The sequence below is a fragment of the Antennarius striatus genome, chromosome 19 (genome assembly GCF_040054535.1).
Source record: "Antennarius striatus isolate MH-2024 chromosome 19, ASM4005453v1, whole genome shotgun sequence".
Lineage (NCBI taxonomy): Eukaryota > Metazoa > Chordata > Actinopteri > Lophiiformes > Antennariidae > Antennarius > Antennarius striatus.
In genome coordinates, this window is record NC_090794.1 from 10,401,245 (window position 1) to 10,532,550 (window position 131,306).

Sequence of the window (131,306 nt, forward strand, 5' to 3'; positions counted from 1 at the left end):
TTGTCTTTGTACCGTCTCTTTTTCCTGTCATTGTGTAACTATTACGCATATTTGTGTGATTATTGTGAGCCGATGATATACAGAATTTATACAGGATTAATAAAGTATCTATCTGTCTGTCTGTCTATCTCTCTATCATTGAGTTATGACATTAAAGAAATGAGCAGCAATCCTTTTTAGTATGATCATGTAATACCATTGTGTGACTGTATATACATGACTTTTGATTGAGGTCTAATTTTGACTGAGGTCATCACTATTTATTATCATCATTATTTTGTTTTAGACACTCATCTACTGGTCGCGCTTGTCTGTAACCAATGTGATCTCATCTCAACTGATCTATTGTATTGAATTATTGTCAAGCTTACAGACTGAAGACTGTCTCAATTACCCCACACATATATTACCATATATTAATTGCATTAATGCACTGACTCTTTAATTATGTTAGAGTCAGTTCCAAAAGTTTCTTGCCATTGAAAAGGAAAGCACCTCACAGTGCGATGCTAAGCTGTTCCAACCTTATCCTCATTCATGATTATTGAGGCAATCACAGCATCACCTTTCTAACATTAAAAATAGCTCACACCAAGTGTAAGATCTGAAGTGAACCAAACTTTCTTTAATGTAGTCTCTTTAACTTACCTACATTACATTGGCCTGTTTTTTTTACCATTCAAACCTTGTCTACAGTGCCATGTTCTACAGAGGCTGGATGTTTTTAGCTTGCTGAAAGATAAAAAAACAAACAAACTAGCAACCAGAATAATGTTTTATTCCCCAGTTGATCATCTATGGCACCAAATCCGGTTGCAATTAAAATCTAGTGGAAATCAAACACATCCATTGTCATTGTACTACCTGGAAGACTGACTGGATGTGACAAATAGGCAATCTTATTGAAGAGAAAAATGTTGATTCTAAGGCAAAACAAGTTTAAAAAAAAAGGGGGGGGGGGTTTACTAATCTGTGTTCAAATTAACAGGCTTATTGTCAGGCATAAGAAAACAGTCCAAACAAGCAAACAAACCCACAGGAGCAATCAAGTCGGGTAGCTCAAAAATGGCAGCAGTCAAAATGTGTAGAAAAGCAGGAAGAGGCTGGAGCAAAAGTAAAAAGAATTAAAAATAGTGACAATAGTGAAGAGTTTCTTGTCTTTGCTGGTGTTAAACAATGCAAAACAGTAGTTTGAACACATTACCTCTTTATTTGGCATAGATCAGAGCACTACTGCTGGTCACGAGAAAGAAAAGAGAGAAGCAGAATCAATACCACTGGCGTGTTAGCCATTTGGCTTAGTCCTCAGAACTGGCAACTGAACTAATAAGCACACTTAGTGGTTTGTGGCTACCTTCACTATTTGGTGGTTGATTAGTGCTTGTTTTATCTGAAACATGCACTAATCTGAAAAGACTGAGGAAGAGAGTATAGATTTGTATGTAAAATGGAAAATTTTAATTTAAACAGCAAGTCATCCATTAACATTTCTGAATGTTGCTAAGATTTTCATCAAGTAAAAGCTGTCTAACAATTAAGTCACTGACTTCTAGCCAACATTATTTATACCCTAGTAATACAGTCTTGGTTGTTATTTGATCAGCATCTCCTAATATTACAGATTCATCATTTTTGTTCAACTCTGTGTTACCAATTTGTTCCTTTACAAGAACACATCACATTAGACAGTGCCACTCTGTAATAAATCATCTCTGCTGCTGTTTAAATGGACATCTGAATGATGATGCCAATATAAACACTCCTTGGAAATGAAGATCTCCTAATATTAAAGTGTTTTAAAGGTCCTATAATTTTTGCCCATATTGTTGAAGTCATAAATGTCTATGAGATAAATAACAACATAGTGTTCTGCTTCAATGAACTAATTTTAGGAGCTATTTAGTAGCTCAGTGGCATTTGTTTTTGAGTATATAGACTTGACATGGACTGACGCACATTCTGCAGTGTGTTGGATATGTAATTTTTTGACCCAGATTTCACCTTCTCAATGAAAGCACAACAAATAGGACACAACATTATTAAGGTGTGCAGTGGCTGAAGTCTTTTTTGAGGCAGACAGTGGCAGTGTATTTAAGTTAATGCTGTTGAAATAATTACTACCCTGGTGAACAGGCTCAATAGGGACTGCCTGTGTTTGCATTCAGATCATTTTCCAACCAATTACTCATTGTGCAAGGAGTTTAGGCAGAGGAGCCTCCGGATGAAATAATCAATCATTTCTTGTTCCTGCCTGGCACTGAGCTTGCCTACTAAATTACGAGAACATTGGATACTTTAACAACTGTGTGGTAAAGCCATTTTGTTCACATCAAGCCATCTTGGGTCAGTCAGGATAGTAGTAAATGTTCCTCTGTTGGCTGCAGAAACAGCAACTGCTGCCATTCGGTGATTTCTATATCTATAATATATCATATGAATCTGGGCAGTACAAGTACACGTAGATATGAATATACAGAAATGCACACATAAAAATTGACACTTAAGAATGGTGCAGCTCCTCGGTATTATAGGTCACTGTCGGAGACCTGACTGAAGCACCTTTGCTCAAAATTACAGCATAGAAAAGAGAGTTTGAGAGTATAGCTATCCCGCTCTCTGTTGTAATGAGTTCTGATGCCAGGTGGTAAAACTATTTAAAGATACTCAGGGAATAAAACCCACTGTAATTAATATATTCTCAGTTGTAGTAGTCCTGCTGTAAGAATTAGCTTTGGACAGCAGGGAGCAGAGTGACGGTCTATGGGAGACGCGTGCTTTCTGGGAAAATACCGGAAGAATACCGGAAGTAAACGTCATTTCTGGACATCAACAGGTTGATTAACGATAAGATTGCACAATATACACATCTGTTTTTGTAAGGTTGTACAAGGTTCTCATGGAACCACGTTTTGTGTGTAGATGCCAAGCTTAGGATTGCTGATGCTGGTGAATCACATTAGCTCAGTGTGTTTAAGCTAGGTAAGAGACTGATGACAAGTTCGGGATTCATGCTCTGTATTTCTATTGTTGACTATAATCAGTAATATGGAAATGATTTGTTTTGTTTAAAAACTAAAATATTGTGTTGTAATTGTACAGGGCGATAATATGAATGTAGTTTATTTTCTCAGTAGCCAGAGGTGCCACTGTCGTATTTTTGTTACGTATTTTTTTCTATGTACTGTATTTTGTTTTGGTGAGGGCGGCACGGTGGCGCAGTGGTTAGCGCTGTCGCCTCACAACACGGCGGGTGCGGGTTCGAGTCCTCCTCTGTGCGGAGTTCGCATGCTCTCCCCGTGTCTACGTGGGTTCTATCCGGGTTCACCGGCTTCCGCCCACCTCCAAAAAGCATGCGCTTCAGGTTGATTGGCCGGTCCCAAATTGCCCTTAGGAGTGAGTGTGTGCGTGTTTGTATGTCTTTGTATGGCTCCGAGGTGCACTGGCGTCGTGCCCGGAGTGTCCCCCGCCTCACTCCCAATGCCAGCAGGGATAGGCTCCAGCTCCCCGTGACCCGCTACGGTGGATACAGCGGCGATACATGAAAATGAATGAATGAACTTGACAAATGTATTCAACAACAACCTTCAATTGTCATCCATTATTATTTCCAATATTAAATATCTTGATTTGGGGAACACAATAAAGACCCACAAAAAATTGCATCTGAAGTCTGTGTGTTACTTATCCCGGCTTCACATAGGCGCTCAGTAATGACATGCAAAATGCACACTGCAGAGGCGAGATAATGGACAAAATCTATTTTCTTCTTTCATACATGCCAATTTGGAGTTGCTAGAGTGTGGTTGTTCGCCTGGAACCATCTATGGTTGGTAGAACTGACAGTAATGAGCACATCAATAAAGAAACCCAAGATCTGCCCCCTCAGCCCTCCTGTCCTACCCTCCTGATGAATCGAAGGCTCCATAGTTGCATGTGGGCCAATTTATGGTTACAACGTGGCTTTCACTGGTTCCAACCAATACTGCTGAGTGAGTATTTTGACAGCCTGTGTAAGAATAAAAAATAAAAATATATGTGCGGTTTCAAATATAAGGGCACTGATTCCATTGCATTTATTTCAGTTATTTTCAAGAGATTTCTTGGTTTCAAAAAAGAAGCAATGAGTTCTGAGACCTAAAAAAAATAAATAATTTGACATTTTTGGAAAATGTGTTTACTCACTTGCTTTTCAAAAGTTAAACGAGCAGATCAACACCACTCATATGTTTGTGAGGTAAATATTAAGGTGCAGCCAGGAGACTTAGCTTGGAGGCTTAGCTCAGAATTAAAACTGGAGACAGGTGTAAACAGCAACTCTAAAGCTAAGGAATTATCACCCTGTATCTCTTTAATTGGAAAACCTTAGAGATGGTCATTAGAGGTTTTTATTACATTAATCTTTATACTAAGCTACGCTGCTGTTGGATATACAGCTCAGAATATTTGTTTGATGGTGGTATCAGTATTCCCACCTCTTATTTTCTCAGGAGAGAAAATAAGAGGTTTTTTTCCACAAATGTTGTCGGCAATCGAGAAGAGTGTGCAGTCTGGTCTCCATTAGAGATGACTTGTTTGTGAATTCTGAGGGAACTTATGCAATGTTGATGACAGATTGGCTCATGAATCACATTTACAGTTATGGCCAACTGTCGGCTCTACAAAGACACATACTGGTCATAAAATGGATATGTTTGATCACAGAGTAGGGTGTAAAATTGGCTGTCTGTCACATTTCACACATTTATAACTGCCTCCTGACTTTATCCATCAAGTCCTCCGTAAAAAGGGTAGTCATGTCTGGGTGTGTGTGTGTGTGTGTGTGTGTGTGTGTGTGTGTGTGTGTGTGTGTGTGTGTGTGTGTGTGTGTGTGTGTGTGTGTGTGTGTGTGTGTGTGTGTGTGTGTGTGAAGATACTAACACAATGTGGTGACACAAACCTTCGACATGCTGGAATCATCAGCATGCAAATAACAGGGTTAGTGACATTTCATTCCTGAATCAGCCGCCAGCAGAGCAGTAATTGCAATAAAGTCATAGCAATAATGAAATCTCCAGCAAGAGCTGAAACTGTGGTTTGGTGGCTGTATCTGTGCAACTGTATGCATCCATCCACTCATGTACTCAGCCCCACTATGGGTAAACCTGAGTGAAATTAATATCTAGCAAAAAGACTCTAGTGAATTCTGGTTTGGTCGGTGTCATTCAGATAGGCATATGCAATCAGGCACACTGTAAAAAGTGACATTTCACTTAAGCTCTCTGCTGTGGAGCCAGCTAATGCATGCACACATGTCATACATCACCTGTCACAGCACTCAGCCGAAAGCAATATCACAGATTCAACTCTGTTAGGATAAATGGATTAGAACAGATTAGTTACTATCCACAACAGCAGATTCACAGAGGATCACTGGCTTTATAGATACACAGGAAATTGTTACCAGCATTTAGAGTATATAGCTTAATTATCACATAGTGAAAAGACCATTGGCATATTAAATAGGAAATTTGCATTCATGTATATGTCTCGTGGATACCGAAGATGACTTTGATTAATCTTTCTGCAAGCTGTCACAAAGTTAGGAAAGGAAGCAAAGTAGTTTATACAGTGGTTCTGCTCTAATAGCCTTTAAGATTCAGGAATGAATTAAGTGTAGTGCAAGTACTTGAGTGAGAACCAACACTGATAAGTTAGGAAGAAAAAGGCTGCAATGCCAGAAGTCTCTCCTAGCAGCAATATTCTATTTGCACCAAGGTTGTTTCATCACAAGTCCTTATAAATTCTCCTCACCTCATGATGTTTTCTTTTTGTGTTCATGAAAAGACACAGCATACAATATTTCTGCCTATTCAATCGCAGCCCACGAGTGACGTTCATCGTTTGCGGGTGACATCTAACATTAGTTATCATCTTGCTTGGCACGCAAATGGGAAATGTATCTTCTTTTAGTTTAATAATGATCCCAATTAGTGATTCAGATCAGGCAGGTGATGAGCTGTTGTTATCTCGACTGAATAAACAAGGTTTCCTTCTTCTCGTCCCTCAGCTTCATTAGCAAGCATGAGACAGAGCTGCATCCTGGCACCCACATAAATGCGAATCTATAAGTTGGAGTGGACTCACATAGTAATACACCTATGCAGAAACAAAGAGGCTTTTATTTGAATTTAGGCTCAAAAAGTATTAGTAGTGCGTAAAACAGTATGTCAGCTGCCACACCGACAGGAGTGTATTTACTTGATCCTCTATGTTTGTATCCCACTGGATTTTATCAAGTCTTTGTGTAATTTTATATGACCCTGTGCAACTCTTTGTGAGTAGGAAACGACAGGTTACTGCTACAAAGGGAGAAAGATAAATCATTCTTGTGCTAAACAAGGTTGCACGCCTTTGGCTCGCTCTCTGATGCTCCCCTCATCGCTCTGCTCCAGACAAATCCTTAGATGGATACTGACAAAATAGCCATGAGTGTATTCAACAAAGCCCTACTTATGCAAAGAAACAATGATGTAGAGATGGTGCAGTGCCTGAATGTCCAGAGTAACAGCTACTGTATGTCAGTGATGACAGAGAAATTATGGTATGAAATGAATTATCTTCCTCTTGTTTAGGATTGTAGGATAGGAGATCTCATGGAAAAGTACATGTAACTAAATAGCGTGTGGGATTCCTCCACCCATCCAGCCTAAAGCCGACCCCGTCCTTGATGACATTCATTCAAATAAATTTGGAAAGAAATGGCATTTTCGCACAATAACCACCCTTTTTACAAAAATGTGATGATAGACGACCCATTTCTTGTTTATCATTTCACCGCTTCCTCCTGCTGTCTGTCTGTCTGTCTGTCTGTCTGTGTCAGCTGGGAATGCTTTTCATGCTTCATTAAGGTTAGCAGAAAGTTTCCACTCAGATATATTACTTTATGAGGCTCGGTGATACGTGGTAGCAATGATGTTCTCATGACCCTATTTAAGATTTCATTGCGGATAAAATGAGCTCTGTTGTAATTCATGAGTAATAATGACATTTGGGCCGCTGTTGTTACAGTTTCGTGCCTCTTTTCAATTTCTTACTGCGTTTCGCTGGGCAGGCTCTACGGGGATTCTCCATTCCAAGCCTATTCGGAAGCATCGATGGTAATTTTGCTTAACACCAGCACCATACAACATGTTCCTCATCAACTGCTGTGAGACATGCTCATAAAGGCAGCACTAACTCCCAGAAATGAGCAGAGGTAATATCTTCAGTCATTCGCAGGCACGGATGAGGTGAAGACTATTTGGCCGAATGAAGCCCTCCCTCCTGCTAAAGCTTGCATCCTTGCATCCCCATCCCCTTTACCCCTTAATAAACTCAGTTCATCTAAATTTCATTTGGCCACAATCAGCCACAGTCATTTCTCTCTTTCTCAAGGCAAAATGAAGGCCTGTACATCATCATTTCCCTGAGCCAAGGCAGATGCTCTGAGCAGAATGAGGTTGGGAAGAAGTGCATCAAATTAATTTAAATAATTAGTCCTAGCTTGTTTGAGCAGGGTATTGTGCTGATCTTAGACATCGTAATGAAGATGCAACCTCCCTAAAGATGCGGCCGGATGGTAAGTCTGCCCTGGTTCATGTGTCACATGTGAGTCATCAACATAATTAAGCGGTAACAACTGAGGAGAAGAGATGTGCAATGACAGCGTACCCCCGACCCCAGCTTGCATAAATCATAAACTCTGTTGTCACTCTAATCTCTCTTATAAAAAACAACCTTGTGTCCAGAGCTACTGAATAATTTATGTTTCTAATATAGGTCTTTAAAGAAACCCTGTGTGGTCTTACATATGTAATATGCACACTTACCTGAATGCCTCCTGGGAAGCATTCAGACAGGTATTAGCAGAAGCTAACAGATGTTTCTCTGTTCTGTAATAACCGCATAGAACAGCCAAGGCTGCTGTCATGGGAAAACAAGTGGCGTTAAGCACAGAGTTGTGATTTAATTAAATTTGTGGTATTATATTGTATTGACACTTTGCCACTTACCCATTTTCCATTAGGTGGCTTATGGTGTTGGTTTATTCCTCTGGACAGCTGGGTAGATATCTGTTGTGGATATGTTATTTTGAAAATGCTATTTAGTAAAGTCATGTTTTTATGTGTGAGAGAAAAGCTTCCTTTATGGCTTCTTTGATTTAATGACTTATCTCAACCTCAGCTGAAGCAAACACACAGAATTTATGTTTCAACAAGTGGAACTTATCTTAGTTGATGCCATAACACTGTTAATTTATTTCAGGTTCTGGAAACCACTACCATATTTAAGAATCGTGTATAGGATAACAAAAAGCGGAGAATCAAACTCATACATCTCATAGAAAGTCTGCTGAAAGAATGACAATTTATATGTAGCTAATAACCTACAATAAGATGATCTTATGTTGTGATCAGCAGCCTGCAGCACAGACTAAAAAAAGAAAAAGAAATAAGTAGAAGGGGCACTCAGGAGAGTGGATACCCGAGGCCAACAGTTCCTTTAAATTACATTAAACCCTAATACAAATGCCAACAAGACATATGCCCTCAGGATTGTGTTAAAGTCATTTTAAAAAGCACAGATCCACCTCTTTATCCAGGTCTACTCCAATTCAATAATATACGCTTTGGGTACATGCCCCGCTCTTGCTCCAGTTTTCATCAAACTCCATCAAGTACTTTACATGAACTAGAAAGAAATTGAAAAAATGAATCCAGTAAAATATTGTGGCTGTTTTTCTCAGAAAGTTTCAGAAAAATCTTCAGATCGTTTTTCTGTAACCCTGCTAACAGGCAGGTGAATGAACAACCGAGGTTGGCCAAAATATACCCAGATTGGGTGACAAACTTTTTCATTACATTCTGTTCTTTTTGACTGAAGTCACAAAACATACATTTACACAGTTCTCTAACTAATGATGCTGTGGTACAGACAAAGGTCCAGGTGTTACACTTTTGGTTTCACATTGCAATTTTTCTGGTACACTGAAGAGATTTTCATGACGTATCTCTGTCCTGTCATCATCATTTCATGGGCTGTGTCTCCTAATGCTATCTCTTCCTTTACAGCTATTTTTTTTTAAATTTCTTCCTATTCTTCTGCTGCTTGTGGTAATGTCAGTCTGCTTTCACACTATGAACGAATGTATTATTCAAACCAAGGCCACCTCTCTTTGTCAGATTTAAAAAAAACAAGCCTTTCTGCATCTTAATCTTGGTGCAGGAGACGTTTCACACCTGCATCTTTGATCCGGATCAAACTGAATAATCAGGAAGTCCATACCAACCCAGGAAGGTGTGGAAATAGCCTCAGGTGTAGCTTATCTGTATCAAAGTCAGTCCCAGATTCCATTTTGCACAATAGTCAGAAGACAGGGGAAGAACTCTTCATCTCAGATAAATGTCTCCGTGAGAGTAGGATTTAATACAGATTGTTTCAAGCAGGAAAACAGAACTGTCCTATTTGGTTCAGGTCTATGTCACAAATCTAACCATGTCCTCTATGGAGGTTACTATTTTACCCTGAAGCAACTTTGATGAAGTGCATATAAAGCAGTGATTGATATGGAGAGGCTGAAGGGAGTGGTGGAGACAAACTCGGATGATCAAAGAGACGTGGAGTGGAGAGAGGGAATGGACCCAACATGGGATACTTCCATTTAAATTGTCTTTATAAATATGACTTTGAAATTCCCTGAACCTTTTGTCATTGCCCCACAGTGATCCTCTTTGACACTTATGAATTAATAAAAAGACAGGCTGAAATCTATTTGTGGCTTTTTGCCCAGTTTCCACTTGTGGCCAACATAATCGGCCATTACAGCTTCCTCCAGCTGCATACATTATAAATGCAAACATGTGAGCACTGCTAGGAAGTAATTCTCCCTGGTTTGCTCCAGTTTTTAGTGCCGACTCATATTCCCATGTGTGCAGTAATGAAACACTGGTTCCTAAATGAGGTCAATACATACACCAGATACATAATGGTGTATCCTGTGCTGCTGTGTTCTGTAAAAATGCCTTGTTGTCTGTGGAAGAGAGAGGATGGCTGACTAAAGGAGCTGCTGTTGTTCTTTGGGCAGGGGGGGATAGAGGCATGCTGGGTGTTACTGTGATTTGCTTTGACAGTCATGCCCTGGTGCAACATTCATTTAAAGCACAAAGTAAGCTTTGTCCCTTTGTGTCTATTAATATGTGAGGGGTTTGGTGTACACAAGGCAGGCGGAGGAAGAACGGATACAAAAAGGTGTCCATTTCACAGGGAGGTAGAATCAGACAGCATCTTCTTTAAATGACAAATGAGCTTTGAAACCATCTATGTGCATTATGCCATGCCAGACTGAACAGGAGAATGAGTGGAAGCAAGGCAGAGAACTCCCTGGAGCACAGTATTTTAGACTTAATAATTTCATGAGAGGCTGAACACTATGAGAACTGCACCAGACAGACAGGAGCGTGCTTATTTTCAGCACCAGTGTTCTCGCCCAAGCTCCCTGACTGTACATCATTAGGTCAGACACGCAAGCAGTGTGTCTCTCCCTCCATTTTGTCCCATCTGTTTAACATGGTGCATCGCTAACACAATCAGCAGATCTTGGCACAGTGTGTGCCAGACGCTGACGGAACAACTGCCTCGGAAGCCTGTGTCTTTACACCACATTTTATTTCCTCATCTAATGATTCATTTAGAGACATTATTAGTCCTCCAGGGTCAGAATTAATCTCTAATCTGCTTCTGCGATGCACACTCACCAGATGCCTCAGGTCAGAGACTGGTTTGTTTGCCGTTTTTGAGTTTCACCGTCTATCTATAAATCTGATATAAGCTCATGTGTAAGTTTTTTTTTCCACAAATACTTTTAAATTTGTGATCTGTGAATTCTAATCCATCCATCATGTCTTAGAAAAAATATCTGCAGCACTGAGTGAAATAATACATGTCAACAGAAGGTCACTTGCAACCTCCAAAAATAACAGTTTCAATGTACTACAGACCAAATTAAACCCGACAGTCCTTTGTGTGATTATGTTTTATTCATGGTTGTATGCATACAAGGAGTGTGACTCTTTTTATGCTTTTGCTAGTAGTTTCATGCAGTTTCAAATTAAGTGGAAAATATCCAGTCATGCTGAATGAACTGAAGTTTTTTGGGTCATTTCATTTATACATTTTTATTGTTATGGTTTACATTTAATATGTTTGGTGACTTAAAATATAATTTAAAAGTTTACATTGTGAGCAGTTTGTAATGTCAAGTCTGACATACATCTCTCTACTTCAAATTACATGTTTTGTTTCATTTACCTCAGTGGTCAGTAGATGTAACTGGGAATGGCGCCACACCGGAATAGACCACGTTCAGTAAACGCCTCCAAGAAAACTTTTGCTGTCAATTACATGACAGTTTGGTCATACAGCAATAAGTGAAGGTAAATAACTGATTTAATGAGACACAAACAAACCAGAAATGCTAATTAAAAGTATATTGCTTGAGCTTGCAGCCATCATCCAGCCGTTTTGAATCAGAGGTTGGGATGTTCTTCCAAACTTCCAAGTTGGAAGAACATCCTTGGGAGGCATTCTGTTTGAAACTCTGACAGGGAACTTGGACAATTCGATGTCCCAGTACGCATGAAAAGCACCATTTGTCCCAGAAGCTCATGCGTTTTTTGGGCTAATATTATTATAATGTTGTGGTACAGTTAGCAATGTAGCATGGAAGCTAACATGAGCTGCAACCCCATGTAATTTCTCTAGGATTGAAGAACATATTTCCGACTGTTAAGTGCACTGAAAATGCATTTAATTAATTTTTATTTTGAATTTAACTATTTTAGTGCATTTCAATTCTATATGCATTTTTACTGCTGTACTAGGCTGTAAAAAATAAGAGTGACACAGTGAATTTTTTTTTTTACAATCTTCAAACCTTCATCCTGTTTTGTTTCTATGTGCTGCCTGATTTCCTCAACCTTGCTATCTCTCATGGTGCTGGTCATGTCTATGCCTCTGAGGACCATTTTTCATGCAGGTTCATGAGATCAAGTGGGTGCTTGTCATTCCTGAGCTCAATTCTTCACAGCGCTTGGCTGCTTGGCTGCCTGTCTTCCTGCGATACCACAGTGAGGAGACAACGGAATGACACGGACCGCGGCCGTCTGCCTTGGGGAAAAGGAATGCACAGAAGCCACGTACAGGCCGGTCAGCGCAGCGCTCTTATTTGGTGCACGTTACATCGATTACCCAGATGTGGTCAGACACACTTTATTTGCTACAGCAGCATGATTCTATTACGAGTCATGTATCAGTTGCTCCTTTTGTGCTACAGAAAAGAAATAACTGATACACACAAGAAAAGAAGGTGCATGCAAATACACACACTCATCTGTAGTCACAGTCAGCCTGAGCTTGACCCCGCAAATAGTTATGAGGTCAACACAGGCAGAGCCGGAGCCCGGAGGCTGTTCAGCAATAAAACAGGATGTACAGGATGTTCTTCCAAGAGGCCAGAGGTCAGGATGTGCTCGTCCCTGTGCTTGTCTTCAGTTGTGGATACAGAGGATGGGGAGCAGGTGACATCACACAGGGCCAGTCGCAGTGATTCACAGACACTAATTATGGTTTCAACCTCCTGCTCTTGCTCAGTTTGACTCCCCTCCACCTCACTGCTGACATTTCCACCCGCGACATTTTGACAATCTCTCTCAAATCTCTCGTTCTCTCTCGCTTGAACTTTTTCCCTCACCTTTCTGCATGTGTTTCTCCCTGTTGCACTCACCCACCTTGTATCTAATAATTAAATGTTCCAGTTACATTAGTATTCTGCTTTAGATCGTTTCTATGCCCCGTCTTGCTGTGTCACTTTCAACCCTGTGGACCTTGCCCTCTTTGGAAAACATATTTTTAGCTCCTGTAAGAAAATGTGAACTCTGTCCATGAATAGAATGAACATAACTCTCTGAAACTTATAAACGGAAAGAAAATAAAGGTTGAGTCTGTTGGTATCCTGTGACAGGAGGATTCACCTCAAGCCCCTTCTAAGCAGGTTATTAGAGAATGGGAGAACATTATATAAGTTAGGCAAGATGTGGAAGGATGAGGTAGTAAAAAGTGGAGAATACAAGTCAACTAAAAAAGACGGCTATACAAAGAGAGAGAGAATTACAAGTGCATGGGGAGGGGGTGGGGGCGGTTGGGGATACAGTGGTGGCGGGTGGGTTTCTGTTTGTGTTCCCAGGTAACTCTCAGTTGGCTGATATGAAGGAGCCTTGGCAGAGCAGTCAGCCAGCAGCCACCACACCTGAGGAGTAAACACACTGATAGGCCCTGACATAAACTGATAAGCGCTTTCCCACAATCCCTCAGTGCTGTCCAAAGCGGTGCGGAAACCTTATCGTGCAGTCCACCATGCCAAGCCTGTCTCTCCTTACATCACCACCATCACAGCTGGCATGTGAACACCACCATGATAGGATAGGTGGGTGCCATGGGGGTGCGATGCAGGCGTGGATGCTCAGCTCGGTGGGGCCAAGAATTAGACTCGACTCCGGCGATTATTCATCTCGTCTCCTGTTTTATTAACACCCAGAGGTTTGATTGAGCATCACCCCAAATCCAGATTTAATGATATAAACCAAGCTGTTAGAGACAATGAGGGATGAGATGTCAGCACCACAGCAGCTATATGCAAATAGGTTGGTGAAGTTATCTCTCTGTAAAGTTGTGTATGCTGTGAAATAATCGGATTAGTCACTTTGACTGGTTAATATAAAATATTTCTTTGCATGGAAAGTAGTGCGCACAGTTTTAAAATGTAAGTGATCGAGACAATAGAGCGGCATGAAGAATGTCTTATTTCTACACTGGAAATTCATAAATACAATATAAGTTAATAGATTTAAGAAATAAAATCAAGAAGTTAAGAACAGGTTGAAAAATTATTTCACACATTGAAAGTACATATTGAAAGTAGACAACTAGGATAATAGGTATTGACAGGTTAGGGTCTTTGACTCCTGGATAAAGGGGTTATAAATGCTTCCATTTCCCAACTCTATTCTGACTTTGGGAAAAAATACTGTAAAAAACAAAAATTAAATAAAAAGAAAATAGAGATAAATAGATACACCTATTTATGTGACAAAATAAAGAATCAGCTCAAGAAGTGATTTGTGAAGATATACCAATCAAACTCTGCGGATGTTCAGTATATAACGATGCAGAGCATGGTTGTGACAGTGATTTCCAAAGTCAGGAATAAAATGAAAGCACAATGGTTTACAGTGGCCAGAAACTGTACATAAAGTTAGAGTAGAAATAGTAAAAGCTGTTAAAATATAGGAGGTGTAGTTGAAACAATGTTTTTCAATGTATATGCGTGCTGGACACTTTCCAACTGTCCTCGATGCCGGGATTTTCAACAATCCTGGACCATAAAGGTTTTATTGTTCACATCTGCACCGCTGCTATTCTCAATAAACCATTTTTTACATCTTAACAAGTATACTTCCTCTGTGTTACACTGAAGAAAGCAAAAGTAAGAACAACCATGTGTTCACAAAGGCTAAGAGCCTGGCATTGATCTATAGCATCTCTTAAGTCTTGGTGTCACTCACTGGTGCTTGTTAAAATGCTTATAATTTCTATTGACCTGCTGCTATTGATCTCACTATCTGTTTATAAACACACCTGATCAATTGCTACCTGGCTTTAATTGATCCCCATCACTCTCAATTATGCCAATCAGAGTTTGGCCTGTTAATACCCTCAAAATCTAAATATGTGGACTCTGCATCATGTTAACTGGTATTGGATTCTCCAGTGGGCGGACAGGCAGAAATCAATAAAAGCAGAGAGGATCCCAGTGCAGCAGCGTGCATCCGAGAGTGTGCAGGTCATGTTGCCTCAGGCAAACAGACAGCGGATCTGGGAAAGACATATCTCAGCACCAAACAACAACGTATTATAGTTTCTTTTTCTGTGTGACGTCTAAATCCCGTACTTGTCTCTGCTGTAGGCAATAAACCATTTTCCTGTAACCAACTGATTTAACCGTATGCGATCTGCAAACTCATAGGAAATATCTTAAGTCACAGTCAAAGGAGCACGAGGCGAATTGGAATGGTCAGAATCAGGTAGCATTTAGCATTGTGTCCATCTTGTTTTAACTAACCACTCTTCCATGATTATCTTCATGATAATCCATCAATCAATTTTATCCCCTCAGAAGAAGTCATATTGTTTAAATACCACACACTGTTCACATGATTTGTGGTCTATATTAAATAATTTACAAAATGTCGAAACATTTATCAGTGGCAATATCAGCAAATAATTACGATAGACAAAATCCTGGGTGCATTTTAGAAAGTTTACATAACCTTTCAACTAGATGATACTTCCTTGTGAGAACATCTCATTACAGCAGCTTTACAAAGCTTAAGAATCCTCTCCGTTCAGCTGTTGGGAGGATGTCCACTCAGCACAGGGAGGCTTTCACTTAAAACAACAGCAAGCGCTGAAATGTCAGAATAGCAGACGGTACATGATGATGGTGCATGCTTGTTGCTCCTGCATTTTAAAAGCTGCTCTGAGTCGGCATCGTGACGGAGGGGGCAGTCTGTTATGGTTTTCCACTAGCAATGCAGTCAGTAAACTGCAAATATGGATGTCTTTTATGCTGCATTAGTCAGGTTTGTCCTAAAAATCGTCCGCTCTGCACCATCCTCCATTTCACTGAAGAGAAAAATGTCTCTCTCTGCAATGATGGCAGGAGGACCGTGTGTCATATTTTATGTCAGTCATTTTCTGACATGCTGGGCGGTCTGCAGAGATGTTGTGCCTAATAGCCAGAGGCATAATGGTTGTGGCAGGAGTGGGGTCAATAAAAAAATAAGAAGAGTTGGAGCTGAAGTGAGCAGGGGAGACTGCTCTCTGAGCTTCTGTTCTCCGAAACGGTGAGTTTTTAGACTCTCATCTCTAATCCTCTCTGGCTGCATCATTCACACATCCATCCTTGAACATAGAGCAGCATCTGCCACATTGTCACTGTCTGAATTATCTCCTTTAAATATTTACAGCAGGCAGAGAGAAAGAGAAGGTTAGGATGGAAAAATCTCACCTGCCCATTATTCCAAACCCAATCTTTCATTGTGTTGTCAGGGAAATCAGCACTTTTAACATTCAAAAGTGTGTTACAGCTCATTTTCTGTCCTGGATTAGAGGTGATAGCACAGCTCAGCCTAGTGGCAGTGAGAGTGTGACAATCGGATTGCAGAAACACAGACTCACAACTGGAGGCGCAGAGGAAAGAATTAGCAACAACTAATAAGATCAGTGGGTGGCGGCTGCTCACTCACCATCCAGAACATCTGTTCATAAAACAATTCAGACATTTACAGTTCATTGCAGTGAATGGAAAATACCTAGATGTTGCCGTAAAAATGCGAAGAGGCTAGCTCCTCTTTGTAATTTCTCTGGGACACTGAGAGAAATACAGCTTCCTAAACGTGCACTGTAATATAGAGACATTCCCACAAACCATGCAGGCTATTGACATCAAGTCATCAATGACAAATATTATCAAGGGTCATATTCTGGACAGGCGCCAGAATCCAAAGGCATACAAAAGAGTTTAACAAGCGAGGTTAAGGGTGGATATTTCCATCCTCTATATAGGGTTATGGCTCTGTCGGGTCTCTTGGAGGCTCAAAGTCTGAATGTATCAATATTCACACCTTCAGATTGGTGAATGTACAGATTATGTGTGCATGACCATGATGAGGATTGCAGCAAGAGAAAGTAAAGTATATGGTGTGATTGACCAGCTGTGACCTGTGCAAGAAATAAATTACAATAAATTACAATGCTAAAGGAACATCACATCCTCTTAGCCTGGGGAGAGCTGAGAGACGACAGTCCTCCGTGACACCGGTTCTCCGTGGATGTTAAATGCCACTATTTGATCTTTTCCATTTATGAGTAATATTTTTCCTGCTGCCCTAAAGCAGTAGGATGTGCTAAGCTACATATGGCAAGCCAGTTAAATAGTAAAACGTCCACTGACCTCCAGCCATGGTATTATGCTTCCTGTGAATGTGCAAAGCAATAGTCTGAGGTTGTTTACCCTGTATCAACTGAAATCTGTGACCAGTGGTGGACAAAACACAAAACTGTATCAAAGGATTCTCACGGGACCCATTCCCACATCCTTAAAAATAATTTTAATAAAAAAGCCACAACTGCTACAATCGGAGACAACAAATGTCTCTCTGGCATCAGTTACGTGTTTGAATCCACATATTTACTTTCAAGTTTATACGTTGTATTTAAACAAATGTTTAAAATGATGTATATTTATATTAGTTTCAAAAGTGTGAGTCATGAAATCCAGATATGACCGTTGATGCTCCAGTGATGAGTCAACCTTATCTGCTGCAGCCATCACTATCATCAAATTGAAGGTTTCAAAAAAGGCAGCCTTTTGAACTTGAGTGACATGAAAAAGAGGAACAGTCCATTTTTAATTTAGAAAATATAATCTGTTGGCTTCAAAGCATTGCTTCAAAATAACCAGTATATCAATCTTAATTAATAAAAAATATAGAGGGGTTAAAAGTACTTTATTTTTCTTTCACATGAAGCGGATGTTCCCTGAGAAATGAATGTACTGATAAAGAGCAAATGCTCAAAGACTGTACTTTGTTCTTTGTATTTTTGACTTGAAAATAATCACACCAGCAATTATCCTTGAAAGCAGCCTTTCCCTGTCTTCCTCCTCTCACGGATCCCATCAGCATCACATCACCACCAGCAACCACATAAAGATCAACCGGAGACGTCAAACGCACAGTCAAGATCAGGGCTATCTGTTCAAGCTTCTTCTCCATTCACTCTTTGTCTTTTTGTTGGTCGAGGCTGCTCTCCTGCTGCGTCTGTCCCACACTTACTTCTATTTTCTGCTCCAGCTACACTCAAACACTTCAAATAGCATGGCATATTCAATTAGATTTGCCTCAAGCTGACAGCCCGATCGAGGCTGAATGTCGCTCCCTCTCTCTTTTTTTTTTTTCCACGGTGACTGAAGCGTTCTTCCCCGGAGAGCAGCATAGCACCTTCTGTCACCTCACCTTTCCATTCCTTTACATCCTTGACACTTTCACTTCCTGTCGTGGTGCAACACTGCCCCAACAGGCGTGTCTGAATGAGCAACCTCCTTTTCAGTGGATCGTGCAGAGAAGGGATTTACTGACTGACTGAATCGGTAGGTTGATATTGTTTACAGGTGAGTGATTTGCTTTCTTCCTGACAAACTCTAGGGAGCATGAAATGTGACATTTTGATGCCAGTGCATACATAACACGTCAGTACTTGAGATGCATTTAATTACCCCTGGAGAAAATGACGCATGGGATGCATTTGTTAGATCTGCAAATCAAGAACAACAAAAGAGCAAAAATGTCTAATTATTTTACAACATCATAACAACAAATTATATTATTTTGTTTTATCAGAGCTTCCTAAATTATTATATCTGTTATTTTACAGACATGTACAATTCTTTGCCCACTGTTGCGTTACAGCTCTTAGTGATGCATTCTATAACGTGCTGTCATTGTGGCTTTTACTGTGCTGTCGGCCACCGTTCAGATCAGAGCCAGTGGACTAAGACTTGCATGTCTGAAGAACATGAAAACTGACAGTCTGGGGGAGGTTTGGCCCCAAGATAGCAGAGACCCTGATAAAGACTCTACTTCTACCATATTGCCTTGAAATGTACTGTGAATACTTATGTTTCATGCTTTGAGTGACTGTAATGCATTTTTCTAGTCAGGTCAAAATGTCCACTGTTTAAAGATAGCAAAGTTAAGAGAGTCATGATTAATGCACTTGATAAATATTACATTCATTTTTTTCAAATAAATAAAGGAAATCATGGGTGTAATGGGGAGCACATGGAACAGTCACTAACTTCTAATCTAGACATTTCATTTAAATTTCAATTAAATTTGGAAATACAACATTTCATTCAGACTTTGTAATGTGGTTTCCCCATTGAATCCCAGTGAGCACATCAAAATCCTCTGTGCTACAAAATGTGATTTTTCATGACAGCCATTTCCAGTTGTCAAAACAGAGAAATCAAAACTAATAACACTCACAGTGCCTCTGTTTCTCTAGATTGCCACCACTGAAATGCCAGTGGGACAAAATGCAGCAGGATTCCGAACTAGCTCACCCAAATTGAAAGCAGTCACCTTGTTATTAATTATACCTGTGTGATGAATGCTGTGGAATGTAAGGCACAAATGAGTCGAACAATTTACTTTGGATTTGTGTCTTTCATGAACGTGTGATAACACTGAGTTTTCATTATTTCCTGTAACACTAGTTTGAAGATTGTAGACACATTTCCCTGTGCTGTGATATGAATAAAGCCTGAGTCGTGGGCATTGCAGGAGCAATTTCTCAGTTTCCATAATCCCCCGAGAAATCTGTGAAGAAATTAATGTTTGCAGAAGTCATCTAAGCCTAATTTGAGGGAAATGCTTATTCCATAGCATTTGAGAATTAGGACCTGTTTGACTGGAACAATTGAGTCAACCAGGTGTTCCATACTAGATTGTAATAAAGCTAAGCATAGTGCACAGCTCACTTCCCAAGGGAATACATTGGAAAAGTAAAAAAAAAAATATGCTGGAAAACACTGAAGATGTTTATGGCTACAGAGCATGACTGTTTAATGGCAAAAATGAATTTATGGATTAATTTATGGAAGGCTTTTCATATAGACTTAGTTTCTATTGTAGGAAGGGAATTAGGACATCATGAACAAAGCATCAACTAGAAAAAATGGAGAACATTGTCAGGTGTGTGATAGAAGAGTTTCAGCTAAAATGAAAGGAAAGGTGTACAAAACTGGTGAGACCAGCGATGTTGTTTGGTCTAGAGACAGTGTCACTGAGGAAAAGACAGGAGACAGAGCTAGAGGTAGCAGAGATGAAGATGCTGAGGTTCTCTCTGGGAGTGACCAGGAAGGATAGGATCAGGAATGAGTACATCAGAGGGACAGCACATGTTAGAGGTTTTGGAGATAAAGTCAGAGAGGCCAGACTGAGATGGTTTGGACATGTCCAGAGGAGAGATAGTGAATATATTGGTAGAAGGATGCTGAGTTTTGAACTGCCAGGCAGGAGGCCTCGAGGAAGACCAAAGAGGAGGTTTATGGATGTAGAGAAAGAGGACATGAAGGTAGTTGGTGTGAGAGACGAGGATGCAGAAGACAGAGTTAGATGGAGGCAACTGATTTGCTGTGGCGATCCCTGAAGGGAAAAGCCGAAACGAGAAGAAGAAGAAGAAGAACAAAGAATCCACAAATTATTAATTCTCTAATTCATAGAACTGCTTACACCATAGTCTCTGAATCACTGCATCATTTCACAGTGAGAATAAAGCGCTCCTGCCTTTCCTGTTGCTCTCTTTTTTCAATTAAACTTTCTGTTTGTTCTTTCTGTCTCTAGATGCTACACTTTGTTATTCCCTTTTTTTACCAACGCTCAGCCAATACCATCCCTCTCGGATGAAATTGAGTGATCATGTGTGTTTGCTCACGAGCCTTTTGAAGAAAAGAGTAAAGAAGAGAAGAACAAGAAGAACAAGAATATGTGTAAAAAAGATGTAATCTGGGAGGGTGCATTACCACATTTCCATTCTATCGAGACGCTGTACCACCTGGGACTCGAGCAGGCATTCTGAGTAACAGGTCTGTAAAATTGCACATGCAGTGCTTCCATTTTTTCACACTTTTTCCAATATGGTATCAAAATTTGCAAAATGAAGTGCATCGATTCCAATGTCAAGCTATGTGTAAACTGGAATGAGAGAAGATTTGGGAAGGTATCAACAAAACATAGTTCACACTAAACAATAATGTACATACTGTTTAGTGTAAATTCCTATTTATTTATGACTACTACAGACTTTTTAATCATTACAAGCTAGGATATTTTCTTAGTGACACGCTGCCATCAAAATAGCCAAATATATTTACAGATGCAATGTACAGATGACTGGGAACAGACTCGACGAGCATTCATTATTTTCTGATCCCTTTTATCCTATCCCTTTAAAAATATATATTATTTTCATGTGTTATGTAAATATTTTCACTCCAAAGGGGAAAAAATTTAAATTGAAACTGGAAAAAAAAGGAAGAAGAAGAGAGAAAAAGGAGGAGGAACCTTTTGAGGAACCTCAGCGAAAAGTACCTCCTCATCTATGAACTGAAAGCAGGTAAACCCAGTGAAATATTTTTAAGCCAACTCAGTGCTTTAACATCTTGAAATAATTTAGTTTGCTTTCATCTTGAAATGGATGGAAGACCTTCGTAGTGTGTCTGATGGTGAGTAGCAGCAGCACTAAGAATTTAGGTCTAAGGTATCGCAAATGCTTTCCAATCTCGGACTCTGTAAGAATTGCTTGACCCTAATGTAAACTGTACTCTGTACAAAACATAACTCTTCAAACAGAAGATAAATAAAGTAAAAACATGTTTTATACACAAACAACAAGTGATTAGTATTTGTCATAGTTCACACAGTGGTTGGTTATGTGGTGGTGGCTGATGACTCCAATGAGACTGAGGCTGAGAAAAATGATGTAGCTGGTGAATCTGTATCATCTGGTGATGATGATATGCAGGAGATCCAATAGCATTGAATAAACTAGCATCAAGGTGATATGCTAATAGTGTAGGTGTGTTGCTGTTACAGAGATATGACCAGACAGCAGAGCAGTTCATACCTCAGTTAATAACCTCACACAAGGAATGTGTGGGAGGACGCGATAACAAATATAAACCCCTGGCTTGAATGTGCGATGAAATAGTCACTGAAATGTTTGAACTTAATAACCATAATCTGACATCTTTCAAAATAGAGTATTAATCTTAAAGTTGGGTCCAACACAAACAACAACTATTAATCTGGAATATTTCCACTTCTTTGGCTTGATTGTGCCAAAAAAAAGAAGTAAAAACCATCACATTTTAGGAGACATCTTGCTTGGTACTTGCATGATTAGATGAACATCCAACTTCTTCAGTAAATTCAATCATTTGTATACAGTTTGATTAGTTATGTTTAGAAGATTAACATCGGAGGTGTGGCATCCTGATCAGATACAGTATTCCTCAGTTCAAGTTCTGACAAGGATGATACGCAATTCACACACTCAGCTACATCCCTTTTTTTTTTTCTTTCCTCATTTTTGTCCGATGGCACTGTGGCACAGTGGGTAGCACTATTGCCGCACAGAAATGCAGTTCCGGGTTCATGTGAATGTTCTCTCTGTGTTTGCGTGGGTTCTCTCCGGGTTCTCCGGCTTCCTCTCACCTCAAGTTTGCTCGGTTTCGCAGGTACAAACTTTAGATTTCAGTTATAACGGTATTATAATAAATTGCCAGATGTAAGCTGGCAACACTGACTGCACACGTTCCTTATGTCTCGTGCTACTCCTGATTTTTGCTGTTGCTCTTTACACCATTTCTTCCTCCTCTCTGCTGAGTGTGGACACCTGCGCTCAGGTCCTTGTCTCTACAGACTCTTCTTTGTCTGTGGTGGTAAACACAGTGTTCCTGTATTTTTATTGTAATTTTCTTTCTTTAAACAGAGACATTTTAATGGGAAGGATCATAATAACGGTCCAATATTATAATGTGTACAATTGTATGCTACATACCACTCTCTTCTTCCATTTCTTGTCTTTCTTTTTTTTTGTGCAGACAGCTTGCTTGAGACAAGGCCACCAGAGCTTCTCAGCAGAGTTGCCCTTCAATTCAAGTTAATACAATTCAGACTGATTACAGCACACTCAATTCAAATCCATGAGTCAGTTCAGGTAAAGCTGAATTAATAAGTAAGTCAAATAAAGTAAAAAACAAGTCAAATAGATGAATTCAAAAGAATCTAAACTGAGTTTAATTAAATTCAGTGTGAGAAATATGAATCATATTCAAGTCAAAGTGTTTACAAGTTATTTACAAGGGCTGAGCTTGTATCTGTATGTGTATCTGTTCAACCGTCTAAATTATCTTCATCCGTATCTGTACTCGGAGTGGGCGGGGCTTAAACCGAACGTGGGTGTGGTTTGAACGGAAATGGGTGGGGCTTAAATCGGTACATTATTTTAAGTCTGAAATTGATATGGATTGATCAGAAGTTCCTCTATGTACAGTATTTTTTATTTTAAAACTATTTACAGAACAGCCTCAAAATTGAGATTGCAATCAATGTTTTTTATCACAAAAGTAAGAGAACAACTTACAGAACAAGTTTTTTTATGAACTCAGAACACGAATATTCTTAAGTGTATGAATGAATATTGATGGTACTGCCTAAGAATTGAGATTCAATGCTTTTGCTGCAGTCTCTGTAGGGAAGGGCGGGTGCTGTGTGTGAGTGGCCAATCACAGAGCGTGAAGACAGTCAGTTCTAAGGTCAGTTCCTACAGCTATGCCAGCTGGGATAGGCTCCAGTTCCCTGTGACCTGGGCAAGCGGATGAAGCGGTCAGGAAAATGAATGAATGAACGAGCACGAACATTGACAAGTTTTACTCGTAGCATGCTACATCAAAAATGCGTTAGCTGTACCGGATACTCGTCTTTTGAAACGAGTACCAGGCTAAACCGTATAATTTACCCCATTCAACTCAGACCTGCCTCATAACAGCAGAGAATTACTGCATGTATTTGTTTTTTTGATGGACTGCCCTCCCTGCAAGTATTAATGGAGAAATAGGTTGGACTTACAATCAAGGTCCGGTCCTCTTCCTCTGTCTGTGGGGTGAGGGAGCTTGAGAGGATCACTTCAGGGAAAGAAATAGGGGAAACAGTATGGGAAAAATGAAGGAGAGAGAGAAACAGTATGGGAAAAATGAAGAGGGAGATACTCAGGACCAACATCATATAGTGGCACTGCTGTGAGGGCCTGGTGCAGGGTTCTTATTTAGAATGAGTTGTGGACTGCTGGACTACAAAATCCATCTGTGCAAATATGTAAACAAATGCAACCTTCAAGTCACTGCTCCACATCGTATTAACATACCATGTGTTTCCAAAACCAGAAAGACTGTCAGAAAGCTGTCATGTGTCACGTATTGAATTTTGACAGCATTCAGTAGAGGACACCTCTGCCAAAGCCCAAAAGTACCTTTTGATTCAGTTAAACCCTCATCCACATTCCGGTTAGAAATCTGACTTTAGCTTTATGAAGATCCATCAAATGGTTTCTGTGTGGCAGATAAAAAGTGGGGAAGTTCCTGTTCAGAAAGTGGGGGGTTTTTTTGTTTTGTTTTTTGGGGGGGAGTTATAAATAATAAACTCTGTCATCATGATTACACAAAATAGCACGATGGATTTTTATGACACTTAGGAGGACTGGACTTGTAGCAGGGATGAAACCATTACATTTTGGAATGGATCTGAATAAAGGACAGTTTAGGGAATATTTTTCACTTCCTTTAAGCATTCAGCATTTTATTTCACATGTTAACTACCCACTACTCCAACCCATTTCATGGTAATCTTCAATCTTAACTACCTCCTCTGAGGATGTAATGACAATTCAATACCACACTGCTGTCATCATTTGTTGCAAAAAATTGAAACATTTATTTGAAATATGTAAAATAGAACATGAGATAACAAACCAAAGCAGAGTATTTTCCCCAAGTTCCCTTCATGTTAGATTCCTTTTTTATACACAACTTGTCTATTTAGATTATTTACCTTGGAAACATAAGCCTAAGAAATACATTAATGCCTTCCATTGGAAAAAAAAATTCTTGCAAATATGTCAATGAGATTTATGTTAAGTGACTAATTTAAATGTGGCTCCTCTTTTTCCCTTCCATTCAACTTAGTGCTAATTTTTTAAAGTGTGTAAATCATCTTGCTCATAATAAGCAACAATAGAATAGTAGTAAAATGATGAACAAAAAGCAATCTGTGATGTCAAAAAAGTGAGAGAAATATTCCTGTAGCCTTCTCTTTGTCCCAAAAATTATGGGTTGTTTCACACATGCACAACCATCTCGACAAGTTTCATGGAAATCAGTTGAGTAATTTTTGTGGAATCCTGCTAACAGCGGAACAAACACCTCACCTCCTTGACAGAGGTAAAAATTAAAAATGTTAATACAGTTAATACATCAGCAACTTCTAATTTTTTAAGTCTCATTGAATAAGATGAAGAAAACATGTGTTCCCGAGCACCGCCACTGCTCACCTCTGTGATAAGGAATTATAATACATGAGGGGCAAACTGGAACTGGCAAGATATGTTGACCATAGAGACGTGCCGAAAAAAAAAGGTCTACTTGAGAAGGCTCAAGTTGGATCAAACAGATTGCTCAACATGTCCTATTAGCCTCTTATCTTGGCAGGAGTGTACTGAAGAGAAAGGCAGCATAGGCCGAAGATGAATAAAATGGTGGAAAAATGGAACTGGACATCAAAGGCAGCACCCTCCTGCTGACATGTCTACATAGAGCAAAGTGATGCAATACGGACCACTTAAGTCCCTCGGCCTTATAGGCCTCTGCCTTGTTCTGTGATAAAGCACAAAACATTGTATAATTTATGTAATGCACGCATAAACATTTTATGTATTCAGACATTTTCCGTGCACATAATTTGCCTCCCCTCAAAGATTTCAATGGGATAATGATGCTCATTTTGAATTCCATCTATTTATTCATGTAATAGGTTTAAAGATTACATCCTGTAGTTACATATTGCATGCCCTATTTTCATTATAGTGAAAGTGTGCCGTATTTTTCACTGGCATGTTTTTTTATTACATGCACTGGATTTCAGTGCCTCATTATGAATAGCAGAACTACTCATATTTCGAACAATTGTCCTTTTTTATTCAACTTATATCTTTTATACAGTGCGTCTTCCTGTAGACCATGTAGTCTTATGACCTTCATTTTTCTGGGATGCCATTTATCTTTGCCACTTTGCAATTTCCTCCACTGAAATCACTGAAGTTCCATCGTAATCCTGCTGCGTATAAAAAGATCTGATATTTATGATAAACATGACTCTGAGGCACTTTGGTGTCTCAGAATAAACAGGACCAGAACAGACCCAAACCTCTGGCTGATAAATCATCAAAGAGTAAAGTGTGGTCTAAATAAACTCCATGTCTCAAAGTTTGTAGGAGCTACAGTAAATGTGCTCCTCCAGTATGTCTGGAAGGGTCATTTTAATCAGTCTGCAATCTCAGTGACTGAAGTAGCTAAACTAACTCAGCTTTGCTGAAAAGGGGTCAAAATGACAGCATTTGATAAATGCTAAATATTTGATTGCATGAATTGTAATTTCTTTATTCTTTACAAGTTATTTTGACTGGCATAGTCTTAAATCATGAATGTGAAGTGTTGCTGCCATCTAGTGAATTGTGCCTAACTTTATTTTTAAGACAAAACAGTAATGAAATGAGCAGGCCTCAAAATTACCAAGAATTTATGGTTCTTCTTAGGATCACAGATAGTATTGACAACACATCAAAAAGATCATAGAAACAAACCTCAGGCATTGCTCAATCTGCAGAACAGCAGCAAATTATCCAGTGTGTTATTGATTATTTCATATTTAATAGATAGATAGATACTTTATTAATCCCGGAGGAAATTGCATAGCCTTGGTGTCATAGCACTGTGCAATTTACAACACTACAGGGAACCATTCATTCATTCATTCATCTTCTAACCAGCTTAATCCGCAAACGCAGGTCGCGGGGGAACCGGCGCCTATCCCGGCATTCTCAGGGCGTGAGGCAGGGGACACTCCGGGCACTCCAGTGCACCGCGGAGCCACATAGAAACAAACAATCAGTCACACACACTCACTCAATTTGGGACCGGCCAATCAACCTGAAGCGCATGCTTTTGGAGGTGGGAGGAAGCCGGAGAACCCGGAGGAAACCCCGCAGACACGGGGAGAGCGTGCGAAGTCTGCACAGAGCGGGACTCGAACCCGGGTCCGCCGTGTTGTGAGGCGGCAGCGCTAACCACTGCGCCACCGGCGCAATTCGTTTTTCAACAAGCTCCTCAGTCTAACACCGGTCCTTAGATATAAGGTAAGTCATTTCTTGTGAATCTATGGTGACTCCAAAGTTTCTGGTAATTAGTGACTTTTATTACTGTGTGTAGGTTGCAGCTGCAAAGGGTGATTCTCATCTTAAATATGGCACCTAGGTAATCTGGTTTATCTGACATCTTATGTGAAATATAATTATTTTTCTTACTTTCATTTCCTATACTACCTTTCTAAAACGAGATTCCATACCCTGGTTTTATTCAACAATGCAAATGCCTGGCTATGTTACTCAGTGGACAGAGTATCTTAAGATAGTTTTTCCCACTAGGATTCTATAATGCAAGGGTGTTCAGATGGCACAATGTATGAATAGACAGGAACATAGCGTACGGTATTCTATAATTAGCATCAACACTGACCATCAACTAATGGATGATAGTTAATTTCACGAATTAAGAGCATGGTGCTGCATAATTTACACATCTTCAACCTCCATGAGGTATCCAAGGAGAACTTTGAACTGAAGTGATCTGCTAAAGGATGAATAAAGCATGCAATAATACTCTGTAATAGACACTCACCGGCCACTTTATTAGGTACACCATGCTAGTAACGGGTTGGACCCCCTTTTGCCTTCAACTGCCTCAATTCTTCGTGGCATAGATTCAACAAGGTGCTGGAAGCATTCCTCACAGAGTTTGGTCCATATTGACATGATGGCATCACACAGTTGGCGCAGATTTGTCAGCTGCACATCCATGATGCGAATCTCCCGTTCCACCACATCCCAAAGATGCTCTATTGGATTGAGATCTGGTGACTGTGGAGGCCATTTGAGTACAGTGGACTCATTGTCATGTTCAAGAAACCAGTCTGAGATGATTCCAGCTTTATGACATGGCGCATTATCCTGCTGAAAGTAGCCATTAGGAGTTGGGTACATTGTGGTCATAAAGGGATGGACATGGTCAGCAACAATACTCAGGTAGGCTGTGGCGTTGCAACGATGCTCAATTGGTACCAAGGGGCTCAAAGAGTGCCAAGAAAATATTCCCCACACCATTACACCACCAGCCTTAACCGTTGATACAAGGCAGGATGGATCCATGCTTTCATGTTGTTGACGCCAAATTCTGACCCTACCATCCGAATGTCGGAGTAGAAATCGAGACTCATCAGACCAGGCAACGTTTTTCCAATCTTCTATTGTCCAATTTCGATGAGCTTGTGCAGATTGTAGCCTCAGTTTCCTGTTCTTAGCTGAAAGGAGTGGCACCCGGCGTGGTCTTCTGCTGCTGTAGCCCATCTGCCTCAAAGTTCGACATACTGTGCGTTCAGAGATGCTCTTCTGCCTACCTTGGTTGTAACGGGTGGTTATTTGAGTCACTGTTGCCTTTCTATCAGCTGGAACCAGTCTGGCCATTCTCCTCTGACCTCAACAAGGCATTTCCACCCATAGAACTGCCGCTCACTGGATATTTTTTCTTTTCCGGACCATTCTCTGTAAACCCTAGAGATGGTTGTGCGTGAAAATCCCAGTAGATCAGCAGTTTCTGAAATACTCAGCCCAGCCCTTCTGGCACCAACAACCATGCCACGTTCAAAGTCACTCAAATCACCTTTCTTCCCCATACTGATGCTCGGTTTGAACTGCAGGAGATTGTCTTGACCATGTCTACATGCCTAAATGCACTGACTTGCCGTCATGTGATTGGCTGATTAGAAATTAAGTGTTAACGAGCAGTTGGACAGGTGTACCTAATAGTGGCCGGTGTGTGTGTATCTTATACTTTAAAATGTGACCAGTAGACATTGCAGCATCTTTGCTCTGTAGTAAAAAACTACTCTATTAAACTATAGTATATTCTTACATCAGATTATATTTACTTTGAGATTATTTTATCTTAATCCAGACTTCTTCAGATATTATGGAAAAATAATGAAGCATACGATTGTGAGACATCACAGTGGCTGACAAGCCTGTGTTTCTTTGTTTAGATACTCGATGTACACAACCCTATCTCCTACTCTGAATATCATCCAAAATTGATCATTGTTGGGAGAGCATGGTTGGAAAAACTACATGAATGACAAGAGGACCTTCTGTGTGAACAAAAAAAAAACATTTATTCTCAATGCTGAATTAAGTCATCTTTGCCAGCCTTCTTGAGATCACTTGGCTCAGCCGAGGATGTATCAGCACACGTTTAATCCAGCTGTGAGAAAAATCAAAATTAGATCAAGTTATGGATATGCTCTGCAATATTGATCTAAATTACAGTCATCCAAGCACTACGCATAACCATGCAGTGGTTAAAAGATGCCCACATCCCACCAAAATTTGCACAGGCAGTTCACAACAGCTGATCAATTAACATGCAGTTTCAAAAACTCTTCTACACGAGTAATGAAAATGAACAAAAAAATGGTAAGAACATCACGGGTTCAACGCTAAGATAACGCCATGCTGTAAAATATAGCACTGACACCAAATGAACAATACTTGCCTTGACGAAGCCGATGTCTTTAGCGTATTGCCTGAAGCACTGACGGCACATGTTGAGCCCGTATTTACGAATCAGACCGTGTCTGTTCGAGCATACCCGGCTAGAAAAAAATTGTAAACATAGGTTACTCATGAGCGTAAATGAAAATGTAGAAAAGTACTGTCAGCAATCCTTTAAATATGAAGTGCTGAAACGACTGTTAAAACCGGTTGCTAGGTGTTGCCTTAATTTACGCATCTTTGATATATGTAATGCATTTATTCAAACAGTGTAAAACTTTCATCAATAGAATAAATGATCGTTTAATCAAAACCATTTCCGAATTATTTTACATATTAGCAGTTTTCACTGAGTTTCTAACTAAACAATGCTAAAGCTAATAAACGGGCTATGGTCATCCGCGTCCGCCATATTGGCTAAGGAGCCGCTTCCATGAGGCGCTTATTTGGAAATGAATTCTGATGTCTTTTAAGCCACAAACTCGTTTAAATTTGCTCAGTTGCGCACACATATCGATAAACAACATGTTAAGTTTAAAACTGACCAGGATCTGGATCCCTGTCCGAATTTTCTGGGGTGACTCCAATACAGCTGCTGATGGCCCATCTTTACTCTTTCGCTCGAGCGTAGGAAAGGAAGAAGATATGGTGCGCATGCGCTAAAAAGATTTCAGCTCTGCTTCCGGTTATGGGTTAGTTGAGTAACGCCCCCTAGAGGTGGAATACACTACTGTCGGTTACAAAACAGCCTGTTGTGGTGTTCATTTGCGAATAAGGAAGACTAAGAACTTTGGGCTTAAATTGAAATTGGACCGTACTTTCTTTGAAATATGTTTAAAATCCGACTTTCAAAAAAGTCAAGACAATTATCGTAATTTGTTGTCAGCTATGCAACTTGGCGGCTAAGCTTAAAAATTCTTTTAAATGATCTTAACCACCTATATGACATTATGGAATACGTTCATAGAAACAAAATTCATGTGTTCACATTTCTTTGTGACACTTTTAAAACAAGCTCAGAGTCATTGAGTGTATCTAAACATCAATGACTCTGAGTAAACATCATTTTGTATTAGATTATAAATAAAATCGTTGCTTTTCAGAAGAATAAATATATTATGAAATGTTTAATTAAGATAAACCTACAACTGAAAATCGGAGGGCTTCCCGAACTGTAAGACATAGAACAACAACTGTTGATTTTGTTAAATATAATGTATTTCATTATGCACAGTTGTAATAATATACAACATAATCATAAGTACAGCACTGTATACAGTATATCTGATGAGGTAAAGAAATATTAGCAGCGTTGGGATACGGGATATACCAGTGTCTTGGGTGCCCCCCGCTGGACCGATGCATTGTGGGACAGGGGAAGGCAGCGGTTCACTATTTGGGTTTTCACTGCTAGCTCGTCGCAGCTGCGTATTAATGCAGCCCGTCAGAATGTATGGAGGAGAATGGGACGCCACCACAGGCCTACTGATGTCTCCCACTGAAAGGACCGCACGACTACTCCAGTTTTAGGTAAGCGTTTAAATAAATGTTCTTGTTTTATAGGCGTGAGGACGATGTTGTTGACAAGATGTGGTCTGAACGCACTGCTCGTAAGTTGCTAGCTGAAGCCGCTGCTAACTTACCACTAGCATTTTTTTTTTTCAGGATGCTTGTCATAAAATTCCGGAGCTGCGATACCAGTTCTAGTATTTGTTTTTTACTAAGACAGTTTCCTAGCAGTAGGTGGAATAACGGGAAAGGTATGTCAGCTAAATTTGACTGCTCACGGCTGCTCACGGCTAAACTAACAACAGCTCGCCCTAACATGTAGCATGTTTAATTTCAGACGATTACGGTGCATAGACATTGTTAATATTAAAACTATTCGTGAAAATTCGGTGGATATAAATTGTACCAACATCAGCTGCCGAGCTGTTTTTCAACAATATTTTTGGTGCTGTTTTGCTTTTCTTCTGCCATGAAGTTGTTGGCACAATATAGTTAGTATTGTGCCAAACTGTATATTGACAGTGTTTGTTTTACTTGCTGACTTTCTTGTTACTATAGAGGTCATAGTTTTGGTTACTATGAATATATTAAAAATGTCATTTGCATTCGATTCTGATCAGTAATTTGTTTTGCTGGCTTTAGTCAATGGTTTCACCTGAGCAGACTTCAGGCTGGGAGAAAACAGTTCAAATGCTTGGTTTCCAATGATACCATCATTTTATTAACAAATATACAGTAGAGTTCTGCTCCATGTTTATTGAGAAGAATACAGCATGCACACTGAAAAGTTGTCCTTTTAGATATTTGTAGTTCTCACGTAAAAAAAAACCCTCAGGTCTGTAGATTTATTGACTTTCTCCTTAAGTTTCCATGTTAATTGATGAGCAGAAACAAGTAATCAGTTGTTCATAAAATCATACACAGAAATGCACTTTTTAGAATCAGTAAATTTTAGTTGCAATTTTGTTGGTACTACCTTTTGAAAAATTAGGATTTGCTTATTCTGTGTGGTTTGTTGACTAAACAAATCCTTTAAGGACATAAGAATAGTAATTTATAATTTTTTGATACTGCAAATATCATTGATCAGCATCATTATTAATGGTTTTGACACCAAATATTGCTCAGCTATCTTGATTTATTGACTTATTTCTGTGTGTGTATTTATTTTATCTAGGTGGCTCACTATCACCTCTACTCTGCTGCCTCCAGCAACCATCATGCCTTATGGAACATCCATCTCCCATCATTGACATTCCAGCTGGATCCATGTTTACAACAAGTTGTTTTTCTAACAAATAGCCACACAACATCTTTTTTTTAATCAAGATTGCCGTTTACACAAACACACACCATCACAACTGCACACCTGTGCTGTTTGTTTCCCAACAATCAACTTCTTCTTTCGGAAGAAGCTGACCTCCTATCATGAGATTCAGAATCTACAAGAGGAAAGTGGTGATACTGACCCTGGTGGTTCTTATATGTGGCCTTGCTTTTTGGACCAGCGGAAGGCAGAAGAAGAACGACAGTGGGTCGTTCTCCAAGGTAGTGGAGGCAGTGAGGAGAAGCAGCAGCATTAGCAGCAGCAGTAGTATCAACAACAATCATATCCCAGTCCAAGTAACACCTGTAGTTAGCCGGGTGCCTGTTCCACCACCTGCTATACAGGCAAATGACACACACCAAGAAAAGGCAAGAGAGAAAATACCTAAGCCAGAGGTAGATAACACAACCTTAGTTTACCGTGGCATTGTCTTCCAGCTCAACTTTGACCAGACAATAAGAAATGAGGAGAAGTTTAAGGCAGTGCGACAGAAGGATGATCTTGTTGTGGTGGTTCAGGTCCATAACCGACCAGACTACCTTAAGCTACTAGTGGATAGTTTGAAGAAGGCTAGAGGTGTTGAGAGTATCCTGCTGATATTCAGCCATGACTTCTGGTCTCCTGAGATAAATAAAGTGGTGGCCTCTGTTGACTTTTGTCAGGTGCTTCAGATTTTCTTCCCTTTCAGCATCCAGCTGTACCCCCAGGAGTTCCCCGGGAATGACCCCAGGGACTGTCCGAGAGACATTCCCAAAAAAGATGCCTTAAAGCTAGGTTGCATCAATGCAGAGTACCCTGACTCATTTGGCCACTACCGAGAGGCAAAGTTCTCCCAGACCAAGCACCATTGGTGGTGGAAGCTGCACTTTGTGTGGGAAAGAGTTCGGATTCTTAAGGACCATGCGGGTTTGGTCCTGCTGATCGAGGAGGACCACTTCATGTCCCCAGACTTTATTCATCTTTTGAAGCTCATGTCAGCTCTCAAAAGGGAGCACTGTGCTGATTGTGACATCCTTTCGTTGGGGAGCTACAGCCACATCGGCTACTCAAGCAAAGCAAATAAAGTGGAGGTAAAGGCTTGGAAGTCCACAGAGCACAATATGGGGATGGCTCTGAGCAGGGAGACATACCACAAGCTCATCCAATGCACTGACACGTTCTGCACGTATGATGACTACAACTGGGACTGGTCCTTACAACACCTGACAGTGTCCTGCCTGCCCTCCTATTGGAAGGTGATGGTGAGTGAGGCACCACGGATTTTCCATGCCGGAGACTGCGGTATGCACCACAAGAAGGCTTCTTGCATGCCGATGAGCCAGAAAACCAAGATAGAAAACATATTACAGAGCAGTGGGAACCAGCTGTTCCCGAAGAACCTCCTAATAATGAAGAGACTGCCCGCCAATGGAGCCGGAGGGGTGGCTCCACATGTGAAAAATGGGGGATGGGGAGACATTAGGGACCATGAACTCTGCAAGAGTTATGTTCGATTACAGTGACCTTAATTGTTAAAATTATATATTATTGTCTCTTTTGCATCCTCTGTAAAGAAAGACGCTTTTTAAAAGTAAATCTTTATCTTCCTATTGCCCGTTTTATTGGACTGTTCCAAATAAAGATGAAAGTTGGATATTTGGCTTCTTTTACATAAGTGTGTCTTTAACTCAAATTAAGTAACTCATATCAAGTGTGTTTTATTCTTTAGAAGCTCAATAATATAGTGTTGTCTATAGCAAAGCTTTTACATTGATTACTTGCCATAATCATAGAACATCTCTAAATAGTTGAAACATGGGAAGAGCAGGCTCATCAGAGCTGTTATATATGCGGTGAATCTGGATTTAGCCGTCCAGCTGTACATGCATAATTGATTTGAAGATATTTATATCATAAATTTGCAGAGATCAAAGGAGATCCACTGAGACACCTTGTTCCATATGAATAATGTTCCACTTGGCTTCAATTGTTTTTCCAGAGTACACATAGGAGTAATTCTCATTACTCCTATGAGTCATGAATGGATGTCACCTCTTAGGTCCACAGCATCACTAAATATGCCAGTGATCCATACTAGTAATTATACTGGGGGGGTTGGCAGTCTTGGACATTGAGATTGTATGACCAGTACAGAGCAGCTTTATTTACTGTCTGTTTGCTGCTGTCCAGCCAAATACTAAAGCATAGAATTTGCAAAGTCAGGCCCTTTTATCTGTTTTCTGCATTTTTATTTAATATTGATGTACACAATGCACCTGGAGAGATCCCAAGACACCAATACAACTTCTTTGCTTCTGCTGTTGAAGATCCATTTACATTTTAAGTGCTTAGCCAACAGCATTGTATTGATGGTTTCTGCTGAGGCTTGGGCACAGTGGCTTCTATGAAGGTGCATTGATTTTCCCCTTGTCCTCACAGCAATGTGTAAGAATCATTTCTACACACTGTTCAAAATCTGGAATAATTAAGTGGATTTCGTTAATTGCTTTCTCCATTTAGTTCATAGAAGCAGATGAATTGAGATGCTGAGTAAAACCTTAAAGCAGTGCACTCATTTGTAAAGCAGAGTGTTCTAAGGACCTTAAAGTGCATCCTTTATGCAATCATGTCAATGAGGTGAAACTCAGCCCATGTTTTCTTGTGAACAGCAGAGTTTTCCTAGTCATGACACTGCTGTATATACAGCATTCCAGGTTTTTGGAATTGAGGAAGGACACTGATGCTGCCTAACAAAGCAAATAAATCTGTGTCTGGAGGTAAGTCATCTCATTTTAATCCCTGTGTGAACTTTTAATTGCAAATGAAGTGTGGCGATGAGGCTAGAAATGATGCACTGGGTTTATGTGTTTGGCAAATTGTGCAGCTGTTCCCATGGTGGTGGCCCAATTATTAGGCCCACCTCTCAAGGGACATGATGCTAAAAATAGAAGTTGGCACATAGAAGAGAAATGGCACTGTTCTTTTTGTGAGTCTTGGTGAGTAATGGTGAACTGGTGCAGGAGCATTGAAACTAATGCCCTGCTGCTTTTGACATCAATATTTTTATCATTAATGAAAAAACGCTGATAATTTAATTGTTACTGCTGATTGTTTTTGTAATTTGATGACATAGCCACACAGATCACTTTTCTGAATATTATTTTTTGAAAGTGCATTTTACTCCCCCTTCACTATTACCACCATGGTGTAGTGACAGGCTGCAGTGAAACGTAGTCAAAACACCAACCTCACAGAGTATTAATCAGTAACCATGACTTTTTAAAAATGTTTTTAAAGAAAGTTTGATCATGCAATTAAAAAGAATAACTTAGCCAACTATTTTTAATCACATTTATCATAGCAGTAGACTTTGGTTATGTAGCAAAACAAACCCTTTTTTTGTTCCATCCCTGATTCCCAGAAACAGGTACACTCTATTGCCAAAGGTATTCACTCAATCATCCAAATAATCAGAATCAGGAGCTCCAGTCATTTCCATAGCCACAAGTGGATCAAGTCAAGCACCTAGGTATGGAGACTGCTTTTACAATCTATTTGTGAAAGAATGGGTTGCTCTCAGGAGCTCAGTGAACTGTGATAAGAGGCCACCTGTGCAACAAATCTAGTCATGACATATCCTTGCTCCTAAATATTCCACAGTCAACTGTATTTTAAGAAAGTAGAAGTGTGTGGGAGCAATAGGAACTCAGCCACGAAGTGGTAGGCCATGTAAACTAACAGCAGGGTCAGCGGATGCATATTGTACGAACAGATCAAAAACTTTCTGCAGAGTCAGTCGCTACAGACCTCCAGACTTCATGTGGCCTTCAGATTAGCTCAAAAACAGTGTTCAGAGAGCGTCATGGAATGGTTTCCGTGGCCGAGCAGCTATATCCAAACCTAAATCAACAAGTGCAATACAAAGCATCTGTTGCAGTGGTGTAAAACACGGCGCCACTGGACTCGAGAGCAGTCGAGACACATTCTCTGGAGTGATGAATCACACTTCTCCAGCTGGCTTTCTAATAGATGAGTCTGTGTTTGATGGGTGCCAGGAGAACAATACTTGTCGGACTGCATTGTGCCAAGTGTAGTCTGGTGGTGGGGGGGATTGAGATGCTGGGCTTGGCCCCTTAGTTCTAGTGAAAGGAATTCTGAATGCTTCAGCATACCGACACATTTTGGATTATTCCATGCTCCCAAATTTGGGGGAACATTTTGGATTTGGCCCGGTCCTCTTCTAACATGACTGCACCAGCACACAGAGCAAGGTGCATAAAGACATGGATGACAGTGGTGTGGATGAACTTGACTGGCCTGGTGAGTCCTGATCTAAACCCGATAGAACACCTTTGGGATGAATTAGAGCTTCTCGTCCAACACAAATGTGTGATTTCACAAATGTGCTTCTGGAAGAATGGTCAAAAAACACACTCCTAACCCTTCACAGAAAAACTGAAGCTGTTGTAGCAGCAAAAGGTGGACCAACGGCCTATTGAGCCCTCTGGATTAGGAATGGGATGTCACTTGCGTGCATATGCAAGTCAGGTGAGCAAATATTTGTGGCAATAGAGTGTATTTAAGTTTATGAACCAGTATAGGGAATATGAATTTGGCTGATAACACAAGTCTATAGTCATATTTTTTCAAATGCCATGATAACCATTTTAAAAGAAAATACTGTAATCCCAGTGTTCCATTTCATTTTATTTAAATATCCAAAATTCTTGTTTTAGCTCACAATTCATTCCTAAGGTCACTACAGGTGTCAATAATGGGAAAAATGTCCTTGGGGATTTATTTTTTTCATTTACCCATCCTGAGTGAGCCTATTTAGTCAAAACAAACCCTTCACTGACATTCACATGAAGCCATTTTTTACCATTATCTTAAAGTGACATGTCTGCACAACACAATAAATGCTGTTCATTCTTTAGGCCTGTATCTCTGAGAGACTACATTAATCATTCACAGCTACTGCTCACTTTCTTAGATAAAAATAAACAAAAAAATACTGGGGTCAATATACAGAGGCATGCAGAGAACTGCATCACCCAGGAGATGATTAAAGCAAGACCATATGAAATGGGATTCTCTCAATCAATTGAAGACCTGTCACATGGAGCCATTTCCCACAGGTTCCAAGATAAATGCAGCTGTTTTGCAAGTCCATTGCTTCGGTGTTTTGACTTCCATTTAAACAGCCAGTTAGTTTAAAGGGTGGTTAGGTTCATGTATAATGAATGGATGTGACTGACAGAATATTTAGTTCTGTATAGAACAAAGAAATAAGGGCATGCATGTTACGGTTGGTGTGATGTTTTATATAACAGCTCTAACTTCAGACCAATCCTGATTAACACTTGTTCAGCAGTAATGTGTGCGGCTCAAGAGGGAACAGACATTCAACCAGAACCTCTCTGTTTTGAATGACATCTTGACAGAATGATCCGGCCTCTGTGGCCCCCCTCCTCCATGTCATAGGTTACATCTTTAATAACAGAATCATTCTATTTCTCCCAAGTGATTTGTAAATTATAGACCAGTCTTATTCCCAATTTGAGAAATAAAATATATATGGAATAGCTCATTCACGTGGTGGTGGTGCATTTGTAAAGAGATAAGAGGATCTGTATCTACAGGCAGTGTTTTACTCCGATTATCTGTCTTCAAAGGCAGGTTTTCAGAACGGTTTTCAGCCCACAGATCCTCAAAGTTTGAGCAACACTGCCCCCTAATGGCGACTGTAATACAAACATACAATATTTGTTAGATTAAGATGGAGACTATTAAAGTTCCAATATCGCACTGTGAGATACTCCACCACCACTCAGAGTCCAACAGGCAAAAATAAATATTATTAGCAGCATCTCAAGTATAAAAAGTAGCCATGAGTTCATGCTGTTTTGTGGTTATATTGTTTCATATTGTAAATTATCTTACATTCTTAAAATATTTTTAGATATTTTATTTAGCTTACAGATAGTATAATTTCCTCAAACTATTCAAAAAAATGCAAGCAATTTTTCAATAAACAGAAGTCAAACTAAAAGTAATTGATGATAAATGGAGCACAGGGGGATTTTTAAGTCATCTAAAAACTGAATATGTCAGGAATGTGCAGTGAAATAAAATAAAAATAATATATTTTCTTTCATTTGAATTAAAACCAGCATCCTGCAAAGATTCCCCTGTGATTTGAAGTAGCAGCCCATACTATCAGATGGAAATAGATTTAGTTTAATCCTGAGCTCATTTGTGTTGCGTTTGTTGTTCTGAATATACTGTATGTTGGTGGGACAAGTTGGAAATAAAAATTGAGTCAATCATAAAAATCAATTTTAAAAAGTTTAATTTCAGTGAAATGCACATAACTAACACATTCCCTGCATCCACAGGACATGAAAAATCTTTGCTTTCAACGCACATTACAGGTCAATCTCCTTTTACACAGAGATTGTATTATAAAGATCCTTTTATGCTGCCATTGTTTATATGCATATAAGCTATATAAAATGAAGCTCTATCAGTCTTTCCTTGAAATTGCTTGATTAGAAAATCCACAAGAGACGGGGTTTTTTTTTTTTTTCATTTTTACATCAGCACTACAGTATTGAAAGTACTTTATCATGAAGTGTGGTGTGTTTTACTACTGAAAAAATCTTGCAGATGACCACTGACCTAAAATCTAAAAATTTCAGTATCAACATTTATAGCAGCACCTCTAGGGAGTGAAATTTGATAAATGTGACAACCAATCCTTTCATCTTCCACTTCCAACTTTTAACACTAAGAATAGATGACCTACTGTATATTCTACTGATTTGACACATTAAGTCAGGTAGAAGAGTATCATGAAATAATCAAATCCTGCTAGATGTCAGTGAATTCATCCCCTTCAATTTCAATAGACCTTCAGAATAAAGCTTCAAAATAAAACCCCCATGTAATTTGTCATGCTTAACTTCATTAGTTACGTGTCTGGCCTATGTGCTTTATTCTCCTGATGGTTCTATTTCGCGCTCAATTGACACCTTGAACAGTTTAAAGGCCCCTCAACACTGCGACCCACCTACAGTTGTTTTTAATCAGATCTGATGAGTTTGAACCAAGTTATAAATTAAAACCTTCACTCTTGTTGTCAGACACAGCAACACAAGCGTTTCTACTTTAAGTCTTCAGCAAATTTATTCATTCATTATACTAAAATGGTGAAGAGCTGTAGTTCTAGCACTGGCTGGCCTACATCCCACTAATAGAACTATTTCCCATGTGTGGATTGACCTCTAGTCTTATGAGGGAAGAACGATGTTTCTAGTGATGTGTCATACTTACAATAGGCTGCATGAATGGATTGATTCATATGGAGCACAATGCACTCTAAATAAAGTAACACAAATGGAACATGTAATCTGTCAAAGCTGTTTTAATTAGGTGTCACATGGAGAAAAAAGCTCCAACTGTTAAAATCCTATCTTCCTGTGTGGGTTCCTGAAAAACACACGCCTCGAGCACTTATTCCAATACTTAGTGCTGACATTAGTCAGTTTGAATTCAACACAGTGTCAATTGTTTGTTCACAAGTTCAGCATCAGTTCAGTAATTATTACTCACAATGACAGGGTTCACAGATTCAGCCCTGTTGGCAGAACATTGTCAGTCTTCAGTTAGTTATGGTGAATACGCACACACTGATGGATGAGGCTAGTCGGGGGAACTATGCCGGCGTTAGTCTTCCTGTTTACCTGAGCTTGGATGATGGCTGAATTAGACAAGCGCATCTGCGCCTATCTGCCTGTGTTGTAAAAGGAATCTGCAGCGACAGGCTAGCTAGCATTCAGCACTACCTGTTAGATAAGAGGATTTCATAGACATCTCCTATACCAAACGTTTCATTAATAATAAAAATACACCTGATTTCTCTTTATGTACAACAAAAAACATTTTCACCTGCATATTTAAGATTTATTTTAATATTACCTAGATTTTTTTTGTATTAAGAAATATCACTATTTTTTCAAAGAAGGATCTTTAAACTTACATGATCATGTCACCAATAAATCATTGAGGTACAATATTTACATATAATACAGAGGAAATTTAATCTGAAAGAATATTAAAATAAATGTTCAATAGATACAAAGGTATTTTTTTAAATTCTATATTTCAACCTTGTCAACACTCCAAAAATGTAAAGCCATTCTAATCTAACAAACTATTAAGTGCAAACAATTTTTTCCATATAAAAAACTATGATTGCAGCATCCAGCGTTGAGACAGAGGGCAATAACAGGAAGTTGCCCACCCTCCGGCCCCCAAGTGCTTCCAAAGGAGTCTTCAAAAAGTTCTGCTTGTTTTCCATTGTCATGAATTTTTTTTTTTTTTTAAGGAATATCTGTGCAAATTCAGACACATTTGATTAAGATATTAGTAAAGGAAATTAACTGCAGTCACTCTTGAACAGGACTGGGGCTGCAGAAAGGATTGCCCGGGAAGTCGCAAATTCATGAGGCATGGTATCACTACTATGCAACAACCCCTCCCCTTATTCCTTTTATCTGTAAATGCATTTGGAGAAGCAAAACATCAGGGAAGAATGCCTTCATTAATCTCATGCGACGAGTAAGCACATTGTGTCTGGTCTTTGAAAATGTACAGGCACAAAAAAATTAGGGTACTACAATTTGTACTAGATGTGACTTGATATGACCACAGATGAAACAATGAGCCAGTCGACACATCCAATAACGTTCCTGTATGATTTAAAGCTTGCACGCTTACTTCCATTTGAACCCAATTTTAACCACCTTACAAAAAGCGGCAGGGTCATGTTTCTAACCCTGGCTCTATTGTCAAACAATGAGCAGTGACACAAAGAGAGCTGGGTGGTTGTAGCCATGACAATGAAGGTGACACTGGAGGTCATGTGGTGAGTGACAATGGGTGGAGAAGTGCTGCAGGGCCTTGGCCTTGGTCATCCCCGTCTCTGTTGCATGGAGCTGTCATTAGCAGCACCAGCACTGGGGCTATACTACTGTTCCACTTGGGGAGTTGGCTGGGTTGTTTTGAGATGATAGCAACCCCTGTGGAGAGACAGATAACACACATTGATAACAAACAACAGTGGTACTTCAGTGCATAATAGGAGGCAGAATAGTGAGGACAGGAGGTTTGCAGTCAGAATGTGCTATTAACCATCAAAATGCTGAGGGGTTAGAGGAAGTTTTGGGTGAAATAGCTAGCTTTAACTGCACAGAACAGTGCCGACAGCTTCTGAATACAGATTGAGAAATGCCTGTATTAAAGGCAATCCAATTTAACAAGTGTCACATGACAGCATCCTCGAGAGGCCTGTCACTCACCACTTTCCCAGGCCTAGCCCATGTGCAAACGAAACCCTCCTGACAGGCTGTTACCAGACAGTCCTCAAGGAAGATTAACACAGTGAGTCTCTCGTGAGCAATCTTCTTGCACACCAGCGGTTCGAGCATTGGCACTTCCTCCATGCGGGGGCACAGTATGGTGCCAAGAGTCTTAGCAACCTCTGCTTTAGCCGTCCGTGATGAGCTAAGCTGGTTGAGCTTGTCACTGCTCTTGCTGCTGATGTGACCCATGCTGTGGTTGCGCTTGTGGTCCTTCTCGTGGCGCTCCTTACGTGAGTCATGTAGTGACAGGGTTGCAAACTTGCTGACGCCGGTTGCGATGAAAGCGCTGTCAATGATGCTGTTGCCCTTAGTGCTGCTGCTGCTGCTGTCTGTGTTACTGTTAGGAGTACTGCCCCCTGTTGGGGCAGAGGAGTGTGGCAAGCTGTTGGACCGAGGCAGAGTGCTGGGGATGGAGTTGGCTGGGTTGCCAGTGGTGCTACTATTGCTCACATTGTCTTTACCATTGGTACCACTTGGATTTGTGGTGGATACAGTAGAAGTAGCAGTAGTAGTAGCAGTAGTAGTAGAAGTTTGTCCAGTGGCTGGTGGGCTTGTAGCACTCATAACATTAGTGTGAGTCCTAGTGCGAGACAAAGGAAGGTGAGGGAAAAGAATGTCCTCTGTGAGGTCCCACAGGCACAGTTGGGTATCCTGGCCCACTGAGCCAAACCTATAGGTCACACTAACAGGTCTACTGTCTGTGGAGTTTCTCTTAGAAAGACGAGAATGAGCACTGTTGGCTCGTTCTCTGCCCACACCAAAGTGAATGTGCTCATGGAAGTCCTCATCGCTACCACTGAACTCAGCAGGGGGGTCGCCGTCTTCTACGCTGGTAGTGCAGTGGTCGAATGCCACCACACTCACCCACGACTTATGACCATGCCCCCGTGCAATCACTCTACAGTCTGAAAATGACCACACCGTCACCAGGTCGTCCTCCCCACCTGCCACAATATATCGTCCATCCGGGCTCCAGCACACACACAGTAAGCCACCGAAGTAGCTCTTCATTGTTCCATGGAGCTCTGCGGCATCGAAACCAAAAACTCTCAGGAAGCCATCCTGGCTTGCACAAGCCAGATACTTCCCATCTGGAGAGAAGGCAAACTCATTGAGAGCCCCTTCACCCACTGTCCATCGCAGTAACGGGTTACGGGCCGACTTGCTCTTGCAGGTATGCACAGCGTAGTTTTCACCCTGCTTCAGAAGCTGGTAGTGGGGTGCCGTAGAGCCACAGGTGTTTTCCACGTTGTACAAATACATGTTGCCGCTGGAGTGAGCCACCAAAAATAGGCTCTCCGAACCAGGAACCCATCTCACACAGGTTACTCGTGACTTGTCTATAAGTCTCTGGGAGGAAAAAGGAAACAAAGTTTAGATCATTAATATTTTACTGAAGTTCATTTCACACATTCTCTCCTACGCTGAACCTACCCAGACATTACCCAGATATTGTGCGTGTGAAAGCAAACGTCCAAATAAGATAGGGTAATGTCCGATTGAGTCCATATGCAGATACAGTGGGTCATCATTCAGAGAATTTACAGTGAGCAAGAAGGCAAGTTGACAACGCTGCATAAAGTGTAACTGCTTTGGACATTTACCTGCTGGCACACTTACTGCTTAAGAATCTCTCAATGATATCACAGACATCCATATTCATGTATAAAAAGTAAAAATTCACAACCTGGTGTAAAGGCGCAGGAGAAAGATAAAGTATTCAAACATTTGCTGAACAAATTTCCTACACAAGCAATGATGACAGTGTATTTCGGTTTGTTTAAACCACGGAGCATCAGATGCTGGCTAGGACCCACCTCTTCATTGAAGAGTTTACTGGTCTCCTTCTTTATAGGGTCTATGAGCTGCACCTGGCCCGCTGAGAAGCCCACCAGCAGGGACACACTCTCTGCCGTAGCTGTGAGTGGGTTGAAGTCATGACAAGTGGGTTGCGTTCCTTTGTATATCCTCTTGTCTATGGGCTTACTAAGATCAGCAGCCTAAAACAATGACAAACACACAAAACATTATAAAAGTCACTTAAAAAAACCTTTTTATGTCAACAATATCTACATCAATATGAAAGAAAAACTATGATTGGAAAAGAACTTGTATTTTTACTGAGCTGAAAAATAAATTTTAACTTTATATCCACTATGTTTCTGATGTTTACTCTTTTAAGCCAAATATTAAGGCACAACTCTCTAAACACTCAAATGCAAATACCTTAAGAATATTCTAATTTGTCATCTTTTCTGGTTTAAAAAAGTGCCAACCTTAAGTTCCTTGATCCTGGCAACAATTCACTCAGACATGTAATCAAAGTCTCTCTCAAAGAGGACAAGCCAAGCTTGATCATATACAGGTGAACTGTAGAGTTTGTGTTCCAACAGCTGTTTGGCAGCACAATTCATTTCAAAACAAACTTGTGATGAAACAAAATGTGATGTTTGGCCTTTTATTTTATGTCCCCATACCATGTGACTCTGTATCCTGTCAGCTTAAACAGAACGGCCATTCTCATCACCAGTTATAACTTGGGTCAAAAAACACAAGACAAAAAAGACAAAACAATTCTCTAGATATTAAGTTGGTCTGTGAGGAAAACGACATCAGACTTCTAATAGAAATAGATGCTGTGCTAACAGAGATGTGGTTCTGATCAAACACAAGATGGGTCTATTAGGTCATGAGGTGGCTATAGATCCAGGTGAAGAACCAGGTAGATTTCTGCTGCTCTGACGGAAATATGCTCTCTTTAAGCACCAACTGCCATTTGACCATGCTACTATCAATCCATCAATCTTCTTTACTGCTTTTATCCACTCAACCTTCAGTCGACTCATTACTGTCAGGAAAGTGAGTTGGCATTAGCAAGTAGTGTAGGCTCATTTTAATAAACCTGAAAACTTTATATGAGAAGCTGTGCAAATCCATAAACATCGTACTCAGGTCACTATCTGAATTCAGAACACTGACTGATGTTGTAATACACAGTGACAAAGTTATGGTAGATTCCAAACACTCTGTTTAACCCATCTTAGAATCTACAGAAAACAACAACAGTAGGACTCCCTCTCACTGGTTCACAATCTCATTGTGAGAATGAGATCACCTAGAGAACCTGATTGGGTCACCTAGATCTCTACTAATTTTCATTGGAAAACTAGTGTGCTAAGATTGGAATTCACTATCTGCTGCTGATAACAATCCAACAAGACCAGCATGATCACTCATGTCACTTACATACATCCCTGCTAAACAAGACTAACTCTGGCCTGATGTAATGACATCACTGTGAGCAATCAAGATATAGGTCACATTGCATCACATCCAAACGATGACAGTGGAATGAACGCATTACATCATACACAACAAACTGTCCTCGCTATGTTTGATAATTTGCCACCCAGAAGTTGCTAAGCCATGTAAATAACGACGATAAACAAACACAACATACGCTGTGCATTTGACGAGAAAACGGCATGCCACTTTGAATCAATGGATAAAATCTTGTATTAGTTGACGTGCTCCGAAGAGCACTGCTAACGCATCGAAGCAAAAGATATGCTGTGGTGATGTTAGCTAAACATGCTAATTAGCTTCGAACTTCGCTAGGTCTGTTATATGGCCTTGTCATGGCAATCTGCGCACTTAAATGGCAGAAGCTAAGAAATTTGACAAGCAATACCCCACGCATATGCAGATGACATATCAACGGACTACTCCGGGGCACCGCGAGGTTCGTCAGTGCAGTCAAGACTGTTTACCTTTCTAACGCCTTTGTAGATATAAAAGTACAGTTCCCGGCCCACATTGAAACAGATCCTGTCGCCGTTGCCGGACTGGTCGTTTACATTGACGAAGGAGACCTTGACGGGATTGGAGCCCTGCGAGTTGAAAGGCACCCTGTTCGGTCGGCTGTATTCGGAGTGAGTGAGGAGTTTATAGACACCTTCTCGCGTGGTGAATTGAGTTTTAATTTCGTTCATCTCCTTCCCTCCTCCCTCCGCCGCCATCTTGGAAATTGGCGTTCATCCTTGTCTGAGCCCCGTATGTTACCAACTGCGCATGCGTAGAGCCGTTCAAGTCTTGCAGCCATGCGTACCGAGTCATGTGAGACGAAGTGAAAAAAAATAAATGGTGTAAACATTGAAACTGGTTTCAAAGATAAAACTCCCATTAAACAGGCGCCCAATGATATCACAGGTACTATTTGTAGACATATCTACCTGACTTACAGGCACTTACTGAAACATTCTGTAATGCGTTGTGAAATTAAAGTACTACTTGATATTATACACTTCGACATAGCTAATATAGAATAGATCTATTTGTAAGGTTCATTGGGTATTGGGTGTTGGGTATGATTAATTTGAAAAATTAAAAACAAAAATTGTTCCGATTAATTTTTTTCTTTCCTTTGAGAAAATTAATGATAAATGCAAGAGGATTACTTGTCCAATGTTCTGTAGTTAAAAGAAAATAAATCCATATTGACACGGGAGATGCAGGATCCTAAGTAATAGGACCCAGAGTGTTTGAAACTCTCATGACCTTAGCTTTTACCAAATTTTAATAATATCGATATCTGCCAATCGGAATATAAACCCCAAGTTTTAAAATCATTGATTTAATATATGTAAGAGTCTGAGCAACAATATCTGCACGGGGATGTAGCTCAGTGGTAGAGCGCATGCTTTGCATGTATGAGGCCCCGGGTTCAATCCCCGGCATCTCCATTTATGCTTCGTAAATTTCTCCGGGAATAAATAAAGTATTCATCTGTTAATCACCATATTCCTAAAAAAGGAACAAAGACTTAAGCTATGAGGCTCACGACTCCCTCCTTCAGAAGATATCATCTGACAGCGTTTGGGACGGCTGTTTCTGAGTAACATGTGAAGTCACTTTTAACTAGCATCTAGGAACATTTTGATTACGTAACTGCTCTATAATGAGTGTAATATACTGCCATCCTCTGGCCAGTTGAGGTCACGCACATCAAACCATAAAGTACTGTACTAGATTTTACTCAAGGTTGCTTATACATTTCAAAAAAATCTGAATGGTACTTGTCCTACTGACAAATAACAATAAATAAATCTGCCTTACAATTAAGATGATGAAAGTCAGTATTTTGTGATTTAATATCATTAGCCACAAACCAGATGGATAGATAGATATACTGTATACTCATTAATCCCGGAAGATTAATAAAGTAGTAAATTGTTCATATCCACTGCTCAAGACATACATAATAAATAAATAGTGGCTAAACACCAAGAGAAACAAGGCAGTTGGAGATTGCAACATCCTGAGACACCCCTGAATTCAAAATTTTATCCTGACCTATTCTCATAGGTCAAGATCATTTAATAAAAGACCCATGATCCAACATGTAACTGGTGCTTTCTATTTGTTATGAGGTTCAGAGATGTGCAACTAAAAAGGTATAAAAGGGAAAATGTGACCTTGACCTAGTTTTTCAAGGTCAAGGTTGTGATCTAATTTTCATCCACTTGCCTCCCTGAATATAACGCCTTTTGTTTCGTCTTTGTATCTTATCCGGTTCCTGAGATATGTGCAAACATATCTCACATAGGTCAAAGCTAATGCTTTGATCTATGGTCTTACTCACACTGGCTTTCTCCCTCGTCTTTCTGTCTTACCCGGTTCCTGAGTGTACAAAAGATGAAATTTGACCTTGACCTAGTTTTCTCAAGGTCATCATCTCATTTTCATCCCTCTTGCCGCCAGAGTTATGTGCTTTTTGTTTCATCTTTCTATCTGCAACGGTTGAGAAGATATTTGGTGGACGGACGGACAGATGGATGGACAGACCGACGGACGAACACACAAACACTGATAACTACAATAACGTATTAGCCCGAATATAACACGACCCTGATTATAAGACGACCCCCTCTTTTTCAAGACTCAAGTTTGAAAAAAGACAATTATCGTACATCTGAAACAAATTATTATAACAATATATTCGAGAGAAAAAGCATGTTATTTTGCCTCATTCAAATCATGCAAAAATTGTCTATCACATCCGAACATTTAAATATGTAAACTAAACTGCCATCACTTTTCGACCCACTTTTCTCCAGATTGTCGCTACGTTTCTCCTTTTTTTGTTATCTCTTCTCTTATTTTCTTCTCTTTTCTTTCTCACCACTTTTTTTTATTTTTCTTCTTCGTGCTTCCGCTATTTTTATTTTTCTTCTTCGTGACATGGGTTTGCTTTGGCCTGGGGAATTAAGTTCAGCATTCGCTTTAAAGATATCTGGCGCCATCTAGCGTTAGGAATGGGTATAATGTCTAGACCCCGAATGTAAGACGACCCCCACTTATATTCGGGCCAATACGGTACATCACCGCTTTGCGGGATGTAACAAGAAACACAAACAACACAGGACAGGATATACCAGAAGACATACACCACACTAACAGACATATGCAACAATAACAGGACACATACTAACCTAAAGTACAAGGAGTACAAAATAGAATAAAAGTGAAAGATAGCAGGAGACGCACACATATCAAAGTCCGAGGACAGGACCTACACCCTTTGAAACAGAAAAATACATCTTTAATTTTTTTTTTTGTTCATCAGACTAGAGCCTAAGAATTATCCATAAAAATAATTTTTTTGCAGCTTTGGCTTGTGATATATTCAGGTTAGGACAGCAGTTTCTGTTTCCCACGTTCTTCCTGTCACAAAAGTCAAAAGTAACTGAAAACTACGGAAAAGATCTGGATGAGGATTTTGAAAACCCACAATAATAAAGTCTATTAATAATTTATAAGAGTGTTCAAACTCATGATATGAAACAATTCATACACTCATAAATGGTCTGTGAAGAAAATTTGTGTCATTTGTTTCATTCCCTGAAATTTACTTCACATAATTTGCAGCGGTCTGTGAAACTGCTCTAGATATGTGGAACCTTCGAGATTCAGCCAGACCTTGCATAGCAAGAAAATAAATGGGTCCTTAGTTCCAAGAGGTCTGGTGGTATGTGTGTGTGTGTGTGTGTGTGTGTGTGTGTGTGTGTGTGTGTGTGTGTGTGTGTGTGTGTGTGTGTGTGTGTGTGTGTGTGTGTGTGTGTGTGTGTGTGTTCCACAACCCAGCACAGCAGGTGATAGCAAAGGCACTCCACAGCTGTGGTGCTTACAGGCAGCCCGACAGCTAGACAATCAGGAAAGCTCTCAGTGTGAGTGACAGGCACTCCTTGTGACTCTGCTGCCCTATAAGGGCACATAAACTTTAGGACCCTGCTATCTCATGCCAACCCCCTTTAACAGCCCCCATCACTAGTGAACGTACCTTCTGGAAGCTTCTGAATGGGAACTTTGAGAAACCACCCCTGAAGTATAAAAAGACACTAGGGGGGTAGTGTGGAGTCTGAACAGGAAAAGTCACTCGCTTGACTTCACCAAGAGAGAGACACTGCCCACAGGAGCAGCAGCTGAACACAGATTTGGAGTTGTTTGAGAAGAGAAGAGGAGCTCAGTGATTTGACAGTTATCTTGAAGACGAGCAGAAACAGAGTATAGTCAAGGTAAGATAGGAATAACTATGCAGCTATGAAGTTCCTACATATTAAAATACTTAAAAATGAAAGTAAAGGACTTACACAGACAAATCAAACTATATTTTGATGTTTACTATCATTTATTTGTTTGGTAGCAGAACCTCCTCTGTACCTCGTACTGTATATTCATCAGGTGTAGCATGCAAGGAGCACATGGCAAGCAGGGTGACCCACACTGCCATGGCTGTTTACCAAGAAAACTGGTTGACCAGTAGCTGTTTCATTTCTTTGTGGACTAATATCAAAAGTATTACTAATGTAGTTGAAAGTAGTGGAATTAAATAAATACCAACTTCTGTCTCTAGAATTTAAAGAAATCCTCACTGTGTTTTTAATGTAAGATTATGTAATTTAAAATGACGACTGATAGACTATCCATTTTGCAAGGTTGTATGTCTTTTTAATCCAATATATAATTCTTAGCTTCTATATTCTAAATGTGTAGAATGACGCATGCTGACGCTAGGGGGATGGGTAAAGCATCAGGACTCCACCCATTCTCAAATGACAAGTCTTTGATTGACAGAGGGAGCATGTGTTCAACGGCCTCCTTCTCAACTCACATGGCTGAAGTAGCTGTAACAGCAGAAAATTATTTCTAAGATATCTTACAGGTTAAGTAAAATAAAAAACTTCTTTCTTTTCTATAGACAATCAATTTTGAAAAAATGTTGCTGTGATATGAGTTTTTATTTCAGAAAAAGAAAAGGGCGTTACTCTCTCCTTATTTCATAAAAAATAACCAGAATTTAATTTTTTGTCATGAAATTTTTTTAAATCTGAATTAACAAATTATTTTTTGTATGGCTTATTGGTAATTAAGAAAAACATGCCAATTTAATTAGCTCAGTGTCAAGCTCTGGAAAAAAATTCATGAACAAAATTTGAATTCTGGCCCAGATTTCTCAGTTGGGACAATAATCTTTGCTTATTCAGAAAAATTGGGGACTGTTTGTCTCAACATATGCATCACACTTCTATCTGTTTTCACTCCTGTGAATGTGTTTCAATATAAATTTAAGAACTATATATATATATGCTTGTCTTCAGATGCCTGAGAAAGCTGGAAATGTTGTGGAGGAAGAGGCTGAGACCTTTGCCTTCCAGGCTGAGATAGCTCAGCTGATGTCCCTTATTATCAACACCTTCTACTCAAACAAAGAGATCTTCCTGAGAGAGCTCATCTCCAATTCCTCAGATGTAAGTAAAACAGAAGTCTTACCCTGTATCTTTCTTTTGTTTGTCACAGCACTCCTTATTTGTAAGAGAACATTGCTGTTTTAACAAGCATATCCCTTGTGGACAGGCCTTGGACAAAATCAGATATGAAAGCTTGACAGACCCAAGTAGACTTGAGTCTTCCAAGGAACTGAAGATTGAGGTCAGGCCTGACCTACATGCACGCACCCTGACCCTGTTTGACACAGGTATCGGAATGACCAAAGCTGACCTGATCAACAACCTGGGCACAATAGCAAAGTCTGGCACCAAGGCTTTCATGGAAGCCCTGCAGGCTGGAGCTGACATCTCTATGATTGGTCAATTTGGTGTGGGTTTTTACTCTGCCTACCTTGTGGCTGACAAGGTCACAGTCATAACCAAGCACAATGATGATGAGCAGTACATGTGGGAGTCTGCAGCTGGCGGATCATTCACAGTGAAACCTGACACAGGTGCGTCTGACTTACCTTATTGTCATGACCCTCATTATGAAGTAACTAGCACGATGACTAATTTAACCAATTAATCCCACCATCTTTTAGGAGAGCCCATTGGCAGAGGAACAAAAGTGATCCTACACCTCAAAGAGGATCAAACAGAATACTGTGAGGAGAAGCGCATCAAGGAAGTTGTGAAGAAGCACTCACAGTTCATTGGCTATCCTATTACACTATATGTAAGTTCCAACTTTCACCAAGAAAATTAATTTTGAAACAGTCAAAACCTGAGATATTGACATACATTTTATATATTCAAGGTTGAGAAGACAAGGGAGAAGGAAGTGGATATGGAAGAGGGAGAGAAGGAAGAAGAAGCTGTGAAAGAAGAAGCTGCAGAGAGCACAGAAAAACCTAAGATAGAGGATGTGGGCTCTGATGAAGATGAGGACTCAAAGGATGGCAAGAACAAGAGGAAAAAGAAGGTCAAGGAGAAGTACATTGATGCTCAGGAGCTGAATAAGACCAAACCAATCTGGACCCGGAACCCTGATGACATCACTAATGAAGAGTATGGAGAGTTCTACAAGAGCCTTACAAATGACTGGGAGGACCACCTAGCTGTAAAGGTAAGATGAGTCTGTTGCTGAAAAATCCAAAACCTATTACTTATTTGTGCTTTTTATCATTATTTAATGAACAGTGCTTGAGCTATATGTTTTCATAATTCATTCTTGTCTTTGCAGCATTTCTCAGTGGAAGGTCAGCTGGAGTTCCGTGCCTTACTTTTTGTTCCCAGAAGGGCTGCATTTGACCTCTTTGAAAATAAAAAGAAGAAGAACAACATCAAGCTGTATGTTCGCAGAGTCTTCATCATGGACAACTGTGAGGAGCTAATTCCAGAATATCTAAGTAAGTCATTAAATTACTAATCACATTGCACACATACGTATATTATTTGCCTGAATGAACACATTTATGACTTTAAGACCCATTATAAATCTCTCGGGTCATAATTTTGATTAAATTACTGTGTACTGCACATATAACATTTCTTGATTTATAAGGTTGTTTGGTTTTTATCTCCTCTTTTAAGATTTCATCAAGGGTGTGGTGGACTCAGAGGATCTACCCCTGAACATCTCCAGAGAGATGCTGCAGCAGAGCAAAATCCTGAAAGTTATCCGCAAGAATCTGGTAAAGAAGTGTCTGGAACTTTTCACTGAACTGTCTGAGGACAAGGACAACTACAAAAAATACTATGAACAGTTTTCCAAAAACATCAAGGTTGGTTGACATAATCTATTTTGTGTAGAAATTTCAATGTATCATATCTTTAGAACTCAGAATCAGTAACACATTATTTCCCGCATTAGCTTGGGATCCATGAAGACTCTCAGAACAGGAAGAAACTGTCTGAGCTGCTACGCTACTACACCTCAGCCTCCGGAGATGAGATGGTTTCTTTGAAGGACTATGTTTCACGCATGAAGGACAACCAGAAACATATTTATTACATCACAGGTCAGTTATTTAAATACATTTCAGTCAAGGATTTTGCTTCATGTTTTTTCCAAATAGACTTTGTACTTGAAATTGTGATTCATTAAATCTGCATGTTCCCCCATAGGTGAGACCAAAGACCAGGTGGCTAACTCTGCCTTTGTGGAGCGCCTTCGTAAAGCTGGCCTGGAGGTCATTTACATGATCGAGCCCATCGATGAGTACTGTGTCCAGCAGCTGAAGGAATATGATGGCAAGAACCTGGTTTCAGTGACTAAGGAAGGCCTGGAGCTGCCTGAGGATGATGAAGAGAAGAAGAAGCTGGAGGAACTAAAAAATAAATTTGAAAATCTTTGCAAGATCATGAAGGACATTCTAGACAAGAAGATTGAGAAGGTAATGGCAGTACTATTGTCTTAATATGGTATGCTGAATTTTATACAATTCTAACAATGATATAATATCCTATAATTGACAGGTCACCGTCTCCAACCGTTTGGTGGCATCCCCCTGCTGCATCGTGACTAGCACCTATGGCTGGACCGCTAACATGGAGAGGATCATGAAGTCTCAGGCCCTAAGAGATAACTCCACCATGGGCTACATGACAGCTAAGAAACACCTTGAAATCAACCCTCTGCATCCAATCATTGAGACCTTGAGGGAGAAGGCCGAGGCTGACAAGAACGATAAGGCTGTGAAGGACCTTGTCATTCTCCTGTTCGAAACTGCTCTGCTGTCTTCAGGATTTACACTGGAAGACCCACAGACACATGCCAACCGCATTTACAGAATGATCAAGCTGGGTCTTGGTGGGTTTTTTTCTCCCTCCTCATGTCTACTGACATTACATGCATTCACAGAAACTAGTCTGTTTATTATACCTTAATACATATTCTTGTTTGTTATTTTCTTTTACAGGCATTGATGATGATGATTCCACAGTTGAAGACATCATCCAGCCAGCTGACGAAGACATGCCAGTCTTGGAAGGAGATGATGATACATCTAGGATGGAAGAAGTTGACTAATAACACTTTGTGTTTTGCTTATTCTTTCTTTACTGCTATTTTTGTAAGTTATAATTCCTCTTCAAAGAGACATCTCCTCATAACACATCACCCCTCTCTCGAACAACATTAACTATTCAAGTTAGAAGATATTACCTGTAATGGAATTGATGGAGGCCGTAGTGTGGTCAGTATGGATCATACCAAATGCTTATACAAAACTATTTACAATCATTAAGAGTGATATAAAGCCGCTGGAAATTTGGCTTATGTCTCTTTTTGTAACTGTTTCATTTTTTAAGAAATGTTTTCAAATTTGTAATAAAAATTTATTTAGAAATAAGATGTAATTTTCCTCACTGTCTGTTGCATGCTAAATGACGTCTATTGGGTACTGGGGAAAAAATAAGAAATCACAAACTAATTGCAATTAACTTTTTCCAACTTCATTTATTGTTCATTCGATGTTCTGGAAATTTCACTGGGTACAGTATTTCATGATTCACTCTCGTCATAGTCACCATGCGTTCCTTGCCCCGATCCGCGGCTCCTCCCCTTGGTGCCGTCCCCTCCAGTTGAAAATGGGGAGGCGTGGCCCTACACAGTGATTGACAGTCCGCTGGGCCTATCGGCGCCCACGAACGAGCAGCATCGGGAAGATTCCAGACGGTTCTAAAGGCTTCAGAGGTTTTAAAGCTTTTAAAGGCTTCTCGAACGCTCTGAACCAGTATTAAATGCCCAACCTCATGTGACAGCTCACACATCCTATTAGCCGAGCTACCTGCGAATTCAGAAGCGACGCTCACACCTCTGCACCGGAGTGTTTCATTTATTGAAGACCAAGGTAAAACAATTGAATACTGCTTACTTAATAAAACCTACTACTAAGACGACAACAGATTGAATATTACAATGCAATTACGCCAGCTGTCATGTTTAGTTAATGTTAGCTAACATACTTGCTTGTTACACTGCTATTACTTTAGGCGGTTTCTACTGACGCTGTGTAACTTAACAATGTTTTGACATTTTGTTCTAATTCAAATAATGACTTAATATAGGATAAAAAGGGCCATAAAATTTAGCTGAGCAATGATATACTTTGAGCTGTGATCCTAGAACAACCATATTCTCGTTACGCTTTGACAGTCGTACATCAAGACGTGTGAAGGTGATCTTAATAATACGGTTTATGTAAACCTGCTGGTCGGGCCGCACTTGTCAAGCGGGAATTATATCAAGCAGGAGTACAACAACAATTTGCCTAAATCAGGTTTCCCGAGCAGACTCATTTCAATGGTGCATTCATAGTCGCCGTCATGTCGCAGTCATAGTTCATTGTTAAGTCCAGATATTTCTGAAGGAGTTAAGGAGGAATTTCTTCTCGCAAGTAAACGACTGGAGTTCTTGTGGGCTCCTGGTACAGTATTTTCTAGAAACTGCATTTCGTCTTGAAGCCGACAGGGGGAGTCATCTGAGGAAATTGGCGATCAGCAATTCCAACCACGTGCTTTTCTGATCAGCGATGAACTCAAGATAATAATTAAGGAGAACATATCAAAGAATTTATTTATACTATTATGTGTCATATACATTTATGGGCTTCCATACAATACAATACAATCAGTGGTTTGTTGATCGTGAAACAATATTTTTTATTTGCTTCATGCAATTAATTTTGTATATCCTCCACCTTTATACAGTATATTCAACTGTGAACTCATTGTTTCAGCAACATTTTCACAATGAAAGTTCAGTGTAATAAATAAGATTTGGTGAGACTTGTGGTTCTGTCTGAGGTACTTTGACAGTTGCTCGTAATTCTTTATGTCTTTTCATTTATTGCAAATTACCCGAGTGTTAATTGCATAGGTCTTTTTTCAGTGCTTTAGGGAGATATATTCATAGTTTCATGGAATACAGGAAATATCCATTTTAAGACTATTTTATTGTGCCTCCCCTGCTCAGATGGTTGACCCTAATGACCAACAAATGGAGGAGGCGTCTGAGACCTTTGCATTCCAAGCTGAGATTGCTCAGCTAATGTCTCTGATCATCAACACATTCTACTCCAACAAAGAGATCTTCCTTAGGGAGCTTATCTCTAACTCTTCAGATGTAAGTTGTTTTTTTTACTATGTGAACTACTGTATGTACGTAATTGTATATTTTCAGAAAAAAATTAAAATATGTGCTGCAGCTAAAAGAAATAGTATTACTCGGTTTAAAGATAGCAAAGGCTGAATTATTTAAAATTGTCATTTCTTTTAAAAATTTTTGGATCTGTGTTCATTCCAGGCACTTGACAAAATTCGTTATGAGAGTCTAACTGACCCATCCAAACTGGACACTGGCAAGGACCTCAAAATTGAGCTCATTCCCAACAAAGATGAGAAAACCCTGACCCTGATTGACACAGGTATTGGAATGACTAAGGCTGACCTGGTCAACAACCTGGGCACAATAGCAAAGTCTGGCACCAAGGCATTCATGGAGGCCCTGCAGGCTGGAGCTGACATCTCTATGATTGGTCAGTTTGGTGTGGGTTTTTACTCTGCCTTCCTCGTGGCTGACAAGGTCACAGTCATAAGCAAGCACAATGATGATGAGCAGTATGCATGGGAATCCTCAGCTGGAGGCTCATTCACAGTTAAACAGTTGGACAGTAAGTAATGAAATGGTTATGCATTTTTGACATGAAATATTGTTTTACTGGAGTATGGACATCTGAAGGAGGTTGTTTACAGTGATCTGTCTTTTCTCTATGTAGTGGAACCTATTGGCCGAGGCACCAGGGTAATCCTACACTTAAAAGATGACCAGACAGAGTACCTTGAGGAGCGAAGAATCAAAGAGATTGTGAAGAAGCACTCACAGTTCATTGGCTATCCCATCACCCTGTTTGTAAGTTAATAGTCTGAACTCCAGATATGCTCCATGTAAGAGTTAACACAGGAATGCAGTGACTAAGTTATGTTCTTATTTAGGTGGAGAAAGAGCGTGACAAAGAGGTGAGCGACGATGAGGCAGAGGAAGAGAAAGAGAAAGACAAAGATGAAGAGGAGGACAAGGAGGAGGACAAGCCTGAGATTGAGGATATTGGGTCAGATGAAGAGCACGACCATGACCATGACAAGAAGAAAAAGAAGAAGAAGAAGATCAAGGAAAAGTACATTGACCAGGAGGAGCTGAATAAGACAAAGCCACTCTGGACCCGGAATCCTGATGACATCACAAATGAAGAGTATGGCGAGTTTTACAAGAGCCTAACCAATGACTGGGAGGACCACCTTGCTGTCAAGGTAGTTCTTGTGATTTTTTTTTCTTTACTTCATTACTTTATATGTCCATGTGAGGCATATAACCAAATTTAAATTTGGATCCTGTGTCTATCTGACTTAATAAACCCTTATTTCCTCACAGCACTTTTCAGTTGAAGGCCAGCTTGAATTCCGTGCCCTGCTCTTTGTACCTCGTCGCGCCCCCTTTGACCTGTTTGAGAACAAGAAGAAGAAGAACAACATCAAGCTGTATGTGCGCAGAGTCTTTATCATGGACAACTGTGACGAGCTCATCCCTGAGTACCTCAGTGAGTATTCACTGAACTGTGGATTTTGTAGCTTACTTAGTAGGGTATTGAATATAATAGTCATGGTATATCATCTTACAAAATCCATATACAGCATATAATTCTAATCAATCTTAATTTCAGATTTCATCAGGGGTGTGGTGGACTCAGAGGATCTGCCCCTGAACATCTCCAGAGAGATGCTGCAGCAGAGCAAAATCCTGAAAGTTATCCGCAAGAATCTGGTAAAGAAGTGTCTGGAACTTTTCACTGAACTGTCTGAGGACAAGGACAACTACAAAAAATACTATGAGCAGTTCTCCAAAAACATCAAGGTTAGTGTTCTCATCTCACACCATTCAGGCTCTAATTTTTCCTTTTTACAAAGTTTTTTATTAATTAGACAATATGTAAAACAATCGTTTCTTTTAAGCAAGGTTCAAGAAATGGAGAAAAGGAATAAGCAACAACAATATAAAACAGATAAATAGTTCATTACTGGCTAATTAAGTTACATTTTTTACATAAGGGGTAATACCTCTACACAATCATATGACCATATGACCATTTGACCCCTTACACTAGCCATCCATACAACCACCCCACAAACATATCCAAGGTAACCCCTGAAACATGTACTATTTTAAGCTTAGTTTTGTTTGAACTGTCAATATATAGAGAGATTGAAGAGATTGTTGTCAGATTTTTTTCCTCAGAGCTTGGACACATTTCCCATCTGTCTGATCCTTCGGCCATATTGTCCAAACACAAAGCTGCTTACATTCTTGTTTGAAGCGCCTTACTGTCGTCTTCTGTTAAGATAGAGGCCCTCTGTCTAGCGATCGTTGAACCGCACAGAGTTTTTGTTTTTTATGTTGAATTCTTTAATGAAATTTTATTTTTCCAGTACTAAATTTCAACCCAACTGACATATTCTTGTGTGACTTTTTAACGTTGTACTGCTTGGTTTTGTCTTTTAGCTTGGCATCCACGAGGATTCTCAGAACAGGAAGAAACTGTCTGAGCTGCTGCGCTACTACACTTCATCTTCTGGAGATGAGATGGTTTCCCTGAAGGACTATGTTACTCGAATGAATGATAACCAGAAACACATCTACTACATCACTGGTAGATGAAATATGCATGTATATATTTTTAAATAAGCTGAAAAGCATTTTAAGATTAGGCGAGTAGAATTGTTGGCAACATTTGCATGTCTGTGTTTCAGGTGAGACCAAAGACCAGGTGGCTAACTCTGCCTTCGTGGAGCGCCTTCGTAAAGCTGGCCTGGAGGTCATTTACATGATCGAGCCCATCGATGAGTACTGTGTCCAGCAGCTGAAGGAGTTTGAGGGCAAGACCCTGGTTTCAGTGACTAAGGAGGGCCTGGAGCTGCCTGAGGATGATGAAGAGAAGAAGAAGCAGGAAGAGAAGAAGGCTCAGTTTGAGAGTTTGTGCAAGATCATGAAAGACATCTTGGAGAAGAAGGTGGAGAAGGTGAGCATAAATTAATAGCACTAAAAGTATCTCAGGTGATTTATTAATTATCATGCATCATCTGTTATCTGAATGAGGCTGAAAAGGGGTTGTTTATACACCTCCACAGGTCACTGTGTCCAACCGGTTGGTGTCTTCTCCCTGCTGCATTGTGACCAGCACCTATGGCTGGACGGCCAACATGGAGAGAATCATGAAGGCCCAGGCTCTGAGAGATAATTCCACTATGGGTTACATGGCTGCTAAAAAGCACCTCGAGATCAACCCAGACCATCCCATAGTTGAGACACTGAGGAAAAAAGCCGAGGCTGACAAGAACGACAAGTCTGTGAAGGATCTGGTCATCCTGCTCTTTGAGACTGCTCTGCTGTCTTCAGGATTCACATTGGATGACCCCCAGACTCACTCCAATCGTATCTACAGAATGATTAAACTGGGTCTCGGTGAGTGTCTCAGTTTATTGGCAATCTTAAGCTTTTGTGACATTTTCAAGTCACCGGGGCTTGAGCCATACATCTGCAAATATCCTGATTTAAAATGAAAAATTATTTGGTTTGTCTGACACATCCTCCTTTCTTCCTTGTTTTAGGTATTGAGGAAGATGATCTAACACCAGATGATGTCACCTCTGCACCCACTGAGGACATGCCCGCTCTTGAAGGAGAGAATGAGGACACTTCCAGGATGGAGGAGGTGGACTAGGCCTCCCTTTATTGCCTGCTTACATTCAGTAGTATGATAAACTTCAAAGCTAAATGTTATAAATGGGCTGGAAGGATTTATGGAGTTTTAAGTTCAGAGTCATTCCATTTAGAACTTTATTTTGGAAGTACCACTTTTGTATGTTGAGTTTCATTGATGTATTTGTTTTTATATTTGTAATTTTCCTGTGTTCTTTGGATGTTCTTACTTTGACTGTAAATATCAAACTTGATACGGTTTCAAATGGTGGTTCACATAAACAAATATTTACCAGGTTAGTCCTGACTCATTCTCTGATATGTTTTGAGCACTTTGTCTTTCCATCCCTGCTTGACAAGATAAGATGGAATGTGAATAAAATTATTGTGCTGCCTGATTTTAAAAAAGCTTATACTGTGTATTGCTTGTATATTGTTCATTACTAAATCCCAAACTGTTTTGGAGGAATGATTACCAACATTAAATGGTAAACTCATTTACATCAACAATGGTTGCTCAACATGACCATGCAGATGCATTTGAATTCTTATGTCATAGTGATGTGGGTTTTCATTTTTAGGATGTTATCTTCTAACTGAAATCAAATTTAAGTGGAGGGACAATTTGTTTAGACATTGTTGAAGTTGCCCACTAGATCATTTGCAATAGTAATAGGACTGACAAATGTACACCAGAATAGATCACGTCTGTGGTGATACTGGCAAATAGAGGGGTGAAGATGCATATGGTTGCACCCCAGATATGCACCTAGGTCCTTGTAATGGCATATCCGTCACTGGTAATGTCATTACATCAATAATGAAGACGCTTATGCCACGACAGTTGCAGAGAAAGACACTTGTCTGGCACGTTGAGTTCAAGAATTCAGGCTTAATCCTTTATACATTCATTATTTAGATTACTTTGGCTGAGCTGGAGGTGGCAGAGACATACATGTTGAGGTTCAATCTAGGAGTGACCTGGTTGGATTAGATCAGAATTGAGTTCATCAGAGCCAAGGTGAGATGTTTAAGAGACATAGAGAGAGCACACTTCAATGGTTTGGACACGTCCAGAGGAGAGACTAGGACTACATATCAGTAAAAGGGTGTTGAGGATGGAGTGAAGGATTTGCAAAAAGTCAGGAATTCATATGAAAGTCACAATAGCTCTGAACTGATGAAAACTACAATTACAATTTCAGAAATATCACTGGTATTACACATCCAGTAATTTGTAATTATAAATATTTTTTAATTTTAATATTCTGGAAAATTACTGGGGGGATTAATGATTATCATCATTAATCCCCGTAGGGAATTAATGATAATAATTCTGATTAATTAGTAATTGATACCAGTTCAGTTCAAATAAATTTTTATTTGATCAACATATTAATACTGCAAATTACAGTCAGTCTTATTCATAACCCTGTATCTCTTTTAACAATGGACCTAAGTGTTTTCCCAACAGTTTCAAGACTTTTTTCCTCGTCTGTTGTCGTCATTTGTTTTTTCTATTTACCTGTAATCTTTGGGATTTTTTAAAATCTGTTTTTCAATCTATTAGTTTGCGTTCAGTTTGTTATCACTAGGGTTCTTAACAAGTACTACGTTGGACATATCTTCAAGAAGAATTTATATTTGTATGAAGTTACATTTATTAATTTTACTGAAAGAGTCTGTATATTGTCACGTCTGAGGTCATGAAGATGCCGCTGCAAGAGTGTTGTAGTGTTCCACCCGCCACCGACAGGGGGCTCTCGCCGCTTCTTAATTCTCAGTGTGTCACCTTGAGTCATTCGAGTCAGATGACTAGCAGAAGCCAATCACAGGTCGAGAACAGTCCGAACCGCCTTACAGTGTGGTGCCCTGGTAGTTGTCAAGGTTTTGATTGTGGACTATCCGAGAGGGGAGCTAGGGCGGTTACGGGTGTACAATGCCTAACAAGACGAAAAAGGACAAGGTAAGTTGCGAATTTCAGAGTGATAAGGAATTCTATAAACAAAGTTTGCATGAATTATATTTCTGTATATTTCTTGGAAAGCCGGCCTCAGAAGTCTTAACCCTTGCTAACGGCGCAGTGTCCCATCACATTTACGTTAGCCAACCAGCAATAATTACCAGCTAGCCGCTATCCTGCCAACATGTCAGCCCTCGGTACGCTACGCTGCTTTGTTTAAGTTAACATTAGCATTGTCCAGAAGATGGTTTTTAAACGTTTATACATAAATACACATGCTCTTCAAGATTATTTATATTTTTGAGTGTTTTCCTGTAAACATAATGATTTAATTTGTTTCTTAAAGCTGAATGCCGGGCTCTTCTGCCTGCTATTGCCTCTGAGGCAACACTTGCTAGCTAGCAATTGATTTGCCAGTGTATTCAAACAAGAGTGCGAGACTGGGCGGGCATTCATGCTATATTTAGCAAAAGATTTTTGCATGGCCGCATTCATTGATAGTCTGCTTGCCTACTCATCTTTTAGTTTTGAGTATTCTAACTTTTCTTTCAGGAGACATCTAAGTCTGTCAAACTAGGCAAGAGTGGAGGACAAGACAATCCGGAGCATGAGGTAAGTTAGCTCAGGGCAGTACTAGACACCTCAAGGAAGACCTAGGTATTTATCAGACACAAGTAAAATTTGCATAGTTGACACGTCATTCTATTAAATTAATTTGACGTTTTGAGCAAGCTTAGTGCTTCTGTCAAATGTCCCTTGTTTGTCTTTGCAGTGGTTCTCAGATGGAATGAGATCATGCCCTCTAATCAGTGAATGAGGAATGATGCAGCAGGACAGTAACATAGCAAAATATTTTATGACAGTATATTTCTCAGCTATGAAAATTCGTGGTATATGCTCTGAAATGCATGTTTCCATCTGTCAGTTCTAACTGCTGACCCTGGTGTAGAATACAATTTTTCAATTTTTTTCCATCACTTAAATTTACTTCAAATTGAGGGCCTAAAGAAGTAAAGTTGAGCATGTCATATGCTGTACAGATTGTACAGCAATGTTGTGCTACTGGGATTTATAATGAATGACATTTAATTTATTTAACTAGTTCTCAGGCACTCGTACAGAGAACAGTATCACAGAAACCCTCCTGTGGATTGAAACACAAGCTTAATACCTTTTGCTGCAAGGTTTTGTATTATAGTAATAAATGCATTTTTGACCGTGGATCACAGCTTTTCTATCTAAAGCAGTTCAAGTTTGTCACATATTAACATTGAATGTGAAGAAACACTTGAGAATGTGGTATGTGGTGTTAATATATCATACGTTTAATAATAATAATAGACCTTTATTGTCCCACAGTGGGGAAATTTGTGAAATACACGGTGAAATTGTGATGGTGATGCTGTACAGATAGGGCTTCTTTTTGGAACACTGCCTATTTTGTTACTCATGTGTTTATTTGTTGACAGCTAGTTCCTGGAGTTCTTTCAGATTATGCCATTTTAGATCACCAGAAAAATCAATCAAAATGATAAGCTTTCATTCAATTTTATCACCCTTTGCGATGTATACTTTAGTTTCCAATAATACTTCTACACTACTATATGAAGTACTATATGAAATTAAAATTAAGATTTTTAAAAGAATTAACAAAATATCACGAAGGTGTTATTGTAAAATACATGCCTTTGCACATGATTTCCTTATTATACAATTTAAAATCCAGGGGTCAGATGTATTTAAATGAATGTTATGCTCATGAGATTTTAACCATGAAGTGAAGAAGAATTAGGGTGGCACTGGCTCAGAGCGGGTTGTCCAGTGTTCTGAGATCGGCGATTCGATTCTCGCTCCTGCCCCAAAAAAAACACCCGTAGGTGAGCTGACAGTAGGAGGTGTCAGCTCACCTTTGGAGCACTGCCGAGGTGCCCTTGAGCAAGGTGCCGTCCCCCCCACAAGCTGCTCACTTGGGTGCTCCACAAAGGGGCTGCCCGCCACTCTACTATCCATTGCATGCTTACAGGCCCCCTTGTGTGTGGTTGTGTGTATTACAGGGGCCTGGAAACACGAATAGTAAGCATGCGTGTGATTGACTAACAAAAATTAGAGTGTGCATTCTTAATTTCCCTTCGGGGATTATAACAGTGTATAAAATAAAATAAAAATTAAATTAAAAGAAGTTGTCACATTTAAAGCTAGATGGAAAAGTACTTTTAATTTTTGCTTAAATAAAATGACAATAGATCTTAAGAAAAATGCACTATTGTCAGTGTTCAGGATTGGTCTGATACTATGCTGGTGTCCTCATACCATGCTTGAGTTAATTTAAAATAGCTCTGATACCATGTTGTCACAACATGAATACAACCATTGCTTTACCACGCTGTTAGTTTAGCAGACAGATGGAACAGAAGCAATTCCAGTATTGTGGAAGTATTTTCATAAAAGCCATGAAGACAAAATCAAAGCAGACTACAATTTATCCCCTGCTAAATTGTTGGCAAAAAGTGTGAAGATGTCTCCTTCAGTACAAGCTGTTTGATTAAACACCTGAAGAGCCAGCACATTTGAGCAAAAAGTCACCCTGGAGCACTGAAATTCATGCTTCATAAATTACCACAGACGGAAATTCACACCTCCTGACATAAATCCAGATAATGTGAGCATGACAAGTAGGAATTTGTCATGATATTCCCAGAAAGAGCAACCTTTCTAAGGTTTATGAGAAATTAGTAAAACATTCTTACTTGATCGATGAGCCATTAATATTGTTACTTCCTCTGGATTGGCTCCCTTTCAGAAAGGCCAAAGGGAAACATTCAGTCAACATTGTAATCTAAAACATGATGTTGATCCTGTAACTACAGGAAAACGTGGTATAAATCATTGTGTGACATTTTTGCACTGCATGATTACAGACTATTTTCACACTTTTAGTTTTGAGTATCTGTTTAGGTTTTTACTGTCTTATTGAAATTCTATGAATTTCCTCGATATGGAGGTAAAATACATGTTCATAATAAAACAAATTAGAGATCACACTTCTCATGACTTTTGCAGCCATTTCAAATACAGATCACTGAACCACTGTTTAAAAAAATGGAAACTCTTAAGAAGTAAAATCTTCACTCATTTCAAGTTTGATATGATGGATGACATCTATTTAAACAGCTTTAAAAGTAGAAAGCAGTCCCCATCTTTACTAGATATTTAATATTTATAATTTAATTGGTTTTCAGAATAATTTTAATTTTTACACCAGATTGATATTTAAAGATGTATGCTTGTAAGTTAGGTGTCAAGACATTATGACCCCTATTTTAAAACCAAGGAATAGAAAATTATTTTAAATATATCCCGTCTGCATTTTGTCCAGACATGTATCGTTTTCTTTGAATGAATAGAATTAACTTCCGAAAAATATTGAAATATCTTCCTCTGCTGTCAAGCTTCTGTATTCACATTTTGTCCTCCAAAGTGTTTTGTCATCCTCCTAGCTGTCTCTTCCCGTAATCAAACAAAATTTTGAAGTCGAACGCGAAACAAACGCCTTTTGGGGGCGACCGTGGCTCAGTGGTGTCGCGGTTCGTCCAATGATTTAAGATCAGCGGTTCAATCCCCGCTCCCACCGAGTTTTGTCGTTGTGTCCTTGGTCAAGACACTTTACCCTCCTTGCCTCCAGTGGCGTATGAATGTTTGTGATTGTTCCGGTGGTGGTCAGAGGGGCGGTAGGCGCAGATTGGCAGCCACACCTCTGTCAGTCTGCCCCAGGGCAGCTGTGGCTGCACACGTAGTCTACCATCACTAAGTATGAATGAGGATTGAATGAATAATGGATCCAATGTAAAGGTACTTTGAGTGTCCAGAAAAGTGCTATATAAATCTAATCCATTATTATTATTATTATTAATAATTATTAATAATAACAATAATATTTCTTGCCGCCAATCGCGAGAAAAGTTGGAGCAAACGTGACGGTTAATGTGCTTTTTATTTTAGTTTACTGTATTCAATAATTTTTCACCTAATTTGCGTTCCGGTAGCATTAACTTTTGTCCAAAAGACGACGGTAACTCATACCTTAGGATTACCTGATTACATCGATGTTTTTTTCTTTCTTTCTTCCTTTCACATTGCTTGATATGTTTCATTACTATACAATTTGATATATAAATGACATTATGAAATAAATAACATTATGTTGAAAAAAGGTAGTCCTCTAGTGTCTTGGAGCAGATTAAGACCATTTACATTATTTGTAATGGGAAAAACGTATTTGGAATTCTAACAAATCGGTATTCGAACAGCCTTCCAGAACGAATTGTGGTCGGAAACCGAGGTTTGCCTGTACATAACAGTACATTAATAACTATGCCAATAAATGTAGTTATGACCATAGTTACAAAATACACAAAAAGACACATTTATGCAGTGACATACGGATAGAATAAAAAGGAACTATCTAGTTCAGCAAGCTAATTTGTCAGCACACATTTATTATTTATCTATCAGCTTTCAAAACAGATGATTTCACTCCCACTCACATGTTCTTGCTCTACCTCAATGTCATTGATGAGGGTTTTTTTTCGTTCAACAGAACACTAACAGGAAGACCAACAATAGTGTTCCTCCAACCACTCAGCTGCTGAAGGGGAAGCAGACAGGTTCCCAGACACCTGTCAAAAAGGACAAGAGGCAGAGCTCCTCTCGGTTCAGCTTGAGCAACAACAGGGAGCTGCAGAAACTGCCTGCTTTCAAAGGTAATTAATGCTTCAACGGCTGTTATCTAATCACAGAAGTGGCTGTGAACCCAGTGATCCGATTTTTTGAGTTGATCCATATATACTAACACTTTCACATTTGTATGCCTGGTGCTTCCAGGCAGGAAGAATTTGTGCTTGTATGTGAAGATGGAGAAGCTTGCCTTTTCTAGCCTTTTGCTATATAATAATCAATTTAAAGTGTTTTTTAGCCTGGCTTTGTGACTACATTTTGTTTGAGAAAGGAATCCCTGTAATCTGCAAACAGGAGCAGGTTTCAGAGAAATACATGCTCACAGGTCTGTACTCGGTCTTAAGATGAAAGCTTGACAAACATTTCCTACTTTGTCATCTTCACTGTAATACCAGTCTGAGCATGACATTATGCAATGCACAGAACCAGAGGACATTTATGGCATGGACTTGGGGTTGGATTTAACCCCAGCATCTATATTTAGTGATAATCCAGAGATAAAGCTTTAATTCCATGGTCTTTGTATTTGAGAATGTTACCAATGACCAGCATGTCTGCCAGCTTTACTTCTGTACCTTCTTTTTTGTTCCCTTTGTAAAACAATAGGTGATGATTTTTTGCCGATTTATATTGACTTTTACTGTCAGAGCTTCACGCCAGAATAGCACCACATGCAAATGAGTGGATGCTGCTGTGAGGCCTCTGGGCACATTACCATTATATGACTCTGCATATTTATGCATAAATACACACAATGTTGTAGTGCTATAAGAATAATTGCGTAACTTGGCAGTCCAACCTGTGATGTCTTTGCTTTTAAAAAGTGAACAATTAAATATACACTCTGGCACCAGTGCAAGACACAATTCTTGGAAAAATGGACTCTACATGCCGTAAACGAATTGGAAATCAAGAAATGACATCAGAATGTGCCATTTCATTTAAAATGTACTAGTGGCATGTTATGAAAACCTGAGTTAATATTCTTTGGAAAGATTTTTTTTTCTGAAGTCTGATTTTATTGGCTGGTTATGAGATTAATTGGTTTTGGTGTGTGAGCTGCACTGATAGCAATAGTTCGGATAGGTTCTTATCTCAATTGTTGTTAGGTGACTACTCAGCCTCCACCACCCACGCAGGGACCTCCATGATTTCTTTAAGGATTATTATTGTGTACATCTGTCATGCTGGTATGAATGAATTGGAGTACACTGCATTGTGCAAAATAAATCAATTGTCAAAACCTGTAGCACAGACCTCAGATCAGGTCCTGTTGTCAATCAGCTGGACAAGTGACAGAGCACCAGTGTTTCACAGCTCATTTTGAACAAGTGATGGAAATCACCTAGGGTAGGGACGTCTCCTTATTTTGTCAGCTCTCTTTTTTTTTTTTAATGTCAGATAATAACAGCGAGCAAAGGACTGCCGCGAAGACATGTTGTTAGGTGTCTCTCCCACATTAAAGCAAAGTAACAATGAACTAAGTGCTTATTACTTCACAATAAAAAAGACCTGTCCCTGTACAAACAAAAACAAGTTTGAAGAAACAATGACAAAGAGTAATTAATTGTTGTGGCCTGGGGCTGAGTGTCAGTCCTTTAAATGGAGGACTATGGTGAAACTCCCAGGCAGGACCACATTACTGCTTTTGGGGATGGCATTAGTTTAGACCACATGGACTTAATCCCAGCTGGTCTGAGTGTGGCCAGTTGAAGACCAGCTGGGACACGGTATGGAGTGTGAGCAACTGTGTTTGCTTCCATTTTACAATCTTTGGTTTCATCCTGACCATTAAATGTCTAATATCTCTCTTACCATTTAAAACAGGCACTGTTTCTGCAATAGGTCTGGGCTTGCGCTAGCCATTTGCCACTTCGCCATAGGCGAAGTACATTCCAGATTGGCTACAAGGTTTTTAGACTGTGTAGCCACAGTGGCGTTCTTATTTTCATGGAAAAAAGGCTAAAACTTACAACTTTTTCGCTCGCTATTTCCGCTAGCGAGCGGCGCTCGCTATTTCCGTTAGGCTATTTCCGCATGCCGATGGAATTTAGCCGAAGCATGCTGACGGAAATAGCCGAAGTGACCCGAACGCTCCCGATCATTAAATATGCACTCAGGTCATGACCTCCTTTAGTCCAATGAAAAACAAAAATATTGTTTTTTTACAAACTGAACCCGTGAATTGGTGTAAGACAAGGTGAGGACGATCGATCAAAAGAATCCAGTGTTTTATAGTACAGTTTGTGTTAAAGTCCTCATTATTAAACAAATGGTGAATGCTGAGAGGGGGGAGGAGTGGTGACAGACCGATCAGAAGGTAAATGAAAGATATTATCAATATTTGTTTGTAGTCTTAGACTTTTGTTCCCTATGACCAGCAGGAATAACCAGCGATGCATGTAAATGTGTATTCACCTCGCTTGCTATTTTTCATACCTTTTTAAATTGAAATGAAAAATCATGTTATTGAATTTAAAAAACAAACTATGGCATACCAATGGTGTTGTTGGTGGTCAAAGTTGAAATGTCTTCTAGTCTAAGTAAAACTTACAAGTAATCATTGAGTAATATTTTGTATAACTGTATCTTCACATAGTGAATGAAAGTTTTCAATTGTTGAATATCACATTTATACCTGCATAAAGTAGGACAGAAATAAAGATAGTTCAGCTTGAACTGTTGACTTTAGTGTATTTTTGTAGGTAAACTGAACAGAAGATTTTGCCCTCAGAATGCAGGAAAACAACCCCATTTTCTAAAAAAATTTCCGGGGGGAGGCCCCCCGGACCCCCCACACCCCCCCGCGACGAGAGTTGGTCATCCGCCCATGCGCCACTGTCTTGGACACAGAGTGTGGCTTTTTGTGGCTTGCTCAGTTCTTTTACACTGAGCCACAGTGGCTTAGTCATACTAGCTCCTAGTGCAAACCCAGTAGGTGAACTGAATAGTGGTATAACATGTTAAGCAAAACATTGTTTCACAATGATTACATTCTGACATCAAACCTGTTACTTTTACCCGAGGATAAAAGTAACAGAAAATAAATTTTAACCCAAGATTAATCAAATACAGTTAGAAAATCGATTACCAGCATACATAACTAGCACCAGATGTTCAATCAAAATAAAATCATAAATTTTTTATTTAATAATTTTTCAATATTTTCTTTAACATGACAATCAGTTGAACACTCACAAGGTTTTTTTTTCTACTATGAAATGTAAAATATTTTATCGTGTTTAGTCTTTTTTTATTGTGTCAAAAAAACCCAGTCATTTAATTAGTGATAAAAGTTGCTTATTTCCCACACTCCAAATGAAAGCTTTGATAACACTACAAATACCTGGTCCCACAGTGGCTAAGTTGGTATTATCACGTAGTCCTGTCCAAACATGCTTCTCGTTTGGCGTTTTCTCTCTAGGCATGTTCACTACCTCCCGATGGAAATACGTCTGAGGGCTTGTCCTGCACAGCCAACTTTGGGGCAATACTAAAATCCCTGTTTAGAAGTACGGCTTTCCCACGAACCTGCCTCAAAACAAAGTTGGCTTGTTGTTACACTGGAGGACATTTTAATGTCACAACATCTACATTTGGTATTCCAGTAGTTGAAAAACTTGATGCACAGGATGTTGAATGTGTTGAATTTGCTTCAGCCCAAAGTATGCAACACATTTGTGTTTTGGATAAATGTTTACCCTAGATATCAAAAGACAGCTCATAAACAGCAGTGAAAATTTCTACAGGGGGCTGCTTATTTCACTGTTCTATCTAAGCGTAGGTATTCTTATCGAAAACCCAAGTCTACAATCCATCTGTTGGTGTTCGCTATGAAAAAAAATCATAGCCATCCATCCATTAAGAAATTGCTTCATTTAGTTTGTCTCCATCTGCTGGATAGATTACCAAGAAACAACTACAAACATTTGTGGAAGAAACAATCAAACTTAATAAGAGTTTTTATTGTCATTGAGGCATGTAGTGCACATGGCCCACATATAACAAAATTCCATTTACGCCATACCACTCCAGGACCCCTGAAACAAGTCACACACATCCTGCATATATAAAGTACACATTGGGGGTGGTTCGGTTCAGTTGGTGCTTTTTTCAAGGGCACCTCCGCAGTGCCTTGAGATAGACTGGCCCCTCTATTACTGGGCTGGGACATAAACCTGCAACCCTACAGTTCCCAACCCAAGTCCCCACCCACTGAGCCACGGCCTCCACAGATGTCACTTTATATAATTTAACCTAACCCTTGTATTGTAGTCATGCTAAACCTCTGAGCAGCTGTTATAAACAATGGATTGACATGAATGACATATTTATATAGATCATCTGTGCTAAATTTTAGCATTACAACTAACAGATGTTATTGAATTGAGCAGATATAGGTGATACAGTATTTTTATTTTAGTGCAGTGCACATATCTTTTCTTTATGTTGGATAAAGTAGAATGCGTTGTCTGAAAATACAGTTCACTGTTTTTTAAGGAGTACTATAGGAGAAGTAGGAAGAAATTCCCTTGTTACAAGAGCTACTACAAAAATTACATCACTTTCTTACACTTTGATTACTTTTTATGTTAGAAGGTGAGCAGACAACACATTTTGCTTAATGTCTGTAAGGCATCATTTGCCAACAACACATGACAGTGAGTAAGAGAATGAGATACATTGTATACAATTATTTTCTCAACATGAGTGCTTGATGTTTAAAACAGGAAACCAAAAAGTGAGGCAGGATTCAGGGAAGGGTTTCCTGTCCCACTTCTGTAGGTGGCAAAGGAAGACACTCCACATGTAAGGCACTTCCTTGGTCAAACATCTTTCACAAAAAATACAAAAACAAATTACAGGTAGTTGTCAACCTAGGAACACAAGTGGTCTCCAGAGGTTGTTGGTAGGTTGAATTGCGTAATTTGTTATTTATTAAATTTCAATCTATAATCAACATTTGAGGTCATTTAAATTACATTACTGCTCAAAATACAACAGTCCTATTCTCGAAGACTTACCATTAACAATTACAGGACATGAAACGCATAATACAATAAAATACAGGTTCAGATAGTTTTAAGTTAAGACTTTTTTGATAAATGTGGTTTTCAAAACAAAATACATGCAAAAATGAGAATCAGGTTTACGTCATTTCACTCGACTTCACATCTGTCCGCCACAAATATTGAAGTCGTAAAATCACTATAAAACAGTTCAAAGTACATAATATGTTAATGTACAGTAAATCAGAATAATAAATATATTATTTGCCTGTAGCAACCACCGTGTGGAGAAAGTGGCTGAAGACGAGACGGCGACATATGAGACTTAACTTCTCCACCACAAATATTTAGACTCTTTCTCTCGCTAGAAAACGTTTAAAAGCACATAATGCCATAAGAATGAAAACACATATCATATTAAAATACTTATGTATAGTTCCAATATCTACCATTATGCGTCACTTGTGATTTGCTTTGAATTCAGATTAGTTTCTGCACAGCAAACCTTTGCTCTTACTAATTTCATTCTTGAGGAAAACTCTTAGAACTCTCGACCAGTTTTTTGAGCACATCCAACAACATCAGCCAGATTCAGCTGTTGATTTTGACGATAAACTGTACAGTGGTGTATTGTGTAGCTTAACGGAAGAGGAGGGGAGAGAGGAACTTATTGTTGGTGAGAGGCAGAGTTGTTATCATTAGGAATCGTCATAATTGCCGCTATCTTCACTAACCTTTGTGTTATCATCCATGATAAACAGTGAAGTATCCAAGTTACAAAGCTAGACACACTGAGATGCTCACAGAGACTACAACATACAAGACAAGAAAGGCAGTTGAGTGTTGAAGATATGCGTAAGAAGTGGTGCTACACGGCAGGGGTTGTGGCAGAAAGGGGAACTGCAGTTCAATAATTATATATGGCGGTGCATATATTACAGTATCCCTGAATGTTAGTAAGTTGAATATTCGTATGTTGAAGACTAACTGTATATCTCATTAGCTATGACATGGTAATGCTGTAAATATCTGGTTTTGTAACAACTCCAGTAATTGTGACCTAGCCTCTACTGTAGTTGAAGAAAAAAAAGACCTGTGGACTTCCTGCTGTGATATGTCAAAATATTTGAAGTCTTTATCATTCTGCTGCAGTATTTGAACTGTTTGTTCTGTAATATTTCCAGAGTTAATGAAAAGTAGCTTACAATAAGGCATCTCTAATTTGATTAAATCCTATTGAGAATTGAGCTAAAATGAAAGGAAAGTTGTACAAAACTGTGGTGAGATCAGCATTGTTGTTTGGTCTACAGACAGTGTCACTGAGGATAAGACAGGAGACAGAGTTGGAGGTAGCAGAGATGAAGATGCTGAGGTTCTCTTTGGGAGTGACCAGGATTGATAGGATCAGGAATGAGTTCATCAGTGGGACAGCACATGTTAGAGGTTTTGGAGATAAAGTCAGAGAGGCCAGACTGAGATGGTTTGGACATGTCCAGAGGAGAGATAGTGAAAATATTGGTAGAAGGATGCTGAGTTTTGAACTGCTAGGCAGGAGGCCTAGAGGAAGACCAAAGAGGAGGTATATGGATATATATGAAAGTGGACGTGAAGGTAGTTGGTGTGAGAGAAGAAGATGCAAAAGACAGGGTTAGATGGAGGCAACTGATTTGCTGTGGCGACCCTGAAGGGAAAGCCGAGAGGAGGAGGAGGAGAAGAAAAAGAAGAAGAAGATAATTGATTTTTGGTATTGATAGAGCTGTGATTCTATAAGAGGAAGATGTTCAAGACTGTGTTGATTCTCTAAAATAAGTATAAGTTCTTTAAGTTCTAATTATGGAGATGGTAAGAGTAAGACCTGTAAAGTAACCCCCTTACATCACATTCAAGCGCACTCTCTATCATCAGAGTTCAGCTGAAATAGTGTAGATGCAGCAAAAGAACTCAATAAGGTTTTGGGGAGCTTTGAATGTGTGCATGTGTTTATGTCGCCTTTTTCAGAACAACAGATCTTCTGATGGGGAGTCGCCCCATAGCTAGAGAATAGAATGGCAAGAAAGATCCCTTTATACACTCAAACTAGAGCATTCTGTTCAAATACCCCACTGTTTGGACCAGCCATGGTTGATGTTAAATTGTGTTCTATAACTGGGACATTATTCTGGGGAATTCGTTCACGTTCCTTCAACTGTGTAGCCCTGCTCAATGGTTTCTGGCATTGCAATCTGAAAGATAGATGGTTTACATTTTCTAGCCAGTGTAGCAAGGGCAAACACCAGTCAAACTACAAATGTAAAAAAAAGTGTTAGCAAACATAGCAAGTATAGACTGTTCTGTTTTTCTTTGATGCTCCTAAGAGTAAGGTTACAAGCTAACATTAACCAACAGGACAATAGTCAAAGTAGAGTTAGCTGAAATAATATTTGTTTTCTTATTCATTGAAATGTCACATCAGTGAGACAAATAAGTAATAATTGGAACTGATATACTGTATATGGAGTGAAAATGAACATCTTGATGGTAAAATTTAGTATAGTTCCAAAATAAAGAAACAGTATTGGAAGGTAGTTTTGCACATTTGATCCAAGTATCTGCCAGTTTAAATCCAATTGGCCTCTAATAATCATCAAAATAATAAAAATTGATTAAAAGTCAGGTTATCATATCACTTACAAGAGATGGAGTCCATAGCAAAATTACAATCCCACAGTTTGATAGATTTTAATGTGATGCATCCACAATTCACAAACTAACTGTAGAAATAGTTGATGTTTGACCTAAAATAATTGCTTCAAGGATAGAACCATGGATCCATTCAGTAACCTTTAAACAGTACGAAAGTATTTCTATTTGCCGAAGGACACAGGGTTGACAAACTGCACAGGAAATTACTTCTTCTTTCTTAGTGCCAAGCGAGCTGTTGTGCATTAAAATCTGTAGCAATTTTATTTATTGATTGTTCACCTTATTAAGAATTGTGAAGATGTCTCCTGTGCTGCATTTTCATGTTCTTACATTGCACTCAATGTATGTAAAGTCAATGTATGTAGAGTTTCAGTCACTTTTGTGTGCGGATGTGTGTCTTTGTGTGTGTTCTTGATTGTACCCCTCTTCTTTGCTGCATGATGACACACACAGCACACATAAGGAGTGGTGGTAGTATATGTCGTGACTGTGGGTGGATGCGCATTCTGACGCCACTTTTCTCATCTGTTGTGGAGAAAAATCATTGTGTTTCTTGATTTTCTGCATTTGAGTGAATAATTTTATCATACTTTAGGTAAGATTTTTAATTTAGTTTGGTTTTGTGATTATGATATTATTGCGTTTAACTCTTTGCGTCACTATAAATGTGCCCTTTTTGCTGCACTGATTGTTGACAGTGTATCGTCTCCAGTGCTGCCGATGCAGAGTGTCGCTCACTACATACTGTATGCACGTCCTGTGTTGCTCACACTGAGACTTCCTGTCTTCCTGTTTCTCTGTCACATGCATCTGGACTCAAGCTGTGGTCCTGGAGAGCCATCTGTTAGGCTAAATAAAACACTCACACAATTCACACACACGAACAGCTTTTACCTGACAGTGTCTGATGTTTGTATCTATAGTCCAAAAATACATGCATAATATAATTTATGTTTGCCATTCTTTTTTCTTTTACATATAGAACAAAAAATTTGTAGCAACATGTCCTATGATGTGTGTAGTTAAAAGCTTTTGGTTTCATGTGTTGAACTTTTAGTAGTTTTAGTATTTCAGTTTTGATGTTGGAATTTATTGTTGGGTGTCAAGATGTTAATAAGACACCAGTAGCTTTGCTTCACTTTGAATTACTCTGATTCAGTGCAGCCTGTTGGAGAAGACAGTGCATTTCCTGGCCTTGCTTTTGTACTCAAGTTACAATGTAGATGAAACTGGCAGATCTGTAGTTATATGCTTGAAAACTGACTGATATAGCTGCATTCACACAAGAGTACCTCCCTCTTCCCCTCAGCCCACCAGCCAATCCTTTTCCTCATGTTTATGTATTCTGACAGGCAGCCCATGTGACCATGGCCAGCCAACTGGGTGGCTGCAGTCAGCTATGACATCACTAACTAGCTGGTTCCCTCCAGCAGCAGGGGAGCTTCATTTTCTGCTGCGAGTGATCGTGCTAAAATGGAGACTGGCTCCTCGCCTTAGCCTGGGCTGCCCTTTTCTCCCCCTTCTCCTGCTTTAGCTCTCTGATGTTGACATGTACTAGAGCTGCCACTGGGATGGTTCTGGATGCAACAAACTCCAATGGGCCTTTTCAGCCTGTAGCCCTCATGCATTTTAGAGGTGAGAAAAGGAAATGTGCCTCCTCTGCTGTTCTGTGTTTGTTAATTTCAGTGGGAGATAGACAAGAATTGTTGCCATTTAGCAAATGCAGCTTGTAGTTGACATTTTGCAGATGAAAAGATTTGTGTAAATTGACATCACTAAAAGTTGCATTGACAGCCTTAGAGCATTTATCCATTAATTGTTGGTAGCATGACTATCTTTGGAACATGAAGCGGGGGATTGTGTTTGTGTGTCTGTGACGAAGGGGTTTTGTCAAGGCATTGCTTAGCTTGAGTCAGAGAGGGAAGGCAAGAGAGTAAGGGGTGCTACTTTTGTGTCTCCCATCCCCCATCAAGACTGCTGATGTCATAGGAAGTGAGGTAAAAACTAGCCGTCTATGAGGGCCTTTGAATTGTGTTGTGAGTATGGGGTACCAATAAAGATGCAATAAAATTGAAACCTCCATTTCTTGTCTCTAATAAGGCTTTGTGTTCCAGTCAAACCAGAGATAGTCAAGTTTTAACCATCAAAAACAAAAACTGTGAGATGGAATACAAAGGGTACGTTTTAGGTCCTTTAATGGTTCAAATTATAGATCAGGGTTTGATATGTTTTCCTTTTTACTAATGTTCATTTATTTGTCACTGTGTCAAAGCAATAAATTCTATTATTCCACATGTGCAACTTGAGATGATGGGATCTGTTGATTGTAAGAGAACATAGATAGATAGATAGATAGATAGATAGATAGATAGATAGATAGATAGATAGATAGATAGATAGATAGATAGATAGATAGATAGATAGATAGATAGATACTTTATTAATCCCGGAGGAAATTGTATTATTTGATTGACTTTACGCATCTGTGATGGTTTACTTTGGTTGACTTTTGTCTGCACTACTACAAAATATATAGAGGTAATTTGTCACGAATGCCAGTTTATTAATTACTCAATTATATGCTCTCCTACTGATGTTGCAGGATTTGGGAGGCGTTTTTTGTTCTTGACTGCTTTCCTGTTTGCATGCTGGAGTCTGGATGAGTAAAGGTTATTTGCCCCTCCATGCAGAGAGTCCCATGTGTGAAGTCAACGTTAGCACAGCATGTCTCTTAATATTTTAAGACTGTTCAGAAACCCTAGTGCTGTTGTGTAATGGGAGTCGTAGACCTCTTCTCACTCAGGGGTCGATGAGGAGCTTTTGGGTGGACTGGAGTTTCAGGTCATTAGTGAGAGGAGACAGATCTTTTGAGTCCTGGTGAATTTCAGTTGTTGAAGTTTGCTTATGAACAAATCATTTCAGTTTAACCTCGAGACTTCTGGAAACATGGAGCTGCTACATGGTTATTTCTCACTTTAAAGCCTGAACTATTTTATTATATCCCGGTTTGAAGCGGTCATGTATGTAATTGTCAGTGTTTGTGCGTTCATTCGTCCTTTTGTACATCCGTCTGTTCATTTGGCCAACAATTATCTTCGCAACTGTTGCAAATAGAAAGATGAAACAAAAAGCGCATTACTCGGACAGCAAAGAGGATGAGAGTGAGATGACGACCTTGACCTTGAGAAAACTAGGTCAAGGTCAAATTTAAAATTTTGTACTCTCAGGAACCGGATAGGATAGAAAGACGAGGGAGAAGGCCATTGTTAAGACCAGATCAAAGCACTAGCTTTGATCTTTGACCTATGCAAGTAGGTCAGGTTAAAATTTTGAATTCAGGAGTGTTGCAGGATATTGCAGTCTGTGACTACCTTGGGTTTATTTTTTAATGTAATTGTTTTTATAGTTCATCAATGTCTTGTCCATCCTGTTAGCTTCAGAATTGGCTGACTAGTCTAATGAATAATTTATTTAAAATCAAACATGTAAATAGTGCAGGAAATGGTAGCAACTTTCCAGGAAACGCAATGTTGCACAATCAAAGGCAGCAGCATCACAGCTAAGAATTGCAGCTTGCTTGAAAGAAATAACACAGCTGTGAGACAAAAGCAGATTGCCATTAAAAGTCTCCACTTAGAGTTTGCTAAAGCTCAGGTGCAAAACCCCTTTTCTGTGGTTGACAACCTATTTGTTTGTTACAAGTTATTTTGATTAAGAGAGTGAAATATACTGTTACTCCAGAGATACTTGCAGGCTTATGTAAGCCATAAAAACTGTTGTTTTGATGTACACTCAAAGAAAAAGATGTGCAACAGGAACCTCACCTGGCAGATCACAAGTTGAAAATCTCTTTTAAGAGTAGTCCCTTTAGGAGGGAGGAATAATGCAGAGATATTTTTGTTCAGGATCACAATAAATAGGAATACAGAATAGAAAAGAGAAGGTATGACAGCACACAGGAAGCTGTGTGTTTGTGTTTACCAACTGTGACTCAGAAAAGTGAAGGTGAAGGGAAAGTCAGTCTGTTGGTGATATCAGTCCTTGGTTCAGTTTGTAACGCATATGGGAGTATGTACAACCCACAGTCTTTAATCTCCTTCAAGATACTTATCTCTGTTCTGAATAGTAATTATATATTTTTTATTTGCTTATCAATGCCCCCACATGGCCTGAACATAATATTCAAAAGAGCATTGCAAAAAACCCCAATAAATTAATAATTTCCGATCATAGTATCTGTTGCATTCAACTGTTTGGATTATTTGTATTCTGCAAGGGAAAACAATGTTTGTGAATGACTTTTAAATATAGTGTTGTTTAACATGCTGGTGCTCAACCTGGTCCGTGGGTTATTTAGTACTTGGCTGCACAGAAAGAAAAAATAATGTAAAAGATGTCTTGTTTTGAAAAATTACCCGATTCCCTGTTACATCTGTCTATGTTAGTGGTCCCCAACTACCGTGTCACAACCCGGGACATTAGGTGCTGGGTGGAAGAGAAAGTTTGACTTTCTTTTTCTTTATTGATTGCCAGTCTAAAGATGTTTTATTTATTTTGTTTGTGCGTCATTCTGCACAGACGAATATGTGCGTCTGTCCCGCTTGACAGTCTCGGTCACATGACGGGTTACCAGCCATTACCCCTAAATTAAGCTATCATAACTGCGCCAGTGTTCTGGATTAAAGTCAAGGCAGATTATCTTGAGATCGCCCAAAAAGTATCGCAAACCCGGCTTCCATTTCAAACCTCCTATTTTTTGTGAAGTGGGACTCTTTCTTTTGAGTTTACATACAAATGCCGTTTGCATAATTACTTTATTTATAATTAGATTTGTTTTCATTTTGTGCTTTTGTTTGTTTTTAGTTTGTTTTGATGGAAGAGCTTGGACTGCCCTTATGACAAAGCTGATTGTTGCATTTCTAATTTCAGGATTGGGTTTTTTTTTCTCCAACTTGCTTTCACCGTGCAATTGATGGCCCATATTGAAGTCCAATACGAACCAAAAGCAACACAACCTGTCATTGGTCCAAAACTCTGAACCATTCAAAAAAGTGCTTTCACACTGTAAAGGAACCAAAGCATGACTATTTGATTGTGATCAAAATCACTTTTTTTTGTGTTTGTTCAAAGAAAGATTTCTTCGGTTTTTACAACTGTCATTTTAGTCATGATGAACCTTAGACACGTGTGAGTGTGAAAGCACCTTAAAGCTTTTTTGCTTACTTGATGTGGACATAATGAATACCTGTGTAATTTTACTGTTGTAGAATGTGTTAAACTGTTTGGTACCGGGTCTTCTCTTGATTCCCAGTTAGTATTATCTTGGTTATATCTTTTCCATGGTCTGTTTGATTGGCGGGGTTTTTGTTTGCAGAGTGGCAAAGTCATATAACTTATTCATTGAACAAAAACAGTAGCAGTGGTTAACGTACGTCTTTGAATCCCATGTCCAAAGTCCCATCTCTGTCTGTGGTCACCATGGTGATTTGCAGTACACTTTCAAAGAGGTACCGTCAGATAAACCAGATACTGTGATGAACAAAAGAGTCCTGGTGAATAAGTAGGTGTGAGGTTGTCTCAGGATCACGTTTTAGATAAAGTGAGGCCAAATTATTTGTGATTTCCTACCATATACAACTAAAATTTTGACAATGTAAAAGTTTGTCATTGCAGAACCTACATCATAACAGTATGTATTTATTACTACCACTGCATTGTAGTGTTTGGGACTGAGTAAGTTTCTATTACATGCAGTCTAGTCCAGAGTTCCAGCTTAAACTGGTTTGATTTTATACAAACCAACCGAATAGCATTGATCCATATGACCTTGACATCAGATTGCTGACTGTCACATCTGTCTCATGCTGCTCATGTTACTTATGTCTGGTGTGTGGTTTACACCATTACGGTTTTTCCTGTTATAAAAATACATATAAAATTAAAATCAGTGTATCATTTAATTTGGAAGACATCTCCTAAGGGAACACCTTCATCATGAAGCAGTTGCTGAAAGGTTTTTGGAAAAGTGGCTTGCGAGGTTGACACATGTATTTGAAACGAAGTTCATGTAAACTTAAAGAATAACAATTGATATTTTCTGGAAGTGTACGAGGCCAAAATCTGTGTGTTGTGTTAATGTTTAACTCATAGCAGGAGTCAAGTCTGGTATTTGACTTTATATGAAACGTATTTTATAATTTTTTATTCCATAAATCCAGCTGTGATAGTAATGGTGGCTTGTCTGGTCATCTAAAAAATTAACATATAAATAAGAGCGTGTGGCTTGTTTGTTTGTTCACAAACCCTTGTGCTGTTGTGTAATGGGAGCCGGTGGATCTCACACAGGGGTTGGCTTGCAACGATGACCTTTTAATTTATGAATAGTTTTCATGTTCCTTTAGTTGTTTTTACAGCGATACATGGCCTGGAGATCTTGTATGTCTTTGTCGCTTGTTGGACTTGGAGAGAAAGAACTTCAGGTCCTCTGGGACCCACAGTGACTTCAAATTGCTGAACAAACATCCTTGTGGATTCTTTTCAATTAAAGTTTGCTTTTTTTTTTGCACATTTGAATGACTATACAGTATATACAGTAATTATTTCTATTAATCAAAAATTTTTATCTTAATGCTGGATAAAATTAAGACATTGCAAAAAACTTTCAGAGGATGTGTGATTGTTAATGAATGATTTGAAATAGTTATTTGTTTTGTCAAAGATGTGGAGTCTTGACTCATGAGAGCAAAAGCCATCAAAATGTGTGTTAATGATAATTCATTCTTTGAGGCAGATTTGAAGCTTTTGTATTATTGATATATGGCTAAGTTGTTGATGTATATTGATGGAAATTAAGTCTCTTCATTTCACCACATAAAATCTACAATTAGCAACTACAGTAACTGTGCTACAAATGATAGCAGACTTCGATGGTTAAATGGTTAGTTATCATTTTATATTACAGAATTATTGCAAGAATTTCACCTCTACTTGTGTTGTTTGACTTAGTTTTGGGTGACTTGTAAAACATACTTTGTATTATAGTTGAAGCAGTGATTGTCACATACAGGGACAATGTTGATTCCAGCCTTTCTTTTGTTTCTGTCTTGTAGATGTTCCGCCTGCAGAGCAGGAGAAGCTGTTCATCCAGAAGTTGCGGCAGTGCTGTGTCCTCTTCGATTTTGTCTCAGACCCACTGAGTGATCTGAAATGGAAGGAGGTGAAACGGGCGGCGCTAAGCGAGATGGTGGAGTATATCACCCACAACAGGAACGTCATCACGGAACCAATCTACCCAGAAGTGGTTCACATGGTCAGTTATTGAGTGGCTGGAGTTGCAGACTTTTCCTTTAAAGAAAACAGTCAATATTACCATTATCCTGAAACCAACCAAAACCTTAACATGTTTTCTCTAAAACCCGTAAAGACAGGAGAATGATATTACCGTATGTCAAAGAACTTTAATGTGCACTGCATTAGATTTAATGTGAAGATTACTGAAGATTTAACCCCCCCCAAAAAAAAAAACCAAAAACAGTTCTACCAGATTTCTGACCCTTTCTGTGAATTTTACACAAAACACATGCTGTCCATGTGATCATGTTCTCTTACAAACCAATGAGCCCATTAGAATCTAGCGCTTGATCAATGATTGTGTTTTTGCTTTGTCCTAAACTATCATATGAGGATTCGTCTATTTTGTTTTTTAGAAGTATAAAGCAACAGGTTGCTTCCTGTCATTCTGTGTCCAGATAGGTCAGTAATCTTTTAAGACTTGACCTTAGTTTTATTTTTTGAGTTGTCATGTTGGACTGAGAGGAGATGAAATGTCTGTCTCTGCTGTGCTGTGAGGCGTTCTGGTGAATGAGGCTCTGCTGTATGTATCACTAAACGATTGTGATCATTAAGAGCTGTTTGACTCAGTAGAATGTAGCCTTCCCTGTTTTTAAAAGATATGCTGTGTGTTAAGATGCGGGACCTTTGATTTTCATGTGGGGCTAATTTCTACCCTAAGAGAGAAGAATGCACTGTGTTACTTCTGCCAACATTGCTTACTGCTGGCAGACTCTTTTAGGCTTTATTTTTTGGCCCCTCACTGAGTCATAGGAAACTCACATGAGAATCACAGACCTCGACTTGGAACTTTTATTCTGACTTAAAAACCTCATTAGGTAATCTGTTTAAAGATGGTCCTGAAGTCGAAGTCATGAAATCAGAATGATTGCACGAACGTCTGCAGTCCTAAACTTGTTACATTCACTTGGGCTGTTTTATGTATGGTTACTATTTAGCTCCTCATGTACTGTGTATTTCACAGAAATGGGTTTGCCTGAGGTTGGGTGGCCTAGATGTGTTCTTATTGTGTTTGTGGTGCAGGTTTTTGTCAGAGTTGGAGAATAAAGCGTTTGATGTTAGTCAAAGGCCTATTTCAATGCTACATGGTAAACTGTGGGTGATGAAAGTGTAAATGTACCTTCATCCTTCTTGTTATGGCTTTATTTGATCACTGCAGCTGAAAATGCAACAGAGCTGTCAAATCAGCATGAAATTATACTCTTATTCCGTGCAGCTTATTTCCGCTGTCCCCTAATATATGGACTCTTTGAAGTCCACAGGTTGACATGCCAGAGTAATTTTTAGCCAGAAACAGCTCATACATGTGTTAAGAAAGCTCATCTTATTTTGTCCCTTAAGCACTTGTTGCATTTTTGATGTCTGTGTGTACAGGCCTTCCGGCAGTATTCTAGCAGACCTTTGTTTGCATTGACTTTTGAAATTTTGTGTTACTGTGGTCTCCAGTATGATATCCATCATACTGTATCTCATTGCTCAGTTCATTTGACTCCGACAGCAACCATTTGATTACTTGTTGTGATATTCTTATGGATCCCAAGTGACCCTGTTTGCTTCTCAAACACTGGGGCTGACGGATCGAAGTTTTTCTATCGGGTTCATTATTTTCAATATCAGATGTGTTATAGAAGAACACGAGGTCATGGGTTGTCATGGCAGCTTGTAAAGTAGACAAACTTAACAACCAGATAATGTTTGCTAGACTTTGCCAGCAAATGCTTTTTCCACCCTGGCTAAATCTGGTTCTAAGTAGGGCAGAAAGGGCTATTGTATATCAATGTGCATTGTGGGTAAATGCCCAGTTCCTTATTGAACATCCTGTACAAATGGAGGAAAACAGGCCAGTGTTGTCTGTTGCTTTCAGTGATTGCATTCAGTGTCTGTAGATGGTGTTTCCTCATGTCACAGATAGTGTGTCCAACAGCATGATTACCAAACATGTCTTTCTTCAGTTATTTGTTTTACATTTTCATTGAGCCAATAACCAACTGGAACATAATAGCATTTCATATTATTTGTCTTTGTTGTCTCTATCTCTGTGCATTCAGGCTTTATTTCATTAGTTTTAATCAGTAAACTGAACTCCAGCTGATGTTGAATCGCAGTAAATTTCATCTGATGTGCTTTTTTTTGGAGAAAAATTAAGCTTTGGTTACCAGAGTTTCAGATTAATCTGACACCCTGGCTGCCATTGTCTGAGTTCGTTGTAGTAGTTTAGAATATTTTGTATTGTAAAATAAATGGATTAAATCCCTTGTGTTGACTGAGTGTTGTTGAATTTTCAGTGGATTATTGAGCTGACCTACTTTTATTCTTTCCTCCTGCAGTTTGCTGTGAATATGTTTAGGGCCTTGCCGCCATCATCAAACCCCACAGGTGCCGAGTTTGACCCTGAAGAAGATGAGCCCACACTAGAAGCAGCATGGCCACATCTCCAGGTTCACAACACACACGCACACACACAAGCACACACACACACCAACACAACTTCAGTGTGAATTCAGCAGTTACTTGAAGGGATGCTTATCTCTGGTCTTCCTCCCTCAGCTCGTCTATGAATTCTTCCTTCGGTTCTTAGAGTCGCCTGACTTTCAACCAAACATAGCCAAAAAGTATATTGACCAGAAGTTTGTTATGCAGGTAAGCTCATAATTATTTTTTCCGAGTTGCATTGAATGAATTTTCATGATTCATATTTTCCATCCATAGATGTGTTTGTTGTGCTTGCATTCAACTTTTCTTTGGACATTTTTTTCTGTGCACAGCTTTTAGATTTGTTTGACAGTGAAGATCCCAGGGAAAGAGATTTTTTAAAGACCACTCTTCATCGAATCTATGGCAAGTTCCTGGGCCTGCGAGCGTACATTAGAAAACACATTAATAACATATTTTATAGGTGAGTGAGATACATTAGTAACTGGAGTGTCTTTTTTTAAAGTATCTCTGTCAAGTCTCACTGTGTAATTTTTCAGGTTCATTTATGAGACCGAACATCATAACGGAATAGCAGAGTTACTGGAAATATTAGGCAGGTAAGAAATTCACCAGAGTTTCACATAAAACCGCTTTGATGTAATTGTGTATTTTTGCTGTTTTCCTGCTAAAACACACACATATATATATATAAAGGTGTGTGTGTGTGTGTGTGTGTGTGTGTGTGTGTGTGTGTGTGTGTGTGTGTGTGTGTGTGTGTGTGTGTGATGTATATCACATATTCATATACATATATGTGTATATAATATATATCACCCATACTTACACAGACCTGCTCATCCCACTACGAGGCTAATCCCCACCTCTAAATATACACCACCGGTTTGGACACACCTCATTAAATGGTTTTCTTTATTTTCATGGCTGAGCATGTATAGAGTTATGAAGTACACAAACACATGTGCACTAAATCCCCAACTACGTCACCAGTAAAGTCTCCCCACACCATCACAGCTTCTCCTTCATGCTTCACGTTGGGACTCAGCATGTAGAAACCATCCGACCACCTTTTCTGCGTCACACAATGACACAGCGGGTGGAGTCAATGATTTTAAATTGGGACTCATCAGACCAAGTCATAGATTTGTGCCAGTCTAATGCATATTCCTTGTATTTTTTGGCCCAAATAAATCTGTTCAGCTTGTTGCTTTTTCTTAGTCATGTTTTCTTGGCAGTTATTTTGACCATAAATGCCTTATTCATGCAGTCTCGTCTGAACAGTAGATCTAGAGATGTGTCTCAGGCATATACCTGAGCTCTAAATTGGGTGCTATTAACTTGTGATTTCAGAGGATGGTAACTCAGATGAATTTATCAGACCTTGGTCTTTTGTTCATGGGGTGGTCCTCTTGTGAGCCACCTTTTAGGACTCTAAAAATAACATTAGAATTCTTCCACAATTTTTTATTTGATGCATAATTCCGTATCTCTTGCTTCACAGTTTGGGTGTCTTCAACTTAGATCTGCAATTTAAAATGTAACAAAAATAAAGAAAAAACATTGAGAAGTTTTGTCCAAACTTTTGACTGCATCACATTTATTCTTTGTCCTCCATAAAATTGTTGCCAAAATAATCAGGCACATTGATCTTGGTGTTTTACTGTTGAATAGCAGAATAAAACATACCACTTCAATAAAGGACCTTCATCTCTTGATTGCCAATATTTCTACTGACTACCTTTCTCTTCACAGCATAATCAATGGATTTGCTTTACCTTTGAAAGAAGAGCATAAAATATTCCTACTGAAAGTTTTGCTGCCGTTACACAAGGTCAAATCTCTTAGTGTTTATCACCCACAGGTAAACTACTCATTCAGCCTTGAATATTGTCATACTACAGTGTTCGGAGAATAAACAATACTGAAAACATCCATGCTTATTGACCTGTAGTATTGCTACACATAGCAGTGATAATATTGTGTTGTTTCTCTTGTAGCTGGCCTACTGTGTGGTACAGTTCTTAGAGAAGGATAGCACCCTTACAGAACCGGTAAGATACAAATTGTTGTCTTTATGGCTTAATTACTGGTGATTTAATTATCCTTTAATATCTCATCTGGTCAAGCTTAGTCATCCTGCAAGAACTCCATGACTCCATCGTCTAAATTCTTGTAATTGTAATCTGTGTAGTATATTTGGCTCCCACCATTATGTCCTACGGATATTTTTTATGGTTTTTAGAACTTTAAGAGCATATGCATTTGAGTCATTTAGTCTCTGTAATTATTTTTCTGTTGAACTTCATCAAGATATTGTTGGTAGGAGACAGTGTTTAAAGTTTATTGTCTCTCTCTGTGCAGACAGTGATGGCTTTATTAAAGTACTGGCCAAAGACCCACAGTCCCAAGGAGGTGATGTTCCTCAATGAGCTGGAGGAGATCCTGGATGTCATTGAGCCATCAGAGTTTGTTAAAGTTATGGAGCCCCTCTTCAGACAGTTGGCCAAATGTGTGTCCAGCCCTCATTTTCAGGTGTGACAATGCAAGTGGTACGCATAACAAATATCAATGTGATTTATCAATATGATTTGACCAGGCTATAAACTAATGTGCTGTTAGGTGGCAGAACGAGCTCTGTACTACTGGAACAATGAGTACATCATGAGTCTGATCAGTGACAACGCTGCCAAGATTCTGCCTATCATGTTCCCATCCCTCTACCGCAACTCCAAGACCCACTGGAACAAGTGAGTTGGGCTGTCTACTGTTGGACAGTCTGCTTCTGTTATAAGTAAGTACAAGGTGAGCTATAACAATCATTGTCTGTCTGTAGGACTATCCATGGGTTGATCTACAATGCTTTGAAACTCTTCATGGAGATGAACCAGAAGCTGTTTGACGACTGTACCCAACAATTCAAGGCAGAGAAAAGCAAGTAGGTCTTATGGGATGCTGGTACATAACCGCTGTGTAGATATTATTTGATTATAAACATCAGAAATGTACAAAATCACTTCATGTGTAATCTGAACAAAAAAACCTAATTATGAGTTTTTGAAAAACTTAGAACAGAATAAATTTGTGACCTCTGTGCCCTTTTCATTATCTCAATAATTCAGCTTGTGTTTGGTTTTTCAGAGAGAAAGCTAAATGGAAAGAGAGAGAAGAAGCATGGCTGAAGATTGAGAATCTTGCAAAGTCAAACCCACAGGTGAGTGATTCTCCCTTCCCAGAGTTTAATGGAGACGACATCTTACCGACTGGATTCTGTCATCTTTGTCCCTGATCTCTAGCTATACCTTTCTTTCTTTTTAGCCAGTTCTGAAAGCAGCATCACTTACCTGACAGTCTTTTTTGTCATCTGTGATTGGCAGAACTCTAGAAATGGGCTCCCTCATGTGGCTGCAAGTTGAACTGCAGATAAACGAGAAATTTTCAGGACAAACATAGCTATTAATATAAGCTATTATTAGGTGACCCAAATAAAATCTCTTGTGGACCACCTCTGGGTCACAGCCCAATCTTTGGGAACCACTGGCATACACCATGAAATATATACCAGTGGTGTTGTGTCTTTTTAAGCCCGCCCTCCTGATGCTGTTGCTTAACTTTCAAGTGCATCATCTTATTGGAAGGTTCGTTTTGTTTTTTTTAAATGATTTTAAGTACTTAGGGTCAACAGTCCAGAGCAATGGAGAGTGTGGAAAAGAGGTGAAGAAGTGTGTACAGGCAGGATGGAACGGGTGGAGAAAACGTCAGGTGTGATGTGTGATAGAAGAGTTTCAGCTAAAATGAAAGGAAAGGTCTACAAAACTGTGGTGAGACCAGCGATGTTGTTTGGTCTAGAGACAGTGTCACTGAGGAAAAGACAGGAGACAGAGCTGGAGGTAGCAGAGATGAAGATGCTGAGGTTCTCTCTGGGAGTGACCAGGAAGGATAGGATCAGGAATGAGTACATCAGAGGGACAGCACATGTTAGAGGTTTTGGAGATAAAGTCAGAGAGGCCAGACTGAGATGGTTTGGACATGTCCAGAGGAGAGATAGTGAATATATTGGTAGAAGGATGCTGAGTTTTGAACTGCCAGGCAGGAGGCCTCAAGGAAGACCAAAGAGGAGGTTTATGGATGTAGAGAAAGAGGACATGAAGGTAGTTGGTGTGAGAGAAGAGGATGCAGAAGACATAGATGGAAGCAATTGATCCGTTGTGGCAACCCCTGAAGGGAGAACCTAAAAGGAGAAGAAGAAGAAGATATAACAATAAAAAGCTTCTTCTTCTCCCCCCAGTTTCTGATATACATTGACTCAGTAAACTCAGATGATCCAATGGACATGGAGACAGACGGGCCGCTGCTTGATGATGCCAACATGCTAAAGAAAACTGTGGAGGAGGAAGCCACACCGGTCAGGATACAATGATTTTCTATAATCTATCATTTTATGCCTTTACCTTACAGAATCCTGCTACAGCTGACATTCACCAGCTAGGTAGTTTACAACAAGTGTGTTGATAGACTCCTTAAATAATAATATTGGTGGTATACATATTTCTAATTTAGAATGTTAATTTTTATGCTGTGTATGGTAGCTAGCAGAGTCCCTCCAGCTGCTTCTCGCAGGAGTGAACATTGTCATCTTCACCACCCAGGGAGTGTTTTTTTAAAAAATGCACGTCTTTTTATCAGCTTTTCAAGCGGTTGACACGATGACATTTCTGTGTTTAGGCCATGCACCAACTGTGCAGAAATGAACTGACACTTAAGTCAGGTCGAAGTCTAAACTGGTGCTTAATGTTGCTGATCTCGTTCTGTCCCCCACGTCTAGACCCAGAAAGATCATCGCAGGGAACGCCCGTTGATGCGAAGGAAATCAGAACTGCCCAAGGACATCAGCACTGTCACAGCCTTGGAATTGCACCGGAGAGCTGAGGAGATGTTGACAACGCATGATGGCCACTAAGAGACCACCACAGATCCATAAACCAGCAGCAGCAGCAGCAACATCCACAGAGGAACCACAGGCCCCTCAGGCGCCAGCACAACATCACCTGTATCTCAGTCTAGCACAACACAGAACTGAACAATCCAGGGCCACCTGATGCTGAAAATGTATAAAACCGCACTTCTAGGCCTGGTATGGCTTTTTGGGACAAACAGTGCTCAGAACCCACTGACTCCCCCTCCCTCTCCTTTGGTCTTTTACCCTCATAGTCCACATAAACATCAGTGGTGCTGGACGACCCTGCATGACAAACATGCACCATGCTCTGAACTCCAACAAAGATACTGTAATATCTGTCTCTTTCTGTCTCCTTGTTTTTTTTTTTTACTTTGTCCTTTTGTTTTTCTTTTTTTTATGTTGGGGTGCTGTGCTGCCAACATAAAATCATGTTTCTCAGGTGTTCCGTTCTGTGTGAGAGTCGTCTTCTTGCCTCTTCTTTATAGATGTCAGGTGCTTGTACAAACATTATGAGCCCCCAACTTTAAAAAAAAGCATCAATTTAAGAAAAAAAATCATCAGTTGTTTCTGTATATTTAATATTAGCTATTTTCTCATAATATTTTAACAAGACAGCTATTTATATTTTTTCCTAAATAGTATATTATGAGCTCCTCTCAGAGTCAGACACACTTCCTGGGCTCTGTTTGGAGCCTGTTTTTTGTTGTCTCATTAGCTGTGAAAATTAATCCAATTTGTTGATGAGGACAGGGTTTATGGTCGGCTCCCATTTGAGAGTTACTACAGGCTTCTTAAGATGAAACAATGCAGGTCTGACAGGTTCAGGTTCTGGGCTCTGCATTGGACAGATGGATAGAACTTCAGTTTGGTGCCAACATCTCAATTTAATTCCTTTTCATAAAAGCAGTCCTTTTAAATCTGTCGGCAATAAGTTACCACGAGTTGCTGTGTGTTGGCAGCTCAAACAAAAGCCAGTTTATTGCATCTTTACATCCGATTGATTGGTCCTTGGGACACATCGAGCCTGAACCCGGTTTGCTGCGACAGTAGCGAGAGAGAGGATTGTGGAATTTATTTTTCGGTTGCCCATATTCATCCAGCTATCGCAGGAGGTGTGTGTGTGTGTTACATGGTCATTAGCATTGAATACCAGATTCTGTCATTGGTGTGAGAATTATAAGAGGTCAGAGACGCGGTTCCTCACCTGTGATTCAGACTTTATCGCTGTGTGTTGAACAGAAGTCAAAACGGGGCAGAAACCGTGCTGACGGTCACATTTTCTACTCTTCTCAAGCAAGACCCTTTTATTTATAAAACACTGAGCTATGTTTGGTTTAAAGAGGTCATTAAGCCACAGTGCCTTTTATAGTCTAAAGGGGACGTTTGCTCACATGAGAATCAAGTAGTATGATGAACCAAAACGCCAGATTCATCAAGAGAAAAATTGTAACGTTGGTTTCTTGACCCGGTCAAGTCAATACTTGTCCGAATCCCAGCGGCGTGGACTCCAGCACACGCCTCGTTGAAGCTACGAAGTCCGTTTTTGTAGCTGAAGCGAGAGGCAAGAAGCAGAGTGGTCGCCCCCACACCACTTCAGCAACAAAGCACTTCCTGATAAAACTTGAAAGAAAAATAGAAACACACACAAAAGAAACTAGTAAAGAATTGAAATCCATGATGCTGTCTGTTTTGGAGTGTGGGCTCTCCTTCCCAGGGTGCCTCGGTAGGAGGAAATCACCTTCCATTGTGACTTTTCCATTCTGCTTCAGATGTATACCATTGATTCATCCCCTCCATCCAGACCTGCACACTGGCCGTAACTCCTAAAACCCTATAGGGCTTGTTATTTGCTCGTCTGATTGATCTGCTCCTGGATGCTTACAGATTCTTTTTGTTGTGGTTTTTATTCTTCCTTTGCCTGCAGAACCTCTTTGTCAGTGTTTCAACTGAATGTGCAAATGTAAATAATACTGCGGTCACATTGTTCCCTTCAGTCCATGTTTGTCTTGAAGAACAACATTCACCAAAGGCTTTTTCAAACCTCATCCCTCTAGTGGTTTTAATGACGGGAACGTGATCCCATCCCTTCAGTTCATCCTCTGACTGTCGGTCGTTTCATTGGTGACTGGTGTTCTTCTGGAAATGGCTTTAATATTGGCTTCTTTGGAGCATTTTAAGCTTTGTTTTCTCTTTCTTTGAAAAGAATGAAGTGTCCTTTAGTATTTATACTAAATGGCTTCATCTGATATTGTACATATAATGTACTTTCATGTTATAATTATTGAATGGTAGATTTCATATTTTGTACAAAACATCCCATGTACATAATAGAGGTTATTAGCAAATGCAGAAAGTTGGTATGTGGCACAGACAAACACGTGACTATTTACATTAGAGGCCGTTTAGGATTTCGATAGTTTTTTATCTGTTTGTAATCTGACATCTTTTTCTGTGTTTTCATCTCCAGACATGTGTTGAGATTCTACATACATGAGCTTTTTGTGTGTGCTTTTATCCAAATCTCCAGTGGTGTACATCTATCTATATACAGCAAATAAAGAGAACATGTGGGTTTTATATTTTCATCCTATACAAAACCTTCTGTGTGTTTTCTTTGGCATATTCCAGTTGATCGGTGAACACCAGCCCGCCTCCGGCCCATAAATGGCCTGTCAGAGTTTTTAATGAACCAATTGCTGGCTTTCTTCTTTGTGGCTGATCTGATGCAGCTTATTGTGTCTTTGTGAGGGCCGACGTGAACAAAACATTCAACTTGACTTTGACGAGTTGAACAGCTATTTGTTCTGTATTTATAGTTCTGCACTAAGGGCATTAGTCTTAAATGGTAATATTGTGAATGTTGATTTAACAGCCAGGCAAGTACATGTTCACTGTATTCTTAAAGTGTTGTATTATGAAATCAGATATTTGAAACTTAATTGATTTTTAATTTGGGTACCAAAAGGTATACAAAATGAGAAACGCAAAACAGAAACAAATTCCAACAAAAATTAGACAAATGTATTTGGCCTTTGTCTACTTTTGTTTTTATTTATATTGGGTTCTGTTAGGTAACCTGGGTAGTCAATCACTAGTATCTACAACTACAAAATACTTTTAATGAATCGCTAGTGTGGTTCTTGTGTAAATTCCATCTTTGGCTGCCACCTGCTGGTCAAATTAAATATTAAGCATCCCTGAACGCCAGATGAACCCAAATATATTTCTGATTGCTGTGGTTTTAAATGAAATAACTCTAAATTCATTGCACCAAATGACTACTGATGCTATTAATGTATTAATGTGCAGTCAAACTGCTTCTACTTCACAAACATAAGCTTACTTGGTAGTGTGAGCACACAGAAAACATTTTATTGTGACCAATAAATGGAAATGAATGGACCAAGAATGGAAATGTGGGCAGAGCAGACGTGATAATGAAGTGACGTCTGAGTGCATCTTCAGCCTCCTCCTGGTTTGATCTTATAAACTGTTTCCCCTTGAGGTCTGGATGCAAATGTCCCCCCCCCCCTTCCTACCTTTTGTTCCATTTGTGTCCCGTCTGATCGCCATACAACACCCCCCACTCTGCCTTACCTTTTGATCACTACTGTGTGATTCCTGCTGTTACATTACATTAAAGGTCTTTCCGTCACAAAGTGTCAGCTCACTGACTGTTTTCTCCAACACCAGTTTAATTTACCCCATAATGTTAGTATAACAAGTAGCGTTCCCATTGTTTTCTCATCTGTTATGTTATGTGTCTGTTTGAAGGCGATCGTACAGCGCTGTCAGCGGTTGATTTATTCCTTACAGACTAGGCTGGCATTGACGGTGTGGTTTAATTTATAACGGTCATATTTTCATACAGCATAATAATTTGAAGGACGCTGCTTGCTTTTCTTTCATGTTGCTAGGTGCTGCCATTCAAAGTTGCCCAAACACTGGCAATTCTGAGGTCACTTAAGTTCCTCTTTTCATTTGAAGACAACAGTGAGGTTTGGCACCCGCCAACCCTCTTGTGTCTAGTACGCCTGCTGAGATCAGTGCTGAACCCAAATGAACCCTGCAGGGATTCAGAAAAGAAAAAGTTGTCTCTAAAGATGCAACGATTTTGAATGACATTGATCATGACACAATGACAAAGACATAGCAGTCATTTGTCTGCCTGTTTGAACCTATGAAGGTCTTTTTGCTACATGATGGATTCACCCTCTGATCTCATTAATGTGGATTGAACATTACTTTACATTTGCAAACTGTAAAACAACTAAGTACTGTATTGATGCCTTGACTATAATGGTTGTCCTAATGAGATTGCAAAATGACACCAACAAAACCCAATTGGTCTGATTATCGAGACGTGGCATAATTATGAAAGAGGTATTCCTCTGGACTGGATGCTCCTCTCAAAAAATTGAAGTACGTCAGAGTTTTCTGTGAGGAGCAAAAAGGCTCATTCAGCTCCGATCTCATGCTCTAATGTTGTTCGTGTTGCGACGTTCCATCTTTCACTGTCAGCGTTCACATCTCACTGAGCAAGATTGTAAAACTGCCTCTACCCCCCTCTGGGTCCTCACAACCCAAAAAAAAAACCCAAAACAAAACACCATCTTGTCACAACAGGGGATATCAGAATCGCCATGGAAACAGTGTTAAAAAGTTTGGAGCATCAATCCCCATTGTGACTAGATCCAATCAGATTTTATGAGAAGATCAGATTTTAGGACTAGCATTCAGTGCTACGTCACTGGACCCTGGTGTGTGTGTGTGTGTGTGTGTGTGTGTGTGTGTGTGTGTGTGTGTGTGTGTTTATGCTTGTGTGTGTCTGGATTGGTGGATTATGTGTGTGTGATGGCTACCAGGAACTGAGTGACTACCCCACACCAGAGGTCTGAGATCTGACTTGGCTTCGCGGTCATGCATCCCCCTCTTCATCTCTTTTTCTCACACCGAAGCTCTGCAGCATCTGAAGTCCTTAGGAGCAAAGTCACACTATGTACAGCCCCCCACCCCCCACCCCTCCCAAAGGAGGGAGAGCTGGGTGCCAGACCCTGTTTCTTTGATGCTTGACGTTCGGTTCCAATGTCCTTGGCATCAAAGCAGGAGACTTGGGATCAGACCCAACTGTGGTCAAGCATCCTGCTTCACACACACACACACACACACACACACACACACACACACACATACACACACACACACACACACACATACACACACACAGATGTGCGCACACACACAAGGTCTGTACATTACATGTACGGACAAAAACATTAATACATGTGAAGTTGTTAATGATACTTTGGATAATCAACTTCAAAAGAAAATGCTGACAAACAGAGATTCCTACACAGTGTTCATATAACAGTTAAAATGAATTCATCTGTTCATTCATGTGCTACTCAAGCTTTTAAATTTATTACGTGTCAAAAACTTGAACAGTGAATTTCTAAATAGTTGGTGTTGATGCCTTTGATATATTAGATAGATGGGTGGTTGACCAATGGATGGATAGATATACTGTATGGATTGATAGATGGATTTGTTGATCTCCAAAGGCAAATGCAATTCTAATAGCAGCTCCATAGGATAAAAGAGAAAAACAAAGATTATATAAGCTTGAGAATAAAAAAAAACAACCATATTGTAGAACGTATTACATGCATTGAATATGCCCCAAACAAGCTGAGCAGGTTAAAAATATGAAATACCTTCAGGCAACCACAACCCCATTCATTAGTCAGTAACCTTGAGCTGTGTTTGAATGCTGAAAATGCAAACAGTTAAAAGAACCATTGGACATGTAGAAACACTGTCAACATAAAGAACAAGCGTACAATACTGATTCCATGTATGTTTGACTGTGTTCTGTCCTTATATTTGACAAGATCTTGATTTGGCATAATGACCCTTGGAGCAGAGTCCTTTTCCAGGTAACGTATGAACAAACAGAAAATGGGCTGATTGCACACGGATGTATTCGTGGCCGACTTTAAACATAACGTATGTTCATGGTGTTAGCCTCGTTTCCACTGCGTACTCATCTCTTATAGCCTGTCTTTTTTTTTTTTTTTAGCTGCTTTTCTGTGTCTGGTCCAACGCTGCTGTGACAATCTGAAAGTTTGCATATTATAGCGATTCGTCAGAGAATTTTCCAGCAACGTTGAATCTACTTTTTATGATCAGTGTAGATTTGATACAGTTTGCTGAGCCATTTTTTTTCTGTCTACTCTGCCCATTTTGTAAATGAATTTGACTTGTCAGGAGTAAATATTTGCTTTTGCTTTTTGGATTTGACAGAGGGACAAAACCACACTTTTAATAATATTTGAGCTTTCAGAGAAGTGCAAGACACATTTCTTTCTTTACTCTTTAAATTTAAAGGAAGTTAAGCCTCATTAAGACGTAGACAAATCCTTCCATCCAAGTCATGACTGGTTGCCTCTATCATTAGAGAAAATGAAGATGACAATTACGATAAAGGTTTCTTCTGCTGTTTTAAAAATATAAGAGTGTTCACTTTGCATATTAACCCTCCAAAAACATGTATGTTCACGTGTATGTGGCTTTGGAATTAAAACTATGAAAACCTCTTGAGCAATAATTTCACTGCCTGTCATGCAACAGCATACCTGGGGCTCCTCCACAGTAATTGTCTAGAAAAACGCACATACATACACAACCATTATCACTACCTTCTAGTATCTGGGGCACGTGGAGACCATATTGACACATAAGCCTTTATGAAAGGGACGCAGGTAGCTGTCTAGCTATATGTGGGGCAGATAAACCAGAACAGTGGAGACTTGATGTCCTCACCCGACCGTCTGCAGCTCCGCTGCTCTAAGTACATAAGGTCAGAACACACTGAGCCGAGCACTGGCTTGTATTTGAAAATAAGACAAGGAAGACAGGGGGATTTGGAAGAACATGCAGGCAAGCAGAGAAAGAAGTCTTTCACAGTCTTTTGCTCTTTCCACTTGGCTAAGTGATGGACGGATGTGCAGAAAGTGATGGAGGCCCTTTCGTAGAACGGGATGTTCAGATGAGGGGTTTTCTCTAAACAGCTTGGGTGAATGACTTTTCGCAGCGTTTGATGGATGCATTATGCGTGTTGTTCACTCATTGTGCACATTTCTTATATGATAGCTTATGCATTAAAATAATATGTACTTAATGGGTATTCCATATTATCATCCATTTCCCCTCATTCTTTGTGCTCTTGTATAGATCATTGCTAGATGTGAGCATGCATATTTTAGAAAAGGAAATTCTTCCTGCTAAATTTATTCCATAAAAATGAATTGCAATACATTACATTAAGAGTTACACGTACAGCATGTAAAAAAGGGAGCCAACATGAGCTATAATGTTAGCCTGATCTCTGTGGTCAATCTGATTTAGTGCTGCCTCATACAGGAAGGATAATCTGCTGGATGTCCAGACTCAGCTTCAGGTGGCTCGTGTTGCTGCTCGGACTCACTATCTGCCCTCCTAAGATAATTCACACGTCACAGTTGCTTGCTGTCACCGTCTGCACGTGTTGGAAAAACACTTGAAAACTCATCATCTCAGGTTACGTCAGGAATCTTGTGAGAAGAGCTGTGCGGCATTAGCGACGGCAGATATGGCAAATGGCGGCTGTGTATTCACGACAGACACATGGTTGGTTCAATGATATTTAAAGCGTGCTCAAACCAGCTGGGGTTCCTGTCGAAGAGGTGAAACTAAAGTCTGTAGAGGTCGGTGCTAGGAAATCTTAGAATATCTACTTATTTTTGGGATTGTGTTGTTAGATCATTGGTAAGAAAGACACCAGAAGTCAGTTAAAAAAAACAAAAAAACATACTGGACTGACAGCTGAGCGTCAAAGCCCCTAAGGCTCACAGCACACATGGTGTTTACCAACATGCATGTTTGATTGGCTGCGACATGAGCGGCATTTGTCACATTCATCCATGTGACTCCGGGATTAAAAATTATATCCACTGGGTGCACTGGGTAAATCATCCACCCGTGCCAGAATTTTGCTTCAAAATTGTAGATTTTGAATACAGTAAACATGATAGCATGCAAAGTGGTTACAAAAAAGATTTATGTTAAGTATCACATTTGGAAATATGCCTGATAAAAACAGCAGACATATTTCTGGTTGGGTAATGTCTGAGAGAGACCACTAGTATAGGGTGCGTGTGGTTTTTTTTTAGAAGAGATCACTTCAAGGACCTCTGACTGTAAAAAATATTAAGGACACAGCTTTTATGATGTTGTTTAAATTGAGAAATGATGTCTCATGCTGGCTTCCTACTTCCATAGTATGAATAAATGATATTTCTTCATGGATGAATGTACCAAGATGCTTACGCCCAACGTCTGTCGGTATAAACAATGTGACCAATGGCAGCTTCCATAATGTCCCTAGATTACTTGCTATGTAAATCTGAGAATGTGACCATGTTGACAAAGTCGGTGTGTCGAATCCTGCTCAGCTCATCACCCACCGTTTCAATCTGCAGATACTGAGGTGTTAAATGAAATGGATGCAGTGATTTCAAAAGTAGCACACAACAGTTTGGGAACCATTCAATTGTTCACACACTATATTCAACAAGAAATCGGTCAATGGCCTTTAAGGCCAATGCAACAATATTTTGAGGAAAACAACTGAAAGACAAAACAAGATATTGCTCATTAATTGTTTTGAGTGCAAAAACATCCTCAGTGTGGACCTACGTTTACAACATTTGTCTACAAAGGGGTACATTTGATTTATCCTTTCTCTTCGTCTGGTTCTTCATGGACAGAAGCAGTTCTTCCAGCCTATCATGGTGCTGCAGCTTTTTCCATAGGTAACAGGTGAGCAGTGTTAAGAGGGTCATTGACACTAATGCGATACACCTCGACATGGTGTTCTCAAGAATTAACCTTAAATAGGGCAGGAGTGGCTTAGGTGTTAAGAGCATCGTTCACTTAGGTCAGTAGTTTGAGTCCCAGTTCCCCCAATCTGCATGATAATGTATCCTTGAGGAAGACACTCAATGCCAACTTTGACTGCCCACTGCTCCTCAGAGGTGTATCGAATGTAGAGCCAGCATTTCACTGAGAAAATTCTGTCCTGATTAAATAAAGTGAAAAAAACAAAACTATAGAAAATAACTAGGCCAAAGTCAACCTTTGCTATACCTCCAGCATTTCCTCTAGCTAACCTTATGATCGTCATCAACCTGAGCAAAGTCTCAAGTTGAACCTGGTTGGCACTCGATTACCAACATGTCACAACATGTCACTTTGTGATGATGAAGGAGGAGCATTAAATAGATTTTCATATACTGCCGAGGGTTATTTATGACTGGGTAGCAAGTAGGTGGTATTCCCACTGTTGCAAAACATTCACACGTCAGACAGGCAGAGACATGCGTCATGCAGGGCCCGCTCAGTGTAGCACTGAGCGGAGGAGGATGCGGGAGTGGACTAGGGCTGGAGGGGGGGGGGGCTGTATGTCAGGCTCTACTTTGATCATGACTGGCATCTTCGGGTGTTCTGCTGATGTACTGGTACTTTGTCGTGCTCAGTATTCTTGGCAGGAGGATCAGAAGAGAGAAAAATGCAGCAAACAGCGATCCTGTCTTTGTTAAAACCCTGTCTGTCTGACGGGGTCAGAATATGAAATGGAAGCGTGAACCTTAACTGTCTGTAATTTGACTGGGGCTTTGTTATTGAGAGCATCGCCCTGTGACATCTGCAAACGCCAGGTGTCCAGACAAATCAATCTCATAGCAACTGCATTGCCATGGCATCGGGGATACAGGTGCCATGCTGAGGAGATATGAGCAGTGATTTGCTGCCAGACTGACACTTTTTCCAAAAGAAAAAGACTGAATGATTCATCCATTTTCCGTTCCTGAAATTATTGTCTGCATCATCTGCTTCCTACCATTACCTCCCTATTCTCCTTGCACCAATGAATTTTTTCTCAATTTCTTCAAAGCGGCCCACTCTCACAATGATTAATACACTACTTCAAGAAAATCTGTGGTGGTTGAGCACAGAAGAGTCTTAAAGTACTTTAGTCTTTTATTTTGGGTCACTCACTGCATCCCTGAACACTGTTCATGAATGTATTTTGGTTACTTGCAAAAGTCATAGTCTATCCTCTCATACATGTATACTAAAATAGGAATTTGAGATTCAAGGAAATACGTAAACCTAGGAGCTAATTTATTTATACCTGTCTCTTTATGATGACCTTCATTCCTGTGTGTGTGTGTGTGTGTGTGTGTGTGTGTGTGTGTTTGGTGGACAGTTTGAGGGTGCACGTGTGTCAATACTGTGTGAAAGATAGATTAAATAAATAACAAATAGATTAAAAAGAATCTGAACTATTTTTTACAGTCTGATATTTCATCAAAATCTAAATAAAATCATTATTCATCCATCTGTTTGCTTGTAGACAAGACGACAGCATTCATCTCAAACCACTAATCCGCCTCGTGGATCAAGGGTCTGGTGGAGTCTCTGCCAACTAGATGTGGGCAAAAGTCAGGGTACACCCCCAGATAAGATGTAAAGATGTAAAACATCAAGGCCGGAAAAAACAAAACCTTGAATCAAACAATGAGCCTTTTGATGAGAAAGTGGCCAAAGAGCAACTGAAATTTAATGGTTGTGTCTTTTGCTCTGATCACGTTTCTATGCCCTGCTCTCCCTCTCTGCAGTGCTGGAGCATGGCAGGAGGCGGGTCTGGGCTCGTGGGCAGAGTCTGAGTTCCATCAGGCTGATTACCAGAGGCCTATTTAGCCACCTTTCCCCTTTTGTTCAGCGGCGGAAGATTTCCAAGTCATGCGCTCTGTGTCTCACCACATTGCTGACCTTGTCTCCTGCCACACTTACCAGCTACACGCTTTTGTTTCCAGTTATTCTCATGTTTTTGGTCTTCATGAGTATTTCCCTGAGTAAGGGGATTTTCCGTTGGTACTTTGTTAGCTAGTTATGTCTCAGAAGATGAATCTCTGTTGTTAGTTTAGCTAAGTTCTTCCCTCGAAGGTGATTTTCTGCTGCTACTTTGTTAGTCGAGCTTCTCCCTCAAAGGTGACTTTCTGTTGTTACTTTGTTAGTTTAGGCCTTTCTCTAGAAAGTGCTTTTCTGTTGTTACTTTGTGCTTAATAAACTGTTCGCTCTTGTACTCTGCATCCGGAGTTCTGGCCTTGCATTCGTCTTACGGCACACAGATACAATTCCAAATGGTAGTCATAAATTACATCTTGGAATCACTGGATGGCACTTCCTGATTCAGTGGATTGGATCGCCGGTCTGGATACAGGCAGGTGGCTATGACTGAGGTCAGCAAACCAAAGACTGCATTTCTTACTTCCCTTGGCGTCTTCCAGTTGAGGAACAGCATTTTTGTGACATGGCCTCCAGCTTTCAGAGCAGAAACACTGCTAATCTCTGTCTGAACATGAACAACCCTTTAAGAAAGAGTTTACATTTTTGCACCTCATGGTTTCCAACAGAGAGGTTGAGGTGGATCAATCCAAGACTCAGGCTGCGCCAGTCTTTACACTTAAACTTAAAATCATTGCTGTGTTTTCTGGGACTTGTGGGCTGGTACCATAAATTGATTCCTTGTACTGCTGGTATCAAAGCACCTTTGACTTATATGAAAAAGCTGAATGGAATTGGACCAGTGAATGCCAAGACAGCATAGATTCTTTGAAAGACACTTGAAAGAACTGTTGTGCTTGGATAAACTACTCTCTCCTTACTTTTCCGTGTGTTGATGGATACAAGTGAAATGGGACTTGGGTCATTCCAAATGGGGGGAGGTGAAAGTTAAAGCCTCAAGAACCCTTTCCGAAAGTAGGAAAAAATACCTTGTTTGTGCATTTCACCGGATACCATGTCTGGCAATTGCTAGGAACAATTTATTGATCTGCCCATCACTTTGGCAGAAATAGCCAAGGAACAAGAAAAGGACTGAAAGGTGGACAAACTGATGAGAGAGTACTTGCATTCTCTAGTCTTACTTGACCATATCAGCTACCAGGCATTAATGTACTGGAGAATTCCCAAAGGGAATCAATAGAAGGAGTGTCCGTTTTTGTTCAAGTCCTTGTCCCAAAGTTTCTGCACCTCTTTCATGACAGTCCCTTGGCATTTTGGACAAACACAAAGTCCTTTTTAAACAGCCAGCTATCAAAGACTGATTCAAGGCACTTAAGTTATGTTCTCTGGTGAGATGTTAGTAGTTGAAGTTAAAGGTCCATTCACATTATACAAACTTTTTTGGTTGCATAGTGCTATTCGGAGGACTTTGAAGAGATTTTCCTCCTCAAAGTCGGCAGTATACCTCTTTTAGGTAAGATGTTGCCAGTGGAAATGTCACCCACTGCTGAGTAGGGCAGTACCTGGTCTGCTGATATGGGACCGCACTGTATTACCACCATCTTTACAACCCCTGCAAAACCTGGGGAATAGTCCGGAAACTAACTATAAGTTGCAACCCTTAAACAAATCTCACACAAACCATTAACCGAACAGTAAAGACCATGATTGTGTCTTTTTTCAACCAACATCAAAACACTTGGATTGACTGGCTCTGTAAAGGTACATCCTATGTCTGTGGATAGTTCTTTGTATTTTGTTAGCAGTTTTGTTATTACATAGTGGAAAATAGTGACAATAGTGACTGTATTTTTAAGATCTAACAAAATTGGATTTCCGGCTATAAAGGATTATGGATGTGATTTTCTCCTTGTTCACATGCCCTCAATTAGACTGAGCAGCAAAATGAACTTCAATGCAGCAGCTTTAGGTGCAAACTAGGAGATCTGGAGTAACACAAATTATTATTTTTTTAAACAAAAGACTTGTTGTCAACAGTGATCCATGCCACAGAGTTAGAGGCCCTTATAGAATGCTGCCACCCACCGAGTGCAGAGTGGGTCAAACCATTCTGTTGTTGTTGTTTTTTCTCTAAGGTCACATATACAGTATATGCTGTATAGAATGTTCTATAAAATAGAGACAACATATTCCTGAGCTGCTCAGCATTTCTGGCCTTCCATCTGATATCTTGGTTTTTGTCTAATGAGTTTCAGTGTACAGAGTGACACAGTAGCATCTGGAAATTAATATGAATCGCACATGTATCTGATTTGGCCCTCATATCAAAGTGGATCCAAAAAATGTGATTTTAATTTGAAATTGAGATTCTGTGTGACCGGTGCCGATCACACTGCCATATAAAAAATTATTTTATCACATATGTGCAAAATAAAACTAATAAAACTGCTTTTACTCATAATGTGAATGTAGCTTTAGTCTGTTTCAAGTCAGGGATAGGGTTAGGACCCAAATGCAGAACACTCAAGGAGAGGTTTTCATTCATATTTTAATCCATAAAGAAAAATCCAAGAAACACAAGAAAAGTCCAACAAACTAGCCATGCAGGCAAGGGTACAAAACAATCTGGCAAAGAACCAAAAGTGAGTCAGGCTTTAAAAGCCTCAGGCAAATCAGTCCGATCAAGTCCAGGTGTCGAGATGACGGAAGGATGTGGAGAAGAGACCCCGCCCAAAGGTTCGGCCTCTCCTCCTACCACACCCCACACACTTAGCATTTTACGTGGGACTCTTTCCTTTAGTGAAGAAACACAGTGAAGTTGAGAATATCAAGACATTTTCCTGTGTATATATGGTGTGCTTTGTCACAGATTACTTTCCAAGTTCACTGTTAGTGACAGGCAGCCAATCACTGCCCAATAATGTTACAAAATCTATTTACAGAAATATTTTATTGTGTCAAATATTTGTCCTAGTAGTTGTGTTACCAGGGAATCAGCAGATAACCAGCTGGTATAAATGACTGCACAATAGAATAAATAACAATAAGAAAGCAACATAGGGCTATATGCGCATATAGGATGTACCTTTACAGAAAAATTATGAGACCTTTTTCTTTTCATAAAAAAGTAAATTGAAGCTGTATTTTCTGCTATCTGCCTATACTGCCCTATTGAAATGTGGAAGTGGTACAAAAACCCAAAAAAAACCCAAAATGGCCAGTGGGAACTACAAGCAGCTCAAGAGTATGTTTTCCTTTATTTTATAGAGCATTCGATAGAGCACATATACGTGACCTAAACGACAAAAGCCACTATGGTTGCAACCACTTCACAGTGGGTGAGTTGCAACATTACCGTTTAACTTCACAAAAAAAGACACCACACATTTTAAATGGGGAAGAGCTGGTGTGTAATTGAATGTACATATATAGATTCCAAATTAAATCCATGTTACTGTGAGGCAGACTGCCAAAAGTTCATTTAAAGAGAAACAGATGAATCACTGTTATTGACAGAATCAATCCAGACACTGAAATGGGAATCTGCAGTTAAGCAGATGTGATCAATAAATAATGGAAGACCACGCCATGTACGTTGAAAAGCTCACTTACAATAAATCAACGATCACGGTGTCCCAGTGATGCAGGATGTCATAATGAGGCTGTCATCACATATCCACTAAAGATATAACTGTAATAAATTTGGGAAGCATTGTTAATGATCTGTCCATTTTTTCCAGCTACACAATGTCCAACATCTGTACTAATCCGCATTAACTCCTTTCTTTCTTTCTTTTTTTTCTTTAGTCATAAGACAAGTCGATTGTGTTATGTGTTATTTTGGGTTACATTTTATTAAAAAAAGGAAATATTTATTACTATATACAGTACATTATTCCACTTTGCTGATTTTGTAAGTTAGTAAATTTTGTAGTGCAATACATGACAGAGAAGTTTAAAGGACAACTGAGCAAATACCATCTAGAACGACTGTAATATAAAGGACAATAAATCACTGTCAGAAAAAAGAGTACTAAACTTTAACAGTAGGAACAATTGAACTAAGGATGCGAAGAGGATGTGTTGAAATGTGAAAAGCAACCCAGCAAAGGAGTAAGATGGGCCTCCTCTGTCAGCGATGCTGAAAACATCACTGTCACGTGTTGGGTAGATGGGTCAGTGATCCAATTGGCAAGTCTCCAAAGAGTGAGAAGGGTAAAAGATGTTAAACATTTGATGCAGATTTTCCGTGGAGCAGTCTGGGAAGAGTAAATCCCATGAAGCACATGATCATTACTCTTGTATCCCAGGGATACGAGTATGTCACAAGGTAACCCAATGGATCGAGGAACGGTGATACATTTCTATTTCTATTTCACATCTTGGACATGACCGATGTGAATGCCTGGCACCTTCACACAATGTCTGGATTGAAAGAAGGATCTTTGTATTTCAACGCGTGTGTAACTTGACTACTAGTAAAGCTACACCAAGTCTAGCAGAAGAGGAAAACACAATGCCACCTGACTGAGGTAAGGGCAGTGTCCCAGGTGGTCCTTAAGATCACATCTGGCAAAAAACGCTATGAGTACATGAACAGGTAAATCAAATAAAGCTTCATTCTGTGTCTGAGTGTTGTGTGCCCTGGGTGTTTTTCCAATTTTGTACCGTTGAATAACTATCTGAAAGAGAGAATTTGGATAGTCAAAGAAAGTATTTTTGTGCTTTTCATTGTACATTTTCAATATTTCAAGTCAATATTTATCAGCTGGTAGGAGCGAGAGAACAAGAGAGAGAGAGGAGCAGAATTAAAGACAGAGGGCGAAGACAGGAGGCAGGGGTGATATTTTTCCACTGCATTGAGCAATATTAGATACCATTGAAAGTAGTGAAGAAACAGTGGATTATTTTAAATTGAACCAGACTGCCAAATGATTATTTTCAAATGATGCAGATTATTAAAGTTGATGAAGTCGAAAATGTTGAGTTCAGTCCACAAGATCTTGGTTTGCAAGGTGGCCAGTTCAACTCCAGTGTGGGCCGAAGGTTGGAGTGTGAAGTGGTAGCTGGAGAGCTGTCAGGTCACCTATTAAGCACTACCACGTGGCTACCCTTCATTTCACCGTCTCTGCAGTATTTGCCATTTTGTGTGTGTTTGTGTGTGCGCTCCAGCCTGGATGTTTGTTTCATACAGAATGTATAGTATATCAATTATAAAAATAATTTCCCCAATGTAGATTAATAAAGTAACAATCTTCTTTCACATAGAAGTACAGAGAACATCAAATTAAAAACATGATTACAATGATGCCATTTCATTTAAGGGTTTGTTTTAGGCATATTTATTCTTATAATTCTAATGCATGCTGTGGATGTTAAAGAACCATTAAAAAAATTTGGCTTTTTTTTTCTAGTCATGCCTGAATATGTTCAAAAACATTTTCAGTGAAAAGAAAAGTACAGACATTATTATTTCATTAAAGAATTAAAGAAACGGGACCACTTCAATTTGCAACATGCTGACACAGTATCATTCCAAGTTTTTCGTTGCAAGCTGAACTCATAATCTTATGGGGTTTCTTTGAGGTCACAATGGAGGAATGATAAAGTCTCAGACACTACACATGTACGTGTCTGTTGGTGAAGATTTGAAATAGCAAACAGGAAGTGATATCAGGTGATTAGTCTTATAAGAAGTATATACCTGCACGCTTTACCTCATCTCTGGTCAACATTCGATTGGAAATGACTCCTCTCCGCTCCTGTGATTCTTTCTATAATAAAACAAGGCAGTCAGCGACTGCAACATCCCGCAACATCATCAGATTTTTATACCTCTGGCTTCCTGAAAATGTTGCTTTTTGTTTTGTGATTAGCACTCATCGGGTTTCCAGGATGTGTACCTAAAAAGGTCTAAAAGTAGAAATTTGACATTGACCTAGTTTTTCAAGGTCAAGGTTGTGATCTAATTTTCAATCCCTTGCCTCCCTGAATATAACACCTTTTGTTTCGTCTTTCTATCTAATCCGGTTTCTGAACTATGTGTAAAAAATGTACAAAAGTTTAAATTAGACCTTGACCTAGTTTTCTCAAGGTCAAGGTCATCTTCTCATTTTCTTCCTCTTTGCCGTCTAAGTAATGTGCTTTTCATCTTTCTATCTGCGACGGTTGTGAAGATATTTGGTGGACGAACGGACGGATGGACAAACACATAAACACTGACAATTACAATAAACCACCGCGTCTCCGGATGTAATTATTATATATGTATGCTGTTCGCAGAGTGAATGAAACAGACCCTATGTCCCCTGTGTTATGACCCAGCTAGAGGACTGGGGAAATAACATAACTAGGATATAAAAAGAGGGAACATAAAACATTTTTTTCCAAATTCTCACTTTAAGTACAAATGTTTAACTAAGATTGTTCTTGAATGTAACAAAGGAAGGCCAATGGGTGCCATTTAACAGTAACAAAAATGCATTAAACTTAGGACTCTATAAGAGATTCAAAAATGCAAACTTCACTAACACAAATTTACTAAATGGAACAAAAAACACAACCAGCTCTTTAACGAGAGTGTAGACCAATCAAAATCACAAAATCCGAATCACAAGGTCACAAATCACACAGTCACAAATCATAAGGTCACAGTTCGATGCTGCTCTCTAAGGCGAGCTGCCACAGTCAGACAGTCGCCCCGCTAGAATGGCATTGCAGAGCTTTTAAGCCGTCCATCCTAGGTGACGAGGCAGGGGTGGGGCTAATCAAGGAGACGGCGTGCCAATCAGGAGATGGGCGTGGCCAGGAGTCCCAGAGACACCACACCTGAGCAGGTCCAGCAGCTCAGAGGCAGGGTTGCAGAGGGATACAGAATATGAACAGATGAGCTACGGCCGTATCACTCCCCCCCTTAAAAATGGAACCCCACTGGATTACATATCAAATTACCCATCTAAACTCAAAGCATACTTACTACAAACACCCCTTTATTTTATTTTTTTCAGTTCACAACTCACAAAATACAAACACCATACTTACTGTCTGGACAGAGCATCAGCCAACACATTCTCAGACCCATTTTTATAAAATACCTCCCTGCTCCCTACAGATGCATCATCCTTCTGGAGTCTTGTAGTTATGTGTTAATATCTCCCTTCCTATCTGTGTTGTTGATTATGATTCATGTATAAGGAGAACCTGTCAAAGGTAAACAGACAACACAATATGAGTTGTTAAGCGCCTCTCAGCCCAGATCAGTTGTCCCATTGTTACAAACTTTGTTTTCTACTTCATATCAATGGAAATGGAAAGTCATGGGATTGGTTTGAACAAGGCAAAATGTCCTGTCAGATCCTTTTATGGCATGTCATGCCCTCCTTGAAACAGAACAATGATTGTATCTCATGAAGTGTTAAAGGCAGTGGAAACTTCTACCTAAAATAGTGTGAATGTGCAGCAACTGTGAAATAATCATTGAGAGAGAAAAACAGACATAGGTTAGAGACTAGAACAACATCCCCTGCTGTTCAGGGGGGTTGCTGAAATAAGCATAAAAAGAGAGCAGAGAAATTAAAGCACAATGACATACCAAAAAGTTATCATTATCATCATCAGGATTATTGATTATCATCAATACTTTCATCTCACCTATTACAGGCAACCCTACTTTCTTACGCATAGTCTTGTTCCATTGTCCAGAATGGAAGGACGACAAAGTACAAAAGCCAGCAGTTGCCTGATGTCAAGAATTGGTGTTAATAAAACATCAAATAAATCAAAGAGGCTGATGGATCAAAATATTTATCAGTAGTTTGGAAAGCATATCAAATACCAGATGCCAAATATGATTTGGAAAAAAAAGAAAAGAATATTGGCTATGCTTTATTTAATGTGAATTATGAAATGACAATGCAATGGAACATTTCAATTCTGACATGTCTTTCTTCTGCTTGCCTCTAAAAATATAGATTACCATCAGTATTTTTTTCTGATTGATAATGAGTACATGTCACTTTCATTTGCTTTTCTGGATAATGTAACAGAGTCTGGATGCCCTGTTGGACACACAGGCTATGTGAGCAGCGTGTGACAATTGAATCTCCCACGCCTGTGTCACAACAGACAGCACTGCTGCTGCGGTGCCGCTACTGTCAGCCCTTGTTTGTGCGTGGAATCTGCCTTTGATATTGATCTACATCAGAAAGAACTACATCATTGGTTGAAAATGTGTGTTTTGTTAGGCTACAGCTGTTTAGCTTCTCCCACCTTGCTTCCACTTTGCATGGGCAGAATATTTTGATTGGACGCTGTTATTGTAGAGCAAAACTGCATAAAATTACCATGTCTGAGTACATTTATTCTCTTCATGAACATGAATTGTACCCAGGTGATGTCAGCTCAAAGTTAACAGTCTGGAGATTCTCAGTCATCCAGGTCATGATAGATTACTGTTTTAAGTAAATTCAACTGAACTTGGAGGAAAAAACTCTCAGACATGCTTTGCCTCTGATTCAAGAGGTTGGCAGAACCAGATATTAAACCTAGTGGCTTGAATATCTGTGTCACCAAAAAGAAAGAAATCTTAAAATCATCCAATTTCATAAACTTCTCAGGAACAAATAGAACATTATTTTATCTTCCACTTGGTGCCTGTAAATCTAACAGATTAAAAAAAGACTAGCAGCACAGTTAGATAAATTTGAGACAAAATGTCTCTACAGTTTTTTTTTTGATAGTTCAACGATTAATTTGAAATACGTTAATGTTTACATTTCCACAATTTATCTATATTCTTGTAGATGAGAAGAATAATTACTCCACCAGGACGTCTCAGCTCAGCAGTGATGTCATCACTGTAGTGGACTGTCTTCTTATGGACATCATGGACATCTGGTTGACCTTCTTGCTGTGAGGCAACAGTGCTACCCACTGCACCACAGTGCTGCCCAATATTCACAATAATGTAAGACAATGCATTTATCTCTCATTTATGACCTGCGACAGTTCTGAGACTCTATTAACAACATTTCTTGGTCATTATGTTAAGGTCTTCAAAAACATTGTGTTTGTTTGTCCCAGTGAAATTCCTTTCCAAATGTAGAGTGAAACAGGGTCTACCCATTAACACAATACCATGCTGACTGATTAATTCAGTTTATCTGAAAGAAATTCAAGGTAATAGAGTACTATTTCATCATCACTGTTTGACTCTCTCATCTGCAGGCCACATTATGTCTTTTCGTCTGGACTTACCTCTTTAGTATTTACATTCATGTCTCTATGTTTAGCTCTAAAATATGATATTCTTGGGTAAGATTGAAAATATTACACCTGATTCCAAAACACATTCAAGGTTTGAAGAATTTTATCTATTTTTTTCAAAGACATTTCACAAATTTTTGAAACTTCCTGAGTCAAAGCTTGCGCAGAAAAGATAAAATGACCAGTAGAGCATAGATGTGTGGAAGTGGTGGCTCTGATGCGGCTGCAGAAACCCTTAATTGTCTCTTTTTAATTTCATCAAGCAAGATTTGTTTGCAAAGAAGTCCCATTATTTGAGCTGAACTTCTCCTAATGTCACAGAATTTTTATTAAGATTTTGGAACTGATCAAATAAAAACCAAGTCAGTCATTTTTCCACAGAATTGTTAATTCTTTGAGCCCAAAAACTGGTGTGAGAGAAAGACCATGGAAATCCAACTAGTCAAAAATAGCTGTGACGGCTGCAGACTGTGCTAACCATGCTAAGGCCTCAAAACCTATAGCTGCTACAGGTTGCCAGTTCTGCTTCACTGCCAGCCCTGAGCAGCTATCGAGCTTCAAGCTGCTGATGCCATGGATCTTCCTTCTTACTATCTGACCTTCCTTTAGGTGCTTGGTTTCCAGCCGGATGTGTTCACAATGAAAACTTTTCAAGATCATTCAGAATGTCTTGGTTTCTACCGCAGAAATAATCATTATGAGACTGATAAAGTCTTGTGCTTCCCACTGATAAAAATTGGCTCCTCAGAGGCAACATATTGATTTACACAGGCGGCTCTATGATCTCATGATTTTGTTCCGTCCATCACATGGTTTCATAACCCAACAGGAATGTTTCAGAAAGGAACTGTTTTGATGCCTTATTTCATTCACTTGTTCACTTTTTTCTGTTATTTTAAGGGTTGGTTCTTGATTGGTAGCCATGGTTGTTTTAAAGTTATGGAAGCCTAAACGAACACAATAAAGATTACTTGGATCCCCAAAAAAGTTTTTCCCCCTGCCTAATAAAAATTTAGCCTTTTTTTGTTTTATTACACAAAACATATGAAATCCATTTTGCCATGGATGGAATAAGTGTGAAAATCTGGCAGATGATCCCAAGGGGTCCTGCAGGGACCCCTGATCTGTTCCCTTCCATTGTTTCGATCTGCCTGCCTCTTTCTGCTCCGTGTAGATTGACAAGGTTTCCATCAAAATAAGACTGGACATTATTTAAATGTCAGAACAGAGCTGCTCCCGTGATACTTCAGAAATGGGCTGTAGTGCATCTGCTGGAATCAGACTTACTATCTGTAATAGCTACGATTAGCTTCTCATGCACTTAGCTGGAATGTGTTTCTTCTGTGTCCAGTAGATTAAAGTTGCAAAAACTGACAACACATTGGAGAAAAGAGGCTCTCCAAATTAGCACTAAATTATGAAGAAGGTTATAGAGCTGTAAAGAGTTTTGGGTTGCTGTTATTGCTATTATCTCTTTAACTAAAATAATCTCAATCCATATGAAATGGATGGGGCTTAAATCCTAAATGGACAGGGCTAATAAGATCATTTAATTCTCAAAATTAAAAAGGTTGATCAGAAGTTGTTATATGTATTACATTTAAAAAGAACTGTATACAGAGTGGCTTCGGAACTGAGCTTTAAAGATAAAAGTTTTTAATCACAAGAGTAAGACTATTAAATACAGAACAAGAAATTTCATGAGTAGTACTGATGGAGCAGTCTTTACATCTCATACTGACAGTTCTGTGTGACCTTGCTAAACATTAAATGATCCACACCCTGTTCAGTGAAAAGCAAAAAGATGATGCCGTTGTATTTGCCTCTACCTGGGTTCACCGCATCCTCACAGAGATCATTTTCTGGACTTCATCAGCTGAAAACTTGGCTCTGTAACACTTGAACAACATCATCCAGTCAGGATCCACTGCCTCCACATGTGGCATCTACCTTAGCTGTATGGTTTTAATGTATTCAGATTCCTTCCTACCTCAGATGACTCACATTATATTAAACATGCATGTTCTATATGGATACTATCCTTAAACAGCAAGTTGAAATAATGCGTAAGTGGAACTGTAAACTGAGGGCAGGAGAACTCACATAACTCCTCACCTTCCTTCTGAAAAATGCCTTATCCGGTGTTTAATTTTAGTCGCCGTATAAAATACAGGCTCATGCATGTGATAGCACTGAACAGTGGAAAAGCATCCTCTTAAGGGAGCCCTTCTACACAAAAAATGCAGTGCCTGCAAAGGACTATGATAAGTGTGCTTGATCCTCGCTACACACATTTGAACACTCACTCACTTGTCTAGTGCTTCGAGACTTTGACAGTGAAGGATGGAATGGGTAAGGCCTTGATCTTTGATTGGTTGTTTGGTTTCATCACTGTTACAGTCAAATGCTGTCAACTGGTGGCAGAATAGGACAATTCATGTTTACAAATTTAACAGACATATTTGAAAATGTTGATTCCTTTAATTACTTTCATTGTAAGTCTTGTTATACTTAGATTAAAAAAACAAAAAAACTGTTTGAGGCTTGACGAGATGACAGCAAAATTTTGAGAGTGGAGTTTCAGTCGGAAGAGAGGAGACATCAGCATGTTGTCTATTTCATTCCATTCTTCGGGGACTCAAAAGTCGATTGATTATTGTCATTTGTCAATATGGCAGGGTGATCACAGGATAAGCCATTCAACAGGTATTGACCATAGAGCTGTTGAAATTTTCAATGGTGAACTGAAACTGACGGAAAGAGAGAATTAAACGCTGTCAAACTGTTTGAAGCTGTTAGATTGAAATAGCATCAGTTAAAGTAACAGCTAGCAATCAAACTCAGGTCACAATGCTCATTCACAAAGGTCTTGTACTCTTTAAATTTCACCTGGCTCTATCGGTTAAGTTGTTTTTCACAGACTTGGGCTCAATCTTTTCTTGCTTTTCCACATCTATCATTGAAATCAATTTACTTCAAATGATACCGATAGCCGGAAAAGTCAAACTCAATTCGTTGACTGGAGTCAGCACCCTCCGCTTGGATCTGATGCTAGTCTCAAGACCAGGCCTGCAAATGCTAGGTTAAGTTAGTTAGCTGATTCAATCCTCTCTTTTTCACCAAGGATTGGGTTAAGATGAAGAGTTGATAAACCTGAAAAATCCCAAATCCTTTTGGAAAATCCATGGAATAACTCAAAACTACAACTACCAAACTACATTGTAAAAAAAAAAAAAAAGGAAAAAAACAAACAAACAAACAACTTAGGCTGATAAAAAATTTGATTGGTAATATATAAGGTTTTGCAAGCTTTACTTGGTTCCTGTGACCTCACTTTGGTCCAGTTTATGAAAATACATGTTTTAATTACTGTATAACCTGTCATCGCATTATAAGTAGAAGGTGCTGCTGCCCCCTTAACACCCCATTTCTCACGTGTATGGGCACATGTGATATATGGCTCCAATCCTGATAATGGGGCAGCATGTCTGTGTGTCAATTTTGTGTGTACACACATACCATTAGAGGAGGAGAAGGAACAGCATTCCACAAATAACAAGAACATGAGGAAGACGTAGATGGGTAACATACTTCCCCACAACCTCATCAGCTCTACTCTTTCTTTTTGGACTGATCTCTGTGCAGAATGCTGTGCCCCCCAGCAAAGATATCGAAACAAGATGTTCCTGACCAGCATGTTATCTATTGTTTGTGGGTGTGATTTTCTCCAGACTCTGATGTATAGCTTAAAATCAGATCCTGAATCAGATCGGTCACGCAGTGACTCACAGCATCACATCATCTACCACTGATGAAGCATTTAAATTGTAGGGACAGAACTGCAATTAAACCACGTTTCATAGGAAATTACTCATTTCCTATAAAACTTTGACAGCTTTTTTATGAAATTGTTAACTTTTCTAACCTTTGCTTGCTCAGTCTAATGATTCATTTACATGGTGCTATAAATAAATCTTACTTGGGTTCTGTGAGGTACAGACATATTTCCCCAATCTCCTTTTACATCTATATGAGACTTAATGTAGGTTATTGAAAAGTAAATATTCCACAAATCCTTAATTCCTTAGATTACTATGCTACAGGGACACCACACACACAGACACACACACATACATTACATGTGTATGTATACAAGTCATCCAGGAGACACCAGGAAATCCGATTGAAGAGTGAATCTCATCGTTTTTGTTCCACATTCAACAATTAATCAGTGTGTGATCTGACGTTTATTTAAAAACATTTTGTTCAGTTACATCGTTTCAATATTATTACATTGTTTGGCAATTGATCATCCAGGAAGGCAACCTGCTGATATGGACCCGCTCCCGGTGTCATAAACATCAGTATCGGTTTTCTGGCTGTGCCTTTTAAAAACCGAACTTCACAAAAACACCGGGGTGAGGTATCAGCCGGAACGCGCGCGTACACACACACGCACACACACACACACGCACACACACACACACACACACACACGCACACACACACACACACACACACACACACTGTTGTTGTGGAAAAATAAAATGATCACTGATTGAATCCATTTTCAAGAGATTCAAGACTTCCATACAAAACAGAAACAAACAAACATACAAAAAAAGACAAAAATAAAAATAAAAAATAAACACCCCAAAACAATCGCTATCAGCAATAATTAAGATCACGAGCACAACATAACAGCCTACAGCCTAAAACTGGGCTTGAAAATGACTTTAGGCTATTGGTCAGTCCTGAACACAAGAAAAACAACAACATCATGTTCCATTTGTGGAAATCCGATAGCAGCATCTGAATATTTTTGTACTGTGAGTTGGACATTTAAGCAGAATGGGCAAAGCGTCAGGCAGTTCGGCGTATTTCAACTACACATGGAGCACCGCCGTTTGGGGGGAATGCACCAGATCGTTCCTGTATTGCTCCAGCCAGTTTCTGAGCTCAGATATCCGGTATCCCTCCGGTCCTCTGCCCCCCTGATACACCACTCTCTCATCCCTCACGATGTAAAGTCTCTCAAAGTACGCTCCGTACGCGGCGTTAGATGAGTTGTCCATATTATCCACCACCACGTTCCCCCCCTGCATCTCTGCGAGCATCAGCTGAGCGGCTCTGAGTCTGTCTTCCAAGCAGCGGTGCTTGGGTATCTGATACGGAGCGTCCGAGCTCATCCAGCCGTCTGACGGATGCGCCTCCTCAATATATACAACTAAAAAGTCCGCAATGTCTGCGTACTGGGTCACGACGCGCTGAAACGCCGCCAGACGCGTCATGAATGGCGGTCAGGAGCAGCTGCCAAAGTTGAGGATGAGCGGTCTCTTCCCTTTCATACAGTCTAGGATCCGGACCTGTTTCCGCTCCTGCACCAACATCACCTCGGTGTTGGGCGCAGCGCACCCGAGATGAGCGGATTTGAGGAAGTCTAATTTCTGGCCGTACCATACGGCCCTGAGGGACTCCAAGGTGAACATCTTGTTAGAGTCTGAAACACACACCGGCGGGTCGTCCGGCCCGTCCTGCTGCTCTCCCATTTTCAGCAGCACTTTTTTCCGTATGCACAAGAAATCCAAGAGCCACAACATGACGGCGGTCATGAGGAAACGGGGCAGCAGCATCAGGCACAGGGCTGCGTGTTTCAGCGCCCTCGCCATTTGGACACCGCCAGAATTGTGCATCATCTCTTTCCACCACCACCACCACCCACCTCTGTCAAATATGATGCGACTGGGCCGGCGAGAGAGACAACTAGTAATCAGAAACCTTTACCCATTGGAGAAACTAAACTGACGCACGCAGAGTCGCTTTATATAGGTTCAGCGGCATTTGAATAATAGGGGAAAAAAAAAAAAAAAAAAAAGATAAACACCACGCCTCTTGTACCCGCGCCGCCCACTCACATGGTGGGGATAACCTCTCCTCCACCCTAGTCTGCAAACATCCAGCGAGAATGAGGTGCCGAGTCAGCCGGTTAGACCGTATCTCTGTCCACACGTGCAGTGAAAACACGACAGCTGACGGATGCGTTTCACGCCACGGAGAGACACGTGGGGATCGTTTTAATTGGACGTAGCTGAACGCCCGGTTGGTTCCGAAAGTAAGGAAAAGAAAACATTCGACTTTATTCCGCCTGCGGACTGTGATCTCCCCGGAATGAGCGCCGGAGCCCCCTGCAGCCACCAGGGGGCGCTGCACTCACACAGACTGTGAATGCCGGATGAGTCATTCGCTGAACGCTTGCCCCCACCCCCCCCCCCCACCTCCCCGACACATCGGGAGGAATGGAGGCGGTGTAAACCTCCCACCAACAGTTTTAAAATTAAAAATATTAATTACATCATGGTTCAAGTTTTCTCAACTCTTGGAAATAAATGAAGTCATTTCTGAGTATTTTTGGGCTGTTTATCAAAACAAACCTTTGAAAATATCAAATTAAGTTAAAGCAATGAAGGCATTTGAACAGAATCTCATTCACAGGCTAGTTAACGTTTCAAAGCTAAATTGAATAAAGTTTTTAAATCTGATCTGTGAAATAGTTCTATCATTTCTTTATTTTTGCCATCTGTTCCCAGGATTCTTTTATCTTTTCCACCATGTTGCCTCTTCAAAAAACCTCAGTCAGACATATCTTGAGAAAATAGTAGAGTAAATTAATAACTTACTGCATTTGTATTTCAAAGATCAATAGCAATGATAAAACCTTCTTTGTAGCTTTGGCCATCACTGAATTTAAAGTACTGTATTGCTGAGCAATGGGAACACCACAATACCATGATACAAAAGTCAGAAAGGACCAGAAAAAGAAAATTAATACTGATTTTAAATCACTCAACAACTTAGTCATCCTCTGTAACATTTAAGAACCACAGAGTAGAAGCATTTGGCAGATCCACACCTGACTAGACAATGAGACAGGTTTGCCCCTATCTGGCCAACAGGAATAAGAGCTGTCGGTCAGACTGCCACCCACTGGACGGGGGAGTGGAGGCAGAGCGCAGCCACCTGGCCACCAAATGGACGAAACCAAAGAATTGGGTTTCTGGCTCACAGACGGGCTAAAACCATGGAGTGCTGTGGATTACTGTCTCTGGACAGGCTGTGAGGCTGGGCCACAGGGGGGGCATGAGGGGCTAGGTTGGTATCTGGAGAGCTAAGCAGCAGTGATGTTGGAGACGTGATCAGCAATGAGACTGGAGAGCTGTTTTGTTTAACAGAGAACCAATTGTAAAATAATAGAAATAGTCAAAATGTACATGACTAACTGTCCCCAAGGACTGCAAAAAAGGCTGTTGGTGAGTGTGTTATTTCATTTCATGCACCAACCCTGTGGAACAAGTTATGTATTGACACAAGACAGGCATGTTTAGTTGATTATTTAGAGCAAAGCTAAAGACTCATCTGCTTCCTGCTGTGTATGAGACTTTATCTGCCCCTTCACTGACATCTGTCACTTGATTTATTGTATACTGCTTTTAATGTGATATACAGCACTTCAAGTGAAAGTGCTTTATAAATTTTGTGTATTAATATTAATGTGAAACTTGTGATAACAATTATAATCATAAAAAAATGTTATTATTATTACTATTATCATTATTTAGCATAACTAGACCAGTCCTAATAAACTCTTAAAATGTCATCACTTTGTCCTTTTACCACAGTGTGATTATGGTCAAATTTGTATGAATTACATATGATTTCAATCCTGCATTATAATATATTTCAGTATAATGATCTAATTTTCCTAAATGAAACATTTTTGATATTTGGTGGGGAAGAATTAAGTACTTTGACTGCTGTCCCGCAACAAAACAGAAGGAAGACAAGTCTGACGTCTGAAAATAAGAGCCTTGTGTTTGAGTTTGCATAAAATACTTCCTGTTATGTCTGAAATGCATCTCAAATTGTATAATTCAAAAAGGTGTTCTCATAGTGGTGATAAAAGTCTGATAAAAGAAGGTGTAGTCATTATCTAATTAACTGGATGTCATTCAGATGATAATGTACAAATGGGCATCCTAAGGCTTCCAAACCCAGCTAAATAATAACATGTGGTTTTAAATAATCAAATGTGGTTTTACCCCATGACCTTCCTCATTCTCACTCTGAAATGCAAATCCCATTTATTCCATTTCAGTATAAACCTGACCCAAGAGGATGTTCCAATTTCTGTGTGGGGAATCTTTGCATATAACAATCGGAAGACAGACTTGATTAGCTTTTGTACGGTACGTTGTACAGTACGTTGTATAGTTCTTTCACTGGATGTCTGTCTCATGTTTCAATAGAATGAAAAGAAGAAAAGACTGAAAGGACATAATGTACTCAACATGTTTATGAGATGATGCATGTGTGTGCGTGCGTGCGTGTGTGTGTGTGTGTGTGTGTGTGTGTGTGTGTGTGTGTGTGTGGTTAGAAGTTTCAAGAACAGAAAATAATAGGGTAACAGTTTAGCTTCTAATTAGATATAATAAGATCAATAAGATCTTCAATGTAAGATGGAGCCTTACAGTGGAGAGCTTTATAGTATGTAATCATAAGGAGTTTGAATTGTATTCTATAATTAATCGGGAGCCAATGTAGTGATGCTAGGACAGGAGAGATGTGCTCTCTCCTCCCAGTTCGAGTCAGTAAGCGGGCAGCTGCATTCTGAACTAACTGTAGAGTCCTAACAGAGGAGTTAGAACAGCCCGATAATAAGAAATTGCAGTAATCCAATCTAGAAGTAACAAAGGCATGAATGATTTTTTCTGCGTCTTTAAAGGTTAAGAAATCTCTAACTTTAGTAATATTTCGCAAGTGAAAGAAGGCTGTCCGGGATACAGACTTAATATGAGAATCAAAGGACAGATCTTGATCAAAAATCACTCCCAATTTCCTGAATTCATTGGTGGAGGATAGAGCAATGCTATCTAAGTGAATTGCCATGTTCGAGAAATCATCTCCAAGATGCTTCGGCCCAATAATAATGACTTCAGTTTTGTTACAGTTCAACATTAAGAAATACTGAAGCATCCAGGATTAATATCCCTGAGGCAGGTTTCCAATTTAATTAGCTGATCAGATTCATTTGTTTTAATTGATCAATATAATTGAGTATCGTCAGCATAACAATGAAAATTAATATTATGTTTCCTTATAATATTTCCCAATGGTAACATATACAGATTAAACAGAATTGGTCCCAGAATGGATCCTTGAGTGCTGAGTTTTTAATCCCAACTTCCTCTTCCAATCTCCTGAAAAGAATATTATGGTCAACAGTATTGAACGCTGCATTCAGGTCTAATGAACAGATAGAAGACCTTTATCTGACGCTGTTAAAAGGTAATTTGTGACTTTTAGCAGTGCAGTCTCCGTACTGTAGTTTGCTCTAAAACCTGACTGAAAATCCTCTCACAAATTGCTCTCTAACAGGTAGTCATTTAGCTGTTTGGCCACTACGTTCTCTAGGATCTTAGATAAGAATGGCAGGTTAGAGATTGGCCTGTAATTTAAGAGGATGCAAGCATCTAGGTTTGGTTTCTTAAAGGGGGGGGGGGGGGGGGCTTGATCATAGCCACTTTGAAAGACTGGGGTACATAACCCATTTTTAAAGATTGATTAATTATGAATAGTACAGGTATATTTATTAATGGTAGAACCTTTTTGAGGAGCGTACTTGGAATTTTGTCTAGAAGACAGGTGGTGGGTTTAGCAGAGGAAATTAGGGAGTTTAAATCAGAGAGTTCCATTTGCTGAAAACACTCCAGGGTATTTATCAAATTATCAAATTATCGGAGATTGTTTTTTGTTTTTTTTCAAATTTGACAAGTCTAAAACTTCTTTCATCAAAGTTTGACTAATGTAAAAAATATTACCTAAAATCAGCAGAACAAATGAAACATTAATTGATGATAGGTACAAGAAAAACACAAAATTAAATAAATAAATAAAAATAATTCCACACTATTTGTTTGAAATTTGACTGACTTTGACCTCATTATTGCACAATAGACACATTAAATCAAAGCAGAGTTCTTAAATGTGCTTAAATAATAACTTCTTATTGTGTGGATTCTTCTCTTTCTTCTAAACCTTGTAGTCGACTACCACACTCAAACAGTTACTACAACATATAGTCAGCCTTTAGCTCCAGAAGTACGGCCCATGGAAACACCAAGTCAAGTTTTTTTTCTTAAATAAACCCTACTACGCAGCCTGGATCTTGGCATGGGAGCATGGGTCATACAAGGACAGCCCGGAATTGGAAAAACAGCCATTACAGAGCCAGAAGCAAAGCACCAAATGTGGCAGAAATCCAGTACAGAGTGAGACTAAATAAACGTCTCACGTGGGACCTACAGACAAAAACACACAGTCAGGTGATAGTTATGACATGTATTTTGTGTGTGTGCCTAATGTTTATGTAGTTCAAGGTTTGCTAAGGTTGCAAGACAAAGCACTTCTGACTGTTCATTGTCAAAATTCAAAATCCAACCTGGTCCCTTATATTCTTCAAGCATTTGAGTAGGTTTGTAGTTACTAAGCAACCATCATGTAGTCCCTCTCAAGCTAATCCATCTAGGCTGCTGTGGCTGCATGGAGTCTTCGATGCACACTGATACATCACCTTGGATCACCAGTGTCTTTTGTCCACAAGAGCAGAAGTGATAGGCCACACCGCCCATCTTCAGAGACTGTGGCTTTCTTTCTTCACTGCATCACATAAGTTGGTAATTTGCCCAGAAAAAGATAACTAATGTGTTGTACTGAAAGAGTCGGCGCTTTGACTGAACTCTGTGGTTCATCACTCTGCTCAGAAATGAGTCTCATCCAGATAAATCGTCAAAGCCGAGCACATAAAGTGTGTCAGCTGAGGTTGGTCTGGCTATCCTTGTGAGAATGAGAGGCTGTTGGTAAATGAGTTATTGTCTTGAGTTATTGCCTGTATTGAATACAACATGACACACCCATGATAGATTCATGTCCAAGTTAACCTTACCTATTTCAATCAATGAGAGTGAATATGGGGATTCACTGTTTACCGTGGTGTTGACTGTAGTGTGGTTTAGCAGCTTCAGCAATTGACGAATATGGAGTTATTATATCCAAGAGTGTGAATTTTCTTTGGTTAAAATTGAAGCTTAAACTCTCATGTGACTGTGTGGATTCTCTCTGGGTTCTCCAGCTTCCTCTCACCTCCAAAAACATGCACTTCAGGTGACTTGCCCAGCTGCAAATTGCCCATAGGTGTGAGTGTGTGCGTGCGTGCTTGTCTCTATGTGGCTCTGTGGTGCACCGGTGTCACGTCTGGAGTGTAACCTGCCTCACACCCCCAGTCGGCTGGGATAGGCTCCAGCTCTCTGCAACCTGCAACAGCAGATGAGGTTGGTTTGGAAAAAGCAAATGAATGAATGTTTATGAATTTAGTGATGAAATAGCAAATAAAATTGTAAAACAAACTACGAAGTCACTCGTGTTCCGAAAAGATGTAATGCATGCTGGGGGGCCTGAAAATTCGTAGTAAAGACACCGCAAACACAGAACTAGTAGCTAATACACATCCATACATTTCTCACATACGCAAAATCCACAATCCTCAACTGAACCCATGCACTGTATGTTTTCATGTACCGTATTTTCCGCACTATTAGGCGCACCTAAAAGCCTAAAATTTTCTCATAAACCCATAGTGCGTCTTATATATGGATTAATATTCATATTAATATTGGTTAAAAACATGATCGCTGAAAAAAAGCCGGCAGTCTGGCCGCCAGTCATGCCGCACTCCGCCACCAGAGGAGGACCCTCACAAGGCACTCGGGCCTATGCCTCTAACAACGGTAGTCAAGAGGCATCACCGAAGTCCCGGCTCTGACTGAGCTGCTCTCAGACGGTAGAGCAGACTGCAGGAGCACCAGTGATTACCTAACAAAACATAAGGAACTTTCAACAATTCTATTAATAACGTTTGACTGACTGACTGATCTCAGTATTTCCTAACTATTTGGTGTCGAAATAACCCACTTTAAACTAAATTGGTCTTAAAAATGACATTGTGCTGTCATCTGGAATCTAGTGACGGTCCATTCAATTAGTCTGTGGAAACACACGGAGAAACTGGCATAAAGGTGAATGAAAGACCCTCAAAGCTGGACTTCCAGCCTTTTCTGAAATTTCAAGAGCAGAATCACTGCTAGACAAAGGTGTTTGATGTGCTGCAATTGATTTACAAATGTAGTTGATAGCTCTGGGCGGGCGGCGGAGGGGCGCCTTCAGGCTTGTGTATTCTGTCTGCAGCGACGTGCATGGCATTCACGGCGGTGGGACACCGACGTTAAAGTCAGTTCTAGGAGTAAAACAGCGTCATATTTTCCAGTAAATTAGCAGCCTGACATTAAAAACTAGTTAAAACATTGTTTATGACACACAGCAGCAAATATCTGCATCTCACCTCCGACTGGACTACCGATCAATCGAAACAATATTTAATTAATAAACGAAGATGAACGTCGGAGCTTAAATATCTGCTTCGAACTTCAGATCAGGAAATAATCCGCTCTGTTCACATTGACTGCACTCGTAATGAATTTAACCAGTTTTAAAAACGCAACTTTTTTGTTGCGTTTACGCCTTCCGGCCACATGACAACGCAGATATCCGGAACGAAAATGCGACTTCTTAAAAACGCTGGCCGAGGTGGATTTATTTAAAAAAGCTGGGTCTGCGTTGTCGTGTGGACGGTGTATCCGTGACTTTTTAAAAACGCTGATGTCTTGCCTGCGACGAAAACCGCGGTGACGTCATATTTATGGGCCTGTGTGTTGTGACAACAAAACATGGAGGATTCTTATTGGATAAAATTTGACTCAATACTGCCACCACATGGTTTGGCATGCTTATAGCCATTTTCGAAAACGCACTGGTGCGTTTACGTGTGGACGGAGATTATTTTGAAAACGCTGTCATGTGGACGCAAATCGTTTTCAATGCGTTTTTAAAAAGTTCCGTTTTTAAAAAAATCCATCATCGTGTGGACGGGGCCTTAGCTCTTGAAAGTTCAGAAAAGGCCGGGAGCTCTAGTGTTAAATGTCAGGTTTTTTAATATGCGTGTTGACTTCTTTCTAAGATTGCAAAGTGATCAAGTGATCAGCTTTCCTTGATGAGGCTCAGAATGGCTTATTGACATAACAATAGGGGCCATTCAAAGGTAGTCAGGAAGTCATGAATGCAATCATGACTGCCTGAGCAGCGTAGTGGACGGATTGCGCAACTACAGCCGCTGCAGTTTATCAAATAAATAATTGTTTTATTTTTTATTGTGTGCGCCTTACAATTCGGTGCACCTTATATATATATGAAATAAATTATAAAACAAACACATTATTGAGGGTGCACCTTATAGTCCAGTGTGCCTTGTAGTGCGGAAAATACTGCATTTTTTGTGTCTCTGAGCATAGCTTTGAGAAACCCAACCTATGTTGTTTAGCTCAATTATCAACACAAGTGTTTGCTATATGGTGAAAATAATTAGAAGCGGAATATTTTCTATTCACTGATCAACTATTCACTTAAAAACGCAAGTAAATATTTTTTTAAAATATTTGTTCAAAAGAATTTCAAATCTTGACTTCATATTCACTTATCTGGGAGCTTTGCTTGTAAAGGGCATGTTACTCTTGATTATTTACTTTTCTCTGAGACAACAGTGGAAACAGTGCTGAGAATAGAACTCATACACATCTACATATTTGCTGGGATTTGTAAGCTATATGAGCCTCTCTTATCTAAACCCAGGATATTCATATTAGGAAACCTTATCTCTGTGCTGCTTGTGAAATAAATGTAAATACTTTGCTCACTTTTGTATTAACAGTTCATAGAAAACATATGATAACATAGGATTTAGATTCCCACTGTAGTTTTATATCGGACATGGAATTTTAGAAACTATTGATTACTTTTAACAAAGTTAGAATGGTGCAATATCTTTTTAATTTCCACATAACATTAGTTTATGCTGTAAAATGATGAGGTTTGTTAGTTATTAGTAATTATACAATCCCATTGTGACATAATAGCTCTACATGTAGCAGTAGCATTGCGATCTATACTTCTAAATTTACCACACGGTTATTTAAATGGAAGACCTAACCATAAGACAACACTGCGTCTTGTGTCCAAGCACTCGGACACTCTATGCTTTTAAGTTTGTGTCGTTGCTGCTTAAATATGATGCACTAAATACAGAAAACAAATCTTAACATTGTTTTATAATCAGACTTTTTTTGGTATAATTTTTAGCAGCTACTCCTGAATGTGATCATTATTGTAAAGCCAATACAATAACTGTAAATGACCATGTGAAAACTCTAAACTGTCAATTAGCAACGTGCCTCAAGGGCTCCCAGAAACCTTTGCACTTTAAGAGCTGATAGGATTTTATACAGTAGTGGAGCTGAACACACTTTGGAAGCTGCTGTCTTGTTCCATCATGAGTTTTTTCACCTCGCATGACCTGAAGGCTCCTTTATGTGGATGAGTAAACAGATTGGACTACAGGTAGAATACAAGTTTGCCTCTACACACATCCTACATAAGAAAACACACACACACACACACACACACACACACACACACACACACACACACACACACACACACACACACACAATAAATAAATACAAATATATATATATATATATATATATATCATATTTTATATATTTTATTAGAAAACATTATAGAGTAACAACATTCTTTCATCAAATCGTAAGAGCTGTTATCAAAATCAGTTCTTAATCATTGCTCTGAAACACAATATTTATTTCTTTTGGATTCCTTACTTGAGTTCATGCTGATTTTGCCTTTATAAAAAATATTTCTTTATAATAGGAGAAAAAATTAAGAATAGATGTTGTTTAAGTAGTAACAGAACTAGACCACTATGAATCTCTGACTTACATACTGTACTTATCACAAATGTTCCAAAGCACAGCAGTATGAGATGGATGTGTCAGTTATCATAACAAATGACTATTATTATCATTTTCAAAAGAAACCTATTAAATGTTAAAGATATGAAGTAAAAAGTAGATTCGCCACAAGAAACTTGTAAGACGACTATGGAAGATAATGTAAAAATTCTAATGCTAACTTGTTACTACCTGTGTGCAAACATCTTTCGAGGTAGTGTAATGTAGAGAACAGAAAATCAGTCACATGGTTTGAACATTCATTCATTCATTAATCTTTTACCATGCAACAAATCACTTATTAAAACTGCATACACCTGGAGAAACCCCAAGTTCAATTCTGAGTGAATCCCACAATCCCCTTGCTGCTTCAAATTTTCTGCAGAGCATTAAATGTACAGCTATATGCATACAGTGTGTGTGTGTGTGTGTGTGTGTGTGTGTGTATGTATATGTATGTATGTTTATGTATATATACACACACACACACACATTATATATATATATATATAATGAATAGATATTGTATATATATATATGTGTGTGTGTGTGTGTGTGTGTGTGTGTGTGTGTGTGTGTGTGTGTGTGTGTGTGTGTGTGTATGTATATATATATATATATATATATATATATATATATATATATATATATATATAATGAATAGATATTGAATATATATATATGTGTGTGTGTGTGTGTGTGTGTGTGTGTGTGTGTGTGTGTGTGTGTGTGTGTGTGTGTGTGTGTGTGTGTGTGTATATATATATATATATATATATATATATATATATATATATATATATATATATATATATCAGATAGAGGAAGTGGCTGATATCAAGAAGACCTACCAATGGCTGAATAAAGCTGGACTGACAGACAGCACAGAGGCACTGATCATGGCAGCAAAAGAACAGGCCCTAAGTGAAAGGGCAATAGAGGCCAATATCTACCACAGTAGATCTGACCCAGGGTGCAGGCTATGTAAAGAAGCCCCAGAGTCAGTCCAGCATGTGGTAGCAGGGTGTAAGATGCTCGCCAGCTCAGCATACATGGAAAGGCACAACCAAGTAGCTGTGATAGTGTACAGGAACATCTGTACCAAGTATGGACTAGAAGTACCCAAATCCCAATGGGACATACCACCGAAGGTGGTTGAGAACGACAAGGCTAAGATCCTGTGGGACTTCAGCTTCCAGACCGTTTTTATATATGTTTATATATATATATATATATAAACAAAATCTCCTGCCGTGTCAGTAATACTTGCTTAAAATACTGTCCCCAGATATTTGTCATAAGATTAGATCACAAATTAAAAATAAAGAAAAAAGTGGAATGTTTTCATGACAAAATATTCTGTAGAAACATTTAGTTAAGGCTGAGGACAGCATGCATGCTGAATAGATATTGAAATTTCTGAAACAAAGCTTTTCTTTATCTTTTAGTTGATATTTTGAAAACCAGAAATGTGACAGCTTTATTCACCTGGTTGGTGTCAGTCATCTTGTTTTTACAAATCTATTAAATCTACAAGCTTACTTACTCAGATGAGGTAAAAAGAGTATGAAGTTGTCCTTGCTTTAAGGCCTAGTAACGAAGCAGTCAATGAAATCGATGCTATCAGTTCATTTGTTCAGGGAGCAAAGGTCATCTGCATACGCTTTTTTTATTTTGAGTGCAGCGTTACTGAACCTTGACATGGAAATTTGTGCTAGTTTTCCTCTCATCAGTAACTCTTTATTGAATGAGATAAGATACAGTTAAAAAGAGCAGCGTCAGCAGAGAGAAATAACAGTGAAAACAGAAAGAAGCTGGGAGGGCATATTCCGATGACTACAAGTATGGTCCTGGCCACCTAGCATGCAGTTAGTTCACCAGCAGCAATAGTTCGCCATGCATCTTTGTTCTTCAACCACTTCTCTACAACCAAATATGCATGAAGACACACCGATGACTTATTTTGCCATTTCAATGTCTTTCCAACTGCTTTATATTTACTGGTCTCAGTTTTGTAAATAAAATACTCTACATTTAAAGAACGATAAAATAGTTGAATTTGCAACATGTATCATGCACTTCATGATTTCATATTTAATAATAACAACTAAAACTACTACTACACACAATGTAAAAGACAAAGGGAGTGATAACCATTCACACAATGACTTATCTTGCTAACTACAGTTTACTTGTCTGTGAATATTCTCAGTCATTCAGGTCATTAGCAGATCTCTGTGTTCAAACTGGCTTGTAAAAAAAGCTTGAAGACATTTCACCTCTCATCCAAGAGGCTTCTTCAGTTCTGAACAGCTGGTGGACACTTCCACATATTAAACCTAATTGGTTAAATATCTGCGTCAGCAAGGACAGAAATCTTAAAATCAGTCTTCATGAACTTCTCAGGAACAAAAATGCTGTTTGTTCATTGACTAGTAAGTGTCCGCAAATCCGGCAGATGACAGTAGACATTAAGCACAGTTTGCTAAATCTTACACGAAATGTCTCTAACATACAGTATATTACATTTACATTCGATGTAAGACAATGCAGGTACCTCTGTTTTGTGAGGGTTTGGGTTTACGATTTGTGAAGAAAACAAAGGAAGAGTGAAGTAAATTGCTGTCATTGTTTGAGGAGAAACTGGAATGTTTTTTATGGCACTGAGCCACTGCCGGGGTGGCAGTGGCTCAGTGGTAGAGCGAGCAGTAGAGCAGGTCGTTTGTGTATTTGCGGTCTGTAAACACACACACACACACACACACACACACACACACACACACACACACACACACACACACACACACACACACACACACACACACACACACACACACACACACACACACACACACACACACACACACACACACATAGTATATGCATGTTTCAACTAACTAGAGTGTGCCACTTATTTCCCTTCGGGGATTAAATCAGTATGTAAAATTAAAAAATCTTAATTATTTGGTCTTAAGTGTTGTAAACTGATGAAGACATTGTGTTCCTCTGTCCCAGTGATATTCGTTTCCAAATAGTAAGATTGGAAATATTACACCTAATTCCAGTACACATTCAAGGATTGAAGAATTTTGTCTAATTCTAAAGCTTGTGCAGAAAAGATCATCTATAGAGAATGTGTGCAGGAAGTGCTGGTTCTGTTGTGGCTGCAGCAAACCTCAGGAGCCTCTTTTTTATTTGATCAAGCATGATTTCTTACAGAAGAATTATTGTCCCATTATTAGTACTGACCTTCTCCTAATGCCACAGAATTTTTCTCTCTTTTTTAAAATAGATTTTGGGATTGATCAAAAAACAAAACAAAACACTGTCATTTTTCACAGAATTGTTCATTTTATGAGCCCAAGCACTGATGTGAGAGACATTCGTTAGTTATCCAGCTAGCCAAAAGTAGCTGTGATAGCTGTGGGCTGTGCTAACAGCTAAAGCAACAAATCCTGCAGCTGCTCCTGGTTTCCTGCTTCACTTCTCTGGGCTACTTCACTTGTGGCCCAGAGAAGCAGCTGCTTTCCAGATAACAAGCCTTGGTGCTACTGAGCTGTAAGCTGCTGATGCCATGGATCTTCTTTCTAACTATCTCATCTTCCAAGCAAAATGTATTTATTCCCCAGCCAGGTATGTGCACAACAAAAAGTTTTTGAGATGATTCAGATTGGCTTGGTTTTAATCAAAAAATAATCATTATGAGGCTGATGAAGTCTTTTTTCTTTCTCCGATAATAACTTGTTTCTCAGAGACAACAAATTTCTTTTCATATTGTTTTTTGCATTATTTATTTGGTAGTGTGCTCTCATTGTGCTTCAAGGAACATACTGCCCCCACATTGGTACATAGTGTTCCATTCCAAGAGAGGGTCACTTAAGGTACGTATTCGATTTTGTGAAACATTGCTATCATCCTTTAGATATCAACAGAGCCTTTTATTTAACTGTAGCATGCATATCTTATGATCTTCGTGTGTTTCTGTCTCTCATGGGGTATCCCTGACATGCTGCTGTGTCTTTAGATCATTGCCTTTATGAAATGAGAGGAGGAGAGCTGAATGCTGAACAGCTTTAGCTACCACGCCATGGAGCCGAAGGGCTTTTATAATGACGTTACTATGGAGATACACCTCTCCTCTCCCCACTGCAGTGTGTATAAAAGTAACTAAATTAATTTCTCTTCAAATGTAAGAACAAAGAGAAGGAGATCAAGAGTGTTGGTGCAGCCATTGAAGTTTCTGATTTTAATAACTTTCTTTAAAGTTAACACAACAGACTTGTTGTCTTAAATCCTGTGGCACATCCATACAGACTTGTATATATACAGTATATACTTGTACATACTGTATGTTGCAGTATTATTTTTAGTAAGGCTGTATGACTGAAGCCTTCCTAGTTTTGTGTTGGAAAATAGATTTTGTTTTAAATCTTTTGGACCACATTTCTGTTCATATTGCATAGATCATCTGTACAACATGCTGGGTTAATGCACATTTAATGCTAATGTTAAGGCACAATAATCAATCACCATTCCCACAGCCCGTTCATCATTATTGTAACTCACTTTTCTGAATAAATACTGCAGAAGTGTCATGGAGCTCATTGTTGTCCCACCTCATTTTGATATCTTTTTACATATACAAGCCAGAATGGCAGTGTATCATTTTGGTGATGTATGTGTGCAACCCACAACCACAAGATTTGAAATTCAGTCATAGCAGTTAGTAATTAACACATAGAAGAGTTGTGAAAAAGATCTTGAACTTGGGGTGACAGTATAGGCAGTTTTAAAATCCTGATGGCCTACTAAAAAGAAAGATATATTTATCTTTTCATCCAATATTATGTTTCTACTTCAGATAGAACCACAGAGATGCTCAAATACATATCAGATGCATTGCACCCTGGTGGTGAAACAAATGCACCCATACTAATCCAACAGAAATGGCAAATACTGATTTGTTCTTGGCTTGTAACTGCAGGCGTAGGGTAAACTTCTCATCTCGAAAGGTTAAAAAGTAATCTCTCAGTAATGCCGTGTTAATGTTTTAAGTGTGGCATGTGGTCTTCGAGGTTTGTGTGGCTTGGAACATTGTTAAGTTTTATTAGTAATACAACCACCAGGATTGACACCCCTGTGCTTATTTATAGGATCCAGCGTCGTCTAGTCTCGAACAGTTTATTGGACATGGGTGTTGTCAAAAACAAGGGTTCTTCAAGCTCACCATGAAAGTTTGCATTGAATTAAAGTTGGAAAAGATGCTATGGCAGGGGTGTCACACTTGAAATTTGAAATTCAAGAAACAGACTATGTTGAGGGCCATACTGATTTTATACTTATTCAATGAACTACCAATATTTTGACCTGAAAAGTTACATTTGAAAAGATTAAAACTACATCTTCCTGAATAAAATAAATTCAGAATCAAACATGGTGGCCCCAGTGCCCTGGTCATTCTAGGGTCCTATGTGTTTGCTCTGTGTCCTGCAGGTCTTGGCTGGGAGGAGCTAAGGTAGGTGAAGTAGCCGGGTATCACCTGACCAGTGGTCCCAGACTATTTGACCTCACCCATCCAGTCACCAGGGACGGGGCTAAAGTCATGCTACATTTTGTTTTTGAGTTGCTGTCTATTTGGTTTGACAACATGCACCTCAAGTTATCTGACACGTCCATACACCCTCACACCTCACTGATACTGACTTTTACACCCCATCACAGTATTTATTATCTAACTTGTTCATTAAACTTTTATCAATGTGTCAATGTCTGGTTTTAAGTTTTGCACAGTAGCGAAAAACAGCGTGGAGGTTGCCATCAGTGAGATGGAATCTGTGCTTCGTCTTGTTAAAATTCAGTATTGAAAACATCTGCTTGCACACATAGGTGCTTCCAAACACAGACAGAATACAGGGAGCATGAAGTTGGATCGGTGACAGCAAATCAAAGGGGAGTACACGATAAAATTCTTTGATTGGAGCATCCTGGAACTTTACTCTCAGCCCACTGTCATTTTGAATTTCTATTAACTCCATCTGAAGGTGGGGGTGAACGGCTTGTGTCAACTGTGAAAGGACTGGCAAACAAGACAAAGCCTGAGCGCGGTCCTCCGAAGTCAGAGAAGCGATGATCAAACTCCTTAATTAACAGGTTAGCTTTGGGCAGCCAACCAAGACCATGGAAACTGTACTTGAGATTCTCTGACAGACAGGAAAGTCACCAAGATTGTCTTGTTCCATCAACGGATGTTATATAAACATGCTGGCAATTTCCTCCCATTGATCTGTGGTCTTTACCTTGTCTGTTTAATTAGAACTGCTCGTACTTGCCTAGAGATTGACCTTAGCTTTCTGTAACATCCACACTTACATGATCAATGGCGATGCACCAGGGAATGTAAAATAATCCATTGTTGTGGTCATGTTATTGTGTTTTTCACAAACCATTGATTGAAAGTATCGCTCCAGCTTAGCTGCTCTGGTGCTTTTGTGTAACCTCTGTGCGTAGTGTCTCATATCAAGAACCTCCCTATCTGATCTATATTTCATGAAACATCAGTATATAAAAACAAATAATGCTCTGACTTGAATGTTGAGAGTCAGCAGGAAAAGCAAGATTAGACTGTCCAGCACTGTTTTTTGTGTGTGTGTTTTTGCTGCGTCTGTACTGTTGGAACGATGACAGTGATGATGACGCCTTCAAAAGATTGGTTTTAAGTGCACAGCCCTGGGGAACTCCAGTGTCTACCACTAGAGACTGATTGGAGTCTGTGAGAATGTCAAATTTCCAGTTGCTGAGTTTAATACTGAAACCCAGAACATGAGCATGTCCATTCTGTACTGAATGCTGAGTTAAGAACAGCATCCAGATGAACTGTACACGCTGTTACATTTGAGGCTGTTTGGAGACTGAATAGAGGGCACTGTCAAGGGAATCCCTTGTATCTTCTCTTTGTTCTAAATATAGACTGGTGCAGGACCTCGTTGGCTCGGATTCTTTGTTCGATTCGCTGGAGAACCAGTTTCTTAAAAAAAAATGAATTAACATACATAATATACCTGTGAAAGTCACATGTAAAAAAGGCAGTAAGTGTCTTTAAATCAGTTACCAAGTATAACAGATTCACTCACTTCGATTCTAGATGCATTAAACATGATAAATTTGATCGCGTTAAGCATTAACTCAAGTGTTTATGATTTTGGTCAATTTCTTTTAAAATAAATTAATAATATATAATATCAAATAAACATGATTTTAACACAAAAAACATTCACACTTGCTGGCAATTATAATATACAATTCATATGTAACCAGGGTTTGGTTTAACCATCTTCGAGTGTAGACAGATAGATGGAGTTAATGGAAGGTCATTCTGGTTCTCATTCTTCTCATTTTACATTGGGTTAATGCAGCATAATTAGTGTTTACAATACAAAAAAAATCATAAGGGACGCACAATACCTCATGCCTTCAGTATTTTCATCCACACATCACCCAGTTAATGTAATGCAACCTCAAAGCTGCAATCTGATGGTCTGAAATACTAGTTAATTACATTTTCACAGAAAGTATAGCACGCATTATCAAATAATTGCTGAGCAGCTGCTTCATAACGGAAATGGTTAAAAAGGGATTACTCATTAGTGTTCTAGGGAGTTAATGTTTGTTTCATGTTCCCTTTAGTCAAACGAACAACCAAA

The 131,306-nt window shown here is 39.4% G+C and overlaps 6 protein-coding genes and 1 non-coding gene across 8 annotated transcripts; 5 read left to right on the top strand and 2 right to left on the bottom strand.

Annotated features, from left to right (window-relative positions):
* Window positions 1-31,001: 31,001 nt before the first annotated feature.
* mgat2 (alpha-1,6-mannosyl-glycoprotein 2-beta-N-acetylglucosaminyltransferase) lies at window positions 31,002-34,100 on the top strand. The gene is made up of 2 exons (XM_068342115.1): window positions 31,002-31,161; window positions 32,318-34,100. The coding sequence occupies exon 2, from the start codon at window positions 32,569-32,571 to the stop codon at window positions 33,967-33,969; it is 1,401 nt and encodes a 466-aa protein (XP_068198216.1). The 5' UTR covers window positions 31,002-31,161; window positions 32,318-32,568; the 3' UTR covers window positions 33,970-34,100.
* A 4,779-nt stretch (window positions 34,101-38,879) lies between these two features.
* On the bottom strand, window positions 38,880-45,898 carry wdr20b (WD repeat domain 20b). Its single transcript, XM_068343216.1, has 4 exons — window positions 45,642-45,898; window positions 43,689-43,871; window positions 41,809-43,221; window positions 38,880-41,529 (listed from the first exon to the last, which is right to left on the bottom strand). The coding sequence occupies exons 1-4, from the start codon at window positions 45,888-45,890 to the stop codon at window positions 41,473-41,475; spliced, it is 1,902 nt and encodes a 633-aa protein (XP_068199317.1). The 5' UTR covers window positions 45,891-45,898; the 3' UTR covers window positions 38,880-41,472.
* A 643-nt stretch (window positions 45,899-46,541) lies between these two features.
* On the top strand, window positions 46,542-46,613 carry trnaa-ugc (transfer RNA alanine (anticodon UGC)). Its single transcript has one exon. It is a non-coding gene; the product is annotated as a tRNA-Ala (tRNA).
* Window positions 46,614-49,279: 2,666 nt separating this feature from the next.
* hsp90aa1.1 (heat shock protein 90, alpha (cytosolic), class A member 1, tandem duplicate 1) lies at window positions 49,280-53,954 on the top strand. Its single transcript, XM_068342121.1, has 11 exons — window positions 49,280-49,445; window positions 50,529-50,678; window positions 50,785-51,151; window positions 51,242-51,375; window positions 51,457-51,765; window positions 51,883-52,048; window positions 52,233-52,423; window positions 52,513-52,660; window positions 52,767-53,035; window positions 53,118-53,451; window positions 53,561-53,954. Exons 2-11 carry the CDS (start codon window positions 50,529-50,531, stop codon window positions 53,668-53,670), a joined length of 2,178 nt encoding a protein of 725 aa, XP_068198222.1. The 5' UTR covers window positions 49,280-49,445; the 3' UTR covers window positions 53,671-53,954.
* Window positions 53,955-54,319: 365 nt separating this feature from the next.
* hsp90aa1.2 (heat shock protein 90, alpha (cytosolic), class A member 1, tandem duplicate 2) lies at window positions 54,320-59,824 on the top strand. The gene is made up of 11 exons (XM_068341963.1): window positions 54,320-54,493; window positions 55,618-55,767; window positions 55,948-56,314; window positions 56,420-56,553; window positions 56,637-56,951; window positions 57,073-57,238; window positions 57,362-57,552; window positions 58,198-58,345; window positions 58,446-58,714; window positions 58,824-59,157; window positions 59,304-59,824. The coding sequence occupies exons 2-11, from the start codon at window positions 55,618-55,620 to the stop codon at window positions 59,414-59,416; spliced, it is 2,187 nt and encodes a 728-aa protein (XP_068198064.1). The 5' UTR covers window positions 54,320-54,493; the 3' UTR covers window positions 59,417-59,824.
* A 1,453-nt stretch (window positions 59,825-61,277) lies between these two features.
* ppp2r5cb (protein phosphatase 2, regulatory subunit B', gamma b) lies at window positions 61,278-92,151 on the top strand. 2 transcript variants are annotated; one of them, XM_068342334.1, is made up of 16 exons: window positions 61,278-61,360; window positions 61,910-61,969; window positions 65,955-66,117; window positions 80,892-81,091; window positions 83,460-83,570; window positions 83,680-83,772; window positions 83,898-84,028; window positions 84,105-84,164; window positions 85,318-85,426; window positions 85,563-85,616; window positions 85,927-86,097; window positions 86,185-86,312; window positions 86,399-86,500; window positions 86,704-86,776; window positions 87,851-87,967; window positions 88,388-92,151. In XM_068342334.1, the coding sequence occupies exons 1-16, from the start codon at window positions 61,334-61,336 to the stop codon at window positions 88,520-88,522; spliced, it is 1,734 nt and encodes a 577-aa protein (XP_068198435.1). In that variant the 5' UTR covers window positions 61,278-61,333; the 3' UTR covers window positions 88,523-92,151. The 2 variants fall into 2 exon arrangements, with proteins under 2 accessions (XP_068198435.1, XP_068198437.1); XM_068342336.1 differs by lacking the exons at window positions 61,278-61,360; window positions 61,910-61,969; window positions 65,955-66,117 and adding an exon at window positions 75,215-75,417 and having other exon boundaries at window positions 88,388-92,150.
* Window positions 92,152-112,885: 20,734 nt separating this feature from the next.
* LOC137613444 (thyroxine 5-deiodinase-like) lies at window positions 112,886-114,898 on the bottom strand. The gene has a single exon (XM_068342674.1). It carries the CDS (start codon window positions 114,328-114,330, stop codon window positions 113,521-113,523), a length of 810 nt encoding a protein of 269 aa, XP_068198775.1. The 5' UTR covers window positions 114,331-114,898; the 3' UTR covers window positions 112,886-113,520.
* Window positions 114,899-131,306: the final 16,408 nt, after the last annotated feature.

What these genes read in the sequence shown, in the direction of transcription:
- mgat2 (XM_068342115.1), top strand. Translation starts at nt 32,569, where the DNA reads ATGAGATTCAGAATCTACAAGAGGAAAGTGGTGATACTGACCCTGGTG.
- wdr20b (XM_068343216.1), bottom strand. Translation starts at nt 45,890, where the DNA reads ATGGCGGCGGAGGGAGGAGGGAAGGAGATGAACGAAATTAAAACTCAA. An exon ending in GTAAACTCTTCAATGAAGAG is followed by an intron (nt 43,222 to 43,688) that starts GTGGGTCCTAGC and finishes TTTTCCTCCCAG; the next exon opens with AGACTTATAGACAAGTCACG. An exon ending in GGGCTAGGCCTGGGAAAGTG is followed by an intron (nt 41,530 to 41,808) that starts GTGAGTGACAGG and finishes GTCTCTCCACAG; the next exon opens with GGGTTGCTATCATCTCAAAA.
- hsp90aa1.1 (XM_068342121.1), top strand. Translation starts at nt 50,529, where the DNA reads ATGCCTGAGAAAGCTGGAAATGTTGTGGAGGAAGAGGCTGAGACCTTT. An exon ending in TCATCTCCAATTCCTCAGAT is followed by an intron (nt 50,679 to 50,784) that starts GTAAGTAAAACA and finishes CCTTGTGGACAG; the next exon opens with GCCTTGGACAAAATCAGATA. An exon ending in ACATATTTATTACATCACAG is followed by an intron (nt 52,661 to 52,766) that starts GTCAGTTATTTA and finishes GTTCCCCCATAG; the next exon opens with GTGAGACCAAAGACCAGGTG.
- hsp90aa1.2 (XM_068341963.1), top strand. Translation starts at nt 55,618, where the DNA reads ATGGTTGACCCTAATGACCAACAAATGGAGGAGGCGTCTGAGACCTTT. An exon ending in CACAGTTAAACAGTTGGACA is followed by an intron (nt 56,315 to 56,419) that starts GTAAGTAATGAA and finishes TTCTCTATGTAG; the next exon opens with TGGAACCTATTGGCCGAGGC. An exon ending in AGGACCACCTTGCTGTCAAG is followed by an intron (nt 56,952 to 57,072) that starts GTAGTTCTTGTG and finishes ATTTCCTCACAG; the next exon opens with CACTTTTCAGTTGAAGGCCA.
- ppp2r5cb (XM_068342334.1), top strand. Translation starts at nt 61,334, where the DNA reads ATGCCTAACAAGACGAAAAAGGACAAG. An exon ending in GAAACTGCCTGCTTTCAAAG is followed by an intron (nt 66,118 to 80,891) that starts GTAATTAATGCT and finishes TCTGTCTTGTAG; the next exon opens with ATGTTCCGCCTGCAGAGCAG. An exon ending in ACCCAGAAGTGGTTCACATG is followed by an intron (nt 81,092 to 83,459) that starts GTCAGTTATTGA and finishes TTCCTCCTGCAG; the next exon opens with TTTGCTGTGAATATGTTTAG.